Here is a 121,896-nt window from a genome sequence, read left to right on the forward strand (position 1 = left end):
TTTAGTTTTGTTTAATACTAAAAGTATCAAACCATAGTCTTTGCAAACTCATATTTGTTACTATTTAAAAAGTTGGTTCAAATGTGTTTCAGAATTTTCAACTAAATAATGAGGTTTCTAAGGAGATTGTTCTGGTGGACCTATTCTACGAGACCATGTGCCCGGGCTGCAGACAATTCGATACCACTTATTTTTCTGAATTAATACACAAACTTGGCGATCACTTGAGCGTTATCACCATCCCATATGGAAAAGCCGCGGTAAGTTAATATTTACGAAAAAAGTTGCTACGAGTCTACCTTTAAAATTTGATATATACACTTTAATTTGTGAACAGTGCAATAACGGTGATTTTAAGGTAGATGTGACGTTTGAAATCAAATTAATTATGAAATGTGATTTAACTAAATATGTTTTCATTTTATTCTACAGACAACTAAATACTACAACGGTACACTTACCTTTTGGTGCCAGCATGGAGAACTTGAGTGTTACGGGAACAAACTGCACGGATGTGCACATTACTACTTCGCCCAAGAAGAAAAAGAAGAAGAATATAAAAGCATACATTTCAACACCTGCTTGATGGATCTTGAAAGATCTGAAAATGGGTCCAACGATGATGCAGTCGATGAGGTATCTATAAACTCATTTTATATAGTTTAATTAAGATATTAAGTGATTAAAACTATGTAGTTTTATACTATAGATGATAGAATATAAACGAGGCCATTAAGGACACTTAGGTAATTTGTAATTTCCTAATCACTTGTTTTGCACTCATCTGTTGCAGTGTGGATCGAAAATGAACATTAGCGATAAAGTTTTGGCAAATATCAAATCCTGTGCCAAGAGTGACCTAGGCGACCGGATATTTGAATTTCTAGGTGAGTATAGTCTGTTAAAATACACTTCCTTGCCCCACGTCGAACTCAACCTAGAGCCCTGGACAGGGAAACACGAGGATCTAATCAAAGACGTCTGCGCCTTGTTCAAGAACCCTCCTGAACCGTGTAAAGATGTAAAATGATAGCATCACTGCAGGCTTATGTAATAGCGATGTTCTAGGGAAAATAAAGAGCTGCACTTACAATGTTTTTGATTTTTACTTGATTACTACCTAACAAAATCGGTTTAGTATTAACACCCAAAGTCAGATGTGGTCTCTAAGTGGAGTGGACTTCTTTTGACAAGACGTGTATTTGTAACTTTAGTCACTCTGCAGACTTTCTATGTTACAGTTAAAACTGTTTTAGTTAGTTAAGTTTTTATTACCCGACTGCGTCAGAAGGAGGGTTATGTTTTTCGAGTGTATGTGTGTATGTATATTTCTTTGGCACGGCCTATAGCCTAAATGGCTTGACCGATTTTAGCGTGAGAGGTGTCGTTAGATTTGTCTTAATCGTGAGAGTGACACTGGCTAGTATATTAAAATTAAAAAAAAAACAAATGGCGGATTTTAGGCGCCATAATGTCTTCAAAAAAGTTTTTTTTCTCAAAGCCTATCGAGTGGGGTATCGAAATGGCTTTTTAAGTTTTTTAAGTAGATTACAAAAATGTATGGTAGGCACCTAACTATAAAGATTCGGAGGCATCAAATACATATCACCAACAAAAGAATTAGTCATGATGCCTCCGACTGCATTTGTGAACACTAAGGGTGAGTTGTCTTGTTTTTATCTTTTTAGTTCATTTTTACGCAGTTGGGTTTTTTAAATAATAATTATTACCTATTAAGTATGAGGTAAGTATACCTACTTAAACTTACCTATTTCATTTCAATATTTATAATGAAAATACAAAGTGTTGTGAATATAGAATACTAGTACTTCTATGCTATAAATAAATTATATTTACGTACCTACATTCCATTTTAATTGACAAATTAATAAAAATAAGTTTAAAGTCAAATTTTCGATACAAGGCATCGCTCAAAGGTAGGTAATGCAATTAGAGATGGGTTTCCACCCGGGTAAAAACCCACATGAGGGTAAAAACCCAATAAAAACCCGTTTCATTCCACCCGTGGGTGTTTACACCGGGTGAAAACAAATAATTTTATAATTATTTTAATTGGTATCTTTTCTTTATTATTATTGAATTTTTCTCATTTAAGTTTATTGATTAATAAGTAATAAGTCAAATTTAACACTAATATGCATTTATATCGTGGCCAAATCGTAAAATGATGTGACCAATTATTTTATAAAATGGTGTTATTTCAAGAATCGTTGAACCGATTTAGAAGAAATTTAGTAGGAACACAATAATTTGTGATCATGGCAAGGACATGGAGGGGGGGATGCCAAAGATGCCAAACTCTCTCTTTGATGACATTACGGTATAAAGTTACAAATAACAACACCAACTACAAAGTACTTCTGCTTAAAAACTTGAAATCGAACCGCCCTTCCGCCACTGTAACGCATTGTAAAGTTTTTCAAGACCTCCTCTCCCCCCAGATTGCATTACGTAACACTAGAACGCCCCCTTAGCAACAAATACCACTTCTCACTTTAAAAAAACGCTATTTTTGTTTTCACCCACCAGAATGGGTGATAATGGGTAAAAACCGGGTTTTTACCCAAATCACCCAGTTTAAACCCAATCGGGTGAAATGGGTTTTTACCCACTACCCATCTCTAAATGCAATTTCAATAGTTCTCGTTGAAATTAAAATCTATGATTTCACGAAAGTAAGTCAAGCCAATTCAGGTATCGTAGGGACCCCTTTATCAGGTAGGTAGGTATTTATTATTTTCAATTTAAAAGGTTACAGGAGCTTATTATTACCTATGTACCCCCCATCTTCGTGATATAAAATATAATTGTATTACAATTATTATGCTACGAGTAATATCTATAACTAACTAACTCTGTCTGTCTGTCTGTCTTGCTTTCATGCCTAAACCACTGAAGCGATTTTGATTAAATTTGGCATAGAGATAGTGTAGAAAGGACATAGGATAGTTTTTATCCCGGTTTTTGAAACAGGGACGCGCGCGATTTAGTTTTTGGGTAACAGACAAAATTTGTAGTTAAATAAACCTAACATTTGGGAAGGTGGATAAGTTTTGATTCTGTCTGTTGTTACTTCTTAACGCACACTGTTAATGAGGGCTATCGTTTTAGCGCTCACCAGTTAGCGCCACTGTAGAGTAAGGTCCTGTCACTTGCTAGTAGCGAAGACAGTGGCACCAACTGGTGAGTGCTAAAGTGGTAGGAGGACTATCGCATTTGCACTCATCAAGATGGCGCCACTGTAGAGTAAGGTCCTGTCAATCGCCAGGGGTGCCAACTGTTAAGTATAAAAACGATAGCCCTCATTGCGTTATTACGTCGGATTAACACATATGCTTGATGCGGGCGAAGCGATGGGCAGAATCTAGTCGATGAATCTAAATGTTACGTCACAAACTGTTTTTCCACTGTAGGCATTGTAGGTGATTGTAGTTTCACAGTGAACTATTATCTTGGGTATTTAAAACTAATGGTATGTAAGTGTAATGTCCATTGCTTGTAAATTATAGTTCATAATAAATACTTTGTTCTAAATGCATATTGAAAATAGTTAAGTTATCGTCATTTTGTGCATTATGCACGTGTAAGCCTAACGCCCGTATTCACAAACATTACTATGAGGTCTCGTAGTGCGCGTGGACGCACAGGGTGACACACGAACCAATCACAGAGCTCTATTCAACGCTGTGCGTTCGATTTGCTACTACAATTAAGTAAGCGTCGCGTGTGAATACGGGCGTAACTTTAATAGTCCCTATTTCATCCGATACAGAAAAAACCTTAAGTTATAACATTGACTAGGTACCATAGCTGGGCACCGTTAATCAAATAGTTAACTTCGTTAATCGTTAAATCGTTAATAAAAAAATTAACTTCGTTAAACGTTAGAACGTTACATTTAGCAAGATTTAACGCAAGTTAACGTTAATCGTTAATCCGTTAACACATTATAATAAAACAAAAAAATAATTGTAATATGCAAGGTTCAAATAATTTCGAAAGCTTGTATCGCACATGGAATTTATTCCTTTTTTATGTTTGCGCTACAAGCTGTCGAAATTATTTGAACCTTGCATACAATTATGTTTTTCGTTTTGGCACAGAATAATAATAAGTACTGTTTTGGTAACAACTGCATTTCAAAATAAAATCTTGTTTTTAAAAAAGTTTTTTATTATTATAATTTTATTTTATTACACTTTTTAGTAGTAACCTAAGAGCTAGTGAACGCCAGACCTACGTCATTTTATATAACTTTAAAAAAAAAAACCGACTTCAAATGCGTGAACACAAATAATACCTATTCAACAAAAAAATAATCGTTCAAATTGGTTCATAATCGGCGGAGATATTGCATATAAAAAAGTTCATCCCCAATTTTCCACCCTTGGGGGTGAAATATTTTCTTCAAATTCGCATGAAACCACCCTTTTGATAATACCTATTCAACAAAAAAATAATCGTTCAAATTGGTTTATAATCGGCGGAGATATTGCGTATAAAAAAGTTCATCCCCAATTTTCCACCCTTGGGGGTTGTTTTTTTTATTATTAAATTTAAATGGGACCACCCTTGAGGTATAACCTATACGCTGAAAAAAGATTTGTTCAAATCGGTTCATAATTGGCGGAGTTATCGCGTAACAAACATAGAAAAAAAAAACATACGGGTCGAATTGAGAACCTCCTCCTTTTTTTGAAGTCGGTTGAAAAGCTGAAAGTTTGTCAGCGTATGCTCCCAATATAGGATAGAATGTTTGTGAATCATGAAGTTTGGGTCATCGTGGCTTTGGCAGGTATCCTAAAAAAACTGTCTGGCACGGAGTTGGAACTGTCAAAACTGTCTGGCTGATGAGGAAACTACTTCTAATTATTGCCCTAATATTTTATATAAAAATAAAAATCAGCTTTTATTTTATAGTATAACGTAAGCCTAACTTTTACGGTGGCTTTTTCTGTATATTTAATACACTGTAATTCTACTTACGTTATACCATAAAATCTGATTTTTATATAATATTTGAGCAATGATTAGAAGTTGTTTCGACATCAGCCACACAGTTTTGACAGTTCCAACTCCTTGCCAGACAGTTTTTTAGGGTAGCTGCCAAAGCCACGATGACCCAAACTTCATAATCCACCAACATTCTAACCTATATTGGGAGCATACGCTAACAAACTTTCAGCTTTTATAAAATGACGTAGGTAGGTCTGGCGTTCACCAGCTCTTAGTCTATAATATTTCAATCTCAGAGCCTTGGTTCAATTACAATACAATTTAGCACCAAAGTGCTCGAAAAGACAAATCCAACAAACCCAAACTCGATAAGTTTCCACCATTTCGTTTAGGAATTCCTATGGCCACCTCCTGACTCCATCATCAGGACCCTGGACATCATCTAGTACTAAAGTGCTCGAAAAGACAAATCCAACGAACCCAAAATCGATGCGATTCCGCCGTTTCATTTAGGAGTTCCTATGGCCACCTACTGACTCCATCATCGGACCAGCTTAATGGTACCATAACATTGCATTTTCATCGTACTTACACAAGTATCCCAAATTTCAGCTCAATCGGTTAAGGAGAACTGGTCTTAAATTCAGTTGCAAGATTTGTCCCACATAATGTATCCTAACAAGTGAAGTCAATATAAAGCTTATAAATAAATAAAAAATAGCATATTTTATATCGTTTCGTTCTGGTTACAAAAACTGTTGTTTTGCGTTCTGCAAGTTCTGGAAGCCCGAACGTACTTGTCAGAACGCGTTTTTCTAGCGTTTTTCAGCGTGCCTGCTGTATCTTTTTGGTAAATAGTAGGTACTGGATTAACGATTAACGGATTTAGGATAATTTAACGGAAGTTAACGAGTCCGTTAACATTTTTTAAAGTTAACTTAAAAGTTAATCCGTTAATAGAAATGTTAACTTCGTTAATTAACGGATTAACGAGTTAATGCCCAGCTATGCTAGGTACCTACCTATTACCTAGGTAATAGCTCTAGAAGTAAATTCGCATTTTTTTTACAATCTTTATGTAGGAATTTTTCTTTTGATAGGTTAGATTTAGTAGGTACAGTAAGATATTATTTTTACATCAGAAAGTATTTTCTTTTAAACTGAGTAGAATCTGAACTAAACACGACTGTGTGTGATCTTCTTATTTTAAGCAAGGTTTACACAGACCTGCAGAATCTCTGCGAAATAATTCCAAAACCTAGATATCAACAAGTACTTAAGCGTGGCCTAAATATCAAAGTTTTACATGGTTTTCACCGTAATGGTAGTCAGATTATTTTACAATGTAGAGAGATATTTTCTAAAAGATGCCGAATGTATCATCTTCTTTATAAAATCGTTATATAACTTTTCAGTTTTCAGCCCTATTAGGTATGTTGTTATAAATAGCCACGTGTTTCTGGAGTGACCGTTTAAGGTATTAAATTAAGTGGTTCGTGGGCAGTCGTGTGTACTCAGCCGTGCTGGGCAGGTAGTTCGTGTATGGTCTGATGATACGTCTGAGGGCAGAGTCTGCTCTCCACAATAGCATTGTAGTTATGTGGCGCTTTGTAACCGCCGCAGAGCTCACATATTACTTTCTTTGCTTTGTTGAATTCAATTCAACACGCCATTCTATTGCATTTGAACGGATATCATATTTCGATATTATTAAGTTCCTTCTTATACAGGGTGTTAGGTAAATGGGTATATGAGCCGACACTAGCCCATGTTAATATAAATGGTATGGTGAAGTCAGAAAATTGATATCATCATTTCAATTATTTTAATTTTCATACAAATCTGATATTATAAATTTTATTTTAAGAACATTACTAAAATGATGATATCAAATTTCTGACTTCACCATACCATTTACGAGTATATGCATATGTTAACATGGGCTAGTGTCGGCTCATATACTCATTTACCTAACACCCTGTATGTGATTTTTAAACTTTACACAATTTTGTTTTGTATAGAACAAATATTTCACTTTTTGGTGAGGTTAACTCTAAAATTGTCCAGGTCTGATACTTGATATACATTTTTAATAAGGAAGACGCAGCCTTCCCACAGGCAACAAGTTACAAGACGCAGCATCCATTTAGTTCCAGTGAAGAAATGCTATTTGCGTAAAGAAGTTTCAGTAGACGTCCTGGTAAATGAGGAGTTGGCGCAGTGGCGCCCCCGGGCGGTTCCGGCTCGCTAATGAGTTTACCTTCACTTACAACTCTGCCGTAACGCCTCCTCTCGTAATCAGCATCGCTAATGGTCGGTTATCTAAATTTATGTCAACCTTAATCGCATTTAAAACGTTATCCTAACACAATTACGGTCGGAAAATTAAATCATTTTCATAAGTTTAATTTATAAAAAATATATTCTTGATTATATTTATAAGGTCAGCTTTAGCTTTAGCTTACAAAAAATACAATAAAAAATATATATTTCCTGAAAGACATAATGGCTTATAAGATAAGTCCTCTTGGCTTCTCAAGTGATAGCTGCAGTCCTAGATACGCCGGCAATAAAATGTGCAGCGGTAGAAAGTAGAACATTCCAAAAACAAACTGAACAGATGCAAATCTGGAATCCAATTCGAAACGTGATCTATCGATAGATTTGATCGCAATCCGGCCCGCTCTATCAGATGGGACGTGCAAAGGAGACATTTTTGCAAATAGTGACGGTTGATAGCCGCTTTCTACAACCAATCCACGTTTTTACTGGCCGAGTGCAAGTTGTCCTCGCAAACGTAGGATCCCGTACATTTTTATGGCATCAAAATGTGAAATATAATTAAAAATCCCTAAACTAGGTAGTTATGTTAATCAAAGACACTCCTTTAGCCCTAGCCTATATTTTTGTAGCTTTTAGTCGATCTATCACGTCAAATAATTTCTGAGAAAATTAATTGTGATTTGTGAGAGAAAGATACATGAAGAATCAGCGTAGTTCTCTAAAATTAATTAAACCTTAGCATTAAAGGCTCTAAAACTTCTACGAAACTCTAAAAATAGGGTACATTACCAAATATTAGAACGAACATTGAATTTCAACAGAATGAAAATAATCCATTACATAAGTCTCCGTGGTTCTGTGAAAAATAAGGTTCTGATCAGTTCTGACTCGGAGATTCTGAGTTCGATTCTTAGTTTGATTAGGACAGGAATTGAATGAATGAACCAAAATGTGTGCTGTAACTAACATCTAATACTGAAAAAGTGTATAATCGGCCATCATGGTTTCGATATTACTCAAAATAAAACACGTCACGTACAGCTATGCCGTGAGTCCGCCAAACTCAATATTGAGAAAAACAAAATATCATTTATTGGTTATCAAGCTCTGGGTTAAGTTATCAAGCTCTGGGTTAAGTTTGGAAGTTGCCAGCGGCACCTAGCCCGTATTAAATGGACCGGCAAGTTTGCGATTCGTACATTTCACTTAGGAAGTTGGTTGATTCCAGTGAGCAGCTCGGACGAGTGTGGCTGCAATCCAACAAGCTCAACTTAATAAAAACTTTGTCGGTTCAAATCTCCATCGAACGGTAGTTAACTACGTCTGCTTTAGTCTTTAATGCTAAGGTTTAATTAATTTTGCGGAGCTACGAAATTTACAATTTATGATTATGTTTCTTTTATTTATTTATACTGCAAACAATAATTAAGAGGCATTCTGAATTGTATGCATTTTCGAATGAGAATGTAAACAATCACAATACATGAGTACTTAATGTATTCATTTATTGAAATACGAAAAGAAAATAACATTTATGTTAGAAACTGCATGTAATTACATATGATTAACGTGCAATTATAAGGAATTACACCACGCCAACCGTTTAATAGCTCGCTTACGGGCTGTAGAAGTTTACAAAACTTCATTTCAAGATTGCAGGGGTTGCACAAATAAAAAGAGATCGCTGAAAGGCCGTCAGGTGGCGGGCGGGCCTGTTTGTCTGCGCTCGGGTGAAACATTGCGGCGAATGCAGTTGGCTGCATGTGCCCAAACAGAATGCTATTAATAAAAAAATATATCTTTGTGATTATTTCGGGACTAGGATTCATCTAGGTATATTATTAAAAAAATAGGTTTTTTTATCAACAAGATTCGATATCACCTAATGTAAGTTAAGTCACTGGGATAATTAACAATTATTATTAATTATTTCATTTAACGACCTCGTAGATGTTGTGGTGGAATTACTGTGCAACACCGGTCGATTTGTAGCCCATTAAACCGTGAAATCGTGATTGATCGCGTTTGATTATAAATCATTTTTAACATTCAGTGAAAAAAATCACTTATTTTTCTGTTATTTCATTTATACTGTAACATATTTATGAAGATGTACTCGTTAAGTTATTATTAACGCGCTCGGTAGGCCGTTCGCGTGTCCACTAAACACGCAACCGAAAATGTATTTTCATGAGGGCAGATAAAGAAAATGTTATTCAAACAATCATAAAATTCTACTGTAAAAAATAGTCCAACGTCCGTAAGTAACGATTATTACAGCAAGGTTACGGGTAAACGGCCTATTTTTGTAATAATGCACGTTCGAAGCAGGTGGGGATTCTCACGATGGCGGAGGGGTTTTCCTACCCCGTTAAATATTAATTTGATGTCGGACGCGTATAGTATCGATGCACTTAGCACGCGTGTGTGTTAATGAGGTTTTCCCTGTTTACCTGTTTTTTAACATACTCGTACCTACCACGTGGTTACATGTACCTGCTAATGCTTATATCTCCTTGAGACGAAAGTTTCACGCATGGGTTTGTAAAAGACTTAAGTATTTTTTTCTCTATGTCATAATATATTTTCATTCTACATAGTTTGTAGTTCTTTCGCTTGTTGATCGATGTCTTTATTACACACCACACTAACTGACAGACAAAATAAATCCATAAATCAGTTTTGTCATTAATTAGTAAAAGATCTCTTCCATGCTCATAATATTACGAATTGACGCACCAAAAAACTCAATTCAAACTCTAGTTTAGTAATGTATTTCAGCATACGATTGGTTGTCCCACAAAGCAAAATGGAAACGGGTTTCATTTTTAAAACAATAAGCCGATGTTTTCCCGAAGTGAAAATTGGGTTACATAGTTTCACCGCGGAATAAGAGAGACGGATGTGATGTGCGAAGTCAAACAGTGCACTCTTTGTTTTCACTCGACACCATTATTGCTTTTATTATACATAATATTTATGTTTTTAGTTTCAGAGTCAGAACCCATTGCAGAGCATGTTTTATTGTAAGATTGAATATGAATGCAATGCAAAGTGATCCGTTGCCCTCAAGTTTTGGAAAGTCGCCGAAAGAAGAGTATTTCCCTTAAAATTTTAGAGTAAGAAACACTGTCCTCTACTTATAATATCCTTGTTGGTATAGAGGTTGAATTGCATGCAAAGGTAGAGAGTTTAAGTTTCATCAGAGTCAAAACATTTTTCCTAGAGGAAAATCATATTTTTTAATCAAACTCTTTGAACGAGATAATCTCTATCGCTTTCAAGGCTTAAAAATGGGTACTTTGTAACACGACAGTAAGTTCTTTTGCAATCAGACTCAGCCAATAGACTGTCCAGTTGATTAAAATCTCCAGATTGTTTCTTTTTTAATCTCACTGGAACGAAATCAGCTAACATAGTTTCACCGGCCCCGTTCCAGCCGGAATATCTGAGTCAGGTCAAACAACCCTCTTTGTTCAACGCGAGTTACTAGTTGCAGTCTGCCCTTATCGACTGTAGTGCACACAACCATTTCCATTTTCAGATATTTTATGAAGAATCGTTGCGAGTGCTTGATCTTTATTCGCTTACGTGTGATGTGGTTTCAAGTTTTTTACTCTTTTGTAAGTAATATGCAATGAAACGCCATAGCTTGAAGTACGCTAATTAATTAATCTTTTTTGTCATGATAAAGCACGCCACATGTCACTCGCTATTCTTTGTTATGAATGTTTTTTAAAATATTCTCTAATCCGTTTTAACTGTTAGTTAAGCACCTAAACTTAAAAGCAAACCTACTACATTGTGTATTACCCAAGTAATTTTACCTCTTTGAATACTTTTACATATCATGTAAAATACTTTTAAACAAACAAAGCCATCTAATCACCATTTGCATAGAAAATGTTTATTAAATCCCCACAATACCGTAATGTAAAAATATAAATGGAAGGAGCGAAAGGCAAATTGCGCTTCTGCCGCGCTCCTAATGAGATTTATTTTCAATTAGAAGTGGCTCCGATCGCAGACGCCTAATGACATGATTTACATCTAGCCTTATTTACGCGCTAATGAATCGGCCAGAGAAATAGACGACTGACGCGTTTAATTGATTAATACTTACCCATTTCATTCCCCTAGTCTGAATGGGTGGGGTTGCAAAAGTGTATAGATAAAACTATGTTAGGTTCATTATTTACGATGAGACAAGTGGTATTGATTTGATTTGGTTGCCTAACTACAGCAGAAGCAGAACTGTCTGAACATCGAACATACTGTATCCAGAACATACATACGTTTTAAAAATTATTAAGATACAATATGCCGAAATACTCGTATGTAGTTTACATATCTTGATGATATTCATTGTGCCTAACTGATACGAGTAGAGTCATCTAAACAGAATGGCTATGTGTTTCGGCTTAATACTTTTTACACCTAGGATTTCTTGCAAAAAATGTGGTTTTATAACCAATTTATAAGCAACTTAAAATTATCCACTTAGGACGATCATACTTAGTAGTAATCATTGTCAGCTTTGTAGCTGACAATACAGCTTTGTTATATTTTATTTATAGGCAACATTTGCTTTACATACAGTAACTGCGCAATAAAACAAATGGTACCGTACCGAGTGTGAAAGCAACAGAAATGGCATCAATTTTGCGGCAATCGCGTCGCCGTACTGGTAAACTGATTTGCATAGAAATCCACGCAGTGCTCAACCACCGTTGATTTAATTTCAGTGTGCCAGTGTTCTGGCTTGGCAGGAGCAAGAATGTCTACAAGCTTTTGATGCCTGCTCCTGAATTCAGATTACGCCGTTCGCGATTAGATTTCCCCATGCGTGATGTGACTGTTTATGATTTTAGCTAAGAGATGTAGAGTCATTGTGCAGGACAGACTTGAAAAACTCACTTTTTTATTTTACGAAAATTTACCACCATACCATACAGTTTTCTGTAAATAATAACAATAATTTAAGATTTCATGGTTTTCCTTGCATTTGATATATCAAGTTTGTTTGAGAGATTTCATCCTTATAGGTAGGTAATTAACCCTAACGATCGATGCAATAAAAATACAGGTGTAATTTTTGGGCTACCTTTTCATTTTTATTATTTACTATATTTTGACGTTCATAAGTGCCACTTGTGGTCTAAACTGAATAAATATTTTTTGATTTTGATTTGATTTAACAGATTTTAGTTGGTGGTTCCTAAGTGTAGCAGGTAATTTTATAAATCATTGAATGCAGTTCTATTTCTTTTAAAAAATAAAGGAATGTTTTCTTTGAGTAAAATTTTCTATCTACAGTATTAAGAGTACTTTCCCTTCAGGTGGCATTACAAAATTCCATCCTGTATATTACTCTTGTTTGGTCGAATCCACCCTAAATGTAACTCGTAGTCTCATGGTTATGAAGTTTCTTTAATACTTACGAATGTACTGCGAGTTAATATTCATTGCTAAAGTTCTTTCTGAGGCGGCACTGCACAACACAACAATAATAATTACTGTCAAACCTTTCATGATTTATATGCAAGTAACAAACGCTACAGCAAAAATACTAACGGCTATGCGGTCGGAGACTGTCTGTCTGCTATTTGTAAATTGTCAGTATCCCTTTTGCATCTTGACCACTTTTTGAACACTTTTTGACCACTGATATTGATAAAAGAGCGCTAATAGCTTTAAGGCTTGGTATTTCTGCTAAAGTAGGTATTTCGCGCTGTCAAAATCTGCGCGCGCAATACTTCGCCGAAGACAGCGCGCCAAAGAGCTCTCGCGGCTACACAGTATAGAAATAAGCAGTTTAGAAATACGCAGTTGGTTAGGTTAGGTTGACTTCCTTCCGTTCAAGCGTCACACTCACAGCACTTTCTAATACAAATCATATCCAAGGATACAAATTAAAACAACTTTCAAAATTTTTGGGAATATATTTTAGAATCGAATAAATATAGAATATAACTGCCAAAGTAAACACGGTTCAAAGAGGCGTGGCGTCACCCGACCTTCCGGAAGTTCCGCGCCGGCTAAAATAATTTCAAGATTACGTCACCCGACCTATCGGTAGATCCTCGGGAGCTTGAGCGATTGGAAAAACATTTTATGATCAGTTACTCGTAGTAGCGATTATTTAGAGCTTGGATCATAAATTATAGTTGTTGCAATTCACAAGGCTTTGCATGTGGTTAATAACATTAGTCAGTACACGCATCAATTTTGTTCAGTCTTTTTGTTTATTAATAAATAAAAATATCATACTAAAATTGCATACATATTTGTTTGTATTGGTCTGGGTGTTTTCTTTCCATAATTTATGTATAACGTATGTACGGGGCTCTGTATCGAAAATCACTATGAGCAATAAGCATCACACACGGTTACCTGGAGTGCATTACCGCAGCAAAAAGCTTGCCATCTTAAATGAACGGTATAATATCGAAGTTTCGTCAGTACAGTTGCGAACAAAGGTGTTTGTGTAGTGTAGTTGAGTTGAGAGGTCAGATTATTGAAATAATAAAACGAACATTTTATTTTTTAAATACATTTTAAAAATAATTTACATTACCTACAGATAACAATGAGAGGATGACATTGCAAGGTGGTGCCAGTCCAGTCTTAAATCCGTTGATATATGCTGCATCTGCCATGTTTTTGGCTAAAAGATTCTTCTATCTTGCAGTTTAGACTTTTATTACAGACCTCAGACAGTATTTTTGGAAAACTTTTACGCATGGTGGAGGAAGGGACGCTCTAGAGACTCAAGTCTAGAAGGAGTCACATGAACTCCAAGTTTTAAATCCGTTGACATCTGCTGCATCTGCCATCTTTTTGGCTAGAAGATTCTTCTATCTTGCAGCTTAGACCTTTAGCTACAGACCTTAGACAGTATTTTTGTGAAAATTCTTACGCATGGTGGAGGAAGGGACGCTCTAGAGACTCAAGTCTACAAGGAGTCATATGAACTCCAGTTTTAAATCCGTTGACATCTGCTGCATCTGCCATCTTTTTGGCTAGAAGATTCTTCTATCTTACAGCTTAGACCTTTAGCTACAGACCTTAGACAGTATTTTTTATTATTTATTTGTGTCAGTGTACTCTTCTAAGGAGTGTAAGACGATTGTATGTAGGTACTATTAAAATGTAATTTTAACTCATTGGTTTTGTCTCATATTTGAGGAATGTACTATGTATCATGAGTAAAGTCTTCGTTTAAAAGGATGCGAACGATTTAAATTTCAATAGGTAGACAAAATTGATAATTTTTAATTATCAAAAATTTAAGCTTTCTCCAGCTGATAGCTAACACTGATATTATTATACTGTGACTCATCAAAGTCATCATTGCCAAAAATATTGACAAATCGCGAACTGTCACGGCCAAAAAACTGACACGCGTCCGTCCTCCGTAAGCGCCACCGCGCGACTGATTGAGATTGTCCAAGCCGTCATGGACGATTTTTTCCACATTTTTTAACATAGTAACTAAATAAGACGCAATATAAAAATTTCATCCGTTAAAAGCCCTCAAGTTATTTCTGAACTTTAGTTTAGTAAAAGATTTAGAATCTCAAATCGCTTATTTTAAAAATAAAACCATAAATAGAAAACGAATAGAGGTAACTTTGGGAATTTATTCTATCGAGTCAACTTCATCAAATCGTGTTTCCATCCGTTAATAGCCCTAGAAAATATCCTGAACTATACCCAATAAAAATCTTAGCTTTTAATTTTACTGTTTAGTACCTCAAAAATGAAAAATGAAAACCTCATTTTCGCCATTTTCTCTGCTACCCGGCCTTAACAAAGCATTATGCGTAATTATTTTCCCATTTATCTCACAAGAATTTTATCATCTCTATAAATATGTAAATAACAGCTCTGTTGTTAGTTGTTACAAGACAAACTTCTCTAGATACTTTCATACCAAGCACCACTGCAGAAATATGTTATAAAATAAAAATGTGGATAGTGTTCAGCATAAAGCTCATTTGAGGTCATAATTTAAGTAAGGGACAAGTATATGTATTAATCAAACGATTTTTAACTTATAGATTGGTCATTATATTCATTACTAATGATAAAATTTGTTCGGTTGGCGGAGACATTTCAAATAAACAGCTCTATCTTAAATCCTACTTTGATCTGCAAGGTTCTGGCGGGTTTTTGAAAGTCGCACACAAGTCACTCAAGAGGTTATTTCCTTGCCACTCGACGCCATTGAGAAGGACATAAGGGACGTATCTGAAACCGACTTTCTTGCTCTCTTCCCCGTAATGCACCAGAAGATCGGTGCCTTTTTGGCTCTTAGCACATTCCTTGATTGAGTCCACTTTGATGCTCATGCGTTCTCCACACTGTAAACAAGATTTCGATCGATATGAGGAAGTAACTACTAACTACTTATTTTTGTAACGAATAATTGTAATATTAGGTATCAAAGATTGGCTGTCATTTTATTTACAAAGTTATGTTAAAACTGCAGCTAGTGCATTGAAAATATATAATTAAACTTCAATTAGTTTGAGTAGCAATTTGAGGGTGTTTTATGACCAAGAAAATATGTTTAGCCGATTGAAGACCATTATAGGTACCTTCTTTACTATCAATTTAAAAAATCAATGACTTAACTCATCTATTTATCCATACTTTCAATAATATAAATAATGAATTGCCTTACATTGTCTGCGCTAGTATCATTACTGCGCTGGGCCATCATGCAGGCGTTAAAGAGCATCGCCTCGGTGCCGTTAGCTATGATGTCCAGCGCGCATGCGTGTAGCTTGTTCCCATAGCACTCTTCTGGCCCATGCTGGCAAATTATTACAGTATTGTTGCCATGTTTCACTGTCTGAAAACAGAAAAAAAATCTTTTAAAGTCTACAACAGCGAAAGTTTAGTCTAGCCCGCAACTTTATTTTCAAACGATTTCTACACGGAATCGTGTCGTAGGCTTGTGTCTTGTTGGTGTAGGTAGAGACACCGACAAGACGCAGGCTGTCGTCAAACTTAGCACAATGAGGGTTTTCGCTAATGAAAAATCCGCCAGATGGCAATACGTAGACGCGAGGTCCAAATGCTGCATGATTGGTTATTTTTGACATGACATTGACAGATATGTCAAAATCCACCAATCACGCAGCAGTCAGACCCCACATCCACGTCCCGCCATCTAGCGGATCTTTCATTCGCGAAAACCCTCATTATCTGGGGGCACGGCAGTGCCCCCGCCAAGTCGAGCGCGAAGCAAACACTGCCGTACCATCCTTTACTGGAACCATTTCGCCGCATTTTCAGGCCCCTATTTGAGAACCTCTGGATAAGACCAGAACGTAGAAATTTTTGTCATCTAGTAAGCTATAATCACATACTTAAAATCCAAAATTTCAAGTCTGTAGGTCATTTAGTTCCGAAGTTAAGCGAAAGCAAAGTTTCGCATTTATGACACTCACTCACTCACTGATGATCATCAAAATAGAACTAGAACTTCCCATAAACTCAGAGAGCTGAAATTTGGTACAGAGTTAGGGTTTAATGGCCACATAAAGGGAAAACTCTAAAAACTAGGAAAATCGAAGATCTGGGAGTAACACCACATTCATAAATCAATACTACTCCGGCACCGTGGTGTTCGCCTGTATCGCTCACCGCTAGATGGCGCTAGCACTAGCAAGCGGTGTCCAGATTTTTTTCCTTTCTAGAGCCCCCCGTCGATTAAGTTGAATGTTGTGTAATTTGCATTTCGTTGATTTCGTTTATTATATTGTAAGGTTCGCTAAGGTTATGTTATTAAAACAATTCTGATTCGTTGTCCATTTTAAAGGTCGTTGAGTTTATTTGTGTTTAATAACGTAAAAAAATGTCGATAAAACGACGACGTTAAATAATTTTGCCACTTTCTACAAAAAGAAGTGAAATCCCACCAAAAACATTCTGTAAAAAACTAGCCAAGTCTCGATTGAGCTGCTTGTTTATCTCTAAAAAGTAATGAAATCTAGACAAAGTCGTGCCAAGTCTATGGTTCCTTACTGCGATTTCTTTATTTTATAGTTAATGTTGTGTGACTTTGCCGTTGAACAATCATACATAAGTATTATTGAAATACGCAGCTTTATTAAACCTACAATTGATTGGTTGTTGTTGAATCAACGTTTTCCAAGTGGCAATTTTCCATCGTCAATGGGTAGCGGTTCTGGCGACAGATTGGTGCAATGGTGTCATGGAGCACCTGGTTTTGTCACCCTTCAACGGCCAAGTCACACAACATTAACTATAAAATAAAGAAATCGCAGTAAGGAACCATAGACTTGGCACGACTTTGTCTAGATTTCATTACTTTTTAGAGATAAACAAGCAGCTCAATCGAGACTTGGCTAGTTTTTTACAGAATGTTTTTGGTGGGATTACATTTATGTAAAATATGAGTTAATTCAGAAACTTACCCTAGCATTCCCATAAGGATACGTGTGAATGTCCACATACTGATGCAACAATTCAACTACATTTTTGAACTGTGTCGAATCGAACTCAATGCAGTCGGGACATAAGCTTTCGTAGTACAATTTCAATGTTGGTACGTTTACTTGCACTGTAATCTGAATTAAAATACAAGGCTGATGAGAACTCATAATAACAGTGTTTTTTATATGGCAGTTATAATATAACTGCCATATAACTATTATCCCTACTATTACATACATATAATGTATGTATTAGTAGGGATTTGATAGATGCGTCGGAAACAAAATAAAGTTTAACCCACACTTCCGCTGATAAGTGCTAATTAGAGTTTTAGATAAGAAATAAACCCAATAACATATCATTACTCAAAGAACTAAATTTAAACTAAAATAATATTTTTGATACGCGCAAATGTTCAGGCGATAGTTAGTTATACCCACAGAACATAGAACTATGTTCTGTGGTTATACCATTTGTTTACCTTTTCTTTAATAAAAATGAAATCAGCCTCGATGACTTTTATCGGCGTATTCACACTATCTAACGCATTGGAGAGAATTTCTGTAATAGGAAAAGCAATCTTTTCAGGTTCGAATTAAGTTCACTGAATGTCATTAAATTTAAAATTTAATACGTACCAATATCCTGAGAATTCGTAATAACTAAAACAGTAGCAAACAATATAAACTGGCGTAGGAACATTATATTATTGTTATCTCCACTTAATGAACGTGTTTTCTCATATGTGTGTGATAATACACTGGCAATAACACTGGAATGTATTCATAATATGGTACTTCATAATAAATTAATGTGATTCGACATATTAGATTAAGTTCAGAAATGGTCATATTATTTTATATTATGTATTTCATATGAAGTTGTGTGCGTAATTTAGATAAGGAAATTACTACAAATTAATTTTGCATTGGAGAAATATCAATGTTATGATGTCTGCTGGTCTAAATGCGCAATAAGTATAGACTACCTATTTACTTAACTACGTATAATTGTGATTATAATCTGATTCAAGTGACATTAATATTTAATTAACCTTAATCATTCACATTTATATATTGGTAAAATGAATTTATTTATTACACATGTACAAATCCCAAGGATATTATATAAAAAACCGGACTCACGCACAAAGGGTTCCGTACCATTGATTTATGTTTTTTTTTAATTTAAGTTATTTGTATGAAAGATTACGCGGTAATAAGCGGTTTACGATTTACGAGGTATTAAAAAAAAACTACTTACTAGATCTCGTTCAAAACAATTTTCGTTGGTAGTTTTTATAGTAATGTACATCATATGTTTTTTTTAGATTTTTCATTTTCTTATTTTAGAAGTTAGAGGGGGGGGGGGACCAACTTTTTTCCACTTTGGAAGCGTCTGTCACGCATACTATTCGGTTTAGAAAAAAAATATTTTAGAAACCTCGATATCATTTTTGAAACCTATCCATAGATAGGTACCCCACAGGTATGTTTGATGAAAAAAAATTTTTGAGTTTCAGTTCTAAGTATTTATTATTATTTTTTATTTTTGCATCAAAATCTTAATGCGGTTCACATAATACATCTAGGTACCTACCAAATTTCAACAGTATAGCTCTTATAGTTTCGGAAAAAAATGGCTGTGACATACGGACGGACAGACGGACAGACAGACAGACATGACGAATCTATAAGGGTTCCGTTTTTTGCCATTTGGCTACGGAACCCTAAAAATGACAGTTTAAAAGTATTTCTAAACATATATTTCATCGTAAACTTTACTATTGTGTACAAGGTTCAGGCGGGTTTTTGAATGATGCACACACAGCTTTCAATAAGCTTTTCCCTCTCCACTCTTCCCCATTCAGAAGGACGTAGGGGACGTATTGGAAACCTGCTTTCTTGCTCTCTTCACCATAGTGAACAAGGAGATCGGTGCCTTTCTGGCTCTTCGCACAGTCCTTTATTGGGCTTGCATTGATGTTCATCTTTTCACCACACTGAAATAAAATTGTAAACATTAATAAATAATCTGTAGAGATGTCGATTCCAAAATAGAAGAAGAAATGTATTTCCAAAATAACTATCAGGGGGTGATAAGTGATCGATACTGATGCCAAAAATGCAATCAGTAAAATTTTTGTCTGTCTGTCTGTCTCTCTGTCTGTCGTCTGTCCGTCTGTATGTTCCTTATAGAAACAAAAACTACTAGACGGATTTTAACGAAACTTGGTACAATTATTCTTCGTACTCCTGGGCAGGTTATAGTATACTTAGAAATTCCCACGGGAACGGGAATTATCTGGAAAATCCTTTTGTATGAAAAATCTAAACCGCTTAAGTTAGACGCTTGAAATTTGGCATGCAGGTATCTTAGTAAACTTAAAGCTTAGTTACATTAGGATATTGCAAAATTCCCATGGGAATGAGAATTAGCGGGAAAATCCTTTTGTATGAAAAATCTAAACCGCTTAATTTAGACGCTTGAAATTTGGCATGCAGGTATCTTAGTAAGCTAAAAGCTTAGTTACAACAGGATATTGCAAAATTCCCACGGGAACGGGAGTTAGCGGGAAAAAACATTTGTATGAAAAAATCTAAACCGCGTAAGATAGATGAAGGGGGTAAAACGGGATCCACGCGTACGAAGTCGCGGGCGGCCGCTAGTAATTAATAAATATCCATGGACTCCGCTCAAGTAAAATGCGTTTATTTCTGGTGAAGAAGTTTGCGCTGATCACAATTGTTTTGTCATGTATAGCGAAATCTCTTAGTCAGAGAATGCTGAAGGCGGTAGTGCAGCCTGATTATACCCTGGTCATCACAAAAATCGACCCTTCCTCGACAAGCACTTTCAAACGTATGCATCCCCACTTCCCACCAATATTGGCACCATTTAAAAGCCTAGTTCTAAACTTCATTTCATTAAAGGAAAGGTTTTTACCCCAAAAAAATGTGTCTGTAGAAGAATCCAGAGTCACTTCTTCAAAAAATAGGTAGTTACGCTTGACCCAAATTTTATGGCTATAAAACTGTTAAGTTGGGATTAATCGCTATCCATCTGTTAAAGAGGACACGTGAGATCATTATTTGGTTTTATAACCATAAAAATTGGTCTAATTGATCCCAGAGGTGAGCCCAAAGTGAAGTCTTTTTTCAAGTCACATTTATTGTATATGTTAATCGTTTATAATCGTTTAATAAGAAATTAAATGTGTTTTTCTTTAAGGGTATTTATTGGGCTTTCAAATAACACCAATATTGTTGGGGCACCATGATTGTGTCAGTAGAAACGACTTTTCCTGTAAAACGTAGGTGGGTCGATTTTTGTGATGACCATATACTGGTACTATTTTCAGCATCATTAATAACAGTTAAAACACATATGTGAAGTTTGCTTGTTCAAAGTTTACCTTATCTGCACTTTTGTCATTGCTGTATTGGCCCATCATGCAAGCGTTGAAAAGCAAAGCTTCAGTGCCGTTAGCTATGATGTCTAACGCGCATGCGTGAAGCATATTTCCGTAGCACTCAGCTGGTCCGTGCTGGCAGGTCACTTCTACAGTGCCATCTTCATGCTTAACTGTCTGAAAATACATGATTCAAACCTATTGTCAATCTGTACGAATATTACATGAGGAAAGATTAGTATTTTTGTTTTATATTTCGGGTTAAAGCCTGCTCTACTATACGTAAGTATATTATTATGATTTTGTTTGAAAACTTACCCTAGCATGTCCGTAAGGATAAGTGTGGACGTCCACATACTGGTGCAACACTTCAATAACTTCTTTCAACTGTGTCGTGTCGAACTCTATACATCCGGGACAGTGAACTTCGTAGTACAAATGTATAGTTGGTGTATCAACTTGCACTGTGAGCTAGATTCAAACAAAATCACCTTAATAAAAATAAAGCAAGCTTCATACAAAATAATGTATAAAAACTCTATAAGTTGTTTTCATGATAACGGTCAGGATAAAATTATATTAATTTATAATATCTACCTGGTTGTACATCAGCTCGTCAACTCCGCTAATTTTAATAAGTTTGTTAAGACTGCCCCATTTTGAAAGAGGATCTATAATAAACCAGAGGGAAACTTAGACTAGTCAATTTTAGATATAAATAGTATTGGTAACTTACGAGATGACTTGTAAATGAAGGTTTAAGGTTTTAAAATAAATAAATTAATTAATTAATTAAGAAGTTTTAATCACGTACCGATTTCTCGACAATTTATAAAAGCCAGAATAGTGGCAAATGCAATAAAATTAAAAAACATTATTTTGTATGACGTCTTAAATAGTGTTCATGTAACGTTTTACTTTGATACTGACAGTAGAACTACTGAATACACTTTATATACTAATTAGGTATTTTACTTTGTTAAAGAACGTGGAGTCATGAGGACAAAACATGAAATTCTTAAGTAGTTGGTATTCCTAACTCATAATTAAACATAAGTATTTATTGGTATGTTCTGAATTCACTGCTAATAAAGCTTTGCATACCTAAAGAACTGTGACATTTACACAAACTATTTGTTGAAAGAAATGATAGATATTTGAATCACGTAGAATTTAGTTATTTTAATGTGTTTTTATACAAAACGTGTTAAGTGTAATTTATACTATAGTCACAGAATACACGGTAGCTTTTGAAATTCAGGTTCACTCAATATCATTATAAATTAGGTATTAATATCCTATGTTATTCAGTATAAACAATAATATTACTTTCCTCAACCTTTCATTAGATTCGTCGGCCGTTTGGTGTGGTGGTTCAGAACGGACTACTATGCCGAGTCTTAGGTCCCGGGTTCGATTCCCGGCCAGGCAAAAATTAAAATGATGTACATATTTTAATGTCTGTGACGGGTCTGGGTGTTACTATGTATAAAATTTACAAAAAAAAATATATGTACGTTTATATCTGTTGTCTACTATCCATAGTACAAGCTTTGCTTAGTTTAGGACTAGAGGCGCAGTGTAAAATTTATTTATTTATTTAAAGGCACAACCACAGAATATTTGTCCAATTTAATGTCCAATTATATTTATTTATTATTTATTTTATTTATTTTGCGAGAAACCGTACCTATCTAACAATTATCCATCTTCACAAACTTTTAAATTTACAATATTATGTAGGTAGGATTATAATCTATTTCATAGATTCAGAAAACTTGAAAGCTTTGCAAGCGCGGCGGCTCCTGAAACAGCTTTCAGCTACCTATTATCTTATTGTTGTCAGGTAGTTTGAATATCAATTCTGTCGCAACTCGAGTCGCTGATCTGCGGATTGGTTACTTAACTGCGTATTTCTTCTACTATTTAAGTATATCTGTATTTATCTATTCAACAGACAGACAAAGTAACTTTGGTATTTAAGGGCGACTTGATGATATGAATTTGTAACTGAGTCTGCATTTTTCCTCCGTCTCCTTTGATGGTGGGGTGGGGTGATGAAGAGGTATAAGACGGAATACTAGTCTTAAAAGTACCCAGGTTACATTAAATAGGAAAGACAGATTCGGACTACTTTTCTATTTTGTGCTCGGACTATGTAGATGGAACTTGTAGAGATTTCCATCACCCCTTTCAGTATGCATGATAAATGTAGAGGCAAATCGCTTTGTTTGTATCAGGAGATGTGGTTGATTGTTAACGTTTTAAAGATATCGGTCATACAATTTACGGCCCATTATATGTGCTATTAATTGATAGAATAAGTAAAGATTATGTAAGTAATTATTCGTTGAGACTTCAGATTTAATTCGCGAAAGCAGTATCAATGTTTCCCTTATATTTTAACTATCGATAAGCATGTGTTGAGTTATGTTGGCATGTTAAAAGGAGGAGGAGTCGATAAGCATGTGTTGGCATGTTAAAAGGAGAGAAAAAAGCTCGTTAATGTAGATACAAACGAACAGCGAGGCATCGTCTTTCATCAAATAAAACGGAGCTCTGAATGCGACCTACCGGGCAGTGCAAATCTAAATATATAAAAGGAGAAACTGACTGACTGACATATCAACGCACAGCCTAAACGGCTAAACGTAGGCACTTGTAATTTGGAAGGGACGTAGCTTAGGTACCGTAGATGAGCACTAAGAAAGGAATTCCCGAAATTCCCACGGGAACGGAACGGGAATTAGCGGGAAAATCCTTTTGTATGAAAAATCTAAACCGCTTAAGTTAGACGCTTGAAATTTGACATGCAGCTGTACTACCTTAGTAAACTTAAAGCTTAGTTACAATAGGATATTGCAAAGTTCCTACGCGAACGGGAGTTAGCGGGAAAAAACATTTGTATGAAAAAATCTAAACCGCGTAAGATAGATGAAACGGGGGTAAAACGGGATCCACGCGTACGAAGTCGCGAGCGGCCGCTAGTAAATACATATACCTAGATATTTTATGTCATATTCTAGATATGTACAGATTACAGCACATCAGACTATCATACATTTGCCACAGTGTTTAGCTTGATGTGCTGGCTATCATGTTTGGAAATGTTTATAGTAGAACTAGAGCCAATATATGTAGGTTGGATATAAATATAATCATCCGTTTTATTTTGTTCACAATTTTATTGAAATCTATTAATGACAATTATATTACTAACATTAAAATAAGCATAAAATTGTACAGAGGAACGCTGAAACAAACGATTAGAATAAATAATTTACAGGCTATAAATATTTGACTTATGATTTGCATTGTTATACAAGTAATTACCTACAATACACCATATATAAGGATTCTTCATTTCTACTTGCTAAGAATACAATTCACCGTTGTCTACAATGGCTGCATATTATCTTTTGCTTTTTGCTTTAACTTTTGTTGTGTTTGGAAGTACACAATCAAAGGGTTCGTAATTTTAACATTTATTTAAACTTTAATGCTAAACATTGTGTGATATTACATAGTAACCTTTAATATTAGATTAAATCTACAATAGGTCCTTTAAATTGATTTATTTCACAGATGTACGAGTACACGGTCGTACAAATAGATTACAACAATTTATGGGAAATATCGCTTCTTCGGTCCCGCACAAGGTCTAGAAAAATGTTTTAGATTATGCAATGTGTTTTAGTTTAGTTTAATACTAAAAGTATCATCAAACCATAGTCTTTGCAAACTCATATTTGTTACTATTTAAAAAGTTGGTTCAAATGTGTTTCAGAATTTTCAACTAAATAATGAGGTTTCTAAGGAGATTGTTCTGGTGTACCTATTCTACGAGACCATGTGCCCGGGCTGCAGACAATTCGATACCACTTATTTTTCTGAATTAATACACAAACTTGGCGATCACTTGAGCGTTATCACCATCCCATATGGAAAAGCCGCGGTAAGTTAATATTTACGAAAAAAGTTGCTACGAGTCTAACTTTAAAATTTGATATACAGGGTGTTTCTTGTAAGGTGTCAAGCCGAAAGCAGGTGATAGGTGAGGACTAGACCTATCGATTTCACCCCCATGTATGTTCTACGTAAAGTTTGAAAAAAAATAATAATTTCCATAGATCCAAAATTATTTTGGACCTATGGAAATTCTATTTTTCTCTCAAACTCTTAAGTTGAAAATATTAGAATGTTCTGCTAAAAGCATATTTTTTATGTCTCTAGCAAAAATTTTTTATCTTGTATCAAAGATAGGAAGGTGATTATTTTTTTCAAACATCTGCAATTAATAGGGAATCTGTCAAAAAAAAGAAATCTGAGAAAAGTCAACCCAAAAAAAAGATAAAAAAAATTAAAGCCTACTAGGTCATAAAATTTAAAAAAATCACAAAATTAACGATAACTTCTAAACTACGAAAAATCGTAGAACATACATGGGGGTGAAATCGATAGGTCTAGTCCTCACCTATCACCTGCCTTCGGCTTGACACCTTACAAGAAACACCCTGTATACACTTTAATTTGTGAACAGTGCAATAACGGTGATTTTAAGGTAGATGTGACGTTTGAAACCAAATTAATTATGAAATGTGATTTAACTAAATATGTTTTCATTTTATTCTACAGACAACTAAATACTACAACGGTACACTTACCTTTTGGTGCCAGCATGGAGAACTTGAGTGTTACGGGAACAAACTGCACGGATGTGCACATTACTACTTCGCCCAAGAAGAAAAAGAAGAAGAATATAAAAGCATACATTTCAACACCTGCTTGATGGATCTTGAAAGATCTGAAAATGGGTCCAACGATGATGCAGTCGATGAGGTATCTATAAACTCATTTTATATAGTTTAATTAAGATATTAAGTGATTAAAACTATGTAGTTTTATACTATAGATGATAGAATATAAACGAGGCCATTAAGGACACTTAGGTAATTTGTAATTTCCTAATCACTTGTTTTGCACTCATCTGTTGCAGTGTGGATCGAAAATGAACATTAGCGATAAAGTTTTGGCAAATATCAAATCCTGTGCCAAGAGTGACCTAGGCGACCGGATATTTGAATTTCTAGGTGAGTATAGTCTGTTAAAATACACTTCCTTGCCCCACGTCGAACTCAACCTAGAGCCCTGGACAGGGAAACACGAGGATCTAATCAAAGACGTCTGCGCCTTGTTCAAGAACCCTCCTGAACCGTGTAAAGATGTAAAATGATAGCATCACTGCAGGCTTATGTAATAGCGATGTTCTATGGAAAATAAAGAGCTGCACTTACAATGTTTTTGATTTTTACTTGATTACTACCTAACAAAATCGGTTTAGTATTAACACCCAAAGTCAGATGTGGTCTCTAAGTGGAGTGGACTTCTTTTGACAAGACGTGTATTTGTAACTTTAGTCACTCTGCAGACTTTCTATGTTACAGTTAAAACTGTTTTAGTTAGTTAAGTTTTTATTACCCGACTGCGTCAGAAGGAGGGTTATGTTTTTCGAGTGTATGTGTGTATGTATATTTCTTTGGCACGGCCTACAGCCTAAATGGCTTGACCGATTTTAGCGTGAGACTGTCGTTAGATTCGTCTTAATCGTGAGAGTGACACTGGCTAGGTATATTAAAATTGAAAAACAAATGGCGGATTTTAGGCGCCATAATGTCTTCAAAAAAAATTTTTTTTTTCTCAAAGCCTATCGAGTGGGGTATCGAAATGGCTTTTTAAGTTTTTTAAGTAGATTACAAAAATGTATGGTAGGTAATTCGGAGGGGGGCTTTCGGAGGCATCAAATACATATCACCAACAAAAGAATTAGTCATGATGCCTCCGACTGCATTTGTGAACACTAAGGCTGAGTTGTCTTGTTGTTATCTTTTTAGTTCATTTTTACGCAGTTGGGTTTTTTAAATAATAATTATTACTTATTATGAGGTAAGTATACCTACTTAAACTTAAGGGAGAGTCCGGTAATTTGGACCAGTTTTTTTCAATCCCATTTTACACATAGTTTTGTTTTGTTTTTGCTAATGTCCATGGTATACAGGGTGTCCCAAAAACAATGGATAACCCTGTAACCATCTATAGGCCTCGCCATGGTCTCCCTAACGTCCAATTTTGACCCCAGTAAAAATATCACCGTTTTCAAGATTTTTAAGTTTTTGTGCATTTTTAGAAAATTGCCACCTGCGATTACTTTTCCTCATGCCATTTCTACAAATGAGGATACTTTTCAATCTAGTTTTTTTCCTTATCACAAGATACAGTGTGAGTCACGTTAAAGTGTACATATGAAAATAGATGAAACTAGACCTAATTTTATCGACAAAAAAGTGGTCAAAATTTTTTGGAGATTTTTTTTTAATTTTTTATAGATTTTTTTTTCTTTCAAGTACTTATTGTAAAGAAAACGTAATAACTTTTAAACTAAGAGGTATATCCTGATAAAATAAAAACAGTAATAATGCTAAATAACAGACGATACTAAAAAAATACATAAAATACTCAGAAAATGCCAACAAATAATAAAAAATGATACTTTTTGAAAAAAATCTGCTTAAATATTCGTGTTTTTTTGGTTATTTGATAAATTTCTCCAAAAAATGCCCCTATAACCGGTGGTTTTTATTACTTTGTATTATTTTCTATCGTATTACCTTCGTAAAACCAAAAATTGCATGTATCTATCCCTATCACAACGTTTGCAATGATCGTTTGAACTAAGCCTCTCCGGGCGCGCCATTCAAAGCTTCGGTAACAACGAAACTGAAAATGGCTCTAGATTTGTAATTTTGATAAAGACAAGTTAGATTTCAAATAAAAACAAAAGATTTCGAAGTAAAATAAGCATTTTAGTTAAAATTAAAATTGTCTCTACCTGTAGCGAAGAATAATGTTGTGGCAGGCCTTTGTTGAAACGATCATAGCAAATGTTGTGATAGGGATAGAGACGTGCAATTTTTGGTTTTACGAAGGTTATACGATAGTGAATAATAAAAAGTAATAAAAACCACCGGTTATAGGGGCATTTTTTGGAGAAATTTATCAAATAACCAAAAAAACACGAATTTAAAAGCAGATTTTTTTCAAAACGTTTCATATTTTATTATTTGTTGGCCTTTTTTGTGTATTTTATGTATTTTTTTAGTATCGCCTGTTATTGAGCATTATTACTGTTTTTATTTTATCAGGATATACCGCTTAGTTTAAAAGTTATTACGCTTTCTTTACAATAAGTAATTGGAAGAAAAAAAATTCTATAAAAAATTAAAAAAAAGTCTCAAAAAATTTTTGACCTGTTTTTTGTCGATAAAAATAGGTCTAGTTTCATCTATTTTCATATTTACACTTTAACGTGACTCACACTGTATAGTTGGGCTATCAAAAGAAAAGATTAAAGTTCAACAAACTAGTTTAAAAGTATATTAAACCGTGAAATCGTGATTGATCGCGTTTGATTATAAATCATTTTTAAAATTCAATGAAAAAATCACTTATTTTTCTGTTATTTCATTTATACTGTAACATATTTATGAAGATGTACTCGTTAAGTTATTATTAACGCGCTCGGTAGGCCGTTCGCGTGTCCACTAAACACGCAACCGAAAATGTATTTTCATGAGGGGAGATAAAGAAAATGTTATTCAAACAATCATAAAATTCTACTGTAAAAAATAGTCCAACGTCCGTAAGTAACGATTATTACAGCAAGGTTACGGGTAAACGGCCTATTTTTGTAATAATGCACGTTCGAAGCAGGTGGGGATTCTCACGATGGCGGAGGGGTTTTCCTACCCCGTTAAATATTAATTTGATGTCGGACGCGTACAGTATCGATGCACTTAGCACGCGTGTGTGTTAATGGGGTTTTCCCTGTTTACCTGTTTTTAGGGTTCCGTACCTCAAAAGGAAAAAACGGAACCCTTATAGGATCACTTTGTTGTCCGTCTGTCTGTCTGTCAAGACCCTTTATCTCAAGAACGCGTGGACGTATCAAGCTGAAATTCACATGAAATACTCAAGTCTATTGTCCCTTTAAGCTGTGAAAATATCAAACTTCTAAGCCAAGCCAATCAAAAGATACAGCCGATTATGTCGATATTTTCAACAAATTTTCGACACTCGCAAAGGAATCAAAACCTACAGGATACTTCCCGTAAACTCAGAATCTTGAAATTTGGCATGAAGCATTGTCATATAATGCAAATATAGGAAAAATTACGAAAATCACATTTTTTTAGTTATATAATAGAATAAAAATATTTTAATAAAATGAAACTTACTACCTTATTTCTCACGAACGAATAAAGGTATCAAATTGAAATTTATACCAAATACCTAGGTCTATTGTCCCTTTAAGCAGTGAAAAAATCAAACTTCTAAGTTAACGCGATCAAAAGATACAGCAGTTTATACCGACACCTTAGACGAATTTCCGTCACACGCTAGGGAATCAAAACCTACAAGGTACTTCCCGTGAACTGAGAATCTTGAAATTCGGCACGAAGCAACGTTATGTAGTACAGATAAAGGAAAAATTGCGAAAATGATAAATTTGAAGTTACATAAAATATTAAAATATTATTTTTGCTTACATGACATAAAATCTTTTTTTAATAATTATAAACTTACTACCTACCCTTTTTCACATGAACGCGTAGAGATATTAAAGTTGAAATTCATATCAAACACTTCTTAAATCTAATTGCCTCTAAACTGTGAAAAATTCTAAATCAACGCAAAAATTCAAAACGCTGAGGTCTACCTATAATCATACCGCATATTTTGAAATTCGCCACTACTCGCAACGGAATCAAAACTTAAAGACTATTACGATATCTAGTAAGTATACGTCATAAATTGTAAACCGCTACGTTTGTACGGCGGAACCCTCGGTGTGCGAGTCCGACTCGCACTTGGCCGGTTTTTTTAACATACTCGTACCTGCCACGTGGTGTACCTGCTAATGCTTATATTTCCTTGAGACGAAAGTTTCACGCATGGGTTTGTAAAAGACTTATTTTTCTCTCTATGTCATAACATCGATTCATTCTACATATGTAGTTTGTAGTTCTTTCGCTTGTTGATCGATATCTTTATTACACACCACACTAGTAACTGACAGACAAAATAAATCCATAAATCAGTTTTGTCATTAATTAGTAAAAGATCTCTTCCATGCTCATAATATTACGAATTGACGCACCAAAAAACTCAATTCAAACTCTAGTTTAGTAATGTATTTCAGCATACGATTGGTTGTCCCACAAAGCAAAATGGAAACGGGTTTCATTTTTAAAACAATAAGCCGATGTTTTCCCGAAGTGAAAATTGGGTTACATAGTTTCACCGCGGAATAAGAGAAACGGATGTGATGTGCGAAGTCAAACATTGCACTCTTTGTTTTCACTCGACACCATTATTGCTTTTATTGCTTTTATTATACATAATATTTCCCGCAGCCCGCCCATAGCCCGCAGAATCGCTAAAATCAAGTGGCAGTGGGAGGGGCACATAGCTCGAAGAGCTGATGGCCGCTGGGGCAGGAAAGTTCTTGAGTGGCGACCACGAGCTGGAAGACGTAGCGTGGGCAGGCCTCCCACTAGGTGGACCGACGATCTGGTGAAGGTCGCGGGAAGTACCTGGATGCAAGCGGCGCAGGACCGGTCTTTGTGGAAATCCTTGGGGGAGGCCTTTGTCCAGCAGTGGACGTCTTTCGGCTAAAACGAACGAACGAACGAACGAACGAATACATAATATTTATGTTTTTAGTTTCAGAGTCAGAACCCATTGCAGAGCATGTTTTATTGTAAGATTGAATATGAATGCAATTCAAAGTGATCCGTTGCCCTCAAGTTTTGGAAAGTCGCCGAAAGAAGAGTATTTCCCTTAAAATTTTAGAGTAAGAAACACTGTCCTCTACTTATAATATCCTTGTTGGTATAGAGGTTGAATTGCATGCAAAGGTAGAGAGTTTAAGTTTCATCAGAGTCAAAACATTTTTCCTAGAGGAAAATCATATTTTTTAATCAAACTCTTTGAACGAGATAATCTCTATCGCTTTCAAGGCTTAAAAATGTGTACTTTGTAACACGACAGTAAGTTCTTTTGCAATCAGACTCCTCAGCCAATAGACTGTCCAGTTGATTAAAATCTCCAGAATGTTTCCATCCAACAAAGCCATCTAATCACCATTTGCATAGAAAATGTTTATTAAATCCCCACAATACCGTAATGTAAAAATATAAATGGAAGGAGCGAAAGGCAAATTGCGCTTCTGCCGCGCTCCTAATGAGATTTATTTTCAATTAGAAGTGGCTCCGATCGCAGACGCCTAATGACATGATTTACATCTAGCCTTATTTACGCGCTAATGAATCGGCCAGAGAAATAGACGACTGACGCGTTTAATTGATTAATACTTACCCATTTCATTCCCCTAGTCTGAATGGGTGGGGTTGCAAAAGTGTATAGATAAAACTATGTTAGGTTCATTATTTACGATGAGACAAGTGGTATTGATTTGATTTGGTTGCCTAACTACAGCAGAAGCAGAACTGTCTGAACATCGAACATACTGTATCCAGAACATACATACGTTTTAAAAATTATTAAGATACAATATGCCGAAATACTCGTATGTAGTTTACATATCTTGATGATATTCATTGTGCCTAACTGATACGAGTAGAGTCATCTAAACAGAATGGCTATGTGTTTCGGCTTAATACTTTTTACACCTAGGATTTCTTGCAAAAAATGTGGTTTTATAACCAATTTATAAGCAACTTAAAATTATCCACTTAGGACGATCATACTTAGTAGTAATCATTGTCAGCTTTGTAGCTGACAATACAGCTTTGTTATATTTTATTTATAGGCAAAATTTGCTTTACATACAGTAACTGCGCAATAAAACAAATGGTACCGTACCGAGTGTGAAAGCAACAGAAATGGCATCAATTTTGCGGCAATCGCGTCGCCGTACTGGTAAACTGATTTGCATAGAAATCCACGCAGTGCTCAACCACCGTTGATTTAATTTCAGTGTGCCAGTGTTCTGGCTTGGCAGGAGCAAGAATGTCTACAAGCTTTTGATGCCTGCTCCTGAATTCAGATTACGCCGTTCGCGATTAGATTTCCCCATGCGTGATGTGACTGTTTATGATTTTAGCTAAGAGATGTAGAGTCATTGTGCAGGACAGACTTGAAAAACTCACTCGTTTTGACTATAAAAGTATTGGGTTCGCAACCAATTCACAGTTACATTATAAACACACTTAGAAGAAATAGTTTGTTAAGTCCCTATAGTTTCACAAATAGGTACCTACATAGGATTGATGAAATTATGTTTAACCACAGCTATTGTACTTTAAATGTGTATCTAATTGTAAGTTCAATGCATTCTTATTTACTTTAATCAAAAATACTTTATTATTAGTCTTCAAAGTAATTTCGCATTCATTGGAATTAGCTTAGGCAACATAGTAATTGGAAAAAACACTAAGAACTCTGTATTTATTAACTGCTATTTCTATCGCGCTTAAATCAGAATTCTGACTCCTAACATATCCATACCAATGTCAAAGCTCATAGACGCTCATGTCCATGAAATATGTATTAGTTTATTTATTCTGCGCGAGGGATCAACAACATTTTTCCATCAATTTACCGCCTCGTAGGAGATATGAAGGCAATATTTCTGCGCTATCTCGAAGGGCGAGCAGAGATTGTACTATTACACTGGTTTTATTAAGCTCAACAAGGGTCGTATACCGACTTGAGAACGACTTACAAGGAACTTGGCTGAGACAATGTTGCTATTGGAGCTTAAAGCTCGGGAATAACTTTATGACAAAAGCAACTGGGCGCATGTCGTTTAAAATACCGTCATTGCCTTGTATTTTATCAACCGACTTCAAAAAAAGGAGGAGGTTCTCAATTCGACCCGTATGTTTTTTTTCTATACTCAACGTCAAATAAACCGCACCTTCCGCGACGCGAACTTTAAAGATTTTCTTCTGACACAATCATGGTGCCCCAACAATATTGGTGTTATTTGAAAGCCCAATAAATATCCTTTAAGAAAAACACATTTAATTTCTTAACAAATGATTAACATATACCATAAATGTGACTTGAAAAAATACCTCACTTTAGGCCCACCTCTGGGATCAATTAGACCAATTTTTATGGTTATAAAACCAAATAATGATCTCACGTGTCCTCTTTAACAGATGGATAGCGATTAATCCCAACTTAACAGTTTTATAGCCATAAAAGTTGGCTCAAACGTAATTACCTGTTTTTTGAAGAAGTGACTCTGGATCCTTCTAAAGACACATTTTTGGGGTAAAATCCTTTCCTTTAATGAAATGAAGGTTAGAACTAGGTTTTGAAATGGTGCCAATATTGGTGGGAAGTGGGGATGCATACGTTTGAAAGTGCTTGTAGCGGGAGGTGCGATTTATTTGATGTCGAGTGTATGTTTGTTACGCGATAACTCCGCCAATTATGAACCGATTTGAACAAATCTTTTTTCAGCGTATAGGTAATACCTCAAGGGTGGTCCCATTTAAATTTAATAATAAAAAAAACAACCCCCAAGGGTGGAAAATTGGGGATGAACTTTTTATACGCAATATCTCCGCCGATTATAAACCAATTTGAACGATTATTTTTTTGTTGAATAGGTATTATCAAAAGGGTGGTTTCATGCGAATTTGAAGAAAATATTTCACCCCCAAGGGTGGAAAATTGGGGATGTACTTTTTTATACGCAATATCTCCGCCGATTATGAACCAATTTGAACGATTATATTTTTGTTGAATAGGTATTATCAAAAGGGTGGTTTCATGCGAATTTGAAGAAAAACTGGTCATGGTAGGTACAACTCCTTAATGCTTAGGAGTTGTAGGATAATTCTTTAAATATAAGTACAAATAGACCAACAGTTGTATTCTTTCATGTTTTTAAGGTGGGCTGACGGTTTAAGGTCTTTTTAGGTTTCCTATATGGTAACCTGTATTTTGTAGGGAATATTATTTTACACTAGACATGACGAATATGGTCTCAATGTACTGCCTACCTTCAGTGGTAACATCATGGTAATAATTAGTTAACTAAAAAGCAAGAAATAAGTAAAATTTTATAAAAAAAATAAAACCGACTCCAAAAAACCTTCAGGTGCAGGCAAACTTTACATGTTTCATAATCTTGGCACCGACTCCAAAAGTATCAATCATGGTATACCTACATAAATATTAATAATTCGTCCTAATAAATAAGTAGGTAATTAGTATTTATTTTTCTACTTTTTATTGAAGGTTTTTTGGAGTCGGTTTTATTTTTTTTTATAAAATTTTTTCTATTCTCACTACAATTGATACCTACTACATAGATAGGTTATGACATTTTTGAAATTTTAAAAACTCTACTTTATTATAATTTTACAAATAAGTATTTGTAAAATACAATTGGAATTAACATGTCTGAACGGGCTGCATTAGCATTTCGACCATTTCCGCGAAGTCGTTACATAAAAATTCAGTTTATTCCCGAATCTAATATGCATGCAGTAATAAAATCACTGAAACTTTCATTTCGTATTTATTTATGGTTATTTATGAGCAGTTTCTGTTAATGGTTGTCTCGCTGTAGCCGCTACGACAGCTGCAATAAACCTTTGTTCTTTCTCAAAATAAAATAGTATTTTAATTCATTGTATTGTGAGTTTTATTTTAAAATTGGTAATAAAATGAAAGTAAGTTTGTATTCAAAGAGGTCTTTTGTAACCGCTACGGAGCTTCTTACTATTGAATACGGCTAATTATTTGCTTTATTATTTACTTTCTATAAATATTACGCTTCAGTTGTTTGTCTTTACGTATAAATAATTAACTTTTTTTAAAAATAAAACCGACTTCAAATGCGTGAACACAAAAAAAAAACTAAAAATTAAAAATATTGCGTATAAAAAAGTTCATCCCCAATTTTCCACCCTTGGGGGTGAAATATTTTCTTCAAATTCGCATGAAACCACCCTTTTGATAATACCTATTCAACAAAAAAATAATCGTTCAAATTGATTTATAAACGGCGGAGATATTGCGTATAAAAAAGTTCATCCCCAATTTTCCACCCTTGGGGGTTGTTTTTTCTATTATTAAATTTAAATGGGACCACCCTTGAGGTATTACCTATACGCCGAAAAAAGATTTGTTCAAATCGGTTCATAATTGGCGGAGTTATCGCGTAACAAACATAGAAAAAAAAACATACGGGTCGAATTGAGAACCTCCTCCTTTTTTGAAGTCGGTTGAAAATAATTTACAAACAACTACGGCATTTCAAATTCTTTTGTTTCAATTTTCAGGTTTTACTTTTTTTACCGCGTCACGAGGGCGTCGCTCGTGCAAGCGGCCAGTGCAGATATTGTCGAAAGTACTTGAATTTTTCATGAGTTGTCAAAGGCCCGGAGCTACAGCCATACCTCGCTCTCAACCCACGCGACGTCTCGACAGCGAGTGAGAAAAAATTGTCTATGTTTTATGACTATTCTCGCCCCACAAAGAGGGTGCGTGCGAATATACTCGGAAATATTTACGTGTAGACGAATACTGTTCTACGGATAAGTATAGTAAACTGAGTTCATTGAACTACGCTTGTCATAACAGTATGTAGGTATTCAAAATGAGAGAGGGGATCACCGTCAAATAATGTGTTACCTGTGCTTTCGTGCAAAGTCTGGTTTCAATAATTGAAATATTACAACGTAATTTGATTTTGCGGCGCGGCTCTGTTGTTTTATATATTTGAACTGCTGTGATTGTTTAATGAGAGAGGGTTTTAACTTAATTAATTGCAGCCATTATTAGTTAGCTAAATTGATGTTCATTTACTACATTATTTATGATCATTAGTACTGTCTGTCATGGTTGCACCACAAGTTGCACTGAGTGAAAAAAACAATTATTATTATTGGGTAGAACCATATTAGAGCCAGAACACGCGTAAAACTCATACATCTTTGAGTGAGCTTTAGTGCCTACGTAATAAAATATTCTGTAGCCACCTGAAACCTAAATATGATAAAAATATACGCGTTGTTAGTCAGCCTGTGTCCCTCGGGATTTAATTTCCCTCACGTAACACAAAACATACTTTCCCTAGTTTGCCCACATCACTTTTCTGACAGACAGATATAAAGCAATATGTATACATAGTACAATAAGTAGTAAGTACCCTGTATGGACGATGCACTTCAGCCAGACAAAATGGAAGCATTAAAATCGGAACAGTGACAATTTTCTCACGCGTAATCGTTTTAAGCCCACCTCCACTACTGGGTTAGGCATATTACCTACTTCTCAATTATTTTTGTTGCTGACTGAAACGCAAACGCGACTGAAAATTTCATACGTAGGTTGGTACTTGTGGTTGGTACATAGGACAGGACACAAAAGAATCGTTGGCATGGCGAGTTAGAGAACAGCCTGACAGACTTTTAGTCCTCAAGAAAGAAAAGCGGAGGATAACGAAAGGAAGAAAAAGCTACTAATGTAAAATAATATTTGAAACACATTCCATTCAGACCATTCATTTTTTATGAATGATCTTTTAAATAGAAAAACTATTTGTATTGAGTTGAAAGCTTTTGTTGATGCATATGAGTTTTCTATGAGCAGTAATTTAAAAGTGTAGTAAAAATAAGAGCTTTAAAACTAAACTTAGGTTTACGGGGCAAACCGTTATCACAGATGAAATTGGTAGGCATATTTACAGTCAGTTGCGAAGAAGTGATAAATATTCTATATCTAACCCGAAGCCTAAATATGATAAAAATACGCGCGTCCCCCGAGATTCAATTTCCCGCGCGTAACACAAAACATACATTTTCCTAATTTGCGCACATCACTCCGCTGGCGGAAGGATATTGAAATTACCATGTGGGAACGAGCTATTTTCATTTCTGCGTAATTGTAAACAACATTAAGCTCTCACCTATTTGCTGAAATAATTTTGGTTTACGTAGCTACATTTATGTTTCATAAGACACTGATGTAAAGATACCTTTAGGACAGAAATGAATAAAACGTAAGAATAGTGTTAAATAGATGAAAAAAAATCTTAGAACAAATCATTCAAAATTCAAACCTGCCTTTTATTGATTTATGAACATTATGATGATGAATCAATCGATTTTGACCTAACCTAACCTACCCCAGTCTAGTCGAATAAGATCCTTTTAAGGTCTTAAGTTCATTCGAGGTCAAAATCACAATATGGATGCACCTACCGGTATGCAAGTCCTCGATGAAATGAAAAAGGTTGTCTACAAAACTGCAGTGAAAATTTTCTGGTACGGCGGACCGACGGGCGACGACCCCGCCGGTCGCCGGTCGCCGGTCTCGCCGGTCGTGAGGTCGTCACACGCACCAATGTCGTAATGAGGTTATCTCTTTTAAGAGGGTCCGTTACCTTTTGCTCTTCTCTCTTTCTTCGTCTAATTGCCCTCATCAGTGGTATATTTTTACGGGTCAGTTACTGAACCAAATAAAAGGGCGTCAACTTTAAGCTGTAATGAAACTGATTGTCATTTAGAAAAAAAAAATGCTGATTTATTTTATTTTCAGAATAATAGAATTTTAAGTAGGTATTGCATAGATACAAAATATTTTTTTGAATTAAACTTTATGAAACTGCAAAGCACGGTTTCGATCCCTTTTTAGGGTTCCGTAGTCCTGACAAGGAACCCTTATAGTTTCGATATGTCTGTCTGTCCGAGGTTTTGCTTGGAAACTGTTGGCATTAGAGAGCTGTAATGTATATTAACCACGCCGACAAAACGGTAAATAGTCCAGTAGAATTAGCTTTTAAATCGGAAATAATTCCTACAAAAGATTTTATTGCTTTAATGGCTTCATTGGTTGCCCTTTAAGACTCTCCTAGGTTTTCGACTTCGACGGAGTTGTGCTTAAGTGGTGGGGGCCCCCGAAAGGGGCGCTTTTTCGATTTTCCGATTATATCGCGTAAAGGACTTACCCTATCGAAAACTGGTCTTCCTGACGGTTGAAGGGCATTTAATCCTGCATTAAATAAGACCAAATTCATATTTTTTGGACAAACCGTTCTCGTGCAAATGTTCGGCAAAGTAGAAAATATGTGTATAATTAATGACCCTCTCCACGTCCAATAGCTCGTCACCCGTATGCTCCCAAGCCTTGTAAAGGGTCGCCTTAACCAGCGTATACCTGTCTAGGCTCACGAGTTGGATTCGCTTATCCTTGTTCGTTCCAGCCGTTCCTTAACTGCGGTTGCTGCACCTCTTCCTGGCACTCTCCTGAACGACTCTGTGTTACCTACTGTGACTGCTCCTCTTCCTTGTACCCTCCTGTACGATTGCATTGCTTAGCCATATGCTTGGTCTAAGGTTCGACGCCACAAAAGCAACTTCGTACGCGTGAAAATAGTTTAAATACTATTTTCCGTGCTTGCAACATTTTTCTTTACTGCTTCGCCTCTATTAGTCGTAGAGTGATTGTATATATCCTATAGCCTTCTTCAATTTATGAGCTATTCAACACAAAAATAATTATTTCAATCAAACTAGTGATTCTTGAGATTAGCGCGTTCAAACAAACAAACAAAAAACTCTTCAGCGTTTTAATATGAACTTGTTGTTGTTGATTTTTGGCGTCGAACCTTAGACCAGGCATACGGCTAGGCAACGTAGTCGTGCAGGAGGATACAAAAAAGAGGAGCAGCCACAGTAGGTAACACAGAGTCGTTCAGGTGAGTGCCAGGAAGAGGTGCAGCAACCGCAGTTAAGGAACGGCTGGGACGAACAAGGATAGGCGCATCCAGCTCGTAAGCCTTGATAGGGTTACACTGGTTGAGGCGCTCCTTTTCAAGACTTGGAAGCCTGTGGGTAACGAGCCATTGGACGTGGAGAGGGTAATTAATTTTACACATATTTTCTACTTTGCCGAACATTTGCACGAGAACGGTTTGTTCAAAACATATGAATTTGGTCTTATTTAATGCAGGATTAAATGCCCTTCAACCGTCAGGAAGACCAGTTTTCGATAGGGTAAGTCCTTTACGCGGTATAACCGGAAAACCGAAAAAGCGCCCCTTTCCGGGGCCCCCACCACTTAAGCACAACTCCGTCGAAGTCGAAAACCTAGGAGAGTCTTAATGGGCAACCAATGAAGCCGTTAAAGCAAGTAAATCTTTTGTTTGAATTATTTCCGATTTAATCAATTTTTGTGTTTAATTCTACTGGCCTAAAAATAAAATTAGGAAAAAAAATTTTTTTTACAGTAGCTCCCCTACATGTAACGTGGGGATGAATTTTTTTTTCATCTTCTACCCCATCGTGTGGGGTATCGTTGGATAGTTTTGTTTGAGAAGGGCGTCCCCCCCCCCTCTAAAAACTAAACTGTTGGCTTTAAAATGTGGAAAAATTCGTGATACTGCTTTTCATGAACTTTCAAGAAAAGCTATAAGTAGCGGTTAAGATACACACCCCGGACGACGGACAACTACGGAACCCTACACTATGCGTGCCACGACGCGCACTTGGCAATTTTTTTTTTGAAACATTTATAAGATCAGTAAAATATTTTAAATTGCGTCCAAATTGACATCTCTTTGTTGTTCTGCTGTAATAAAATGAGTCCCTAATAAAATTCGGGGCGACTAGTAATAGTCGTGACGAAGTTGCGTATGTATGAATAAATCATGGTACTTTATGCCTACTAGGGTAGTAGAGTAGGTTATTAAGTTTACTATGTAGTTCCCTGCTGCAAATATACCTCATCTTGTTTATTTATTTATTAGAACGGTATTAAACTTTATTTTCATCATATGTGACATTTTTTTGTAAATGAAGCATATTTACCTTAATATTACTTGTGTTAATACTTCAAAGACAAAAAAAAATAGCGTAATCAGACTCAAAGATATTTCTATTTTCTATTTCTAGCATTCGCGTCAACCTTGACCTCATTTCATGATATTTATGTGATGTCAAAGCCCAAAATGACTGTCTTTCAGTCGTGCGTGCTACATAAAGCAGAGGGCTGTGTGAAGGGTTGACCCTCTCTTTACTTATGTATAGCAACATCAACACACAGGGATGTCTAAAAACAACATGCAGACACATGAAAGCTCGCCTTCTTTTTCTTATAGGTTAAGTATACCTATGTCACATCAAATTACGCCTCGCAAAATATTCTTCTTATAAAGACAAACAACATTTTTTTCTGGCTAAAAATGTATCTACATTAGAGAGCTGTAAATTGACTGAATCTGACCGGTCACGATTGTCAAATACCATAAATGACCAGTCAAAAACGGTCAAATTCAGTCAATTTGACTCAATATTACTGTAGTACAGTAGAAGCAAATCGAAATGTTTGTACTACAAACATAGCGATTTGCTTCTACGTTTATCATGCGGACTGAAAGGGATGATGTCTCTACAAGTTCCATCGATACAGTCCGAGCACAATATAGAAAAGTAGGCCGAATCTGTCTTGTCTGTTTACCTGTTTACCTGGGTACTTTTAAGACTCTAGCATTCCGTCTTATACATCTTCATCTCTCACCATTAAAGGATTTTTTTTTTTTTAATATAGTTTTTCACGGCTCTGGGTGCATGCCCTTTTAAGCCAGTCTTTGAAGTCCGTTGAACTTTTGTTTGAATTTGACACATGACAACTGTGTTTGACACTTCACTTCACTGATTCACTGTGATTCACTGATATTTTCTTAGTTTTTACTCTTCTCAATTTCTCAAATAGTTCCCAGAGTTGAAACCACGAAAGTATATATGGGTTTGAAAAGTTTCGGATCCTTGAGGAGTTCGTCCAACGACTGTGGTACACGTTCACAAATAGATTGAAGGTCATCGATCATGACCAGTCTCTGGATTCCAAAACTTCTACATTTCAGGATTATGTGTTCCATATCGGCAAGCTCTTCATTGCAATATGTACATTCAGCGCTCGGAATCAAATTAAGCCTCTTCAGGTGAGTGGGAGCGTGGCAATGGCCAAATCTCAGCCTATTTATTATGGTTATGAACTTCCTGTTATCTATATTCTCATTCCTCCGATGGTACCAAGGTTTGGCGGGCGGGCTTCCTTGGATCTTAGCATACCATTTTCCCTTTTCCATACTAGTAATAGTCCAGTACTCATGCCATATCTTTTTCAGGTCTTGACTGATTGCGGCTTGATAGTCAGTGTGAGGTAACTTCAACAACGTAGAATGGTCAACATCAAAGCCATTCCTTGCAGCCAGATCAACAATTTCATTCCCCCTGATGCCACGGTGTGATGGTACCCAAAGGAAGAGCAGTGTCTTACCAGTAAGTCTATATATGTTATTAATTAATTTCTTAATATCATAAATTATATAATTCAAATTATATTTACAAGAGTTATTTTCCAGAGCTAGTAATACGCTTTTAGAGTCAGTTAGAATAATAATATTGTCAGATGGTGGATTACATGTACAGATATGTTTAAGTGCTAAGAGGATAGCATAACTTTCTGCAGTAAAGATACTACAGTGGCTTTCAATTTTATGACTTTGAGTAAGTTTAAGTTGTGGATCATAAAATGCAGAGGTTACACTATTCTCTTTCTTTGAACCATCTGTGTACACTTTATAATAAGACTTATTTAGAAATTTATTAAGATCAATTTGATTGGAGATCTTTTCCCTTAAAATGGTGAAATTATTTACAACAAGATCTTCATAATTAACTTTGTACATGGGCCATGGCTTATCTTTATACATATTTACAGTGAGAGAATCAATATACAATGCAATTCTTAGTAAGCCCGGAGTGCGTCCAGATATTAACTCATTACCTGCAATTGGAGGAGGAGGAGTAGAGCATATTTGGGAAGATAAGGGTGGCATGATTCTATCTAGTACTGGTTTGTTAGTTGAAGTTATTAGTTTGAGACAAAAATTTGCTGCTAGTTGAATACGTCTCAGTACTAAAGGAGGAATGCATGTTTCACATTGCATAGCATTGATAGGTGTTGAACACATAGCTCCTGTTATTATTCTAAGTGCTTTATTCTGAATAACATCTAATTTCTTTAATAGGGTTGGGCTACAATTCATATATGCTAAAGTACTATAGTCAAAATGACTACGCACTAAACTCTTGTATAACATTGATAAAATCTTAGGATCAGAGCCCCAAGTTACACCGGCTAGTGAGCGTAATAAGTTTAAAGCCTTAGAAGAGTTGCGAATGAGAAGCTTGATATGACTTTCAAATGTGAGTTTTTTATCTAGACACACTCCTAAAAACTTTTTTTCCTGAATCCATGGAAGAGGATTATTATTATAATAAATATTAGAATTACATTCATTATATTTTTTCGAGAATAACATAACGCCGCTCTTATTGGGACTAATATCAAGTTTTAATTTACCAGAATAAAAATAATGAATTTCAACTAAAGCTAGGTTTAAACTATGCACAGCAGTATTTACATTTTTATTTACAGTATAAATTAATAAATCATCAGCAAATTGTAAAAATTTTATATCCCTTTGTGTTAAATACTTATTAATTTGACTAGTGTATAAATTGTACAATAATGGCGAGATCGTAGCGCCCTGCATTGTGCCTTTATATACATATCCGGGTCCATGAAAAATGTTATTAAATTTTATATACATTATTCTTTTATACAAAAAATTGAAAATCCATTTACAGACTACCCCGGGTACTCCAATATCACATAAGATGGCTATTAAAATTGAGGGGACCACGTTATCGAACGCGCCCTGTACATCAAGGAAGACACAAGCTGTAGCAGAGTGACCGTCAAGAGAATTCCTAAGGTCTGAGACCAATGCTGTAAAACTTTCTGCTGCACTTCGGCCTTTTCTAAATCCGAATTGTTCATTTGGTAAGATATTATTTGATTCGACATAATAATCTAATCTTGTCTTTAACATGCACTCAAATACTTTACCTATACATGAGGACAGAGAAATTGGTCGATAAGAGTTACAGTCATCAGGAGGCTTATCTGGTTTAAGTATAGGGATGACACATTGAGTCTTCCATGAGTCTGGGATGACCTGTGTTTGCCATAGTAAATTAAAAATGTACAGTAAAAGTTTTTTGGCATTACTATGTAGGCGACGAATAAGTTCATAAGGAATATTGTCTAAACCAGGTGTAGTGTTCCTACGAGACTTCAAGGCAGTCATAAACTCTTCCCAAGAAAAATGTTGAGATAAAAAAGCTGCTTTTTCGTCACCAATTTGACAGAAATATGCTTGCAATAATGAATTATTTACTTCTTTTTCAGGAGGAGATACAGGGGAATATTTCTCAAAAAAAGAGGGAATCCATTCATCATTCTTCGGCAGTTTAGGAATTGAAACACGCTTAAACCTCTTCATATAGTTCCATACTGTACTAACAGGAGTATATTGATTAAAAGATTCACATAAAGATTTCCAACCTGTTTTCTTTTTTTCCTTAAGAGTTAGTTTTTTAGCAGCATCTAATTTTTTATACGCAATGTAGTTGTCAATGCTTGGATTACGTCTATAAAAATTTAAAGCATCTTTACTTTTTTTAACTGCACTATTACACTCATCATCCCACCAAGGTACAGGCTTTTTCATTAAATTGGGAGAGGTTTTGACTAGTTTAGGTACACATTTGTCTCTAATATTAATCAAATGATTATAGAAATCGTCATAAATTCTTAATGGATCTGTATTATCTAAATTAATATTAACTACCATGTTTTCTGTTTCAGTATGAAATTTAAACCAATCAGCTTTATTGTAAATAAATTTGTGTACTGGTTCACCTATCTGATATTTATCAACAGAAGTCTGAATATCTGTTATAGTGGGATAGTGATAACTTCCCATTGGATCATCATAAACTTTCCAATCACATAATGGAGCTACTGAAGGGCTGACACATGTTACATCAATAGCCGAAGGATTATGAACAGATCTACCAACAGTGGTTGGCGCCCCTGAGTTGAGGATACAGAGGTCGCTCTCGTCAAATATATTGTAAACTTCATTACCTCGACCGTTACTAGTAGCACAGCCGAATGCGATGTGGTGAGCATTAATATCACCTGATAGCAAAAGTGGCTTAGGTAGTAAGTTAATAATCTGTTTCAGTTTGCTACCATTGAATCTTAATCTATTTTCTTTAGGTGGTGGACAATATATACATAGAATACTTAAGTTACCTATGCCAGTTCGCAGATTAATAGCTACAGGTTGTAGAAAATCATAAAAGGGAAGCTCTATTACTGAATATTTCAAAGTATCTTTGACTAGGATGGCGACTCCACCCCGGCCTTCTTTTTCTTTACCTATTTTACTGACTAGATTGTAATCATGAATACGAAAAGAACTGTTTTCTTTCAACCATGTTTCGTTTAACAAACATATATCAATATCATTATCAATCAAAAATTTTATAAGTAATGGCTTTTTGTTAATAACACCTTCGACGTTAAATTGAGAGATTCTTATGAAACTTTTATCCATTTAAAGCCCTTTGAAACTTTTTATAAGAATTTCCTGTATAATAGAACTATTAACTGCCCTCGTTTCGTTGCCAATAGCGACAAGGGCGCCTACAAGGCCCTTGCGAATAAAATCATTGTTTAATATTTCATCTATTAATTGTTCATTGGTAAGTGGTTCTTTTTCTTTAACTTCCATCGAGTTAGTTGAAGTGGAAGAGGTCGCTGTTGAAACCGAGCTAGCTTGTGGCTTCCTTGATGCAATAGATTTTAAGTTAGTTTTAGGAGCAGCCAGTAGAGGAAACTCGCTTATGTAGTTTTTGATAACTGGGCTACTCTTAGTAGCCGCAGCACTGCTGGAGACCATATTAGCGTAAGTTAATTTATTTTTTTTATCTTCCATTTTTTGTTTTTTGACAGGACAGTCCCGTGAAATCGCAAGATGAGCTCCTTGACAGTTTATGCATTTGGCTATTTTATTTGAAGTACATTCAGAAAAATGATGTTCTTCAGAACATATTGAGCATTTTTGCACAGATTTACAAATTTTAGCACCATGGTTGAATTTGAAACACTTGAAGCATTGCAACAATGGAGCGTTGTATGGGAATACTCTGAACCTAAAAAGGTCTACACATGTTCGGGTAACACAGTTGATAAAAATGTGATAGACACAGACTGGAAGGGCTTTATTTCGCCGTTGTCTTTTTTGGTGAACCTACGTACACCTATGATCTCGTAAGATGACGAGAGTTTCTTAAAAAGTTCCTCATTGCTGATACTAGTGGGTACAAAGCGAAGCACGCCGACTGTTTCTACTGCTGTGGCTGGGATGTATGCCTTGAGTTGGTGTTTGGTTAGGAAGGGATCGTTTTTCAGGAAGTTATTGGCATTACTAGACTGGGAAAATGTGACACATATTTTATTGGCGTTAATTCTTTTAAGATTGGTAATGCCCTTGATTTCATTTTTGAAAAGGTTGGTAGTCAGGATGGGATTGTTGTTCCCGATCTTCTCATTCTCTTTCGTGCTTTCCACAAATACAGAAAACTCGCCACTCACCGTGTTCTCCGCGAATAGCCTTCTATACCCTGGTTTTACGTACGGTTTGTAGAAATCTTCATCTGCACTCGTATAGGTGTGATCTCTATTTGGTGCCTTCCTTTTTTCCTTGCCCCTGGGCGGGTCCTTACCGTCCCCGTCCGGCATAGTCGAGTTTTAAGTTGACTTAACGACTTCCAATAGATAGATAACTATTTATAACACAAAAAGAGAAAAATACAAAATTGGCTTCGAAAATCGCGCCTAGTGCGTTCAAAAGCCCGCCAAAAAGTCCACCATTAAAGGAGATCGAGGAAAAATGCAGACTCAAAATTCAAAAAAATCAAAATCAAAAATATTTTATTCAATTTTGACCACTAGTGGCACATAAACGTCAAAATACTGTAAAAAATCGAATCATCATAAAATACCAATGTAACTTTGTTGGTCTGTTGAGTAGATAAATACAGATATAAATAGTAGAAGAAATACGCAGTTAAGTAGCCGATCCGCTGAAAAGCGACTCGAGTTCCATGCATTTGCGACAGAATTGATATTAAAACTACCTACAACAATAAGAAAATAGCTGAAAGCGTTTTCAGGAGCCGCCGCGCTTACAGAGCTTTCAAGTTTTCTGAATCTATAATCTATATGAGATTATAATCCTACCTACCTAATATTGTAAATGTGAAAGTTTGTGAAGATGGATGATTGTTACAAATAAGTTGTATAAATTACACTTAACACGTTTTGTTTAAGAACACATTAAAATAACTAATTTCTACTTGATTTAAATATCTATCATTTCATTCAACAAATAGTTGGTGCAATGCTTTATTAGCAGTGAATAAATTCAGAACATACCAAAATGAACCTAATTAATATGTAAGTACTTATGGTAGATACACTAGCGGCCGCCCGCGACTTCGTACGCGTGGATCCCGTTTTACCCCCTTATGGATGGATTTTCGTAAAATCCTTTCTTAGCAATATGTCTACGTCATAACATCTACATGCATGCCAAATTTCAGCCCGATCCGTCCAGGAGTTTGGGCTGTGCGTTGATAGATCACTATGTCAGTCAGTCAGTCAGTAAGTCAGTCACCTTTGAGTTTTATATACAGTGTGAGTCACGTTAAAGTGCACATATGAAAATAGGTGAAACTAAACCTATTTTTATCGACAAAAAAGTGGTCAGTTTTTTTTTAATTTTTTTATGGATTTTTTTTTCTTCCTATTACTTATTGTTAAGAAAACGTAATAACTTTTAAACTAAGAGGTATATCCTGACAAAATAAAAACAGTAATAATGCTTAATAACAGGCTATACTAAAAAAATACATAAAATACTCAGAAAATGGCAACACATAATAAAAAATGATACATTTTAAGAAAAATCTGCATTTTAATTCGTGTTTTTTGTTTATTTGATAAATTTCTCCAAATAATGCCCCCCTAACAGGTGGTTTTTATTAATTTATGTTATTCTTTATCGTATTACCTTTGTAAAACCAAAAATCGCATCTCTCTATCCCTATCACAACGTTTGCAATGATCGTTTGAACAAAGGCCTGCCACCACATTATTATCCGCTACAGGTAGAGTCAATTTGAATTTTAACAGCTGGCCGGATATCCGGTATCCGGCCAAACAACTATCCGTTTCATCTCTACTACACTAGCGGCCGCCCGCGACTTCGTACGCGTGGATCCCGTTTTACCCCCTTATGGATGGATTTTCGTAAAATCCTTTCTTAGCAATATGTCTACGTCATAACATCTACATGCATGCCAAATTTCAGCCCGATCCGTCCAGGGGTTTGGGCTGTGCGTTGATAGATCACTATGTCAGTCAGTCAGTCAGTAAGTCAGTCACCTTTGAGTTTTATATACAGTGTGAGTCACGTTAAAGTGCACATATGAAAATAGGTGAAACTAAACCTATTTTTATCGACAAAAAAGTGGTCAAAGTTTTTTTTAAAATTTTTTATGGATTTTTTTTTCTTCCTATTACTTATTGTTAAGAAAACGTAATAACTTTTAAACTAAGAGGTATATCCTGACAAAATAAAAACAGTAATAATGCTTAATAACAGGCTATACTAAAAAAATACATAAAATACTCAGAAAATGGCAACACATAATAAAAAATGATACATTTTAAGAAAAATCTGCATTTTAATTCGTGTTTTTTGTTTATTTGATAAATTTCTCCAAATAATGCCCCCCTAACAGGTGGTTTTTATTAATTTATGTTATTCTTTATCGTATTACCTTTGTAAAACCAAAAATCGCATCTCTCTATCCCTATCACAACGTTTGCAATGATCGTTTGAACAAAGGCCTGCCACCACATTATTATCCGCTACAGGTAGAGTCAATTTGAATTTTAACTAAAATGCTTATCTTACTCCGAAATCTTTTGTTTTTATTTGAAATCTAACTTGTCTTTATCAAAATTACAAATCTAGAGCCACATTCAGTTTCGTTGTTAACGAAGCGTTGAATGGCGCGCCCGGAGAGGCTTAGTTCAAACGATCATAGCAAATGTTGAGATGCGATTTTTGGTTTTACAAAGGTAATACGATAAAGAATAACACAAAGTAATAAAAACCACCTGTTATAGGGGCATTTTTTGAGAAATTTCTCAAATAACCAATAAAACACGAATTTAAAAACAGCTTTTTGTCAAAAAGTATATTTTTTTATTATTTGTTGGCATTTTCTGAGTATTTTATGGGCCATTCTTATTCTTACGCATTTTTGTGTGAGATGTAAGAATAGCATATGTTTTTAAAGAAAATCAGTGCACTGTATATTAATTTACTTAGTAAAATACCTCTATTAACTAGGCCCAATATCATTTTTATCATAAAACTATTAGAAGAATATTAAAAAAAAGTTACAAGTCCAAAATGTCACGGACCGTGTAGTGTGAGATTCCCGGATTTGGACATACTATTTTTTTTTCTGAAGAGTTGTTATGTTATTTTGATAAATATTACAGTAATTATGCAAGATTAATACATGTTATATAAGACTGTTAAAAATTTATATCAATAATAATTACCATTTTTGATTTTGAACACCAAACATTGTGTGAGCAGTTTTTGTGTCACAACCACGTGCGCCACTTTAAATATGCGTAACTCGGTAAAAAACTATCTTTGATATTGACATCCCCTGCTAAGTTTTTTTAGAACAGTAACATTGTCATCTTATTAGATTTGCAAATGGCTGAACGTAGTGAGTGAGCCGCAAAAAATTATTTCCTATTTATTTGAAAAAAGGGACAACCATAACACGTCCATCCCGTGTACGGTTTTTAAAGGTAGGTATCAATGTCACGCTATTGTATAAAACATAATTATGTACCTCATGCAGTATAGTTTCAGATAATTGCACAAGATCTGCTAATTCACAGATAGTTTTTTGGATATATCGGACACGTTCCAAATTGTCACGGCCATGGTATTAAAAATGTGTCACTACCGCAAACTATTTAAGTACATAGTCGTGACATTACAACGCGTGGTTGTGACATTCTATTTTTATTATTTTAATAGTTTTTGTTGTTCTGCTAAATTATTTTGTGTATTGTGCAATTTTTAGAAGTAGCCTTTTAGTAAGTGTACTTATTTTTCGCTAGTATGATTTTCTAGATGCCACGAAGGAAAAATTATTGCACTTTCTCATTTCTGCAGTTATATCAAATTTTACTGAGACAGCTCCCGGTAAAGGCCCTGCAGAGGTGGTCGGAGTTGTTTTAAAAGGAATTGCATATTTTTAGTGGTACGGTGACTATGAAACATTTTAAGTTGTCAAAACCAACTGTTATGTGAATCCTACAGAAATCTCATTTGATACTCAATTAGGTACCTACTGTGTTTAAGATTTACTAATTTGTTAAGCATATTATCATATCGAAACCATGTAGGTAGCATATCGGAAGCATGATCAGATAGTGCCAATAATAAAAAGTCTATTTTTTTATTATCTAGTAACTACCTGACGGTATTTTTGATCTCAATTTTAATTAAATTTTTGGATGTTCAGAAAAAAGTACATATTACCTAATAACACCTTTGTTGATGAAACGAATTTAGTGTATTTTATTGTTAATCAATTTAAACTATTAAGATATAAATTTAACAACATAAATATTATTATTTACAGTAAAAATGTAAAACTGTCACATCCGTGTCATGCAGTGTCACAGCCGTGTTTACGTAGGCTATTTTGTTTCCTTTCCGAGGGCTTTAAGGTTGTCCATATACATCAAAAGTATGCTTTTGGTTTATACTTTCGATACACATCGCAAAAAGTTTAAAAAAAAAATCTTTAATTTTTAAAAAAAACTTGGCACAAATTTAAGAATGGCCCTTATGTATTTTTTTAGTATTGCCTGTTATTTAGCATTATTACCTACTGTTTTTTATTTTATCAGGATATACCTCTTAGTTTAAAAGTTATTACGTTTTCTTTACAACAAGTAATCGGAAGAAAAATATGTAATTCTATATTTTTTTTTTAAAAATGTAAAAAAAAAATTGACCTCTTTTTTGTCGATAAAAATAGGTCTAGTTTCATCTATTTTCATATGTACACTTTATCGTGACTCACACTGTATTTAGATTTACGAGTTAGGAATACCAACTACATAGTAATATTAATTATTTAAGGTATTAAATGGCACACACTCACACGTGTACTCTTGAATGAATAAGCCCCAAGTTACACCCATAATATGTAAAAGCTACATGTGCTTTAGAAAAGTTTAATCGCTTCGTCTGCGGAGAAATGTAGAATATTAAGAAAGTTTACGCCTACATTCTCGAGTCTATATTATTATAATCCTTCACATTAACGCTTAAAATAAACTCTAACATGATTTTCCAAGTATTTTCTTCAAGTTCACAATGACAGCCTAGGCTTAGCTTAAAAGGTACTCATTACCATAAACAATTTTCTTCTGCTGGTACTGTGAACTTTATTCGTCTCGGGATATACCTACCCCTTATAACAACATTTTATAGAAGAATTCATAACTTAAACGCGACTCTACAGCGTTCAATAACTTTTCCAGACGTCTAGAGTACCCAGGAAACTTTAAAGAACAGCGGCATTAATAATATAAAGGGCTCTTCCTCTTCTTGTAAGCTTGTATTGTAGGAGACGTTCTGGCTCATAATATTTCATGCATGCGTCGCCGCGACAGTAAGTGAGGGAAATCGGAAAGTGCACGAACTTACCTAGACTTGATAACGTTAGTGGCTTCTGCGTTCCACGAGTTATTGCTTTTTTATTTCATTTTTCTGCTTGCTGTGGAATATTGCAATACGTATTACAATACAATTTGTCTGTATTAAGATTTTATGTCTAGTGCATCCGTTGTATTAAAGAGCAGACAAAAGACTGCAATTGAAAGTTTATTACAGCCAAGTCGTAATACGAGTACCAGTTGACGCGCAGTTCAATGTAAATAATTTATTTCATTTATAGTCTCGCTTTCCGACGACCGTTTTCAGTCGCACAAAGAATTTTCTCGTTTCTGAGTTGAGCAAAGGCGAAGGAAACAAAGTAGGTAGCTCAAGCTTCGCACAAAGTACGAAGGTAATTGGCGAACGGCAGCTGGATCTCGACTAGTGGAAATAAATCCACGGCTGAAGTCTAATTACGTCTGTCGGCGCGCCAATTAATTTTACTATTGGAAAAATCCGTTACTCCACAATATGTTCTTATCTTGCTTTCTTAAAGCTATTAAGTTAATGGTTTTCTAATTTACTGCAAATCAAGCTGTACAGTATAAATCACTTACTTGGGAGATACATTTTAGTTTTATCACTCTTTAGACTTTGAAGAAAATTTATCGGCTTAATGTTCATTAATTAATAATTTACTACACACAGAAAGTATGTACAAATCAGACTTACGTCTTTTATTGCCATTTGAAATAGAACATACTGAAACATAGTTAATCGCAACTACATAATATTTTGCATTCTACCAAGAGATGAAAATCTATTCATATCGTGATTAGATTGCCGATTGCCTCCAAATGGCTCACAAGCGTGGCAAACGCGAGCGGCCGAGGGCGGGCGGCGCATTACTTGCCGGTTTCCGCCCATTCGGCTGACAATTTCCCATTTCCCAGCGATTAGCCATTGAATCGAATGTTGATAAGCACCTGATAGAAATTCTATTCTACTTGTATGAACCAAGAACCAATATCAACTTCGAAATAAGAAAACTGTGCATGAAAACATTTCAATAATGAAAAATGTAAGCCCATGAAATGCATTTCTTCAAATCGGTTTAAAATAGATCCTCTTGTAAAATGAATAAAAATATAGCGACATCATATCAAAGTAAATACTCACCTTAAAGTGAAATTTATTTCCCGTCTCCTTATGGAAAAGCGAAGAGAAAATTTCATATCGGAAAAGTGGATAATCCTTTAGCCAGACTTCGTCATTGTGGTTGTTGTGCTTCTGAAATATTATGAAAGGTTCCCTCTTGATCGGAGAATAGTTTCCACATAATAACATGAATAGGAGGGGATAATAAATCACTTCTAATAAAAGTATTTCTTGGCTACCTTTGTGTGGGAAACGCAAAAAGTCAAAGAACTGAAAAGTGGTGAAAAATAGGGTGAAATATGGCGTGGTTATTGTGTCGGTTGAGGTTTTACTTTCTTTCGTTTCAATTCTTATTTCATACTTACTCGTACTTACTTTGAGTTGATTTCTCAAAAATGATATCACTTACTTACGTACCTATTCAAAGCTTGTAATAATCCTTAACTTATTCACTAACAGTACCTACCTACTCGTAGTTAACTGATCCATTTTTAGTATTTTTTTTAAATTAAGTTAATTATTATTCTTTTAAATTTTTTAAAACGTATGTGGTTAAGATGGATCCTTGTTTAATGGATGGCGACGCTTGATAGGAGGTATCCACTCGGTACAAGCGCACTACTACAGGTAAAAGAACTCTACCAAGGGGATTTCGAGTGCCTCTCCATGTCTAACAAAGTGAGCAGTTTTTAAGGACTAGCCCTTTGACAATGCATCTCTAGGTTTAATTAGGGAGTACACAGACCTGATTAATATCTAAATTTGAGTGCATATTGAGATATCGTATCTATCCTATCTTGGAATCTTTAATTGAAAACTAAAAAAAGACACTCGTGTTTCCTGTGTAAATTAGAAAGAAATCTTTTGTTATTTCGAATTTTAGGACAAATCACTAATTAATTTTAATAATTTGTATTAAAAATAAGATTTCAAATATTAAAATAAGAATATAACACCATAAATCGCCTTAGACGGCACACACTCATAATCCTGTGAAATTCCGCCTTTGAAGACCTTCCGATGTCTTCGTTGCCAATCCGGGTATTTGCAAGTTAAGTCTTGTCATTTGTAGGTTTTCTTCGGGAAACGAGGATATAGTATACTCTGATAAGTATAAATCTAATACATGTCTAAACATGTGCAGTTACTTGGAAACAACTAAGTTAATGTTTACGAGATAATGACTCAGATTTGTACATACTTATACCTGCGAATAGCGCAAAAATCGGCGGATCAACATAGCGAATAGAATTAAAAATGAGTATACTTACTGGGTATTATTAAAGTAACGGATAATGATATCGACTGTACCTTATTGAAAATCTAGTAGTCGAGACATTCATGACTAGAATAAGTAGATAAATAGATTGATATCGGTTAAGAATGGTAGAGTTCTGCACCGTTCAGAAAATATTTTCACCGTGCATTACAGACGAGTATGCGGTACGTAAATTGAATTCAGCTGTACAAGCATACACGCGTCTTACCTATGTATACCTACCTTTATTCCCTATGCATCTCAAACTGCATTGGAGCGGAGTGCTCGGTAGACGGTCGGTCGCACAAATCAATGTAATGTGCTGCACCCAACCAATCTCTCTCAGAGCCGTCTAGACTGCACGCTGAGCCAACCTTCGACTTAGATCGTAGCTTAATTAATAATATCAAACTGATCGGGCGGGCTTTCATGTACGAAATGCCGCGATGCCGTTTGGTTTATTTTCATTCCTCTATTTAGCTCGAAAGTTTTCTCTATCTGAGAGACCGGATACGTAGGTACCTATTCTGAGTCTAGCTAGACGCAAGTCATTTTATTATTTTGGTGACTTTATATAAAATAATTTACTTTTAACTACTTTGAGTATAGTCTAGGAATTTAATTAACCTAAGAATCAAAAAACATAAACGGCGTTGAAAATAAAAGGAGTCCATAAAACAAGTGAAAAGTGATAAACCAATCATTTACGAGTAATGTGTTGTGCTGAATATGCAGATAATTCTAATAAGTAGTCAGGGAAAGCCCTGTTTGTGGCCCTGTCTTGTATTTAATTAGTCTAATCTAAATATTGAAATTCAACCTGAAACTATTTTTGAGATTACTTAGTCGACATAATAGCGTCGCGAGTAGTTTAGTTCCTAGTTACAAGTCATATTCTAATTTTGGATGTAGATAAGCCTAGCCTTAATGATAAAAACACCAATATCAAATGAAAATGTTCTTCTCATTTTTTGTGTTTGATACACTGAACATTTATCATCATTACTAAGTATATGGTGTCTGTTCGCGAAGACACGAAATGAATAGAAACATTTCTACAAATCGTTACATTGGTGTATCATTGTAAGTAGAGTTATTTGTGTTGCAGAGGGATGAGCGACCTCCAGGGTCATACGGTGACTGAAGGGAGCGTTGCTAGGCAACGGCGACCGCTGTGCGGTGTTCCCTCCATTCATAAACGCAACAAATTCCTATATTTCAATCAAATTACTGAACAAACATCACTCTTATAGAACAGAACATCATCCTATTTTATAAAGTTGATTATTTTACCTTTCAAAAAATATTTGTTTGTTATTAATCACCTAACTTATGTTTATGTGGCGAATCGTCATCGATCACGTAGATGACTAATTATTTTTACATGTTAATGATAATTTTAATTATATCAATTTTTATTATAACTTTATTTTAAATGTTAAAATGGTATTAATTTACGATATCTCAGCGCCATCTAGTGAGTCATTATAGTAACATCACACATCAAAGCTCAAACATGCTGTGACAGATGTCGCTAGTAACGGAAACATAACACGTATTTCTACATTTATTCTTGAAAATAATAATCAATACTATTGTTTTTCATGTATTTTATTTTAATGCGTAAAAATGAATTTACATAAAATTCTAACAATAATAATAATCAAGTCAAGCAACGCCTATTTAATTTCTACATTAAAAGGCAGAGGTCACTGTATACAGAAAATAATATGGTTATATTTTATTTATTTTTTTCAATTTAAGTAATTTCATGGTAGATAGTATGTTTAATTTATTATTTTATTAAAATAAATACAATTTTTGATATCCAATATTTACTTTTTAAGTTGGTCAACAAATTCGCCAAAGATGTCATATGACGAGGTGGCCGAGTGGTTAAGGCGTTGGACTGCTAATCCAATGTGCTCTGCACGCGTGGGTTCGAATCCCATCCTCGTCGATTCTTTTTGGTTTCTTAAGAAAACAAACCTGTAACTATTTTTATGTAATTTCTATAAAAATAATATATTCTTCTAAACAAAGCCTCTCATTGACTATGAAAGTGGGATTTTTAATGGGAAGGTTATCAGTCTGCTAGATAGATCGACCGCTACAGACAATTTTCTCAAACACTACACAATACACAAGTATATTTAGGCTGGGTTGCACCATATTACTTTAACTTTAACAAACGTCAAAAATCTGTCAAACTCCATACAAAAAGCACCGGTATAGTTACCGTTACAGTTAGGTGGTGCAACTCAGCCTTAGTCATCAATATGAATAAAGTTAAATAGTTTGCGGACTCAAAAAGAATGATCTACCTTCATGAGTAGGTAAGTTCATATTTTGATACACAAGCTCAGAAACCTTTAATTTTACAGTTAACTTAAGTATAAATGCTGCAGATGGAAAGATTATTTTTTTGATAGTAACTAATTTAACCTACAAATATTTCGTAGCTATTTACTTAATGTAGAATAAAATGCGTCTACCTACGTCAATACGTGAAATAATAAGTAATACTCTAATTTATTTGTAGGTCATTAGAACTAGATCAACAAACTGAAAATGTTATATTCAAGTGACAAATCTCAATTTGGAATTATATCGTACACATTGGTTTTCCATAATCTGGCCCCTATCTCTGTAATCACTAGCGAAACCTGATATAGGCGAGATAACGCTTTGTATGTATGGTTATCATTGTTACGAATTTATCTAGACCTGTTTTTCATTATCTTATCCACCTGTAACTAGCACTTTCATGAGTCGCCTCAGTACTGGGCGCGCCCAAAGTCGATAGAGTTCTTTGTCTGATTGATATTCGTTAATCATTACAGTTTTTGGTGTGAAACTCATGGTAGTGTAATGGACATGTGATTTGGAAAAGTGTTTTCTGGAAAAAGTGGAACAGTGGTTTTGATTAACTGAGGACGTTTTTAATTGACACAGCATTAGGTAGGTCGCCTTTTGTTCAAGGTTTTTTGTAAACGGTAATTAGGACATAACTACCCAAGTGCACGATACTGATAACATTACTTTATGGTGATACATTTTGTAGGGGTGTGATATTGTAGAGGCCCAAGAGTGTGGATCGTGCTATGCTGGCTATGCTCGAAGTTTCTTTGATGGATAAAATTCGTAACGAGGTTATCTGACAGAGAACCAAAGTCATCGATATAAAGCACACAGAATTAGCGAGCTGAAATGACATTGTGCTCTATATCTGTCGTAGAACGATAACCGCTTGGGTGAATGAGATTTTTAATGGAGACCATATCTCGGTAACCGTCCTCTAGTTAGGCGAAGTCAGATCAATTAGCCGGACTGGGTAAAATTGAGCGTATTAGACGATTCCTATGTCCAGCACGCGGCACGCTGTGGACAACTATAGGCTGATAATAGGAAAGCCTTGTTATTTGTAAAATTATCATAGCGACGAACCATTGTTTTAATTTTCCACGTCGATAAGTATCGAGGTTTTGTGTCATCCTCAAAGAGACTACGAGTATAAGTTTGTTTAACTACTTATTTCTAATTCAAAGAAATTACTCATCACCCAAGAACGCCGTTTTTATCAAAAGATAAAAAGGTTATGAATACGAGTACGAAGCTAAAGCTTCCTTATAATAAAGTGCCAATAGAAAATGTATACTTAAACATAAATCCTTTATATTCTATCTACAGGGTGGCCAAAACAGTGAGGTCTAAAAGAAAAATTTAGATTTCTTACATAAAGGTGTGCCTAAATCACCCCCATGTATATTATACGATTGTGCTTAGTTTAGGAGATAGAGTTAATTTTGTGATATTTTAAAATTTTGTGACCTAGTAGGCTTTAAACATTTTTATCTTTTTTTCGGGGTGACTTTTCTCAAATTTCTTTTTTTCGACAGATTTGTTATTAATTGCAGATGTTTGAAAAAAATAACCACCTTCCTATCTTTGATTCAAGATACAAAAGTTTTGCTAGAAACATAAAAATTATGCTTTTATCAGAACACTATCAAATTTTCAACTTAAAAGTTTAAGTAAAAAAAAGAACTTCCATAGGTCCAAAACCATTTTAAAAACTGCGCCGTTTCCTGAACATTCATAATAATATAAAAAAACATGTACTTAATGGGCCACTATTTCCTGTAATCGGTCCACTAAAGTGGTAAGTCGGAGATTCCGTTACATGTTTTTGACTTTCTTAGAGTGAATTAATATTGGGAATCCTCTAAGTTTACATTACGTAGAACAGATTTAGAGCAGTAACTGGACAGAACATGTTTTTATTCTCAACGAGGAAGCTCTTGCCCTTCATCACACCTGGTGGAAACTGATGATTAGGCTGAAGGTGGAAGGGAACTTCAACTACAAAGGAACTATCTACCTCCAAATTCCGGAACACATTGTTATTTTAAGTAAGTTTTAAAGAACATAAACCAAATATCCCTCCTTCTTCTTCTCACTGTAGTAGGTATTTCAAGGGTAATAGTAAAATGTAACAAATGCCTCTGTCTTCAAGTGGTAAGAGGTAAGCTTCAGAGGTCCCGGGTTTGATTCCCAGTGGAGGTGAAATTTTCTGCTCGGTTTGGTTGGTGGTAGGGTTTGATCTAAGTCTGCCTGGCCTGCAACTCTATTTTCCTAAGTCTGTCACTATAACAATAATGTTAATAGCATTACTGTATTCCGGCATTTGGAGGTAGGAAGCCATAGTTCCTCTGTAGTTGATGTTCCCTTCCACCTTCAGCCTAATCATCAGTTTCCACCAGGTGTGATGAAGGGCAAGAGCTTCCTCGTTGAGAATAAAAACATGTTCTGTCCAGTTACTGCTCTAAATCTGTTCTACGTAATGTAAACTTAGAGGATTCCCAATATTAATTCACTCTAAGAAAGTCAAAAACATGTAACGGAATCTCCGACTTACCACTTTAGTGGACCGATTACAGGAAATAGTGGCCCATTAAGTACATGTTTTTTTGTATTATTATGAATGTTCAGGAAACGGCGCAGTTTTTAAAATGGTTTTGGACCTATGGAAGTTCTTTTTTTTACTTAAACTTTTAAGTTGAAAATTTGATAGTGTTCTGATAAAAGCATACTTATTATGTTTCTAGCAAAACTTTTGTATCTTGAATCAAAGATAGGAAGATGATTTTTTTTTCAAACATCTGCAATTAATAACAAATCTGTCGAAAAAAAGAAATCTGGAAAAAGTCAACCCAAAAAAAAGATAAAAATGTTTAAAGCCTACTAGGTCATAAAATTTTAAAATATCACAAAATTAACTCTATCTCCTAAACTAAGCACAATCGTATTATATACATGGGGGTGATTTAGGTACACCTTGATGTAAGGAATCTAAATTTTTCTTTTAGACCTCAGTGTTTTGGCCACCCTGTATACCGACATGAATAATATCGAAAGTAGAGCAAGTAAACACAATAAATTGGGCAACAGTCTACTTCCAATTCATATTCAAAGGCTGATAAGATTGGATTGGGGGAACCTATTTGCGCCCATACAAAGTATGTAGGTGGAGAGTTTAACGTGTTATTTATTTATTTATTTATTTTTTATTTAAAGACTTTATTGCACACACAACAATGTTCTGTACAAAAAGGCGAGCTTAATGCCATACGATTATTCTAAGCCTCAATATATTATTGTGGAATACCTACCTAGTTGATTGTAGGTATTATTTATTATTTGTGGCTATTTCTAACGGACTTAGAGGAACGACTTTACTACTTTGAAAACTATAATACTTACTTAATGCCTCTTAATGCAGTGAATTTACTCTCACATGATGTAGTTAATTACAAACTACCTAGTTGTCTGATCTCCTCTGAATGCAGGTACCTATCGTATGTACCTTTTCTTGATAGGTGATTGCTATCCTTGAATAAGCCATACAAGATAACGTAAACTTCAGATAACTAATAATTTTTAGAAAGTGATTCAACTTCCACAAACACAAACCGGATGTAAATTTTCAGTAGGTAGGTATCCAAAATTACTCTTTTAACAATGTATAGAGAAGTTTTCAGTATTCAGCCGCTCCCAGTTGCCGATAAAATCAATTAATCACGAATGCCATAAAGGTCTCGTCATCGACATTCTTATCGCTGTTATCGTCTCATTTTTATCCTAGTTTAACCTATCTAGGACATTGCAGAAACAACAGGTTTGATTATTTAATATTTTTTACAAAGTGTTGACGTGCAAAAGGTAGTGATAACTTCATAAATTTTGAAAATGAAAAGTTTACGCTACTTCCGATTTATAAGCAAACGGTAGCCGCCTGTTGGTCTCATGCACACCAAATGTGCAGAATTCGTTCATTGTTTATGGAGTGTAACTATCATTCATTGAATTTATTTATTGAATTATTTCATAATCGGCAACCAGGATTTGTGCAACTCTTGGTAGAGTCGTTTCTTTCCGTGACAGATAGAACCCATATGAGTGGTTCTACACGACTAAACCTTAAAAAAAAACTTTTTTAAAAAATTAAGTTCTAAATAAATGCTTTTCCGTTGCACAGATACACGATGCCTTGGGTTCCGGCATTGCTGTTGGTAGCCATCGCTACCGGTGCGCACGCGCAGTCGACGGGACAGACTAGCGTGGCGCCAGATCTGCGCGAATGCTACACAAACCCGTGGCTGCTGAACCGGAACAACCTACCTCCAACCACGATACAGACCCTCATTGACATCATCCGCCAGATTGAAGACAATCCTAATGTCAACGTTGATATGAGGACGATGGCCGCTTTGCTGCTACACACGTAATAACTGCTTTATTTCTTTTTCTCAAAAGCCTCGAACATAGGGCACTAGTATTGTTAACATTGTTTTAGCAAGCGTTGCATACCTTAAAACTTGTGCTCTAATGCAGATGAAGCTTTGATTGTACATTGAAGAAAGAGACTTTCCAAACTCCACAAAACATCCACAAATTAAAAAAAAAACTTTCCTCACATAAGTCGTGAACTTTCGTTACCATACTAACGTTAGCGAACTCTGTATTTCAGATACCGGCAAGATGGTATCGAGTACCACAGCAGAGACGGCGTTGCGTCCGCAAATGTGTTGCCTTTCTCTCCAACGTTCCACTCCTTCCACCGACACCGGTTGCTGCTGAGGATGATCCCTAGCAATCTGCAGGCATTGCCTAATAACACTCTTTCTGCCCCACTAAAGGTGTGATGTCTTAAGTTTTTAAGCAGTGGTCTACAATCCGCCAATCGTATAATTTGTGCAAAAAATTAAGCAAAACTTGAAGTGGCGGCGACTGTAAATAGAATTTAAAAAAGTGTTTTATTTACTGGTTTATAGTGTGCTCTTCACCACATGCTGTCTACCACTGTCGACGCTCGACTGCGTGGTGACGAAAGCAGCTGCGGCCAGCTCTCCCAATATCGAGCATTGAGAACTTCACGCTCAGTTCGGTCAGTTAAAGACGATGTCGAATTACTTGATGTGTCTAAGCTGTAAGTTAATTGTTTCCACGATAAGGCCTTGTTAAAATTTCAAGAAGACATTTTAATATTAGGAAATGTTTTTATGATACGATAAGAATTTTCTAAAACATATTTTCAGCAGAGGAAGAAATGGTCAGATGCGTCAGTATAATCCCAATGACGATGTGGAGTCCACAGGGTCTTTCGGACCCAAAAGAGCTCGCCAGTTAATGGGTGACAGTGCTTGTCCTATCCTGACCGGTGTAGTCAAGACCAAATGGGGCGATGTCTCCGTGGGCAACCTGATAGCGGGAATTGCCGCGGGCACTGAATCACAACAAGTCCCTATTACGGAACTTATCAGGGGCTCCACACTAAACTACCAAAATGTCCAAACAACTCTTACTTCAATTTTTCCAGCTACACTGTCAGGTATGTTTTAAATTAAAGTACCTACCTACTTTATAAAATTCAATGTACTCTATTACCTATACCTACGTAGTAGGATAACATACATAACTTCTCAGATTGTAATTAATAACGCACTACTTCGAATTCGCTACGCATACTTGAACTGTGTAAATAAACAAATGAAATATCCAGAAAGTACTAAGTCTGATTAGTTCCTGTCCGTTATTTCTTTGTTTAAAAACTACTAACTTCTAGATTATGACTAATGTAGAAATATTTTCCAGGTGATTTAGCTGAAGCTGTCTTGATTCAGGGGACACGGGGAAGCCAGATAATCTCTGTTGGCACTGCCGGCCATTGGAACAGCACTCAAGCACAAAGATTCTTTATGCTGAGTGAACGCTCGAATGTTGAAATGACAGACCCCGAGATTCGTGGCGGCATAGACGGTTTTGTTCTAGGAAACAGTTCAGCTGAAGGTCTGAGAATTTACAGTTCCTTGAGATTGTCACAGTTGCTTGATATGTACTTTGCACCCAGGGTAAGCTACCGTCAAATAGATTTTTTACATAATTCAATATTGTTACTTCTCCGCATTCTACAGTAGCTGATTACACGGTCTCATCTACTTGATGAAAGCTAATAAATAACATCATGATCAGATATATGAAGGTTTTTCCTCAACATCAAAAAGTAACAATTACGTCTTATTCCTCTTTTCAGAACGGGTTTTTCAATACAAACTTAAGAGCCTGTAACCGCCGGAATCTAAGTCTCACTCACATCAATAATGATGCCTTAGCAAGCGAGACAAGAGCATTTACGGCCGCTTTAGATTCGATCATGCCCCTGGAAGGAACTTTAACTGGCGGCCTCGAAGGCCTTGTACAGAGTGCTATCACAAACTATCAAACCTACACTTGTGAGTTAGAAATTAATTTGATTTAAATACTTATGTAACTAATCCAACCTTTACGTAAAGTGTGTTTCTGTGTTACTTTATCAACTCATATTTTATTTACAGCAAATACTATGAACGATCTAAACTGCATCATCACTGAGGCTACATCTCCAGATTTCCGACTAAGAACCAACTTATACATCGTTCTTGACTCATCTTGGCCGTACAATACTATATATCCTGCTATCTCATACCTACTGGAAGCCATCGAAGTGAACAAATATGGATCAAGTGTAACATTGCTCAGTGCAGCTGATGGACGTGTTCTTATAAACCAAACATTGTCGCAGTCAGAATTCCATTTATTATACAATGCGACTACTCATCAGAGCTGTAAGTTCAAACAGTTCACGGGTTTTCCTAAACCATATTATTTATCACTCATACATCAATATTACTTCTAAATTAGGCTGGTACCTACTTTGAACCTTCTTAAATTTTGTTTCAGTTCCTACTGGTGTGAATCTGGAAACCAGTCTGCCAAATATACGCCAACTATTGTTGGACACTCTTCGCAATGAAAGTAGTTCTAACTTCGTTGGTGGAAACTCTTCGGTGTTATTGTATTTACTTAACTCCGGCACTATTCAAAATAACGACAATGTTTGGGAACAGGCTCGTTTACTTAGAGAAGGCGTCCCAGGTAACCGCACTTATTAACTCGTTCAATACCTACATTCTGTAACAATGAATTACCTACTTTACTTAACTTTTCAAGGAGACGATACTAAGCTTTAATTTATTTCAGATACAAGGCTTGTTTTTGGAACTTCTTCAAATCAAGTAGAAAATCTATCTAATTTGGTCCGTGACCCCCAAAACGATGTAATAACTCTAACCCTCACATCAACTGGCACCCAAGTTGACACTACTATGTCCCAAGTGTTGTCTACTATTCAAATGAGTAAGTGTGTTTACATTTTATTATGAGACTAGTAATTTTTGGCTTTATAAAGCTTAGCCTGTAAGCAAGCAAAATAAGTTTCATCCTGATATTTAGGCCAAATAAAGGCCAACTTACAAACTTCTAAGTTAGTGTGGGTTAAATACAGATGCTTAATTTCTATTTTGTACTTAGTTAAGTAGTTATATTATGTCATTATTTTTACAGCGGGGAGAAGAGTTGTAAACCCTCTTTGTGGAGCCAATTTTGCGGCAGGATCTTCGGGTGTGAGACAGTTTGACGATTCTGTGGAAGCCGGCTTTATCAACTTTTACAGAGTCAGCCCAAATTACTTCTACCTTAATAATGACAACGCAAGAGTTCGCGTTTCTTTCGGCACAGCTGGAGTTGTACAAGGCAGTCTTACTGTGTGCCACTCACGTTCTGTTATTTTACCAAGGTAAGAAACTTAATTTACAAAGTGCTTTAATCATAGAAAAAATATAAAAGTAGAATGCAGTTTTGTTTTAATTGAAACATACACGTAAAGTAATAAAGTTGCAAGACTTGAGCCTGAAAGAGTCAAATACTTAATCTGAATGATAATGTTATCTAAAAAATATGACATTTGAAGATGAAAGTTCTACCTTAATCTCCATTATTAAAGTTCTACGGTCGAATAATAAGACGTCGTGTACCTACTCGTAGAGAGCAGGACTTGGGTGTACCGTACGTACCTAAGTAGTAAAATTCGAACGACTTTTCCAGACAAAATTCAACATTAGAACCTGACGCCAGTGCAATTACTTGCCAGAACGTTGTAACAGCCACCAACGTGGATATGAGTCTACAGAACGCATGTAATGGTTTTTCGACCATAGGCGCTTGTCCGCCGCTCTACTTCTCTGTACAAGCCAACGCAGTTGGGGAAACTACTACAGCTACCTGCACAGGTATGTATAAAAAGTGTATAATTAATTATTTATTATTATTAACTAAGTACTTCTTACTTTTAATAGTTTTTAGCTCATTACATATTTACATACTTTCTTTAAAAGATAAAGTAGCTAAAACGGTGTATAAAGGCCAAAACCTTAAGGTTAACACTTAATTAAAAACACTTAACCTACCTTATTGGTGGTTGTACTTGTGTGGTTAGTATGTACAATACTATTTTCTTTTCAGATGTAAATGTTTGCCGATTCCCAAACAGCATCCGGTATCAAATCGAGGTGGATGGACTGGGTTGCTTCAGTAACGCAACCAACCTTTTATCCAGTGTATTTTTCGTTTTGTTTGGATTAATCCTAAATATAGTCAGAAGCCTATAGTTTACATCGAAAAACACTGTAATAAGTTTTTTTAGTTAATAGATCTAGATTAAAATTTGCCTTTAGGATGACAAATATTTACTTACTTTTTATTACGAGTATAACCGATGCCATCGATCGATGTAATTAAATTAACCCATTTAGACCGATAATTATTTTTGTAGTAAAGTTGTGTAATATTTATTTACTATTCTTAAGCTGAAGACGATAAATAAGTTAAAAAAATGTTGAGACATGTCACAGGGTACTGCTTTTATACCACCGCAACAAAATGTTACTGAAATAAGTTAATTCATTGATAAATACAATATTTTTTTACCAATAAATAATTCAAAAGACTTCGATATTTTTATTGATCACTTGCATAAATGCCATATCAACTCGGAAGAAAATCGAAAATTCCAGTTATTTTCTTCGTTCCTAGACGCGCCATTGAATGGAGATCATGCAACTTTTGTTTTTTTTTTTATGGCTTCGTGCAGTTTGCACATATTAGCCAGAGTTTATTCATTATTTGAAACCTGACAGAAACTTGAAAATAAAACTTTATACACGACGCTTCACTTTCCCGCCAAGAAATCACTTGAAGCTGTTCAACTGTTCAAACATTACTAAATACATATTCCATAGGCAAAAAAAGCGGAGCACCATTAGAAACACTTTGTGGCAAGGCTCAAAGAACTAGATCCCACAGTCGTAAAAACCAAATAGATAAAAAAGTTGTCTGTGGTTATCTGTCATTAACGTCATTTAACATTTTGCTGTCAGTGTCAGTCGAACGTCAAAATAAGTAAATAAACTTAATTCTTGTTGTTTTCTTCTTTTTTAATTAAAATTTAATAATACATTTTATCATTTAAAATGTCTGGTGAAGATTGCGATGCCCTAGACCGTGGTGATAATGATGGACAAAAATCTGATAAGATGTTTACTCTCAAGAAATGGAATGCTGTTGCAATGTGGAGCTGGGATGTAGAATGCGATACTTGTGCAATTTGTCGCGTCCAAGTAATGGGTAAGTTTACCAGAATATTTTCTCGACCGTTAACTAACTAAAGCATACTTACTTTAATTCACACCGATACGTTTTTCGCTAAAAACAGAAATACTTTGTGGGTCCGTGGCCTACCTTCATCATTAGGTCTGTCAGTTCAACCACTTCTTTGGAGTAATTTCATCATTAAATAATATTCTTTTGTAGTTGCAAATTTATCTGACTGAACGCTGTAGCGTCATATACCTATATTCATAACCATAAAACTTTATTTGTTTATAGGTAATAAGTTAAATTTTACAGAAAAAATTACTGATAATGCATTGTTGGGTGATAACATTTCAATTTTGCATACATTCTATTGTTAATTTTCCATAAAAAATTCTGGTAGTTGTTTTTCTAACCTAAAAAAGACAGTAATTTTTAAAACTTTTTAACCTTTTTTTCACTTTCACCCTCAACAAACTATGTATTGATGAAAAAATTTTGTTTGTACTTAGTTCACTTAAAATAATACACATACATATTATTATTATCTTTTTTATTTTACATTTAATAACTAAGACATAGATCTTAACTTTAAATTGAGATTTCTGTAGGGTGGGCAGAATGGACATAATAATAGTATGACAATCAACACTTAACAAGCTCAAATTGATTTTTTTGTCACATATGCTACTAAATATAAGTTTAAGATTCCACGGTAAAATTGAGTAAAATGTTAACAACATTTTTCTGTAGGCAATTTTGCAGGTATGTATCCTCATTACTCCATCTAAATCTTGAAATGCTAAGTTTTCACTTTTCAATAAAGTATTTGATTTCCAAAAAAAGAGGTTTGTTATTTTCTAGATAACAAATTCACTTCAAGGTTTAATATAATAAAATAAAAATATTCCTTAACATTATATACTGCGCCATCCAGTCCCAATCTAAGCAAAGCTTGTAACTATGGGTACCAGACCACAGATTTAAAATGCAATTGTAATATCATTAATTGATTATTTTTTTGGTCAATATTGACCAAATTGACAACTATAATTAACAATAAATTAATTAAAGTGACAAACATTAAATACTCATAACAATTTGGACACCCTTCTAAGTACAAAATTATTAAAATAGTTATATTATTATAGTCTATAGATAACATTTTAAAAAATATTCAGTCTAACAACTAATTCTTTTGTCTATAGATTTTTTTTTCACTAGTATAAGGACTATAAGACAGTGCACTGTCTACCTTACATTTTATAAAAAAATAACAAATAATATTCTATTATTCAAAATAACTAAAAAATAAGTTATGTTTTAATTACACTTTCTTATCTTATGTTAATTTACTTACAAATAATAATTAATTCTTTCACTTAAGTGTAATACATTAAGATTAATTCTTATTTTGATTAGTCAATTAAAATATTCAAGTAATAAGTATGGCTTTAAGTTTATCTATAACATTTCTTATCTATCTATTTTTATACATTTCTTAAAATACGACATTAGTGTAGGAATATTATTTTCCAAAACCCTATCTCAATAAATATCTTTAACTCTAATAAAAAGAGCTGGCTGTGATCAAAATATCGTGTTTCTTGCATTAGCAATTTTAGTTAAGCGGTGATACTTGGATAATTAATCAGTTAGAAAAATTACAGCATTACTATAAAATAATTTGTAATAACATAAATCAGCAACCATTTGGCAGTGGTTTTATATTTGCTATTGAGCTCATCCTACGAGTTCTAGCGGTAGATCTGCCTGTTAATTTATTCTCAATTTGTTCCAAACTCTTGCCTCTAGTTTCGGGTACAAATACTACCACGAAAAACAAACCCACGAAAGTAATACATCCAAATAGCCAAAACGTTCCTGCTGGCCCAATACCATCTATTATATTTAGAAATGTTTTTGTAACCGTAAATGTACATAACCAGTTAAATGCTGTGCATATAGAAGCGGCGGCTCCCCTTATTTTTGCTGGCAATATTTCTCCCATCATTAACCAGGGAATAGGGCCAAAAGCTAACGAAAACCCTAATAAATAAATCATAAGGCACGTCAATGGTAACCAGCCTAACGAAGACACATCCATTTTTAAATCGATTTGTACATAAAAGAACGTACCCAACACAATTAATGTTATGGTCATTGTGACGGATGAAATGTATAGGAGAACTTTACGACCGGCCCTATCAATGAGTGCTGTCGCGATGAATGTGGATATAAAATTAACAGTCCCTACTATGATAGTCGATAAATTTCCGTCTACTGAACTACCAGACATTTTGAATATTGATACAGTGTAAAATATAACTGCATTAATACCTGATAATTGCTGAAACGTCATCAGGCCCAAAGAAATTAATATAGACCTTGTGTACTTACGGCTAAATAGCTCTCTTATATTTGAGTCATTAGTTTCTACTTCAGCGTTTGAAAGGGCGATATCACGCAATTCATTGTCTATTTTCGCATTTTTTCCACGGAGCCACTGTAGGGCTTTTCGCGCTTCATCATTACGGCCGCGAGATAAATACCATTGGGGAGTTTCAGGAATCATTAGCATTAGAATAAAGAAAGGTATGGGCAAAGAGGCTCCTAAATAAGCTAGCTCTGACCAATCGAGGAACATTCCTGCGAGATAACAGATTAATATGCCAATATTTCCTATGGCAGTTGGGAATAGCCCTAAGGTGCCTCTGACTTCTGGTTGGATCGCTTCTCCGAGATAAACGGGGAATGCCAGTGATCCGATTCCGACACACAGTCCGCATATAACACGGCCTGTTAGCACTAGGTGTACAGTCTTCGCCGTTGCTATAAGGATCCATCCAACAAAGAAAGGGGGCGCGGTGCATATAATCGTTCTTCGCCTTCCAATGTAGTCCACGAGAGGTCCTCCCACAACACCGCCTGCAAGTGCAGCTAGTGGCATCAAACTGCCCACCCAGCTAGCCTGTTAAAGGAAAAGTAATCTTTAGTTATTAATTAACCCTTAATCATAATCGTAATCATTTATTGCTTCATAAGTGTACTTAGGTGGTGATCTTAAACTAAAAGTCTCAACTTATGACCCTGTAAGGGTATTGCAAATCTTAAGTATCGTACATTACAAACCCTTAATCCCAACTATAATATTATAAATGCGAAAGTAACTCTGTCTGTCTGTTACGCTTTCCCGCTTAAACCTCGCAACCGATTTTGATGAAATTTGGCATAGAGATAGTTTGAGTCCCGGGAAAGAACATAGGATAGTTTTTATCCCGGTTTTTGAAACAGGGACGCGCGCGATAAAGTTTTTCTGTGACAGACAAAATTCCACGCGGGCGAAGCCGCGGGCGGAAAGCTAGTGTTTCATAAATGTACTTAGCATCTAATTATAAAGACGTAGCGCTCAGCGTCGCAAGAAAAATATTTCTTATCGGAATGAAGCCTCTGAAATATGGTTCAGATAAAGTAGGTACAGCACATTTCAGGGTAACTATACTTCTTATAATAACCACATGAGTTACTTTTATTTCATCTAAAAGTTATTAAAAAAAATTAAAAGTACATAATTTCTAATCTTGTGAATTGAATTCAATAAATAAGTATAAGTCTCACCTGTTCTTTAGTGATGGAAATAGTCGTACTGTTTTCCATTGTTACCAGAGCAGGGGAAGTGTAAGCTGCTGAAAATCCTATTATCATGGAGCCCATCGATACTGCTACAGCCGCCAATACCTAAAATGTAGAGTGATACCATTTTAATCGAATTGTTTTTCAGATGGTGAATAGGATCGCAAAGTCCTAAACGTTGCATAATATTTGTTAGATTGCTCTGCGAAATAATAAGACGAGTAATGTAATTGCTCCGTTCGCCGCGTGTGACGTTATTCACGGAGAGGTGTGCGGCGCCCGCCCACGATCAATTTGCGCAATCACCAGCACTGATTGAGTCCCTACCGCATCACGTGCATGACGCGCAGGGTTCTAAGATGTATGTTTTGGTTTTGTTTTGTGTCTATTAAGATTTCCTAATAGCCTGTTAACCTTTTTTTTTAAATAATACAGCTCTATGAGCTGATTATGCCTGTATCAATTTGTGGACTATAAAAATCTGACAATTAACTAATTTGTAGCTTTTTATGTCTATTAGAGGTAATTTTTCAAACGCCTGAAAATATTTATGTACAAAGCAAGTTTGGTAGCTTTTGTTAAACATTAGTTAAAGTCAATTTATTTTATTCTTTCGTTAAAAGTGATCTCCTGAATGATTAAAAACTAGGCCTTGAAATTAGGTGATTATATGATTCTTAAGTTATTACGTCTAACGCACATTATTAATAGCCGTGCAAAAAGTAAAATGCATGAACAAAACTTGTATACACGTGAGTTCTTTGTTGTTAATAGATTTTTCGAGAAGATTATAATTCATTTATTATATGATTGAATACATTTTGATAGTCCGCCTAAATTATATTTGAATTTAAAAGTTTCACGGTTAGGAAATGTATGCACATGAAAATGTCGTTGCGATCTTGTAATTCGTAGCTTATTAATTGGCATCAATTGACCATTCCCACACTCTAATTATTCCTTTTTATTAAGTACCTAGTGCCTGAAATTATTACGTTACGACTTACGAAATCATTCGTATCATGAATTAAAAAACTGAATTTTAATATCCCACCTGTGAAAAAGTATATTTGGGCTTTTCAAATTCGGTGCTTCTCACTCCTATACTATAATGAGTATCCGCTCTCATTAAAATCTTCATGATGGTGTATTTTTATGTCACAGTTCATACACTATCTCACTGCACAGTTAGATTTTTAAATATCTAATAAATAATGTAACACAGTAAGTGTTCGCGATATACGCTAACGAAGAAATGCGTGTCCCTCGCTATGCTTGCCGCGATATATATGGACACAAATTGATTGACAAAACTGATTGGCTCTCGAGGCTGTGTGATTCAAAACAATGTCTTTGAATTGGCCAGTGAAAACCATGATTTTGTTTCTTTTATGCGAAGATACGATGAACTATCTGCATATAACCGGTCAAATTAAAAAACCTTTTTATGTTATCACGTCAAACGTTTAAATTGCTATGCAAAAAATGACAAAGATGAACAACAATAATTACAATCGATTACATTCACGCCAATTTGCAAATTTTAAAATTTGAATGACGCCGATAGAGTGGGGAAAAACTTGAAATATGTTGCATAACATGTCCAAGGTAATGGATTCTTCATTCGCAGGTCCTATAAAAGTCCGGGTTCAATTTTTTTATATCGGGTAGCCGTACTCGTATCTTCAAAATCCTTACAAAAAATCTACTGAATCAAACGTAATCGTAACATTTCAAGCAGTGCGAAATTCGCGATAGTCGCTAACTAATGCACTACATACTCATTTAATATCCTGAAAAAAATACGTGATGTAACTTATTAATATGGGAAATCTCGCTGTCTTCCTTATGTAAACATGACTTATCTATATAAATAAAAATGAATTGATGTTCGTTAGTCTGATTAAAACTCGAGAACGGCTGGGCCGATTGAGCTGATTTTCAACCGACTTCAAAAAAGGAGGAGGTTCTCAATTCGACCCGTATGTTTTTTTTTTCTGTTTGTTACGCGATAACTCCGCCAATTATGAACCGATTTGAACAAATCTTTTTTCAGCGTATAGGTAATACCTCAAGGGTGGTCCCATTTAAATTTAATAATAAAAAAAACAACCCCCAAGGGTGGAAAATTGGGGATGAACTTTTTTATACGCAATATCTCCGCCGATTATAAACCAATTTGAACGTAAATTTTTCGTTGAATAGGTATTATCAAAAGAGTGGTTTCATGCGAATTTGAAGAAAATATTTCACCCCCAAGGGTGGAAAATTGGGGATGAACTTTTTTATACGCAATATCTCCGCCGATTATGAACCAATTTGAACGATTATTTTTTTGTTGAATAGGTATTATCAAAAGGGTGGTTTCATGCGAATTTGAAGAAAAACTGGTCATGGTAGGTACAACTCCTTAATGCTTAGGAGTTGTAGGATAATTCTTTAAATATTATAAGTACAAATAGACCAACAGTTGTATTCTTTCATGTTTTTAAGGTGGGCTGACGGTTTAAGGTTTCCTATATGGTAACCTGTATTTTGTAGGGAATATTATTTTACACTAGACATTAAGAATATGGTCTCAATGTACTGCCTACCTTCAGTGGTAACATTAAGGTAATAAATAGTTAACTAAAAAGCAAGAAATAAGTAAAATTTTATAAAAACAAAAAACCTACACTAAAAAGTAGAAAAATAATTACTAATTACCTACTTATTTATTAGGACGAATTATTAATATTTATGTAGGTATACCATGATTGATACTTCTGGAGTCGGTGCCAAGATTATGAAACATGTAAAGTTTGCCTGCACCGACTCCAAAAGTATCAATCATGGTATAGCTACATAAATATTAATAATTCGTCCTAATAAATAAGTAGGTAATTAGTAATTATTTTTCTACTTTTTAGTGTAGGTTTTTTGTTTTTATAAAATTTTACTTATTTCTTGCTTTTTAGTTAACTATTTATTACCTTGATGTTACCACTGAAGGTAGGCAGTACATTGAGACCATAGGAAACCTAAAAAGACCTTAAACCGTCAGCCCACCTTAAAAACATGAAAGAATACAACTGTTGGTCTATTTGTACTTACAATATTTAAAGATTTATCCTACAACTCCTAAGCATTAAGGAGTTGTACCTACCATGACCAGTTTTTCTTCAAATTCGCATAAAACCACCCTTTTGATAATACCTATTCAACAAAAAAATAATCGTTCAAATTGGTTCATAATCGGCGGAGATATTGCGTATAAAAAAGTTCATCCCCAATTTTTCACCCTTGGGAGTGAAATATTTTCTTCAAATTCGCATGAAACCACCCTTTTGATAATACCTATTCAACAAAAAAATAATCGTTCAAATTGGTTTATAATCGGCGGAGAAATTGCGTATAAAAAAGTTCATCCCCCAATTTTCCACCCTTGGGGGTTGTTTTTTTTATTATTAAATTTAAATGGGACCACCCTTGAGGTATTACTTATACGCCGAAAAAAGATTTGTTCAAATCGGTTCATAATTGGCGGAGTTATCGCGTAACAAACATAAAAAAAAAAAACATACGGGTCGAATTGAGAACCTCCTCCTTTTTTTGAAGTCGGTTGAAAAATAAAACCGACTCCAAAAAACCTACACTAAAAGTAGAAAAATAATTACTAATTACCTACTTATTTATTAGGACGAATTATTAATATTTATGTAGGTATACCATGATTGATACTTTTGGAGTCGGTGCAGGCAAACTTTACATGTTTCATAATCTTGGCACCGACTCCAGAAGTATCAATCATGGTATACCTACATAAATATTAATAATTCGTCCTAATAAATAAGTAGGTAATTAGTAATTATTTTTCTACTTTTAGTGTAGGTTTTTTGGAGTCGGTTTTATTTTTTGGTTTTAAAATGTTTGTCGTAGTCCAGGGTAGGTCTAAACGGTCATTGAGTTATAATGTACTACAATATTACTTCAATGTAAACGGTGAGCAAATACGCGCGCGATATTGTTTTTCTGTGACAGACAAAATTCCACGCGGGCGAAGCCGCGGGCGGAAAGCTAGTTTATAATAAAATTATTGGTAATAACTTTTCACAGCAATTGTTTTTCAAAAAACTTATCAATCAACTCATAAAAATATCATGTACTACATAATAAATAGTACACAGATGCACGTTAGAAACATGTGCAGTTTATGTGCTAAACAAGAAAGATGTACTCTCATCATCTCATGGGGTAAACACTGGAAAAGGTAAACATGCGTGCATTTATTGCAACATTACGTCATGACATGTTTTTATTGGCCATTGCAGTTGTTCTAGTCGCCAATATTTTCCCTGCCGTACTCTACATTATGTTAAAAGTAATTTTGAGTTTCAATATCAATAAAAAACCACAACTCATTTTATAATTATTGTACATGTGAATAAAACTTAGACATGGTAGTTGATTGCTATAGCTGTTCCTCTTATTCTCTTACCTGCTCAACCTTTATTATTTTTTGAGGTACCTTTGTTCGTCATAATCGCCACATAAATTACCTAATATTTTAAAGTTTTTAATGGTATATTGATTGAGATTAATGAATACACACGAATCATATGTTTTTTGCAATTTAATTGATTAACAAAGTTGTATTGTGCTGATTCCTCTTCTTAAGAACGTATGTACAATGAAGTGGTCATTGTTGATTTAATTAATTAATTAACCTTGACGCTTGACTCTGGAAAATAATTTCACACACTCCAGGGTGTCAGCATATTAGAATTTTCCTGCCAGAACGCAGAGTAGACCTCCAAGACTTATACGAGTATCTAAAATTAATGACCTGATCAAGGAACACTTCTTCTAATTTACGTCAAATACTAATATTATTGTAGAGTTATTTTTCAAGTGATAAAAGGATTTTCAACTAGGTAATTAAAGGAATCTTAATCATTAACTGTGGTGTCTGATCCGATTCCGCTCAACATTACTTGCGCCTTCTGTAACATTAAAAGCAATGTTTACTTGCTGGGGTGATACTGGAAATTAATATTATGAATATAATAAAAGAGATTTCTGGAGTGTTAATATTATTAATTACATAGGCATTGAGTTGAGCACCTGAAGGATGCCTGTAAAAGTACCCCTATTACCTGAATACATAACGAAAGTCTGGAATAAATGCTTATGCTATTTTGTATCCGTTGTCAAATGAAATTCTTTATTAGTTATGTAGTACTAGCTTTCCGCCCGCGGAATTTTGTCTGTCACAGAAAAACATTATCGCGCGCGTCCCTCTTTCAAAAACCGGTATAAAAACTATTCTATGTCCTTTCCCGAGACTCAACTATCTCTATGCCAAATTTCATCAAAATCGATTCAGTGGTTTAGGCGTTTTCACGCCAAACACACACACACACGTGAGACAGACAGACAAAGTTACTTTCGCATTTATAATATTAGTATAGATGCCTACATACTTTTCAGGATTACTTATACAAGTCCCAATTTCATCGCGTCAGTAAGCACATAAAAAGGTCAAATTTAATTTTGATTTTTGTTTAATTTTGTTTTATTCAAAAAACAAACAGCTTACAAACTTGCACACAGACTGTTAACGACTCTACCTACCCTTTCCTACCAAGGTGCCTTAGTATTATTTCTCTGAATTTGCTCAAAAAGGCACATTTGCTAATATTGCAAAGTTGAATAATGGTCAAGCGATTTTTCAGTTTTTCATGTACAATCCTAGTTGTTTAAGGGTCAAGTGTGAACCTGCAAATGATTGGACGCGAGTACGTAGTACGTGCGTAAATTAATTCCCCGCATTACGCGTTCATCGCTCTGTCTGTGCTGCCAATGACTCTAGATACCTAGTTACTTTATGGGCCGGTCCTATGGTGGCATAATGATTTGTAAGAAATAACTGTTTTGTATTATTATCTTCAATGTCGGTCCAGAGTTTCAATTTTGTAGGTATGTGTTGATAAATGATCGAATTAAAACCTGCGAAAATACATAATTAAAAACTTATAAATGATGTATGTACAAAAAGTACCTATAAATCTAACTGAAGCCTAAGCGTTACCTACATATTTTTTTCGTTGATTAACGGCTGAGTGCCTCTGCAGCAAGAGAGAGAATGGATGATGTACAATTTGCTCATAGGTACTTCTAAAGATTTCAACTTTTGTTTGGATAATTCCAATAGCAGTTTATTACTTACAATTAATTTGATTTTAATATTTAAAAACTTATCGAACCGAACATTATGGTCACCTATATTTTCAGAACGTCTAAGTTCTAAATTTAAATTAGCAAAGTTTTTCCGAAGTTATTTGTGTATTATTTTAATTCATTCATCCTTTATGCTTGTCAGCAGCTTTTATAATGATTGTTAGTCAATTTTATTCACGTTAGAAGTTCGGCTTAATATTATGTTTATCGATTAAGGATTGCATTCGTATGTTAGTTATGCGTTTTAGATAACACAGAACACTGACCTATTTACACTTAATTATATATTAGGTGGAAGTGTACATACGGTAGGATTGACAAAAACACAACATTTACTTTAAAATTTTATATTAATAAAAATTATAACAAATAAAATAAATATTGTTTCCGTAATATACGGAGACAGCTATACAAATACACGTCAAATCTTTCTGTTAAAATTCTAACTCTCATAAATGTTAAATCAATTAGTTTATGACAAATTAGACACTTACAAAATAATTATTTGGTCATAAAATAAGTACCTAAAAGTATTTGTCATGCATGATAAACTCAAGATTTTAAATAACTAAATATACAGTTTTAATATTATTCACAATAGATTGTTATACAAATCTTTTACGTATAAGAGATATACATAATCCATAATCACTATTATCGTCCTCAGATCCTGATTCATAATATTTTGACTAATTCAAAAAATGAGATTCTTATAAACCCAGAATCATTGTGAGGAACTTCTTTTACGACAAATACCGCTGTGCGGATCACTTTTACACAAATAATATACAGCTAAAGGAACTATTGATGATAAACTATCACTATGGGTTTAACTAATATAATTTACATGTACGTAGTAGAGAATATATGGCTACAATCCAAATCAGTCTTCTTCATACACTGAACAATCAGTGCATTATTTAATTGCACCTCCTTAAATCTCTATATCCTTATCAATCAGCACAGCACAAGTGCAGCCATCGCACTCTGGAATGTACATTTTAATTTATACTATATCACTTAAAATAAGTTCCTAACGTTGAGTAACACGTTAGCACCCGTTTTGCGTTGGTTTATTGCTACTCACAATTTTAACTCTACGTGCCCCCCCTGTCAGTTTCTTTTCAATGTCTTCTAAACTTATGCCTCGGGTCTCAGGTACGAAGAATATTACGAAAAAGAGGCCAATTAAACATATGACAGTAAACAGCCACATAGCTCCGTACATGTTAAGTGCGAGACTGATGTTTGTGAATGTTTTTGTTACAATAAAAGCACAGGTCCAATTCAAGCTAGTAGCCAAGGATGCAGCAGTTCCTCTAATTTTAGATGGCAATATCTCACCCAACATGAGCCAAGGAATAGGGCCAAAACCAATCGAGAATCCCAAAACGTATATCACAAGGCACGCTAACGGCAACCAACCGAAGTTATCAACATTGACTCCTGCATCCTTTACATAGCAGTATGAACCCAAAGTTACCAAAGTGATTATCATAGATACAGAAGAAATGTATAGTAATATTTTTCTTCCCAATCGATCAATGAGACCCGTCGCTATAAAGGTTGATATAAAGTTAACAATTCCAATGATGATACTAGACAAATTTTTGTCAATACTGCTACCAGACATCATGAATATTTTTTCAGCGTAAAATATAACTGCATTAATGCCACTAAACTGCTGGAAGATCATCAAACCAAGAGATATGGCTATGGCAGGAATGTATCTTCGGGTAAATAATTGTCCAATAGCGTTTCCACGAATATGATCGGATTCAGCTTGCACTCTTGAAAGATCGCGCAGTTCCTTGTCAATATTGACGTTCTTGCCTCTCAACCATTGAAGTGATTTACGGGCGTCCTCCGCTCGCCCTTTAGACATGTACCAGCTTGGAGTTTCTGGGGTCAGGAGCATGAGTAAGAAGAATGGCACAGGTAATGCAGCTCCAAAAAATGCCAACCCTGACCAGTCGAGGTAGTTTCCAACGAAGTAAGCTATGAGTATACCCGTATTACCGAATGCAGTTGGTAGTAATCCCAGAGCTCCTCTTACTTCTGGTTGTAGAGTTTCGCCGCAGTACACCGGAAATGCGAGGGAGCCAATTCCTACGCAAATTCCGATGAGAGCACGGCCAGCGTAGACCATGATGATGCCGTTTGCGTTGGCTATCAGCATCCACCCGATAAAGAACGGTAACGCAGTTGCAGATATGGCTAATCTTCTTCCCAGACATCCTATCAGTGACCCGCCGCAGATGCTCCCAATCAAGGCTGCTAGTGGGACGAGGCCGCCTACCCAACTGCTCTGTAAATAAAATAAACATTTGTTAATAACCAAAAAACACATAGTTAACAAAATGTAAAGCATTGCCATATAATAATCCAATACAAAGGTAGAGTATTTTTAATAGAACTAGAATATTGATTTGACACTATTTAAAATTTGAGGACCAAAATCCAATAAACTACATTATTTAAATTTCTTACGCTGACAAAGAAATAACTTACTTGTTCTTCAGATAGATTCATATCCTCGGTCATCTTCGTTAACGTCGGTGATGTATAACCAGAAGAAAAACCGACGATCAACGATCCCATAGATACGGCAAATGCGGCCAATATCTGTAACAATGTCAGTAATTTCTTAATACTTTATTCTTCACGAACCACTTGTTTCTGCTGTTCAGGTACAAAGACACAGACCTGATGTGGACCATCGTATTTCATGCCTACGCTTAGGTCTCTATTTTTAAACTGTCTTGCGTTCTCGCGCAAGCCTTTCCCGTAAAGCTATGAGCTTTTCTGAGCGTTTCAGCCTTATTATGTACCTTTGCAATGCTAACAAACATACTCTACTTATGTATGTAAGTAAATTACGTCCATGAAGGAAACAGTTTCTCTGTTTGTGTTCGAAGCAAATATGTTTACATGACTACAAAATATATCTGCTAAAGTACGGTCAAGCAGCGATACGAAAGGTCGATACGACTGTCGAATTGACAATCTATTCTGTCTCTTCAAATATGTCAAAGTCAGACGGGTTCATCAACATTCGGATATAAATTTTAGTAAACATAGTTGTTGCATTTTATTATTCCGATGTATTTAAGTCTCTATGAAAAAGGGGTAGGCCTGTTGCCATACACCGGGCACATTGTGAGGCAGAAATGTTATTATTATTCTCGTTATTTAATTTAAATCTACATTATACAATAATTCAAATTATAACAAAATTTAATAAAACATCTATTTTAATGGTTTGCCAGATAGTTTTGAAAACTATATTATCCACAAAAATATGTAATCTAACTATTAAAAAGCTACGCACCCCTGCTATTCCTAATTACCATGACATTGGGTTTGTTTACATTACCGTACTTTATTAAATTATATATAACAACTTAATTTATGTCCATCACATCAACACTATAATAACTTACTGCTTTATTATACGGTAGCAACTTTCTTATTGATATTAACACATAGAGAAACATAACAAATGTCCAATTCTTACTGACCAAAAGTAATAAAGATGCAATATTTCAAGATACGAGTTAATCAATCGAATCGTAGTTTTCCATTTATTGCATGGCTTATCGATTTACATTGATTTTACTGCAATGAAACGACAGACAATCTATTCACAGTAATAAGCAAGATTATAATGTAAAGATTTTTATCATAGACTTTGAACTAACCTGAGTCCATAGATAGATTTTTTGTGTGGTTGGGCTGTATGGCTGAGCGTCCCCATTGATGGTATAATCAGTTTTAGCTTTACTACTGTCTGTGCTGAGTTGCTTCACAAATGGCACTGAATTTCGCAAATTCTCATCCTTGGCACTCTTTATTTCCATTTCCATCTTGTATTTAAACTCGTTTCCTAAACTGATTTGCCGGAGCTGTTGGAAGTGGCGTCGGGTCTTCTCAAAGGCGTCCTGCTCGTCCTCGCTGCTACTCTCGGTGGAAACGTTCTCTGGGATAGCTGCGTAGTTGGGCGCTAGCGTTCCCTGGGAACCACACGATGTTGCTAGGGATGTACAAGTCGTTGACGCAGAAAGCGTAGGCCGTGATGGGACCCTCGCGTACTTCGGCCCACGAGTGCGGTACAAACGCTCTTCGTCGCCTTGTCCACGTCGGGTCTGTTCGTTTCCCTGTAAGACCAAAATACTTAAATTTATAAAACACACACAAGAAAACTAACTAAATAACACAACACTTTCAAGCGAGGTTTAAACAATTGCACAAAATTACCAATTTAAACAAATCGCTTCACACCGCGGCACATTAGATAATGAACTGGGCATAATATGCGAATAGGGGTGTATTTATTATGTCCGCTATCTTATGTGCGTAAGCGTTGTGGCCCAAGGGATCTGGGGTCAGTTGGTCTGAGGACCGTACGTCGCACATCTTATTTACTACTGACTATCATATGACCACAGCATGTTTTCGATAACCTAATGATAATGCGAATGCCGGGCACCCTGACCCGGCTTAGACACAATTGCCGCCTTAAACTTCATATCACCACATCGGATCAATAGCCAATTCTTTTCTATCACTCCTCAACGTTATTATTGCACCGTTTTATTTAGGAAAAGCGGTGTGCGAGTAATGAGTGTCGCCCGCACCACTGTCCATGTCGAATGCTTGGCGTTATCGGCCGATCTACAGCAACTATAACGATGTTTATAAAACATCAAGTATAAACATTTTCTTTAGTTGTCACCCATTGGCAATTGGCTGCTCAAACAATGTCTGCCTGATTCGATCAATTAGTAATTTAAGCAAACATTAGCAGGGAAAAATTGCAATTCTTATTTATTTACCTAGTATGTTAGTTACCTCCGACTCATTACGGAAGGTGTTATATCTTGGCGTGCTCATAAATTTTGGTCCAAAGCGCCTTTCCATTACTTGCAATTTTATTTTGGAATGAATGTTTTAATATAATTGGTACTCAAAATTTCAAGTTATGTTTCTTGTAATAAGTTGACATAAAATTCAATAACGTGGATGGATGACATAAATCATAGATAAAGTGTCTGACTTTTCATGTAGAAACGATTAACTAAAAAGTCCTTAATAATTCTCAGTCGCATGAGACTAGGACAATAACAAAATTTCGCAAGGCTCATAAAGTATTGTATTTTTACCTCTGCTTGTAGACATTAATTTTTAATTCAATAAATGTATGTATGGTAGGTACTTCAAGTCTTATCGCCAATCAGCGTAAGATTTATTACATGATCATTAATTTATGCTCGTTATTCACTGTAAATGTTTTCCTACATAAATATAGTCACAACACAAAGTATGAAACTGCTTCTCTTATCTTGATGACGTGTGTGAGAGGGCTTCTTCTTGAACCCGCTGTGGGTTCAAGAAGACTCCTCACGTGTCTGTCTATCAGGTCAGGTACAAAGTATTAATTATTTGTTTATAATAAAAACAAACTTATGCGTATTGTTTTTCTTAATTATGCAGAGCAATGACTCTTCATAAAAAGTACGTCATATACTTAGAGGCTCATGGTAAAATACGTCAAATAGGAGAGTATCAATTTAACTTTCATACTTTTACCCAAGTAATAAAATTTGATACGAGTTAATTCGATGATATATGGATGTAGAGCAATTTTCAAAGTGAAGTTTTCCGAACACTCACCATTTGATAGAGCCTGAACCATTTGTCTGTCTAAGCGAGTGTAGTGTGTGCCATTGTTGTGTGTTTTACTTTAACCGAACCAGCAGAAGTAAGAAGGTAAACTTCTTTAGTGCGCCAAACCCTTGTTTACTCGTATCGATGGCTCATGCTTGAGCATCGTGGCGTGGGGTAAACAGAACCTATATTTTGGACATTATTTCATGGACAAAATTGATGAATGAGTTCATCTACGTATTCTTATCAAGATAGTCGTATTTGGGAAAAGTTTGAGGTACTATAAAAATGCTGGTGATTAAAACTTTAATGACAAATGTGTACGTAAACAACGCTACCTATTGAAAAGCAACGACAATAAATTCCAATGGCTAGTTCCGATATCGCACCGTTCAAAGTGGCGCTTGTATCAAAAAGCAAATGGAACAGTTTTTTCACTGTAGAGGGCGTTGCTAAAACTGTATGCATTCATTTTCAGGCAACTTTAAAAAAAACTGCGATACATTAAATGTAAATTTTTTAATAACAAACTGATATTTATTACCTACTTAGTCATGAAAAGTACATAATTTGCATAGATTTATTCATATTATTCCATACAATAAATACCAATACATCTCTACATTTCGAATTAATTTCTCAGGCCAATAGATGGCACTGTCCAAGATTATGAATGGCTCTACATGATTTAATTAAAACACTCTTCTCTTTTTCCTCTTAAAAATACACTTTTTAGAAAATTATTGGCTGAAGTTATCGTGGTGTAGCTTATTACCTACTATAAAAATACTTCCTATTTCCTGAAAAAATCAACGTAATCGACTCTACATTATTCATTAGTGACATTTTTATAATCTATTCATTGATACCTACTGGAGGAAATAACATCCCGTGCAATAAAATATCGCGGAATGCCTGCATTCCACGGCCGACCTTGCAAGGCCGCTCCGGTTCAACACCGCTGCAATCGTCTACCACTTGTTTACGATATGCATTAAAATCGAAAGTACCACTTATTGTTAAAATAGCACCAGCATGTGCCCTTAGATATGTGCCTTATTGATATGTGGAGTCGACAACTTATGGAATCGACAACTTATGGAATCGAAAACATGCTATGTCAATAATGTTCAGTTTCATTTATGTGGTTACAAAAACTACTTTACAGTAGAACGCAGTACGAGCCCAAGTTCAGCAGTAATATTTGTATTGACTTAGCTATCTAATAGCGTTGCCAAGCAACGGATAAAATCGACCGTCTGCCACCCTCACTCTGGTGGGTGTGGGTCGTACGGGTGGCGAAGAACGGTCGAGAGCTTTCCAAAACAGAAAATTCGAGAACGCTCAAGCGTTTTCTTTCACCCGGCAAACAGAATGCGCGCGGAAAGTTAAAAATGCAACAAATGAAAAGTTTGAAAATAAAACTTACCATTTCCGTGGACAACTGCTTCAAGTATCCCATGATCTTCCCCATTGCATTGGGGTTGTTCTTATTAAAGCTCATCTTGATGCTGTTACTTGAATTCAAGTGACCTCAGGACTGTCAAAGACGTCGTCAGGGTACGTCAAAGTGATAATGTCTATAAAATAATACGATGTATCTTTTCCTTAAATCTAAAAGTTCTTTAAAATCCAGGTTCGCGAATCACCGCTGAATAACACACATCACTCGCAACGTAAACTTTTACTGCGATGGTCGGCCAGCCTGCAGTCGCGGTCTGACACAGTTTTTAGATATGTAAAGTCTTAAACACGAATTGATTTGCAAAGTTCACAATGATTGAATAACTCATTCAACGAAGTTTAAAGCTCGCGCCACAACCTGTAAGGGTGCACAACATTCAACTAGTATGCACAACAAACGTAATGTTGGCAGCGCGGTAACGAATTGTTCAGATTCAAGTTCGCTATTGAAACTTGCAGATGGCAGCGCAGTGTTTTATATAGCAATGTTGGTAGAGGCCGGCGGCGCGCCGGCAACCCCCCCGCGACCCCGCGCCGCTCGCGCCGTACCTGGGCTTCATGTCTGTGAAAACATATTAGTGTGAGTGCACTCACACTTTCAGTGCAATCAACTTACCTGAATTACTGTATACAATTTGCAGTCGCCTTAAAAATTCGGCTGCCATACTTACTCTGGTACAAAATATCTGTGTCCGAACTCAGTATTTTTTAATATTTATTAATTTAATAATTACATGGAATTTAAAATTGAACCCTAAATTTGCGCAAAAATTTCCCATGTTAGTGATTGTTATATATGGAAAAAGTTTGCGCGATAAAAATAACTCGGGTGAATCAACTCTACATTTATTATTTTTCCTATGGCCTTGACCGTCTCTGTTGCATGTGATACCCATTTGGTTTTTCTTATTGTAACTTATAACTTCCTAAAATTGATTGAATAATCATTAATTTTTCATAAATCTAATGTCTCTACAATAGTTTTTCGTCAGCATTGTTAACATTTTGTAATGCTTATCAAAATTCTTCAGTAGGCGTTTCATACCGATTGGCAATGTGAGTGACGGACAGATCATTTACATAACAACAAGTCTGTTATTATAAGGCGAGACGAGCCTCCGGCCGCTGCGGTTTGCGGTGCGCGGAAGGGTGACCAAACGACTTATGATTCTAAAATCAAACATGCAATTTAAATTCCAGTTACTACAAAGCAAAGGCCGTTACCACACGGATGTAGGTAATTCGTATCTATGAATAAACACTTTTTTCAATCATAGCAAATAAACTTAAAATTCTAACTCGTCTATCGCAGATTCGATATAGTCACATGATTGCCATTTATTTTTAGATTTGTCGCACTACTATTATTTTTTGTTATTCGTCCGCACATATAAACTTTCGTCATTACCTCACATCACATGAGTATGTGCTATTTTTGTTCTTTCTATTCTACATTATGTATTTTAATTTCTTTTGTAAAGACAGCTCTATTTTCAGTCAGTATACTCGTAATTATTCTTTTTGACGTAGCTCTTGTTTCTAGGCAACTATTTATAGTTGATAAAAATGCTTGTAAATTTAATTTATGCTTTTAAAGAAGAACGGTCATCTGTGACCCAGGCCCGACAGAAACGAGACATACCTCAGTTTTTTTGTCATGTCTTAATTAGTTAAATTATATATTTTTTATATTCGAAATCTATGTATAACACCAAAATATTACCCTTTGTTTTTGTTCAGGCGTTATACAAAAACTAATACAAAATGCCTATTTATCACCAAAATTGGTAAATGTATGTACCTAAATGTCTATTACAGCTGCTATGGAATGTATCTAGGTGACCTGGAGATACATCCGGATTATACAGGGTGGAAACGATGAAGTTACAAAATCCAAAAATTCAATGTTACCAGCTTCCATAATCTGTAACCTATTATTGGTACCATTTGAAAGAGCTCGTGAAGCACTTTCAGAATCAGTAACTCGTTTTTCGATATCTTGTATAGTTTAGAAATAATCAAGTGAGATCACTTACCGTTCCATATGAATAACCACCCTGTATAATCCGGCTGCATCTCCAGGTCACCTAGATACATTCCATAGCAGCTGTAATAGACATTTAGGTACATACATTTACCAATTTTGGTGATAAATAGGCATTTTGTATTAGTTTTTGTATAACACCTGAACAAAAACAAAGGGTAATATTTTGGTGTTATACATAGATTTCGAATATAAAAAATATATAATTTAACTAATTAAGACATGACAAAAAAACTGAGGTATGTCTCGTTTCTGTCGGGTCTGGGTTTTTTTTGTATGGGGCGTGACCGTTCTTCTTTATTTAATTAATTTAAATTATAAATTATATTAAAACTTAAAACATATTATTTTTAACTGGATAAATAAATTTCTACATTCAAATCTTCAAATCCATGGGAGTCCCATCTCAAATTCCCAACAGGGTCCCATATACTTTTTTTGCATCGTTAAAAACAATCCTTTCAAAGCGAATGCAAGCTTTTCTTTTGATTGTTTACTTGTTTTAAGTATAATAACTTAACTGTATCGATATGTTACGGCTAAAGATAGGTGCGAACATAAACTTAAGATTAGCCGGCTAAACTTAAGTTTATCTTCGAGAAGCAGCTAAAGTTCGATAACATGTTAGTTTGCGTCGTGATATTCCATCTTTAGCCGGCTAATGTGCACATTAGCCAAAACGAAACGGCTAAAAATGTATTCGAATTAATGCTAATGAAAAGTCAACATCAGGTGGACAAGATTTTCAAAGACGTCATTGCAAGACAAAATCTGGTACACGCAAATGCCGCTGCCGAATAAATAATGTTCTTTGTAATTCGAAATACCATTATAGTTCATCATGTTCCAACAAATAGCTCCATATTATTTAACAATTTTGTGACTAGATATTGTTTTAAGTAATTAACACTGAAGAAGTTTTATTCTGTAATTTTAAATACCTACAGAAGATTCTGTAATGACCAAATGGTTCCTTATTATATTATTTTAATGATTAGGTAGATATTGTTTTAAGTAATTAATATTTTGTTATTAATAATTGTAATTTTGAATACCTATAGGTACATAAAAGTATGTGAAATGAAAGTGATTATTTTTTAATAAAGTTTTCGTGTCAAAATAGTAAACATTATTACATTGTTTCTTTTTCCATTTCCTTCTACATTTTTAGCCAAGGGCCTGCGGTTACTCTTAAGTTTAGCCGGCTAAAGATAGAAGAAACTAACATTAACACCTCGTCGAAGATAAACTTAAGTTTAGCCGGCTAATCTTAAGTTTATGTTCACACCTACCTTTAGCCGTAACAGATACATCAAAAGGCCATTTCTAAATGATTATAGGTAATTGAGTGCACGCGTTGGGACAGTCACCGCGGAGGCAGGTCGCGCGCGCGTCATGAGCGCTCGTGCCGCGCGCCTGATTGAAATGCGGCCGCCTACAAATTGGACGCCGGCAACAAAGCAATAACTTCAACCGTTTTGTCACCAATCCCCTTATTCAAAAAGACCACTACAGTCTTATAATCCTTCTTGTTTCTTTTTATCACATCATCAGGTCTTTTAGTCTCCAATGCAGGAACTCACTCACTCACAACCAGAGTTAAATCCCCTATTTGATCTTAAGAGAAAGAATTTTTGAAGAAACTGAAACTCTTTCAAAATTTTCATTTAGCCATAGCCACTTGTCACCAGCTCATGTTGTAATATTTTTCAGTCTTTCAATCTAATGAATGCAGGCTTCCACAAATTCAGATAAATTACCAAAAAATAACAAGGTAAGCTTGTTGTTTCTTATTAGCAAGCTTGTTACTAAACGTTTGTCTCTCTAACGGTTGGATTTAATTCCTTTTTTGTCACGACACGGGGACGTGATGATGTTCACGAAAGCAAAGAGCACGCCACGCGTGTCACGTCACATGAAGTTCGGCCAATTCCTTCCAATGCGATAGCCACAAATTTAGGCCTCGGTAACAAATCGATAAAGTCAATACCCCAACCACACGTAAATATTGATTTTCTTGTATTTTAATTGCTTCAAAGAGCGTAAATGTAACCTGTGGATCTTATTTAACTAAACTTTTCTGCTAATAACTGTCAGATGGATTTTTTGCGTCGAGAGAGAGCATATCAAATCCCGCAACAACAGTTTACAGGAAAGAAAATTTATTTTCAGTGTCAGCTTTTCTCGTCCTACTTCAAGTGTTATACCTATCTTTTACCCATTTCTAGGTTATTTGTTGCTACAGGTTTTTGCATCACAACAGCCTTTGTTTTAGAAATGTCACACCATTATAATGTCAGCGTGACGTAAATGACCGCCAATGTTTTTCGCTCATAATACGTCAATCATAATTATGTCTAACAGTGTTTTTTAAATGACGTATTCTTATCAGGTGATAATGTAGTGTCCAAAAATGTGTTAAACAAACAGTAGCTACCGAGATGAGTCACTTTCAAAGTATCTTCATAATATCTTGAGACGATTAATTGCTTTCAAAATCCACTGTAACTATAATATACTGTAGAATATTAATTAGGTCACGCCTTTTTTTCGAGAATTTTAATCTTAAGGAAAAACATGTATTTTTTTATATTTAAAACTAAACATAACCATCAATTGTAACACTTAATAAAAATTGGCAACTGTGCTACGAAATGGCATCCAGGGTGACCTTATGACTAACTGTACTGTGAAGAACATTCTAGCTCGAATCGAACCCGTAAGGTCGGCGCCACCCGCGTGCTTGTGACATCAATGAGCGCGTGCACCGCATCACGTCACGTCCCTCATAAATCCCCGAAGCGATCCCAAAAGCTGTCTGTCTGCGTGCCCCGCCTCCCACACACACCCAAAGAGCTTTCGCTAGACGTCACACATGCGTCACGATTGATTCAGTCAAAACAGTGCGTGCCGCTTGCAACGCTTCAAACTAGATTACATCAGACATGTGCGGTATTCACTTGAAAATACAATATTTTTTACACAATAAGTTAACCCTTAGAACGGCTATCACCATGCGTCTAACCGGGGGGCATTCACCACACATGACCTTGCTGACACACTGAGGCAGTTGTGTAAACTTTATAGGCCTACACATACATTATGGTTTCAGAAATATCCGTGGAATATTACCAGTGTGAACATGCGGGCATGACGGGTCTCGACGTTCTCGAAAGTTCTCATGTAAGCGGAATGTAATAAGAAAAGCACATCTTGCAGTCGAAAGCTTGTCGCATTTAAATGCTGACAAAAATATGAATTTCTGTAATCTTTGTTTACCTTAAAATATTCGTGAGGCCGGTGGTGACTGATTTGCTTAAAATTCGTATATCCTTAAAAGTACCTACTGTCTCATAGACTGCTACGAAAATATTGAGATTTTAAAGTAATGTGGAACACACTTCCATTGGATACTCAAATTAATGCATTCGGTAAGAGATTTTTAATCTACGAAACAACTGCGCTATAGACTTGTAGGTATGCGATTTGTCTTCATTAAAATCAAAATGTAGAGTCCTCCTAAAATTACACATTTATTAAATTACAAAATACAAAACATTTACCACTAAACAATGGAAACAGTTGTACATACCTATAACAGTACTAATACATAACTTTTTTGTTACATTTTAATAATTTATGCATAACAAGGCAGTTATTTTACTATAGTCATAGTAAGCTTTTAGTAGCAAGACAGTATTTCATTTAATATATCACTTTTAATTTGGCACCGGTCATTTATGCAGTTGCCTCTTCATAGATACACCCTTTAACCTTTTAGAAACTTTAAACTGCAAATACCTAACAGTCTCTATAAATTAGGTATATTGACTGCACACAAATGTGTAACGCGTTTTTATCCACCTGGGAGTGTCTTATCTAATCAGTTTCAAACTGAGATAAATATCCGATTAAAAATTTCCATGGAGGGTTTTTAGTTATACCACAGTTATAAGAGTTACGTTACAACACTTCAATATTTCATATTCATTTGTTTAGTTACACAACTAAACGTCACTATTTGATAGCGTCATTTTTCTTTTAAAAAGTCATGTTTTTCCATGGTTATAAATAAAATAGAATTAAAATATTTGGCGAAATACCATATTATCATGATTGATGATATTTAACAACGTAAGTATTTTGGCAATTCTTTACGATAAATCTTGGTTTGCAAACAGAATAATCGGTCCAAAAATAAAACACTTATCTACGTCCTGCCTTAATCTACGTCATTGTCATCAAAGTTATTATACCGCTTTTGATTGCATAGAAAAAAGAATCGATTTTCTTCTATGTTATGGCATTATAAACAAATAATCGGTCGGCATGTAATGTAATATGTATGATGCCCTCGTTAGCGAAGGCACTTTCAGGATGTATGTGACGCAACTAGGGCAATCAATAAATTCCTAGGTTAGGTTTTAAACTGCACTAGCTTTATGGGTTTAACATTATGAAAAACGTTCACAGAAAGAAAACCATTTCATATCTGAAGCAAAAATGGCAACTGTAGCTAAACTGGTAATTTATCGCGGGCTAACATTTTGATAAGGGTAACCCTGAGCCTTTCAATTAAGATGATACCAGTACCAGTACAGCATATAAAAACTACAATTTAGCTAAGGTCAAGGAAGAGATAAAATTACAGTTTAATGTGATCAGCGACACTCGTAAAATAAAGATATATCTATCTGCTATCATCGCGCTATATTTTATGGAATATACTGCTTCTGAAATTTTTCAGAATGTGTATGATTTTATTGCATAGCTAAGGGAATCTTTTTCTACGGTACAATCGCTGAAAACAAGCATAATGAGAATGCATAGTAGAGCAACTACTGCAGTATGCGCAGTGGCAACGGCCGTCCTTGGCGTAGCACTCTGTTACATAACGAAGGTCAATCAAGGCAACATCCCTTTGCTCGTATTAAAATGGAAATTTAAAAGCTCGCAAAGGACATTTTATAGCAAAAGTTAAAGCACTAGTAACCATGACGTCCTTCTATGCATAAATTGTATAATGTCACTGATTCCACTTTTTTATTTTATTTGTAATTCCTACTACAATAGATACCTAATATATTATGTAGATTTCTTTAGGTATATCGATGTTAATTGAATCATTTATTATGGCCACTACGACACGTGGTGGACGCTAATTCAATTGTTTAACTATTGGATGCATTTGCGTCTGCATATAATTATGATGTGCATAGCATACATTGCCACACCGAGCATAACACTGCACGATTAGGTACGTATTCTATCTCTACTGTAAATTAAAGTGCGTTACTACATCCTAATCCGAATTTTTCGGTTTCAAAATGTTCTCAATTTATTTTCAATGAAATATAACAAATTGTATTTTTATTGTGATTCTACGTTGTTAAAGGAAGCGTTACGAATTATTTTTGTACAGGCCGGCTATAAATATCTTTCTAAAAGCAGATGTTTAAGAATAGCCGCAGATATAATAAGTGTAACTAAAAATAAAACGAATATATAGCAAACACGCTTGTGCGCGAGATCGTTTACGATTTGTCGACTTCGAAGTAAAAGTAGCAAAACTTATTAACTCTAATGAGCAGCATTGATCACGCACACGACGTGGCCTGATGTGGCGCCACTAGAATGCTTATTAAGAATTCCAACATGCTGATTACCATTACGTATGAGAAATTGCGTCTTGGGGTACTTGTATAAATAAATCATCCACTGAAGCGCCATGGTGGTGGAGCCTTGCAGACAAAAAAGAACCTGTAGTGCCAGCAACATAACGAACAATTCAATGTAGAGCAAGTTACACACGCTATACTTATTTATGCGAAAGATCTTTTATGCAGCTAAATAATAATTATTATCTCTATAAACCTCCGGTATATTTTAGGCTACTTTAGTCGCAATAAAAACGTGAAATAAGGGATGAAAGTATTCCATAATTCGTGAAATTATGGAAATGGAAATGTGAAAATGTATGACTATCGTTTTGATAAGAAATAATTGAATAAGTGAATGTTAAATTCTTATTGTCAAAATAAACTTGCTTATTGTAACTTTTGGTTTAAGTAGTGCGACACGCGATAAACTATGGCAGAAGAAAATTAAGCCGGACGAAGCAGCGGGAGGAAGCTAGTATATTACAAACATTATTATTATGTAAACTGAAAATAATAACACGTGTGATATGACTTGAGAATAGTATGCGTACGAGTTAACGTTGCACTTGTAGCGTGCAGTTAAAATTGCGGCCAAAATTACTCTATATACAGTAAAGTATGTTTATTTAGCTGTGCAAAAGTAACAGTCTCTAACATATGCGCTGGAGGCTCTGATGGAAAAGTACTGGAGGAGAAGTGCGTCGCCGACTGTTGATTGCAGTGTCGCAGACGTCGTGAACATTTTTTGTGATGCTAATAATTTGGCAGTGCAAAAATATTTTTCATCAATCTGTTATTGAAGCATCGCCTTTTATTTTTTTACGTCGTCATTGTAATTGGGTTGTTTTCCCTAGATCTTTATCTTATCGTATGTCGCCTTGCTGTGTCTGAGAAATTAAGGATTCGTATCAGTTCTCAAGGTTTTTTTCTTAAAGGTTTAACGCTTCTGACGAACCTGAATCCGTGGGCAAACACTAACGTGTAATGTTCACACTCTCTCATCGTTTCGTAATGAAACACGGTAGCGCACACATTGACACAGCGTACCCATACAATGTGAGAATGTGTTGGTGCCTAGAACTAGGCGCCTTCGGTACTAAAATTAAACGCACAGACCAGCGAAACGCGACTTGTGTTAGTTCATAGCAGTTCACTAGAACCGCATTGGTGCAGTCTAGAAATAAACACTTTTAATTACAAAACCGGCGCGTCAAAGACATTTTAGTGTAGAGCGAATTTAATTTGCTCGTGTTCATTTATTATTAGTGATAGTGACACATTTATTATTATTTACTTGATATCCTACCTAAAAAGTTATTACGACAATATTATGCTATGAAATTGTTATGAAATTTCATTTGCGTTTTTCGTTGACTCTACTGTCAATAACAACATAACTTACATTAGAATGTTCATTAAATGATGTTCTTTAATTTTTATATTTTATATACATTAACCCACAGTTTAAAGATGTAGAGTCCGATAAACGAATAGAGCTCACATTTACGGTTTAAGACATTTGTTTCTCCAAACAGAAAATACATTCACTTACTTATTGAGAAACACTGGTTTGTAAATTAATATACACGGAGAGGATTAATGTTGCAGCTTTTAACAATATTAAATTCATCATCATACATTACATGTGATCGCTGAAAAGCCTCTACCTATTAGAATACGATTGGTCACTTTGTTACGCGTCTCGTAGAGTCACCATTACTACAGACTTTTCGGCGATTGAATTACTCATTGCAAAAAATTTGCTTGGTCAACATAATTATTCTTCATTCTAGATTTGCAAGTATATTATTTGATAAATTACTTTGGAAACCCAAATCGTATAATCAGTTAAGTTTTCGCCAATTCAGCCGTAAATGACATTGTTTAAAACATTATTTTGCACATCGCTGGCGTCAGAGAAGTGTCAGGACCTTAATAGCCAGAGGCGCCAACTGGTGAATGCGCGAATACCATAGCCCTCATTACAATTAAATCGTCGGTAAGGCCGAAGCCACACAAGCAAGAGCTTTGTTTGATGGTAATTAGCGTAGCACGAACCGCATGGCAAGGTGTAAACGAAGTTTCTAAGTGCTAAACGCAATCTCATTGCGCTAATATTGGTAACTGACTAGCAAATTCGTCAAAAGGATATAAGGCAACAAGCTTTAGTGCGACACTACAGTTAATTTTAACTCCACCCATGCGTTGACTAGTAGAAACTTAAGCATCTCTCGTAGTATGCTTTGTAAATCTACTTATAAGCAGCGCTAAGTGAATCTTTTAGCAGTGCCGCTTGGGGTTTATATGAAAGTACTTATTTGCAACCAGTTTCTGAGATTTTCACCTTCTCATCCAAATATGAATCATGTACAAGAAACCGTTACATGAAATTAAATAAAAAACAAGTTGGCAACAAAATATTAATTTGTAACAAGTTCACTTGTCGTTGTTAAAACAATTTATTTGCTATGCTTGACGTAATTAATACGTAGTACGCACGACTACTAGTAGTAAATTTTCGCTGCGATTTCATTGAAATAATATGGAGTACATTTACTTTGGGGCCGCCCACTTGTCTCAAGTTGATATTTATAGAAATACCTATCAACTATTTGTAGTGCTGAAACGAGCATGTCGTAAAGATGCCATATGTGGGGGATCAATAACCTCGTGTAAAATTCGTTTTGGCTCTCCTGCTTTAGCAATCGAATATTCCCGACGGTTTCTCATTCGACACGATGCGAACTAATGATTTATTTAGTTAGTAAGTATTTAGTCTTTAGGATAGTCTGCCAAGTGCCAACTACTACACTCGTGTGTGTGTGCTCGTTTATTTGACAGTATCTAGTACAAATAGTTAATATCGTTTTTTAGAGATCATAAAAGTTACTTTGTATTTTATTTAGTTTCCATAAAAGTACAAGCGCTAACACAAAAAACACACCGGCAGCAGTCGTTTTGTTCGTAGTTGATGTGCGGGTCTCGATGCGTCGTTAAGAGCTCATGCATTTTCAATTAATTTTAGCCACTAACTCGTGGGAGTTAACTGGCTTGGCTGCGTTCCAAGTTCCGACTGACGCCAATTATGTTGATTTTGACATATTTAGATTACAAATAGGTACAGCACTATTATTGACTTGTGGGCAGTGTCACGTAATCACTTTCAAAAGTCATCGGAACGTTTTATAGCTTTTATGTAGGATCATAGTTCAAAGAAGAACGGTCATCTGTGACCCTGGCCCGACAGAAACGAGACATACCTCAGTTTTTTTGTCATGTCTTTATTAGTTTCCACCCTGTATAATCCGGCTGTATCTCCAGGTCACCTAGATACATTCCATAGCAGCTGTAATAGACATTTAGGTACCATACATTTACCAATTTTGGTGATAAATAGGCATTTTGTATTAGTTTTTGTATAACGCCTGAACAAAAACAAAGGGTAATATTTTGGTGTTATACATAGATTTCGAATATAAAAAATATATAATTTAACTAATTAAGACATGACAAAAAAACTGAGGTATGTCTTGTTTCTGTCGGGTCTGGGTTTTTTTTGTATGGGGCGTGACCGTTCTTCTTTCAGTTATGGGACAAATAGCAGTTGGTGACAGCCCTCTCTATCATAAAATGTCATCGTAAAATGTTTTTTTTTTAAACACGTCTGGCGTCTAAATTACAATTATAACCTCAGTGTAGCTTTTGTAAGAGTTCCAAAACTCGGATGAGATACGGGCTTGATACAAAACGTAACATCACGTGAAAGTTTGCAAACATCACCCACACACCATCGTCAAGAAAAAGAAAAAGAAAGAAAAGCTCTTATTTTTCAAGAAGCGACATAGTTATTAATAAATTATAACAGAAACTAGAATTATAATTGTGTAATGTGATTCAATGCCTCCCACGCGTATGAACATCTATGATATGAAACGTCCAAGAGGCGATCCCGTGATTTCGTGTCGTCGAATATTTCATAATTACAGTATAAAGTACCTAAAAATTTACAAGTTAAACAAACACTAAAGGAGATTTGTAAATTATAAAAGTAGAGCTTTTATATCAATTCCACATTACTCAAACTTTACACTTTTTAAGCTCAATCTTTTTTTACCAACGTGCCATAATATTGGCGACTGCTATCTGTAGGTAGTGAAATTTGGTAATTAAAATCTAATTAAACTTTTACTACAGGCTGTTTGCGACTGGTTTTGATCTGGAACTCTGAAAGAAGTACCGTATTCAGATAATTAAAAAGAACCTACGTGTTGCCGATGCATAAAACCTCCGTAGAGGTTTTTCTCTTAGGTTTGATTTTCATTAAAAAACTTGGTTTGACGTCTGTGTCAGTTGAAAAGTATTCCGTGCAAAAGCTGGTGGTTTACAATCTTCGAGCCGGATCCAGGCGGATTCAATGTTTTTTACGCCACCCAGAATGGTAAATACACGGAGCGCAACTCGAAGGGAGCAGCAGGAGATTCAGATTCAGCCATCCGACGACTCCGAGGTACAAAATATGGCAAGTCAAAATGACATTTCCGTACATAATAATACAGTCGTGCAAGCAAATTCTAAAGCCTCGGAATCATCTATAGCAGCTAGGAAAAAACGGCTAGAATTTGAAACTGCGAAACAAAAGGCCAAAATCGCTATGGATTTACTTGACAAGCAGTTGGAGGCGGATATTGCGGAGCTTGAGGATGAATATCCCGCAAATATCCAGCTTCACGAGAATGGCGATAGTGTGACGCAATGGCTTGAGCAGCAAGAAAAGGAGCAACTTGTCCACGATAATGGACCCCAACCGGGCAAGTTGTGCTCATCAGTACCTCATCAAGAGTCAGCGCCTATGGAAAATGTTGGCACGGTACACATGTTGGCCGCTGCACTTAGAGACATTGCAGCTACCTCTGCTGCAAACACCAACAACGGTAACCTCTTAAGCCGTATATGCACACCACGAGATCTCCCAGAGTTTTACGGAGACCCGATGGAATGGCTACCATTCAAAGGAGCATATTACGAGTCAACTGAAGTATGTAACTTCACACCCAAAGAGAACTTATGGCGACTTAGAAAATGCCTGCGTGGAGCCGCTAAGGAAGCAGTCTCGGCTCTATTGATCAGCGCATCGTCACCAGAAACTATTATGTCTACTCTTGAGCTGAGGTTCGGTAATCCAGATCTGATAATCTCAAGGGTACTGTTGGACATAAAGAAATTACCACCCTTGCCGAGCGATTACCAGAGAGACATAGTGCCATTTGCTGTGAAGGTACAAAATCTGATAGAGGCCATTCGAGCATTGAAGCGAGAGGAATATCTACAAGGTATGAACATAGTCTCAAACATACTTGCAAAACTACCGACAGTGCTTGTGTCGAAATGGTCAGACTTTAGTTTCCCACTGATCACTGAAGGAAAGATGCCTCGCTTGCTTATTCTATCAGATTTTATAAAAGAAGAAGCTATAAAGATATCGACTACGTCCAATACCTACTTCATGGAATCACGCTACGACCAGACTAAGTATAGACCACGTGACATATCAACCAACCGTCCGCAAGCAGTGTTGTTACAGTCTGAGCAACGAGATGTCAACAAATGTCAGTTTTGTCATAAAGCAAACCATACGCTGTTGGAATGCAAGCGCTTTAGTAAAGCTCTACGTACGACCAGATGGAATCACGTGAAGCGCAGCGGACTCTGTTTCAAATGTCTGTCATCCCGTCACAGCAGAGAAACTTGCACTGCGCCGGTGTGCGACGTAGACAACTGTGGTTTACCTCATCATAAGTTGCTGCATTATCCAGTTTCCAACCGCCGCGACGACTCTACTGTTCAGCCAAGGCAACAGAACGCTTCTACGGAGACAGTCACGAACATAAACTCGACTGATCGGCGAGTGTTTTTGAAAGTCGTACCTGTACGCATACACGGGCCGAATGGAATCATCAGTACGAGTGCTCTCCTTGACGACGGGTCGACGGTGTCTTTAGTAAGCGCTACGGTCGCTAGGGGGCGCTGTACCTAGCAGGACACACAAGCGTTAGTCTCCGTATTTTTTTATTCTTAAAAATATAAATAGTGCATTAATCTACATATACTGTTCACCATTATAATCGTACGGATTTGGAGCATTAAATAGTGTAATCATATACAATATAGCAACTGCCTAGTGAGTGAAAAACGCAAATAATTACATTGGTGCCACGGACTGTGACTTGTTGTGTTGGTGTTTGTAAAACAATACGGAAGCTAGCTACCCAGCACAGAAAAAGTCAAACAAACTTCACCAACCCAACGATTATTTTCGTCGTCTCACACAATTGCGATCACGGCGTACTCGGTATAACTGCCGGGTAATTATCGTGAGAACCAAGTTCGAATCCAAGTGAAGCAAAATTTTTTCTTTTTTTGTTTTTGTTTTGTTTGCTTACGTTTTCAATACTCGCCAAATATGCCTAAAACTAGGAAAGTGTGTGGCGGTTGCTTCAAGCAAATTGAAGACAGGCGTAGATGGCTGATGTGCTGCCTCTGTAAGGAATACTTCGATCTTCAATGCGCTGGTATTACAGAGGAGCGGTTCCACGGTACCCTAGTTGATGAGCGGAGGGCCGCGTGGAGATGTGTGACGTGTGTAAGCAGGCAGCCGAAGAGGGACAACTCTGACACGCCAGTCAGGGCCGCCGCGGAAGGCGTTACGATGCGCAGGGTTGCCACCACCTTTAGCCCTGGCAGCCTCGACGCCTCCATGCTGGAGCGCGGCGCGCGGCGGAGCCTTGATGATACTGCGCACAACATGACGCTTGAGGTGTCTGATGTACAGGCCCTCTTCATGGAGATTCGGCAACTTCGCGAAGAGATGCACGATGAATTTAGATGTTTGAGAGCGCAGATTGACACCATGAAGTCGGAGATATCCGAGCTGACCGGCAGAGTCGTGAAGATCGAGCAGAGGGCGGACGCTGTCGACGGGCGCCTGGTGGACATCGAGCAGAGGCTGGACGCTGCGGACCGGCAACAGGCGCAGGCCGGCTCGGGGCCCGGGTCGGAAACCGTCCAGCGGATGGAGAGGACCATAGCTGAGCTCAAACTGGAGCTCAACGAGCGGGACCAGGAGGCTCTAATCTCTGACCTCGAAATCGGTCACCTCCCGGAGGAGAAGGGGGAAACCGTCCTCCACAGTGTCCTCGCGCTCGCCAGCCGCTTCGGCGTGTCCATGGAGGGGCGCGACGTGGTGTTCGCGGAGCGAGTGGGCGCGCCGCCGGGCGAGTCGGGCGGCGCCAGGCCGCGCCGCGTCGTGGTCCGCCTGGCGCGCCGCCAGCTGCGCGACGAGCTGCTGCAGGCGGCGCGCGTGCGGCGTGGCGTCGCGGCGGAGGGCGGGCGTCGGGTCTTCGTGAATGAGCGCCTGACGCGCTCCAACCGTCAGCTCTTCCACAGGGTGCGCGAGGAGTGCCGTCGCCTCCAGTGGAAGTACTCCTGGACGAGGAGGGGACGCATCTTCGCGCGCAGAGGTGACGGTTCCCAGGTCTTCCAGCTGCGTTCGATGGATGACATTGGTAGGGTGTTCGGCCTCGCGACACAATGACTAGCGGCTCTCTGCAATGTACAAATGGTGTTAATTAATTTTTGTCAAGAAACTTATAAAAACAATCAAATTCCTGTGTATCTGCTCACCTGTGTAATGAAGTGGGTGAATAGTATTTGTTTGTTAGGTAGTCAGAGCATTAACTCAATTGAGCACAGCTGTTGGTTCTACAGTAACTGTATAATTTTATTATTGTTATTATTGCTGCCATTACATTGCTATCAATACATTGACATTGACTCTATTTTATTAATTCGCAATTACATTATGATCTTATCAATTTCTCACAAATCGAATTTATTACAATTTATTAATATGAATGCACTAATGATATCTTATGACATGTCTAATTTTCATTGCACCACTAACATTCTCTGGTTTTTATATAACTCGCATTTCTCACAGGCCTGGGGTTAGAGAATTTATTGGTGGGTTTTTTTAATGCTGGGTCTTTGAGCACCAAGCATGAGGAGCTGATTGTGGCGGTGGATGACTTGTCTCCTGACATAATAGCCATTAATGAGACATGGCTGAGGACTGGCGAGGAGGACAGGGCACCTAAACTGGCCGGCTATAGACTGAGGCACGTCCCTAGACCAGATCACATAAGGGGTGGCCGGGGAGGTGGTGTAGGGTTCTACATACGGAAAGGGCTAAATGTAAAGGTGTGTCCCCATCCTTGCTCTGCAATATTGGTGGAGCAGATGTGGATCTCCGTGCGTCTACTCGGTAAGGTTATAGTCATCGGCACGGCCTATAGACCTCCTTGGCTTGATCATGATGTGTTCCTTGAGGCACTGACAGAATCTGTTGCTTGTTTCGCCGGGGCGGACGGACTTATAGTTGCGGGAGACTTTAACATCAATCTGCTTGATACTACTAGTGGCAGGAGTAGAGATCTTGAGCAGTGTATACGTGGCCTAAACCTCAGTCAGTTGATAACCGAGCCAACTCATTTTACAGATCACAGCAGCACACTAATTGACTTAATCTGTACGGATCTGCGGGCGCACCGGGTTGTTGTAAGACACTCTCCTGACCTGGGTAGTCACGCATTACTTTTGGCCGAGTTCAAAATCAAAAAGGAAAAAGCGAGGCCCCTCTGGGTCACCTATAGGCCTTACAAGGACATTGTGTTGGAGCACCTTGAGCGGGACCTCAGTTTGATTGATTGGAGCAACCTCTTTCGTCTAAGTAATGTAAATGAGCTTGTAACATCTTTTACCGGTTGTATCATTGGAATGATGGATCTCCATGCACCTGTGAGGTCGCGCAAATTTAGGCACCCACCACATCCATGGATAACAGACACGATCAAAAAGATGATTCGTGTTAGGGATGCTTATAGCAAGCGATATAGGCTGCTGAAAACTGCTAGCCTCAGGGACAGTTACAAAACAATGAGACATCTGGTCCTGGGGGCGATTGAACGCGAGAAGTCTTGTTTCTTCAATAACCATGTCAACAGTAACCTGGGTAACCCAAAAAACTTTGGAGGAACTTGAAACGCACAGTACTGCCAGATAATGGGAACCTACCTGATATACCCTCTATGTTTAACAATCCTGATCTTATTAATGCACATTTTAAAAAAGTGCCAGTTGAGGATAAAGTATCCATTTCTCAACTGACCTACTTTGAGTTTCATAGGCATAACAATGCAGCTACTTTTACTCTGCACACAGTCAGTGAGGAGATGGTTCTTAAGACCATCAGAGGAATGAAGTCGAATGCCCGGGGGCATGATGGCCTATCTTTGGACATGCTCCGGCTAACCTTACCCTACTCCCTTAAAGCCATAACTGCGATGGTCAACCAGTCTATACTAGATAGCACATTCCCTGAGAGTTGGAAAATATCGATTGTGAGACCTATTCCTAAAACAAGCCACCCTAACTCAGTAGAGGAACTACGGCCCATTAGCATCCTGCCATGTCTTTCTAAAATCCTTGAGAGGATAGTGTGCGACCAAGTCACTCGATACCTTGAGGATTGTGATATTCTTCCACACTGTCAATCTGGGTTTCGGAAGGGTTATGGAACGGCCACTGCACTGGCAGACGTGGTTGACAACATACTGGCTGGACAGGACCGTGGCATGGTAACAATTGTGACATTGCTTGATTTCTCTCGGGCATTCGACTCAATCAATACATCTCTTCTCTCATCCAAACTAAAATACTATGGTTTTGATAGCAGATCCGTTAAATGGTTTCATAGTTATTTGACTCAGCGTAGTCAATATGTTGAGCTGAAACAGACGGATGGCACTCTGTTGCGTTCACAGCTGAGTACAGTCTCTCGTGGTGTGCCCCAAGGTTCGATTTTGGGCCCAATTCTGTACATTTTGTACAGCGCTGACATTGTAAACAGCATAAAGAATTGTCAATATCACTTATATGCTGATGACTTGCAACTGTATCTACCGTTTGCCCCGGCCGACCAAGTGATTGCTGTCAATAAAATTAACCAAGACCTAAATAACATAAATACATGGTGCTTACTGAATTGTCTTACTCTTAATCCTAAAAAATCACAATTTATTGTAATGGGTACCCCCAAGAACATAGCCAGATTTAATGTTAATACTTTAAATATTGTGGGTCAGCCTATTGTTAGGGTTGATAAAGTTAAAAATCTGGGATTGGCCATGGATTGCCATTTGAAATTTGAAAATCACATCATTGATTGTGCTAGAAGTAGTTTTTACCGTTTGAAACTTCTATACAAACTAAGACCATATTTAAGTGAGAAGATTCGAATTGCTCTTTGCGAATCACTGGTTCTCAGCAAGTTTAACTATTGCGATACTGTTTATGGTCCATGTATTTTGACAAAATCAGCTAAACTTATCCAAAGAGTGCAAAATGCCTGCGCTCGGTTTTGTTTCACAATTCCACCTCGTACACATGTTACGCCATTCCTCAATGCTGCAGACTTGTTAAAGATGGATGCGCGTAGGAAGCTTCATCTTGCTACTATGATGTTTGGTGTTCTGAGTAAAGCCAAGCCAAAGTACCTTTTCTTGAAGCTGGAGTGGGCACGTGAGCAGAGCCGATATCCCAGAAGAGAATGCACCCACGTCTTTAACACCCCTAAACATCGTACTGCAGCTTTTAGAGGCTCCTTCAGGTTTGCTGCTTCTAAATGTTGGAATGACCTGCCACCGCCTCTGCGTGCCCTACAAGTAAAAAACACTTTTAAAAAAACACTTAAAAAACACCTCATTATTTCACAACAGGTCAAGGAAAAAATCCTACCTTAAATGTATGCACGACACGCCTGGGGGCAGGTCCACTTCCAGCTCCAGCTTCACCTGAATTTCTCCAGCACCTTGTGTGCAGTCCTCATCCACTTGGCTCCGTTTAGTTTCTTGACATGGGTTTATTTTATTTATTTATTTTTTGCTGTTATCTGTGGGTACTCAGTGTATTCTTCTGTCCTGGAATTGTAAATTTATGTTTTATCGTTGCTCATTGTTAAATGTTAATGATATTGATAGTAATTTCTTACCAATTTTCTTTAATTTATTTGTATAATGGTATTGCATTGCATTATGATTGTATGTTATTAATCCGTAGTTGTTGCATAAAATTGGTTACAATGCTGGATGTTACTCACCTTCCCTTTCGTGTGATTGTAGTGCTGCGGATTGCTCTTAATTTGGTTTTATTATTTGGCACTGCTTTCTTGAAATATCCTTTAAATGTACCACATTTAATCAATTTACGTGGCAATTAGGTATCTCACATCTCGTGCACATGTCGGTCGTTGACACTTGACAGTAAATGACAGTTCTTTCTTTTTTTTTTTTTAATATATTTTTTTTTCTCTCCTTAATCCCTTTTCTACCATTGATTTTAAATAATTTGAGGCCTTATGGTTATGGCCACATATCAATGGCAACAATTAGATAAGTAAGGAATGGTGTTTTTTAATAATTTATTTGTATTTTAAATCTAATTTATTTTATTTAAATGTGTTTTAATTATGTAATTAATAATTAAAATCTAAATTTATTGTAATTTATTATAATTGTAATTTTTTATTTTTTTATTATTATTGTAATTCATAATTTATTAATGTAAAATGAATTTATTTTTATTATTTAATTTTTATGGTGCTTTTTTGTTTCTTTCTTTTTGTTTGTTTGTTTTCTCTTTTTCTATTGCGCCCCCCTGCTGCGTTCTCCCTGCTGCCGGACTTGTGGACTCCTTTCTCCTCTTGCATCTCCGTCAGCAGGGGTACGCCGTGACAACAGAGGGCCCCCGCTGAAAATCAGTTTCAAGACAAGCCCTGGCGGTCTTGATGTACGCTGAGCGGGTGCCTTTTTGTCGGAGGGGCACAAGCAGTTAATTGTCCACTTGTTTATTTCTCTCTGTTTTAATCTATGTCTTACCTGCTTGTATACCTTTCTTGCAAATAAAAAGTTTTCTATTCTATTCTATTCTATTCTATTCTACGCTGGCGGAGCGCGCCGGGCTGTGCGGCCGTCGGGAGAAAATGCGGGTGTGCGGCGCGTGGACCAACAATGAACTAGTTCTGGATGCGACAATAGTGAGCGTGGACATTTCGGGTATGGACGGTAAAATTCATTCTTTTTGTGCGCGAAGTGTACCTCAATTATGCTTACCGGTACAAAAGATGAGTTATGTTAATTTTAAAGATTATCCTAATATGTCTGATCTTTTTGATAATATTTGTCAAACTGATGTCAAACCAGAGATTCTGATAGGGCAGGATAATTATAATTTATTTTTCCCTATAGAGGTAAGGGTAGGGAAACGTAATGAACCTTCGGCAACACTCACTCCCTTGGGCTGGTGCGTGCATGGTAGCATTAATGTACCACGTGAGGTCTGCTCCTCTCCTCATGTTACTCTTTTTATTTCAGAGGGCGGAGACTATCCCACTGAAAATCACCTGTTGCAGGATATTCACGACGAGATCAGGCGTTCATTCACCTTGGACTCATTGGGCGTCTTGGGTAAGCCTCGTCAAAATGCGGATGACGTGCGCGCTGAAGCTATGCTGGAGCAGAGCGCCGAACTTGTCGACGGCCGCTGGAACGTTGGATTACCGTGGCGTGACAGGAACTGTCAAACGCCAGACTCTTACCCTAATGCATTGCGACGTCTAAAAGGTATCGAGCGTAAGATGACGAAAGATACAGGGTTTGCATCTAGGTACGCGGAGAGGATCCAGCACTTATTAGAAAACGATTTCGCTGAGGAACTAAAGGATGATGCTGTCACACCTAGGACGTGGGTATTGCCACATTTTGGTGTTGATAACCCAAATAAGAAAAAATTAAGACTAGTTTTTGATGCTGCTGATAAAGTTGAAGGATTTAGTCTTAATGACTTTTTGCTTACAGGGCCAGATTTACTCTTGTCGTTGTTAGGTGTCATGCTGCGGTTCCGAGAAAATAAAATTGCAGTGACTGATGACATCAAGGACATGTTTCTAAGAGTGAAGATCAAGCCTGAGGATCAGCAAGCGTTTCGATTTTTATGGAGAAGTAAACCCAAGGAATCCGTTAAAACGTATGTAATGTCATCTTTAATATTTGGTGCTAACTGCTCGCCATTTGTAGCTCAATTTGTTAAGAACAAGAACGCTAAGCGTTTTGAGAGTTCTAAGCCGGCTGCGGTTGATGCAATAATCAATTCGCACTATATGGACGACTATATCGATAGTTTGCCGGACCAAGAAAGTGCCATTAATGTAGTGAGAGATGTGATTGAGATACACAAGGCGGGAGGTTTCGAAATACGTAATTGGACGAGTAACAGCAGCGCCGTGCTAGACAGCATTCCAAAAGAGGCTTTAGGTCCAGTGGCTGTCAAGTTCAAAATAGACGAACAGTTGCAAGGAGAGCGTATTCTGGGCCTAATGTGGTACCCGAAGGAAGACGAACTCGGTTTTGATGTCTCTTTGAAACGGATTCCTGAGAGTGTCATTCATGGTAAAGACAAACCTACAAAACGTTTGATGTTGCGTGTCATAATGTCTGTGTTTGATGTTTTAGGTTTTTTATCGCCCTTCACTATACAAGGAAGAATTATGCTGCAGGATACTTGGAGGATAAACGTCGGTTGGGATGATTTGATACCCGATGACATTTACACAAGATGGTGCCAATGGATCGACATGCTGAAGGTAATTAATCAGATTCGTATCCCAAGATGCTACGTAAATGTCCACCGAACAACCGACGACAGCATGGACCCTAGTACTGAAGCCCCTGTAGCAAAGATGTCTTTGGTGGAGAGCCCTATACCGAATCACTGCCAAGCAGACGCACCAACTTTCGTAGAGGCCGGAGGAAATAGTGCTGCGAATGGTAAAAACTTCAGCGACCTTCAACTTCATGTTTTTAGCGATGCCTCTACAAAGGCTATGAGCGCGGTTGCGTATTGGCGTTGGAAAGATGGTGATAAAATTTGTGTTGCATTTTCAGCCAGTAAATGTCGTGTACTGCCGGTTAAGCCGATGACTGTGCCGCGAGCTGAACTCCAAGCTGCTGTCCTGGCCGCAAGATTGGCGGACACGATTGGGAAGGAGCATCGACTTGCTCCTGAACGGCGCTTCTTTTGGTCTGATTCAACCACAGTCATCCATTGGATAAGAAATAGCACACGGAAATATAAAGTTTTTGAAGCGAACCGACTGGGTGAAATTGATGAGCTTACTCGTGTGAGTGAGTGGCGACATGTTCCAACCAAAATGAACATAGCAGATTTGGCTACAAGAGATTCGTTCAACTTAGACTGTTTTCGAGGCGAATGGTTTACGGGGCCTTCTTTCCTGTACGGCGTTGAAACATCATGGCCCGCAGGTATGGTTCAACCTGAAACAGAACAAATGCAGTCGGGTTACGTCATGGTTATGGAAAATTCGCTTGAAGCCTTACCTGTGCCTGACCCGCATCGCTTTTCGTCCTGGCTTCGCCTGGTAAGAGCTACGGCGGTCGCACTCAAGTTTATTGACAAGTGCAGAGGACTTACCGGTGATGTAAACTGCGACACTATGCGTCGAGCGGAATCTCTGTTGATAAAAAAGGCGCAGATGGACTCCTTTAGCGATGAGATCACGGCATTAAGGAATGGGAAATGTGTAGATCGCAGTAGCCGGTTACTTACCTTAACTCCCTTTGAAGATGAGCAGGGTTTGCTTCGAGTTGGAGGTCGCATTGACGCAGCAGAAGACGTTAATCTTGAGATGAAAAGGCCCGTCATACTGGATGGAAGACACAGAGTGGCACGCCTCATTGTGAGGCACCATCACGTCAAGGCCGCTCATGGGAATCAAGAAACCGTCGTCAATGAGTTAAAGCAGAAATATTGGATTATTAACTTAAGACCTACCGTGAAAACTGTGGTGTCGCAGTGTATGTTGTGCAGAATAAGAAAATGCACTCCACGAATTCCACGTATGGGAGATTTGCCGCATGCTCGGTTGGCGCACCACAATCGTCCATTTACTTACTGCGGCCTAGACCTTTTCGGGCCCATGGAAGTAGCTGTAGGAAGGCGACGCGAGAAAAGGTATGGCGTGTTGTTTACCTGCTTAACCGTTCGTGCAGTGAACATAGAAATAGTCCCATCGCTGTCTACAGACTCCCTAATAATGGCTCTAAGAAGAATGGCAGCCCGTCGTGGATGGCCTAGTCACCTGTTTTCAGATAACGGGACTAACCTTCGCGGCGCTGAAAAGGAACTGGCCAGAAGCATTGCCGGCTTAGACCAAGAAGCTCTGAAAAGGGAGGGAGTTAACAACAACATGACTTGGAATTTTATACCTCCGGCTAGCCCCCACTGGGGTGGGGCGTGGGAGCGTTTGATCAGGACTGTAAAAACGTCGCTTAAAATTGTCATTGGAGAGAGAACCCTAAAAGAGGAAACGCTATCGACGCTAATGGCGGAGGTGGAGAACATGGTCAATAGTCGCCCATTGTCGCATGTGTCAGTAGATCCGACAACGGGAGAGTCGTTAACGCCGAATCATTTTCTTTTAGGAAGCTCTTCAAATCTGCCTTGTATCGGGGAATTTGATGACACCGACTTGCATCTGAGGAAGCAGTGGCGGAAGGCGCAACGCTTAGCAGACATGTTCTGGAAAAGATGGGTGCGAGAAGTTTTGCCAGACATGCTGCCACGGAAAAAATGGAACTCAGAGCAGGCGCCGTTGCAGGTGGGTGACTTGGTGTTAGTTGTGGACCCAAGTTCTACTCGTAATACATGGCCCAAAGGGATTATTCATCGGGTCTATCCTGGAAAGGACGGACGCATCAGAACCGTGGACGTCAAAACTAAGACCGGAATTTGGCGTAGGTCAGCGGCGCGCGTCGCCCCAATATCCTTGGATAGTGAGTGCTGTTCCAGCACTAGGGTGGGGAGTGTTGCCGATGCATAAAACCTCCGTAGAGGTTTTTCTCTTAGGTTTGATTTTCATTAAAAAACTTGGTTTGACGTCTGTGTCAGTTGAAAAGTATTCCGTGCAAAAGCTGGTGGTTTACACTACGTAATGATTGGATTTTTCAGGATAATAACAATATTGTAAAGAAAGATATTTTGAAACACGTTAAAAATATCCATATGGGAACGTCATCTTGGGACCTTGATTAGATATTTTCCGGTACACCTGTACTTGGCTAGCATCTTGTCCAGTACAAACATGATTCTTTATTTCCTATATACATATTTGTCCGCATGATGTCGGCTCCGCTAATAAGCATTACTTACTTACACTTACGCACGTCAATTTTGTATTGTTCAATTGTTAAACAAATTTTAAACGTTCAAGTGCACTTTAAAGTTTCAATTTGCACAAAGTCGTTAAGTGTCGTAAGCAAAAACACAAAAGCCAAATACGCTTTTCAAAGAAAATGTCATCATTATTTTCGGACTTTGCATTTAGTCGTCAGTTTTTTTCCTATGAACTCCTTTTAGTAGCTAATGCTTACTTGCGAGCATATCGGTTTCTTTGTTAAAAAAAGCTTGATTCATTATGATTTTCAGTTTAGATGTTCAATTTATTATGTCATGTAATATTATAATACGTCTGCACGTTATTAAAGTTTTTTGTAAGCGGTTGCCTAAGTTTTCACATGATATTAGAATTTAACACGGGCCAAACAAGCGCTTCATTAACAATAGAATTAGTTTGAAGCACGAATTCACCATACGATTCCATGACGAATAATTAAGCTTTATGAGTCTTAATGTAATAACAGATGACGCAAGAAATACTGCTGAAAGAATGACGTGATTTTCAGATGTAAAATTTTTGCGTACGTGATAATAACAGTGTGATGTTTCGTTAACAAGGTCAATACTGCAGATGGCGTGCGCCGGCGCTGACGTGGGCATTGATTGAATTTTATTGGAGGCGGGGTCGCCATATTGGCATTTATTGAACTTTGCATTTGCTCCAATGTAAACGCTCACCACACCTCCTCTTTTTGTTGTCTACGTATTTTTGTCTATTGGTAAAATTTTACAAGGGAAGAGGTATTAGGTATTATAGGTACCTATAGCTAGTTAGGGAAATTACTTATGCTTAATTTCTAACATAATGAACTTTGGACAGACAGTTTTTTATGCATACCTATTTGAAACGTTGCGCTTGTCGCTAAGGAAAATCTAGCAAGCAATGTACCTATAATAGCGTAGTGATACCTAGTTGAAAATCTCTACTGTATCTAATTAAAAATAGCTTTAACAGACAGTAAATTAGGCCGGGGCGGGAATGGGTTCAAGTCGACGTATATTATGGAACTTTTTTGAGAAAGGGTCGCTGAAAATATTTTATACCCATGGATTAGTTAGTAATTATAAGTAACAATTTATTATTGCTTGTGTTCTAACTAGTAGGTACCACCAATTTTGCATCGTTTTGTCAACTCACAATGAGTAGGTACATCACAACGCTAAATACTTGATAAAAAAAATATTGTGTTCGTTTTTGTATACCGTATATTTTCTAGTTTCTCGCAGGTTTTTTGCATACATGTCCATTATCATCATGACGTATACAAGAATGTACAATACCCAAACCTATGCTAAACTTGTTTGTGTTGAATGACGCACTTCCCATGATGAGGTTGATGTCATTCTGGCACGCTGAAATTTTAGAAATGCATGTAACGCATCACCTAGCTTTTTTCCAGTAAAAAATTCAAAGCTCCTTAGTTATTTTGAAATGATCTGTTATTTTTCTTCATTGAATTGCCGCAGGCGCAGTGGGTACTTTGTTTTTGCCAACTCGAGGACATACCGGTATCCGGCAGTGCCGCATTAATATGCATGATTAATTCATGTGCCTGTTATTTATTTGTAATATTACGGCCACTGATAGAAAGTGACCATTGCCAGTGGAAAGTTTTAGGATATTATTTCAATCCCAACTTCCTTGTATGAAAGTGTTTTCTAACAAGCCTCTCGACTCGAGTATCCGACTCTACCGATTTCAGTCAACAAATGGCATGCAAAAGTTCCGATTGATTTTGGTACATATTCTCCAGTGAAAAAAACCTCTAGAGACTTCTCAATGATTTGAGCGACGAATACCGAATGAAAATAAATGTGCAATCATAAACTCATTCACTTTCCCTGCCTTTTTTATGCAAGAGTGAAATAAACTTAACTATTCTATCCGTTACACCGTTTTTAAACGATAAAATACAAGTTCCTACGTTTTTTAATTCAAGATCAAGTATGACGTTTGTTTATTAGAACAAGTTTTCTTGGCACTTCCCGACATGGGTATTTACCGATATAATTCAAATCAATTCCTGTAAACGATCAATGTGGCCTATAAACCATAGAAACGCAGATCGGAATGAGACGTCTATATGTAGATCTCATAATTGCCAGATATTTCAATATCACTGCCATAGTAAAACCCCATAAACCTTAAAAGGTCTGAACATCTAGGTCGCAATCACGATCGTAGCACCAACTTGGTGAATAATACTATTATTACAATTACTGCAATTGTGTAAATAATACCTTCAATTAATTACCTTCGCCGTGAATGTATCGACAAACTGACAATTTGTGTTTATCTTTCGCCTTGGCCCATATATCTATATGTGTTTAGTATAATTGGTTGCAACGCCAATTTTGTCAGATGCAATTATTTGAATTCTTAATAAGTGAGTTGCACCGCTGCATACGTTTAGTAGAGTCTGTTAAAATAATTGGTAGAGGTAATTCTTATCTTATTCTTTATTCATACTCGTAATTAATAATTTTTTGAGTCATCATCTCAGCCATAGGACGTCCACTGCTGAACATAGGCCTCCCCCAATGCTTTCCATGCTGCCCGGTTGGTAGCGGCCTGCGTCCAGCGCCTGCCTGCTACCTTTATGATGAATTTTTTGAGTAACTTAAAAAAAACGTTGTTAGCCGGATAAATCAATAATGAAGAAACAAGTAAATGATTAATGTAACATTAATCATCCAAGCTCTTTACTTTCATGATCGATCCGAGACCCTATCATGATGTAAGTGACGATCATTCATGCGCTAGTCTAGACGCTGTCAGCCGGGTCACACGGTTGTGAGCGTCACAAAACATATTACATGTAAACAAACTGAAAAAGTTTACATATAATTAACGACGCGTCTGCCGTTTGCATGAAGATAGAAAACATTGTAATATACCTAATTATTTTCTTTTTGTAGCCACAGATGTTTATGATACCTACGCATGATCGTTAAATGTTATTTGTTCTTTGTTTTTCTATAAACTTATACTCATAAAAATACTACTTGAAAAAATTCTGATTTATTTTTTCAGGTAAAGAAAGCTTCACTTTACCTTACCCTGTAACTTTCTCTACGAACAGGAAAATTAAGAAGTATTTTCTTATGAAGTCAAACTCCAAATCAAAACATGCATTTGAGTCGTAACTCGCTTTGAAAATCCACGGAAACTTGTACAAAATAATGAATTTCATGACATTTATAAATGTCATCTAAAGCTTCTTCAAATCAGAGTCGAAACACAAGCTTATTAATAATCCAGTGTTAGAAATATTTCCTCTAGCTATGACATTTCCTTATTATCCGTCTCAGATTAATTTATGTAGATGATGTCGTGTTAACTATCTCTTAAATTGACTGTAAGCTCGAGATGCAAACCTCTTCTGAGTTTTTATATCATCCGGGTGAACTTGTCGCCAAGCAAGGTTTTATTGCAAATTATCAAGATTGCAAAGTACATATTACTTAAGATACAATGGATATTGACGTGTGTAAGGACTTTACACCACAGCCTTTTATTACCTGACTGAAGCTTGTTTTAATTTTTATGCGATAACATCTTGATGTAAGTGCGTCATTAAGGCGAGAAATATTGCATACCTAGGCATTAACTTTTTCAGCTGTTGTCAAAATGTAATGGATGTCACAACAATTGAAATTAACGAAATAATTTAATACCTAATTTACGTTAATTATTTTTTATCCAATTCCAAATACATTTGGACCATTTTAATTACATATAGGCCAGTAGAATTAAACACAAAAATTGATTAAATCGGAAATAATTCCTACAAAAGATTTTTTTGCTTTAATGGCTTCATTGGTTGCTCATTAAGACTCTCCTAAATTTTCGACTTCGACGGAGTTGTGCTTAAGTGGTAGGGGCCCCCGAAAGGGGCGTTTTTTCGGTTTTCCGGTTATACCGCGTAAAGGACTTACCCTATCGAAAAGTGGTCTTCATGACGGTTAAAGGGCACTTAATCCTGCATTGAATAAGACCAAATTCATATGTTTTGGACAAACCGTTCTCGCGCTAAAGTTCGGCAAAGTAGAAAATATACGTATAATTAATGACCCTCTCCACGTCCAATGGCTTGTTACCCACATGCTTCCAAGCCTTGTAAAGGGTCGCCTTAACCAGTGTAACCCTAACAAGGCTCACGAGTTTGATTCGCTTATCCTTGTTCGTCCCAGCCGTTCCTTAACTGCGGTTGCTGCACCTCTTCCTGGCACTCTCCTGAACGACTCTGTGTTACCTAATGTGGCTGCCCCTCTTCCTTGTACCCTCCTGTACGATTTCATTGCTTAGCCATATGCCTGGTCCAAGGTTCGACGCCACAAAATCAACTTCGTACGAGTGAAAATAGTTTAAATACTATTTCCCGTGCTTGCAACATTTTTCTTTACTGCTTCGCCTCTATTAGTCGTAGAGTGATTGTATATATCCTATAGCCTTCCTCAATGTATGAGCTATTCAACACAAAAATAATGATTTCAATCAAACTAGTAATTCTTAAGATTAGCGCGTTCAAACAAACAAACAAAAAACTCTTCAGCGTTTTAATATGAACTTGTTGTTGTTGATTTTTGGCGTCGAACCTTAGACCAGGCATACGGCTAGGTAACGTAGTCATGCAGGAGGATACAAGGAAGAGGGGCAGCCACAGTAGGTAACACAGAGTCGTTCAGGTGAGTGCCAGGAAGAGGTGCAGCAACCGCAGTTAAGGAACGGCTGGGACGAACAAGGATAGGCGCATCAAGCTCGTAAGCCTTGATAGGGTTACACTGGATGAGGTGGCCCTTTTCAAGACTTGGAAGCCTGTGGGTAACAAACCATTGGACGTGGAGAGGGTCATTAATTATACGTATATTTTCTACTTTGCCGAACTTTAGCGCGAGAACGGTTTGTCCAAAACATATGAATTTGGTCTTATTCAATGCAGGATTAAGTGCCCTTCAACCGTCATGAAGACCACTTTTTGATAGGGTAAGTCCTTTACGCGGTATAACCGGAAAACCGAAAAAATGCCCCTTTCGGGGGCCCCCACCACAAGCACAACTCCGTCGAAGTCGAAAACTTAGGAGAGTCTTAATGGGCAACCAATGAAGCCATTAAAACAATAAAATCTTTTGTAGGAATTATTTCCGATTTAAAAGCTAATTCTACTGGACTAATATTTAAACAGGGGTTTTCAGGATTTTGACGATTTTATTTTTCGATTTTAAGTCTTCGCTTGATCTAATTGTACTCGTATTATAATTCATATTAATCCTCAGATCTTTATCGAAATTCACAGAATTTACTTTCTTTATTTAGTTACAAACACACACTGTCCACAATATCTCTATTTCAAATTAGTTGTATTTAGATGCTATAAAATATTTTTTCCATCCATCACATTCAAAGAACTGATATAAATTATAAATAATAATATAGGTAAAGTTGTTGGTAAACTTTGCCGTAACTCGATTTAAATATTGAAACAAGTTCGAAATGTCATATAATCGGGAACGATATAAATGTCAACAAGCAACGTTCTTTCTGGTATTTGAGAGGCAGATTAATATTTTCTAACAAAAAGAGGCAAGCCAAATAATAAGTAAACGTTTTTTTGTTTCAGACGCATGTCTCCGGTGTCAAGGTGAGAGCAAGAAGGATTCGTACGGCAAGCAGGACTGCGTGGTGGTGTGGGGCGAGTGCAACCACAGCTTCCACTTCTGCTGCATGTCCCTCTGGGTGAAACAAAACAACCGCTGTCCGCTCTGCCAGCAAGAATGGTCCATACAGCGCATGGGCAAATAGGTTAAATTGTTTTTTCGGCAGCTAAGGACTTGGTTCTAAAGAAAACAGCTTATCGATCCATCAATAATCTCATTGGCAAACTAAACCTTCAGTTTTGTGTTTGTTTATGCGGCTCTTTTAGTAATAAAGTTTTTTAGTTAAAGTTATTTTCTTTCTCTACTTTAATCCCTCAGTTTGATCAGCCTATGTCTAGGAAACTAATTAAGATTTTAACCCAAGTTAGTCGGCAAGCGACATGAAACCGGGTTGAATGCGATGCAAAAATAGATCGATCCGCATCTAAAGTTAGTGTGGTTTTATGTTTCCGTCGACACGTGGCCTACATAACGATATTGAGCTAAATCCGAACCCAGATAGTCTAGCTAGTCTAGCACGACTCTACTCTAGTCTTGTATTTGAAACGAACATTGCGCATTCTGAATGCAAGTCTTCGTTTACTACGTCTACAAGGCATAAGCATTTAATTCTATGATAATCTCATAACAATATGATAAACTATTGAATCTGGTGTCTGTATTATGTTAATTAAACCATTATTGTGGCGTTCCAGCCATGATTGCTGCGCAGTAAAAAATATGCGTATTCAATACAACAAAAACATGAATATTACAATGACTTAAGATGATTTTGCATTATCTTAATACAATGATTTCATTGAAATATTCATGTTTTTCTTTCTTTCACTTCACATTTTCTGAAATGAAATATTTTTGAATTAATCCCAATAAATTCAATTAGGGGAAATTATGCGAATAACTGTTGGAATTCTAATGCTGAAAATGAAATCGAGAAAAGTTTAAAACTGTTTTCTTTCAGCTGAAAAACTAAATTGTATAATTAAATTACAAAAGTAAAGTGTCGTTCGTGTTACATTTCGTGAATCTACACTTACTTATGCTCATGCGAAAAGCATTTAAAACCCGAAACAAGTTGTTACCGCTTACATCGAGTGCTAATGTGCAAATTGAAAAAATAAATATGAATTTAGGTACAGTCAATGACACATCTAAATAATACCAGAAGATTTTAAGATTCTTTCAATAGATTATGATTTTTATTTCTGAGGCGTAAGGTTTAAGATTAATTTATTAAATTTCAATGATTTTGGAAGGTTTTCTGTAAATGAGTCATAAGTATAAAAATACCCTTTTAACATGAAGCATACGCCTGATGCGTGGACGATATAAAGTATGTCGATATCATGAAGTGATGTTTACCATAATCCCCACCATAATTAGTACCATAAATCACTACATTATTGTCTTTATTGGTTTATTGTACACAATAGTTGTGTCTCGCTGTGTGCATTGAGTGCATGTGTTTACTTGGGAAGCTTGCAGAGACACTAATGATACACTAATGACTTTACCCAGTACAGTCGACCTTAGCGTTGATAAAACCCTTTTAATCTTATTCCTATAGAAATAAGGTAAAATAATATTTGCCCCCAACTGTACCCGATTGCCTGAACAACGTGTGATCATGCTGTTTGTCGTATCCAGACCTAGGTATATCGTAAATAATGGATCAGGTTATCAGTTTGCAAATGCAGTGTACATTTGCACATACCTAAACAAATTAAATATTTATTATTAGTTAGGAGAATAAAACGATATTTCCATCATCAACATAGCATGCAATGTTATGATCGTGGTAGCTTCCATATTATTATTATTAACTAGCAAGCCTCCCGACATCGCTCGATTAAATTCAAACACATTAATTTCATCAATCTCCGTTCAGTAATTCTTGCATTGATTAAGTGATATCTGTCCATCTGTACAATCTGTCGCGTTTATTCGTGGATTCGTTAATTGTTGATTTGTGTCCAATAATATAAGTAGTAAATAAAATAAATATCTTAGGGGATTATTTATGTTGTCATAAAAACTAAAGACAAAATAAAACAATCAAAGTTCTTTAATATTACTCGCCTTGACATGATCAAGTATGGATCTTCGTGAAACGCCTTGAAAACGTGTTTTAAGTCGACGTTCGACACTGACAATGCCACTGATATTACAATATTCATAATGGAGGAAAAAAACTAAAGTTTACAAAGACAAACGGATAAAAATACTTCTTTATTTCACTACCTTCTCGTGTCTGTAAATAATCTTCAATGCCAGCTTAAAAAAGTTACCAAATACCTTGTTCAAACTAACTTTAGATGCTTTATCCTAATAATACATGATTTTTTTATATGCACAATTAAATAAAATAGGAACTTTAATCTCGTACTACTTATTTAAACTGATGCAGTAAAGATACAAATTCTATAACTATAAATAAACACAATCTTTTAATTTCTATTTAAAAGAACTAATCTAAGTATTAGAAAATGTAACAGACTATTAGAAAGAATGTATTAGAAACGGAAAAAATCGGGAAAACCAAATTAAGCTTCACACCTACACCTACAATCGTTGATTATAGCGTGGTACAGTCAGCGTCAAATAGTTTGTGATACCCAAAGCTGCCAAAAAGCTCGAAAACATCTTTTCAATTTCTAAGGCTTTTTTGACAACTTTTATATCACTTAGGCTGTCACGAACTATTTGACGCTGACTGGACTATCAAGTCATCTCATGTCCAATTTCCAGCCCACTGTAAAAAACTACCAATTCAAATGCCGTTACCACCGGTGAATTAACCACCGCACCGCAACTAAAATGAACCAGGTTCATTGTAACATAAACAGCTGACACAAATTCAATATTAATGGACGTGGTGGACGGAAATCTTTACTAAACAATAGAAACTGTAGAAAATTTATTCAGACGTCATTGTAACTCAGGCGATAAGCAAGCACACATGGCAACTTAAGTTGGAGCCAGTGACAACTTTTTCAGGGTCTCTCAGTGGTTTTCAGTTGCAGCACACCTCTAGTAACGTTATGGATGGAATAAATTATTGAGCAACAAAAAGTAGAAATAAATAATTGCAACTTCCAATATGATGACAAAGATGGTATCGTAAGTTATGATTTCCATACTGTTGAACAAAGAGCTCGTCTAATCACGCCTCTGATGCGTAGGTATATCTCTTTTCAGCTGCAGTAACTACTAAAATTGGTAAGTTGTGTTTTATGACATTGTTTAGCCAATATTAAAGTCGAAAACAGTCCGAATTTTAATCTATCATCAAAAGGTATGTATTAAAACTTCATAAATGTAATATCTACTACACTTCTGTATTCCTACAGCCATGGTCCGTGTATATCTATTTTAATTGTAAGGAAACGCGATAGCTTCAAATCTTATTTAATAAAAAGCCACCTGAAAATATGCAACAATTTATTGCCAGTTGGTGAAACTCAGAATTCAAGTTTCTAAGTGTATGTGCGCCTTACGTACAGCATTGTTATTATGCAAAGCATAGCCAATATAACTAACTAGCATTATAGTCAGTATTGCGTAGCAATTCATCAAAGTAATCGACAGAGCCAATGTCAAATCAATAAGATCACTTAAAACATTGAAATAATTGTGAACGACGCACATCCATCGCCGACGACCCGGCGTCACCTGGCCAATGCGGCCCATTCTTCATAAATTGAACTGGATTGTTTCTCAACATCTGTATAATAACAGTCTACTAGAAAAACCGCAACTTAATAGACACCTAGATTTTAATTTTCTTACGAGTAACTATTATTACCTACCTACCTAGTTAGCAATTGACGCAAGTCGTAAAGTAAGCAGACTTCTAGGGAGATAGTTGTCAACCATAAATTAAAATTATTTACATAAACAAGACTGATAAGAACTAAAAACTGTAACTTAATAGGTAATTCTACTGAAAATAATGTTGAAAACTCCATTCATTACTGTAAATGAACTCTACATTTACAACTAACTAAGTACCTACAACTACATTAAAGTTAGTTATCGCTAATTGTAACCGCACAGCAGAGTTGATAAGAAGTCCGTAATTTCCTATTATTTTGGATACCTTTCCTTATAAATAAAAATGTCTACTATGTAATCCACATCATTTGTTTCAGTAAGATGAAAGAAATAAAAAATAATAAAAAGTAACTTGATTTTTATCGAAACATCAACAAAATCGTAAAGATTTAGAAGAAAAGAATACCGTTCATTACTTCAGGTTTTTCACCAACGCGACACAAGAGACTGTACACACGTGTGTCCATTTGTTGAAACTCAAAATTAGTAGCCAAGAATTTACCGCATAAGTTGACGAAAACAAAAGTGATTTAATTTATTATGTTTCTCTGCTAAAATAACTAACGAAGTAGGTATCATACCTACTATTTTATGCAATGCAAAATATTATGTAGTAATTGTTAGTTACTATTGCTTTAAAATTACAAATTATTGTTTTTACATTGATCTTATCTATTCAATAATAATTACATACTGGGAACTACATGGTATATTTATTTATTGTTATCAGTACGTCATTGTAATGTGTGAACCACCCTCTTCTCATTATTCAAAAAACTATAAGGTAATACCTACCACACACTAAACTAATTTCTCTCGTTGTAGTAACTAATTATATTACGTCAGCTTAATCACTACCTACATTATTTACCTAAATCAACATGACAAAGTCATGCATTGTTCAGTCATAAGAAATACCCTGTTAATAATTAAATTATTTAATTTTACAGTTACAGGATGTTATTCCGACATACCTACCATTATACATACCTACATACCGTTGTGTGTGAGTTACGGGAAAAACGGCAACTTAATACACATGAGACCGCTGTACTACTTGTATAAATAACCAATATTGGTTAGATAAGGTTTTGAATATTATTTAGGGCTTTTTGGAAAAACAATGTAAAAGGTAGTAAAAAAATTAGCACGATCTACTTATATTTTTCAAAACTATTGATATTTCACATCCGCTCTAACAATCTGAAAATTAATTATTTAGTAGGTACCAAAGGATTGCTGACGGCCGATGGGGCAGCAAGGTTCTGGAGTGGAGGCCACGTACCGGAAAACGCAGCGTGGGACGTCCACACACAAGGTGGACCGACGACCTGATAAAGGTAGCAGGAAGACCCTGGATTCAGGCCGATACCAAACGTGCGATGTGGGTGGAAGTCATTGGGGGAGGCCTATGTTTAGCAGTGGACGTCCTGTGGCTGAAATGATGATGATGGTGATAAAAGGGTTGCTCAGCTCTACGTTCCCTTAACTGTAGTTCTGAGAGGCCAAGACAAGAAACTATAATATCAATAGAAGTACTAACTACCTACCTCACTATTATTTATTACCTATGGATTACGTAAGACGAGTGATTACGTATTCATGTAGAGACTTAAAGAATCTAGGCCGCTGTAAATAATACGGCGCCTTAGTCATTAGACTGAAGGTTACTCTAAGCCTCAGGGTATCTTATTACAGCCGAATTCAATCAAACAGTAATAATTTCATATTTGGAATACTTCTGTTTTAATTTTTTAAATAAAAAACGTATTAATGAATGCATATTCCGCTCTCCAGACTTCCTAGACTCGCATGAGTTCAGGTGGCCTCGATGTAGAGTCGAAAACACTTCGCTATTCTATTGCGCATATTGGTAAGTATATTATTAGAGTCAATTTGATTTGTGCAATAAATATGCAAACACTGTTCTTAAGTGTTCAGTTAATAAGAGTTGAGAGTTCCTGGTTTTTTGCTAAGTCGGCACAACTTGATAGCGTGGCATTTGAACGAGACGCGGCGCACACACCCGGCCAGGCCCCCGCGGTCGGCCAATCAGACCGCTCCACCGCAAACTATAATCAGTACTTTCAATGCATTGGACTAAGCAACCTTGAATGGAAATAAACATTACGTCAATCAGATAATAATTGTATTATTTGTAAAGCCCATCTGCCTATTCATCGTTAAAATAATTTTAGTTCTTAGGATAAGAACGCTTCTAATCAACGCGATTATTACGATTAGTGGTACGAAGTTCGGTGACATATCAAAAGCTTAGTAATAACAACCGGATATTTTTTTGTAAAATTACCTAAATGATTGTTTGTTGGAACAAACAATGAATTGTCAGTTACTGCAAGTACCTATTCTGAAAGAAAGGTGTGGTGTGGAGTATAATTGTCATTAAATCACAACGCGATATTGCATATTACCTTCCAATTTTATACGTTTAAGCACAGAATAATAATAATAAGTACTACCACAGAATAATAATAAGTACTACGTACAGAAGTTTTACTTCGCGAAGGTATTTAAAAAAATGTATGCTCCATGTCATTAACAATATGGTGTAATTTAGCCTGTCTCAAGAGTCAAGCACCATTTTGTTGACAAACGTCAGTGATCGGCACTGCGCCGAAGCTATAGGGCTGACTTCGGTAAATTGATGTGACGTGAGGTGCCAAACTGCGGAAAATGGCGGAGGAAATACATGATTTAGCATGAATTATCATGAATAATATTAACTACTTTTTTACCTCTCAGTGTCTTGAGGCAAATTAAAAAAGTACATTCTGTGTTTTTATTATTATTTAGGCAGTTAAATACTGCACAGTATTTAGTATACCATTTTCTTTATTTTCTTCCATCATACACTCAGAATACAGAACAAACCAGAAGGAGTGTTCGATAACATTTCTACGCGGCAACTTGTGTCCAAAATACTTCCCCTCCCGCGCCCCTCTACCCCCTTTAGTGTTACTAGCGCCGTGTGACACCCCCATTTTTGGGGTAAAATTATGTAATTTTTTAAAGAGATGTTAAACAAGTAAAAAATAAGTAAGTGAAATAAGTACACACGGCCAGTGTTAACTATCCATTTCCGTTTTTGCTCTCGCTCTTATCAAATGGTGATTCTTTGCGATAGAACGAGACGACATGACTGGCCATAGGCATAGATAGTACCTACCTACCTATGAATTTAATTTTTACTCCGAAGTAACTAAGTGTAAGATGATTATTTATTTCTATTAAATAGTGTAATATATGTACTATATTTTATGTAGGTATAATATGTTATTTAAAAGTCAATTACAAAAGTCGAATATAAATTTTAGAATGCCAAGTAAAACAAAAAAGAAACTTAAGGTTCTTTATTATGTAAACATATCGACAACAAAACATTTGTTTACGGCGCAGTAGTGCTTTTAGTTTAACTTTTCTTGGAGTCAAAAACAGAATCCAAATCAAAAACATCACCAATACTTAAATTTGATTGCGAGGCAACTCTGGCTGTGTATCCTGAAAAAAAATCAGAGTAAGTATGTAAGCAATAATTAATTACTTAAAATTATTATTAAATATACAAATATTGCTGCTGCTGATCTGTTGATACCAATGCCTTACTTTTGAATAAATGGGAAAGTATGAAATTCACGATAGTAATTTATTATCTCCTCATTATTAGGGAGTAATATTATAAATTAATTCAATATATTGAAATCAAATCAAAATCAAAAATATTTATTCAGTTTAGACCACAAGTGGCACTTATAATTTAATTAATCAGGTTGTCATGTCATGGATGAAATTACACTAAAAACTAATTAAAACAAAAAGGATGGGGAAAATATTCCATTATTCTGTGGTAACGCTAACAAAATTAACGCGTGAATTTTTTATAAGTAGACAAATGTAATTCAATATAAAAAAGTAGGGTAAAATATTCCGTTGACCTGTGGCAACACTTACAAAATACAACCGTGATTTTTTTTGAAAATTATTATTTAATTAAAATGAATTGGAAATGTGCTACTTACGGATAAAACATGATCCCATGCACTTTCTTCGTAATTCCAGTAGCATTCTTACATGTTGGAACGGCACAAGACGGCATAATTTAATTATAAAGTATCAATCTGACGGATATGTAAACAATGCGCGCGCCGGCCATTGACTGATTGCTCTAAAGTCAAAGTAGTGCGATTTGGAGTACTTTATATGAATACACATTTACGCCCGTTGACGGTTTCTGGTTTGTTCCGTATTCTGAGATCATACACAAGCATACGCGTGCGTGAGTCAATGTTCGCTCGTATGTGAGGCCTTGTCGAATAGTATCCTGTAGGTGGGCCATTGTGCGTGTTTTGTTTTCGATGTAAACTCGCGGAGATGAACAGGCCTGGTTTAAGGCACACCCAGAAATTGCCTTTCAGACGAGGGCTCTATTCTGATGCATTCATTGTTTAGCATCACCATCATTTAAGAACTAACAAGGATATAGATATTTTTACTGTTTGTTTGCTTTTCTACGATATTTAATACCTGTACCGTCATCAATATTAACTAGAACGATCACGATTATTCAAAGATAGCGTAAAGCACAATGTTTTGAGGAAAATGTTGTTCTACAGTGAATGGACAGGCACAATTTGCTTTGTAAGTAAAATACTGGATAGAATCTGCTATGACACGTTTGTGAACCAAAAATGCTGACTTTCAAATCGCACAAACATGAAAAATAAACGTTCGTGGGATTCGTGGCCGTAGCATCGTATCGTACGATTTATGACGATGCATCACGTGGTCTATCTAAACTATATTTTTGCTGAGCTACTTTTGATTGAAACTAGGTAAGTGTGTGTTTATATTAATTACGAGTATCATCAGGCAGTCATTCAACCGCCGTCCCTGCGCCCTTCAAATGAGATGTAAATTACGCTAACAACGTGTCGAAGACCTGCATCAAACAAGTTTCAATTCATTCATTACCAACTAAAAAAGACAAAACAGCTAAAGTTGTCTGATTTGTTGTTCTTTTTTGTTCAGTTAAGCGTGTCTAAAGTTTATGATAGCTGTAAAAGCACCCTTTTAAAGGACGCTCTAACAAGAATAAATGATTCACGATTAAAATTTAATGTTCGCCTGTAAAAGTCGCATGTTTTAGTGATGAGATGGTCACTGGACGGACGCTCTGTCCGGCGTCAGTAGTAATTTTCCACTCTGCCAATGAATAATGAGGCTATGTTTATGAAACAATACGCCCATCGACATTGGACTGTGCATACACGGCGGAGGTAACTCGATGCTGAATCCAGAAAATTCGATGACTACCAACATTCGAGGGAGTGCGATTGTATTTTCTCTAAGACCCTGGAAAAGCCGATGGAAATGTTTTCAGTTTTGTTTGAAGATAGTCGATTGGCACATTCATGCATATCCAAATTTTATTAATGGCTTGATTAGTTCGTTAATTTTGATGACTCCCTAAAAAAATATACAACAAGAAATATCTCCTGGATATAGAAGCACCTTCTGCTGGTTTTGAGTGAATGGCAATGGCTATCTTTGCCTAAGAAAATATAGAGGTAAAATACGAGAAATGAAAGTTTTCAGTAAGGGATTATGAAAAGACTTTGATAAGAAATAATAAAGAATTAACGCAGTTACTTACTTGTTGACACTTTTATGTTATTATTCTTAATAGCCAACATAAGTACTCAATAATATATTGTAATAAGTACTTACTACAAAAAAAACATGTTGTTTTTCTCACGTTTCATAGTTCCTTGTAGTTTAGTATACTGGTTTTGAGAACCTTGCTTTCACACGCGCTCGTTTGTTCAGCGAAGTAACGCACTTCAACCGAGTGTTTATTCCTCTTCTATTATTGCGAAATTTCATAAATATGAATTCATTATGTATTTTGTTTTATTGTGCAATCTTGTGAACTTTTCCAACCAGTTTAGG

The 121,896-nt window shown here is 36.1% G+C and overlaps 9 protein-coding genes, 2 long non-coding RNA genes and 1 other non-coding gene across 17 annotated transcripts in view; 7 read left to right on the top strand and 5 right to left on the bottom strand.

The window, feature by feature from the left end:
* LOC135075631 (GILT-like protein 1) overlaps positions 1 to 1,093 on the top strand; it is a 1,397-nt gene extending 304 nt beyond the window's left edge. Inside the window, exons 3-5 of the mRNA XM_063970040.1 lie at positions 93 to 260; positions 433 to 636; positions 794 to 1,093. Coding sequence (XP_063826110.1) covers positions 93 to 260; positions 433 to 636; positions 794 to 1,030 — 609 coding nt within the window. The 3' untranslated portion in view covers positions 1,031 to 1,093. The remainder of the gene's footprint in view (positions 1 to 92; positions 261 to 432; positions 637 to 793) is intronic.
* Positions 1,094 to 15,309: 14,216 nt separating this feature from the next.
* LOC135071196 (GILT-like protein 2) lies at positions 15,310 to 18,497 on the bottom strand. Its single transcript, XM_063964971.1, has 5 exons — positions 18,369 to 18,497; positions 18,212 to 18,291; positions 17,712 to 17,864; positions 15,950 to 16,120; positions 15,310 to 15,626 (listed from the first exon to the last, which is right to left on the bottom strand). Exons 1-5 carry the CDS (start codon positions 18,430 to 18,432, stop codon positions 15,405 to 15,407), a joined length of 690 nt encoding a protein of 229 aa, XP_063821041.1. The 5' UTR covers positions 18,433 to 18,497; the 3' UTR covers positions 15,310 to 15,404.
* Positions 18,498 to 19,513: 1,016 nt separating this feature from the next.
* On the bottom strand, positions 19,514 to 51,030 carry LOC135074602 (GILT-like protein 2). The gene is made up of 5 exons (XM_063969286.1): positions 50,994 to 51,030; positions 21,740 to 21,813; positions 21,461 to 21,613; positions 21,146 to 21,319; positions 19,514 to 19,732 (listed from the first exon to the last, which is right to left on the bottom strand). The coding sequence occupies exons 2-5, from the start codon at positions 21,749 to 21,751 to the stop codon at positions 19,514 to 19,516; spliced, it is 558 nt and encodes a 185-aa protein (XP_063825356.1). The 5' UTR covers positions 21,752 to 21,813; positions 50,994 to 51,030.
* LOC135075640 (GILT-like protein 1) lies at positions 24,511 to 26,440 on the top strand. The gene is made up of 5 exons (XM_063970049.1): positions 24,511 to 24,610; positions 24,728 to 24,801; positions 24,930 to 25,097; positions 25,778 to 25,981; positions 26,139 to 26,440. Exons 1-5 carry the CDS (start codon positions 24,544 to 24,546, stop codon positions 26,373 to 26,375), a joined length of 750 nt encoding a protein of 249 aa, XP_063826119.1. The 5' UTR covers positions 24,511 to 24,543; the 3' UTR covers positions 26,376 to 26,440.
* Positions 41,196 to 43,636, top strand: LOC135071170 (uncharacterized). Its single transcript, XR_010257217.1, has 3 exons — positions 41,196 to 41,529; positions 42,904 to 43,099; positions 43,508 to 43,636. It is a non-coding gene; the product is annotated as an uncharacterized LOC135071170 (long non-coding RNA).
* Positions 51,031 to 55,236: 4,206 nt separating the features above from the next.
* Positions 55,237 to 55,318, top strand: Trnas-gcu (transfer RNA serine (anticodon GCU)). Its single transcript has one exon. It is a non-coding gene; the product is annotated as a tRNA-Ser (tRNA).
* Positions 55,319 to 56,118: 800 nt separating this feature from the next.
* LOC135071214 (uncharacterized) lies at positions 56,119 to 64,742 on the top strand. 5 transcript variants are annotated; one of them, XM_063964992.1, is made up of 13 exons: positions 56,119 to 56,319; positions 59,897 to 60,142; positions 60,389 to 60,557; positions 60,693 to 60,847; positions 60,957 to 61,249; positions 61,513 to 61,769; positions 61,952 to 62,150; positions 62,253 to 62,522; positions 62,638 to 62,832; positions 62,938 to 63,093; positions 63,301 to 63,532; positions 63,841 to 64,025; positions 64,258 to 64,742. In XM_063964992.1, the coding sequence occupies exons 2-13, from the start codon at positions 59,904 to 59,906 to the stop codon at positions 64,401 to 64,403; spliced, it is 2,496 nt and encodes an 831-aa protein (XP_063821062.1). In that variant the 5' UTR covers positions 56,119 to 56,319; positions 59,897 to 59,903; the 3' UTR covers positions 64,404 to 64,742. The 5 variants fall into 5 exon arrangements, with proteins under 5 accessions (XP_063821062.1, XP_063821079.1, XP_063821085.1 ...); XM_063965009.1 differs by having other exon boundaries at positions 60,960 to 61,249; XM_063965015.1 differs by having other exon boundaries at positions 60,693 to 60,805.
* A 428-nt stretch (positions 64,743 to 65,170) lies between these two features.
* Positions 65,171 to 112,382, top strand: LOC135071328 (RING-box protein 2). Its single transcript, XM_063965124.1, has 2 exons — positions 65,171 to 65,418; positions 112,059 to 112,382. The coding sequence occupies exons 1-2, from the start codon at positions 65,265 to 65,267 to the stop codon at positions 112,238 to 112,240; spliced, it is 336 nt and encodes a 111-aa protein (XP_063821194.1). The 5' UTR covers positions 65,171 to 65,264; the 3' UTR covers positions 112,241 to 112,382.
* Positions 65,922 to 70,265, bottom strand: LOC135075648 (facilitated trehalose transporter Tret1-like). Its single transcript, XM_063970062.1, has 3 exons — positions 70,073 to 70,265; positions 69,004 to 69,123; positions 65,922 to 68,356 (listed from the first exon to the last, which is right to left on the bottom strand). The coding sequence occupies exons 1-3, from the start codon at positions 70,157 to 70,159 to the stop codon at positions 67,088 to 67,090; spliced, it is 1,476 nt and encodes a 491-aa protein (XP_063826132.1). The 5' UTR covers positions 70,160 to 70,265; the 3' UTR covers positions 65,922 to 67,087.
* Positions 75,569 to 82,821, bottom strand: LOC135071246 (facilitated trehalose transporter Tret1-like). The gene is made up of 4 exons (XM_063965034.1): positions 82,334 to 82,821; positions 78,939 to 79,394; positions 77,749 to 77,862; positions 75,569 to 77,545 (listed from the first exon to the last, which is right to left on the bottom strand). Exons 1-4 carry the CDS (start codon positions 82,406 to 82,408, stop codon positions 76,289 to 76,291), a joined length of 1,902 nt encoding a protein of 633 aa, XP_063821104.1. The 5' UTR covers positions 82,409 to 82,821; the 3' UTR covers positions 75,569 to 76,288.
* LOC135071274 (uncharacterized) lies at positions 101,285 to 106,179 on the top strand. 2 transcript variants are annotated; one of them, XM_063965068.1, is made up of 3 exons: positions 101,285 to 102,239; positions 102,558 to 102,650; positions 103,041 to 106,179. In XM_063965068.1, exons 1-3 carry the CDS (start codon positions 102,167 to 102,169, stop codon positions 106,079 to 106,081), a joined length of 3,207 nt encoding a protein of 1,068 aa, XP_063821138.1. In that variant the 5' UTR covers positions 101,285 to 102,166; the 3' UTR covers positions 106,082 to 106,179. The 2 variants fall into 2 exon arrangements, with proteins under 2 accessions (XP_063821138.1, XP_063821143.1); XM_063965073.1 differs by lacking the exons at positions 101,285 to 102,239; positions 102,558 to 102,650 and having other exon boundaries at positions 102,820 to 105,604; positions 105,684 to 105,838.
* Positions 112,383 to 119,285: 6,903 nt separating the features above from the next.
* On the bottom strand, positions 119,286 to 120,205 carry LOC135071339 (uncharacterized). Its single transcript, XR_010257236.1, has 2 exons — positions 119,967 to 120,205; positions 119,286 to 119,448 (listed from the first exon to the last, which is right to left on the bottom strand). It is a non-coding gene; the product is annotated as an uncharacterized LOC135071339 (long non-coding RNA).
* Positions 120,206 to 121,896: the final 1,691 nt, after the last annotated feature.

Source organism: Ostrinia nubilalis, chromosome 1 (genome assembly GCF_963855985.1).
Source record: "Ostrinia nubilalis chromosome 1, ilOstNubi1.1, whole genome shotgun sequence".
NCBI lineage: Eukaryota > Metazoa > Arthropoda > Insecta > Lepidoptera > Crambidae > Ostrinia > Ostrinia nubilalis.

Coding starts and splice junctions, on each gene's coding strand:
- LOC135071196 (XM_063964971.1), bottom strand. CDS start 18,432: ATGTTCCTACGCCAGTTTATATTGTTTGCTACTGTTTTAGTTATTACG. Junction 18,292..18,368: donor TACGAATTCTCAGGATATTG/GTACGTATTAAA, acceptor TTCCTATTACAG/AAATTCTCTCCAATGCGTTA. Junction 15,627..15,949: donor ATGATACTAGCGCAGACAAT/GTAAGGCAATTC, acceptor TCTTGTTTACAG/TGTGGAGAACGCATGAGCAT.
- LOC135074602 (XM_063969286.1), bottom strand. Junction 21,320..21,460: donor ATCCTTACGGACATGCTAGG/GTAAGTTTTCAA, acceptor ATGTATTTTCAG/ACAGTTAAGCATGAAGATGG. Junction 19,733..21,145: donor ATGACAAAAGTGCAGATAAG/GTAAACTTTGAA, acceptor ATTTTATTTCAG/TGTGGTGAAAAGATGAACAT.
- LOC135075640 (XM_063970049.1), top strand. CDS start 24,544: ATGGCTGCATATTATCTTTTGCTTTTTGCTTTAACTTTTGTTGTGTTT. Junction 24,611..24,727: donor TGGAAGTACACAATCAAAGG/GTTCGTAATTTT, acceptor TTTATTTCACAG/ATGTACGAGTACACGGTCGT. Junction 24,802..24,929: donor CTTCTTCGGTCCCGCACAAG/GTCTAGAAAAAT, acceptor AATGTGTTTCAG/AATTTTCAACTAAATAATGA.
- LOC135071214 (XM_063964992.1), top strand. CDS start 59,904: ATGCCTTGGGTTCCGGCATTGCTGTTGGTAGCCATCGCTACCGGTGCG. Junction 60,848..60,956: donor TTACTTGATGTGTCTAAGCT/GTAAGTTAATTG, acceptor ACATATTTTCAG/CAGAGGAAGAAATGGTCAGA. Junction 62,523..62,637: donor TGCGACTACTCATCAGAGCT/GTAAGTTCAAAC, acceptor ATTTTGTTTCAG/TTCCTACTGGTGTGAATCTG.
- LOC135071328 (XM_063965124.1), top strand. CDS start 65,265: ATGTCTGGTGAAGATTGCGATGCCCTAGACCGTGGTGATAATGATGGA. Junction 65,419..112,058: donor TTGTCGCGTCCAAGTAATGG/GTAAGTTTACCA, acceptor TTTTTGTTTCAG/ACGCATGTCTCCGGTGTCAA.
- LOC135075648 (XM_063970062.1), bottom strand. CDS start 70,159: ATGAAGATTTTAATGAGAGCGGATACTCATTATAGTATAGGAGTGAGA. Junction 69,124..70,072: donor CCAAATATACTTTTTCACAG/GTGGGATATTAA, acceptor TCTACATTTTAG/GTATTGGCGGCTGTAGCAGT. Junction 68,357..69,003: donor TTTCCATCACTAAAGAACAG/GTGAGACTTATA, acceptor TTCCTTTAACAG/GCTAGCTGGGTGGGCAGTTT.
- LOC135071246 (XM_063965034.1), bottom strand. CDS start 82,408: ATGAGCTTTAATAAGAACAACCCCAATGCAATGGGGAAGATCATGGGA. Junction 77,863..78,938: donor AAATCTATCTATGGACTCAG/GTTAGTTCAAAG, acceptor ACATTGTTACAG/ATATTGGCCGCATTTGCCGT. Junction 77,546..77,748: donor TGAATCTATCTGAAGAACAA/GTAAGTTATTTC, acceptor TTTTATTTACAG/AGCAGTTGGGTAGGCGGCCT.
- LOC135071274 (XM_063965068.1), top strand. CDS start 102,167: ATGCGGGTGTGCGGCGCGTGGACCAACAATGAACTAGTTCTGGATGCG. Junction 102,240..102,557: donor AGTGAGCGTGGACATTTCGG/GTATGGACGGTA, acceptor TTTTTATTTCAG/AGGGCGGAGACTATCCCACT. Junction 102,651..103,040: donor GGACTCATTGGGCGTCTTGG/GTAAGCCTCGTC, acceptor TTTTGCTTACAG/GGCCAGATTTACTCTTGTCG.